The sequence below is a fragment of the Staurois parvus genome, unplaced genomic scaffold (assembly GCF_062004578.1).
Source record: "Staurois parvus isolate SC_StPar_1 unplaced genomic scaffold, SC_StPar_1.0 ptg000689l, whole genome shotgun sequence".
Taxonomy (NCBI): domain Eukaryota; kingdom Metazoa; phylum Chordata; class Amphibia; order Anura; family Ranidae; genus Staurois; species Staurois parvus.
In genome coordinates this window covers 2,624,384-2,768,562 of record NW_028318485.1, presented here as the reverse complement: position 1 = coordinate 2,768,562, position 144,179 = coordinate 2,624,384, and the positions used below count along the sequence as shown (strand labels likewise).

At 44.3% G+C, this 144,179-nt stretch overlaps 3 protein-coding genes across 4 annotated transcripts; 1 reads left to right on the top strand and 2 right to left on the bottom strand.

The window, feature by feature from the left end:
- Positions 1-7,879: 7,879 nt before the first annotated feature.
- On the bottom strand, positions 7,880-25,036 carry ALKBH7 (alkB homolog 7, RNA demethylase). The gene is made up of 4 exons (XM_089652653.1): positions 24,712-25,036; positions 16,695-16,868; positions 16,410-16,534; positions 7,880-13,753 (listed from the first exon to the last, which is right to left on the bottom strand). Exons 1-4 carry the CDS (start codon positions 25,012-25,014, stop codon positions 13,630-13,632), a joined length of 726 nt encoding a protein of 241 aa, XP_089508779.1. The 5' UTR covers positions 25,015-25,036; the 3' UTR covers positions 7,880-13,629.
- Positions 25,037-41,312: 16,276 nt separating this feature from the next.
- LOC149447405 (uncharacterized) lies at positions 41,313-74,351 on the top strand. 2 transcript variants are annotated; one of them, XM_089652616.1, is made up of 10 exons: positions 41,313-41,462; positions 48,959-49,088; positions 54,726-54,736; positions 56,528-56,662; positions 58,533-58,706; positions 62,217-62,328; positions 63,117-63,267; positions 67,361-67,464; positions 70,203-70,371; positions 72,578-74,351. In XM_089652616.1, the coding sequence occupies exons 1-10, from the start codon at positions 41,313-41,315 to the stop codon at positions 73,602-73,604; spliced, it is 2,163 nt and encodes a 720-aa protein (XP_089508742.1). In that variant the 3' UTR covers positions 73,605-74,351. The 2 variants fall into 2 exon arrangements, with proteins under 2 accessions (XP_089508742.1, XP_089508741.1); XM_089652615.1 differs by lacking the exon at positions 54,726-54,736 and having other exon boundaries at positions 56,520-56,662.
- An 11,106-nt stretch (positions 74,352-85,457) lies between these two features.
- Positions 85,458-113,146, bottom strand: CLPP (caseinolytic mitochondrial matrix peptidase proteolytic subunit). Its single transcript, XM_089652652.1, has 7 exons — positions 113,014-113,146; positions 108,501-108,602; positions 102,854-102,925; positions 97,005-97,101; positions 94,159-94,346; positions 88,527-88,632; positions 85,458-86,409 (listed from the first exon to the last, which is right to left on the bottom strand). Exons 1-7 carry the CDS (start codon positions 113,035-113,037, stop codon positions 86,255-86,257), a joined length of 744 nt encoding a protein of 247 aa, XP_089508778.1. The 5' UTR covers positions 113,038-113,146; the 3' UTR covers positions 85,458-86,254.
- Between the last annotated feature and the right edge of the window lie 31,033 nt (positions 113,147-144,179).

Below are 144,179 nucleotides of genomic sequence, written 5' to 3'. Positions count from 1 at the left end.
CTCCTCAGCAGCTGTTCTTCAGAAACCAGACCGCTAGATTCCACCTACCTACCTGGGGACAAAGGACCAGACCCTGTGAAAGAAGATCCTCTTGGCACGGCAACAAGGAGGGTAAGCAGCAAGAGCCACAAGGGTAGAAAACCAGGCCCACCTGGGCCAATTCGGGGCTATCAGGATCAGGGAAGTTCACTCAAACCTGAATTTGCTCACCCCAGGACACTGGGGGGAAGGCGCAACATAGGGAAAAGTCCCACAGTTGCTTTAGTGAATCCACCGCCAATGCCCCGTACCAACGATTTAGGGAGAGAAAAAAAAGAGACCTTGGCATTCTGGCCCAACGCGAAAAGGTCTATGGACAGAGACCCCCACTTCCCTATGATGGTCTGCTAAATTTCCCAACTGAGCACCCACTTTGATTCCCTCAGTTGCCTTCTGCTGAGAAAGTCTGCCACTTGGTTCAAATCCTCCTTCAGGTGGACAGCAGATAGGGAGGCTACATTGGCCTCAACCCAGGTGAGCAGTTCCGTGGCAAGGGACCAGAGTTTTTCTTCGTGTCCCTCCCTGTCTGTTGACATACGCCACGACCAAGGAGTGGTCTGAGAGCACCCACATGTGATGTCCCGCAGCCAGTCCTGGAAGGCCACAAGGGACCACAACACTGCTTTCAGTTCTTTCCAGTTCGAGGATCTGCCACCCTCTTTTGGTAGCCAAGAATCTTGCGCCATGGACCCCTCTAGGTGCACTCCCCAACCTCTGCCACTCGCGTCCGTTGTAACTTCTCTGGAGATGGGAAGGACCCATAACAGGCCCCTGAGCTAAATTGGCTGACCTCCTCCACCACCAGAGAGTTCTCTTCACCTGGGGGGGGGTACCTGTACCAAGGAGTCCAGAGACACGCTGATCCCAGACATTCAAAATGAACAGCTGGAGGGGCCGCAAATGCAGCCCTGCCTACTGCACCACCTGGGATGGAAGATGTTAGTAGGCCTAATACCAACATGGACTCTCTTAGGGACACAGCCTGATTCCCTAGCAGCCACCTTATTCCCCTGTCTAACTTCAGAATTTTCACCTGGGGAAGGAAGGTTTTCTGAAGGGCGGAATCCAGCTTGTAGCCCAGTGAAGTATTCTCCTGGGGCCCTGCACTGCCAACCTGAGGAATCTCTGAAAGGGCAATTGTGATGTATAAGTAGGCGTCCCTTAGGTCTATTGAGGCCAGAAAGCAGTTGGGGGGGAAGAAGAGACCTGACTGAAACTATTGAATCCATACAGAAACTGTTGTATTTTATGGTCTTGTTCAAGGGTCTGAAGTTCAGAATGAGCCTGTACTTCCCTGAGGGCTTTCTGACAACAAAGACATGGGAATAAAATCCCTCGTCTATCTCTGTGGATGGGACCCTGATGATGACCCTCTGCTCCTCCAGTTTCTGCAAAGAGAGCAAGGTTGACGCCTTCTCTGCACATTTTGGGAGTCCCTTCACTGACAGCCTCTGCGCTGGCGGTCTCCGAAATTCTAGGCGGTACCCCCTCCTCACTATACCTAGTATAAAAGGACTGGAGGACACTGCTTCCCACAGTGGGAGAGAGACCCCCAATATTCCTCCCTGTCCGGGTCCTGACACTCCTTCTTTATGGATTCTAATAGAACTTCGTGGACTGGGACGACTCTATGCTTCTGTTCCCCGATACCCTGATACATCTGATCATGCAACGTGAGGGGCTTCCTATCCTCCTTAATCTCCAAGGTAGTATAAATGGCTCCCAGTAAGTCATTGACCTCCTCCAGAGACAACTTCTATCTAGAGGTGCCTCCAGACTTGCTAGAGGGACCCTCACCCCTTCAGAGTCAGCCTGGGAATCTGAGTCCAGGGACAGATCCTCATTTAAACTGAGCCTTCGGACCCCCCTGCCTCCCTACTGATCGCTGGGGAAACCTGAAGGACCGCTGCCTCGGTCTGTTGGGGGGGCGGGGGGAGAGGGAGCTCTGTGTCTGAGGCAGAGATAAATTCTCCACAAAGGACCTAAAGGAATCAAAAGTAGCCATCAGCTCCCCCCTAACTGACTTAGCCAGGCCCCCCTGGGAATGGGGTTCCTCCCTAATAAGGCCCTCTATACAAGACCCACAGAGCACCTTCGTCCAGGAGTCTTTGAGAGTCACTCTGCATAAAGGGCACCTCTATTTAGTCCCATGGTGTTGCCTAGGCTTCTCCTTGACTTTAACCTAAAAACAGAATACACAGAAACAGGCTTCCTAATATACCATAGCCAACTTGCCCCCCCCTCCTTCTCTACACGCTTTCTGTCCAGCGCCTGGCAGGGTGTGGAAATCTCCTAAGCTGAGACCCCACCCACCCCCTGCCCTGTCACTCTGACCACCAGGAGGACTGAGGGCACCCCTTGGAACTAGGGGCCAAACAGGTAGGGGAAGAGGCTCCTCTGAGCCACCTACCTGAGATTGTCTGGTGCCGGCATTACCTGGTGCCGGTGCCTCTGCTCCAGACATGGCCTGTAATGGTGGTCCGCCCCAGGGTCCGTGTACGGGCCAGAGAACAGGATGTAAGGGACACCCCCCTCTGCACCAAGAGGGTTGACAGGGTCCCCCCCTCCTCACCTTAGGGGGGCACAGAACACGGACCGCACCCGGTCATACCCATCTCCCAGGCACAACGCGGTCCCCTGACCACCCTGGAAGGGCTTCCAACAACGTGTCTCCCCACCGGAGGAAACACCATTACTGAGGTCTGTGTGGGGAGGCCACACTTTATTCTGGGTGGCGGTGGTGTTTTCTCTGGTGGGGAGGAGCCGAGGTCTCTCAAGGGTGCTGGCCTGCAAGACGGGGAGAAAAAATTTCAATTTTGGTCTCATCTGACCAGAGCACCTTCTTTCACGTTTGTTGTGTCCCTCACATGGCTTCTTGCAAACTGCAATTGGGACTTCTTATGGCTTTCTTTCAACAATGGCTTTCTTCTTACCACTCTTCCATAAAGGCCAGGTTTGTGGAGTGCACGACTAATAGTTGTCCTGTGGACAGATTCTCCCACCTGAGCTGTGGATCTTTGCAGCTCCTTCAGAGTTACCATAAGCCTCTTGGCTACTTCTCTGATTAATGCTCTCCTTGCCCGGCCTGTCAGGTGGACGGCCATGTCTTGGTAGATTTGCAGTTGTGCCATACTCTTTCCATTTTTGGATTATAGATTAAATAGTGCTCCATGAGATGCTGAAACATGGGAATTTTTTTATAACCTAACCTGGCTTTAAACGTCTCCACAACTTTATCCCTGACCTGTCTGGTGTGTTCCTTGGCCTTCATGATGCTGTTTGTTCACTAATGTTCTCTAACAAACCTCTGAGGGCTTCACAGAGGAGCTGTATTTATACCGAGATTAAATTACACACAGGTGGACTTTATTTACTGATTAGGCGACTTCTGAAGGCAATTGATTGCACTAGATTTTAGTTAGGAGTATTAGAATAAAGGGGGCTGAATAAAAATGCACGCCACACTTTTCAGATATTTATTTGTAAAAAATTTTGAAAAACATTTATCATTTTCCTTCCACTTAACAATTATGTGCCACATTTGCAAAAAATCCCAAGAAAATACATTTACGTTTTTGGTTGTAACATGAAAAAATTAGGAAAATTTAAAGGGGTACGAATACTTTTTCAAGCACTGTAACCTTTATTATAAGCTTACCTGTAGGTAAAAATACCTAGGCTTAAGAAAGCTGCTTAAAGATTTAGTGCTTACAACATAAAGTCTGGGGCAACAAAGCCTAAAACTGAAGATCTTCACAGAGCAGTGACTTGTCACACCCAAATTTCTGAAATTCTCACAGATGTTGACATGCAACCCAAAGGGAAATGCATGGCGAGAGAGAGAACAGACATGATACCATATCAATTTTGTAAATTGAAAATTTTCAGCAGGAATACAGTGTCCATTACTGCATGTTACTGCATTGGTTTTTATTATGTTCAATATAATAAAAATATACTATTAACTCTGTAAACAAGCAGGGTTGAAATCAGATTGCTGAATATGGTTTATTGAAGTTTGCACAAAAACTTGCAGAAGTTGTGGTTTTCCTTTTAGCAGTTCTGTACTACTTGTGTCTCCTCATAGATGCTGGTGTTTTCTCTTCATTGCTTGGCAGTGGTCCACGTCCACGGTTCAGGAGGAGGCTGGCGCAGGCTGGAAGTCGGCTACGTTTAGAGGATCGAGAATGCCGCCAGAAGACGCTACTTCTTCGAGTAGGTGACCTAGGACTTGGGTACGATTCAGAAGAGACCGTACTATTCAAGTACTGCAGTGGAGGGTGTCCTAGATCTCGTACCAACCACGATTTGATCCTGTCCCGCCTGTTACAGAAAAGCGACCTCCCTTCCCTCCTGGAGGAGAAATATTCGGTGGACCTTGCTGTCGACCCACGCATTATGAAGACGTGGCCTTTCTGGACGACAACCACCGGTGGCATACTGTGGAGAAGCTTTCTGCTGCAGCATGTGGCTGTGTTGGCTGACTGTGCCGGACCACAATAGAGATACTATAGAGCACAGCAGTACAGAAACTATATTAATGAATGTAATCTATATAGCTGCCTCTCAGAATATACATGGCAGGACAGGAGTGAAGGAAAAAAAAACTGGTAATCTGGCCCTGTGGGCAAACAAGTGTTTGAATGTTAAACACAGATGGTGGAGTGAGACCAAAGGCATTACCATACCTATGAAGGCAGTGTATGGGTTAGTCAGGGCTGAACATAACTGAATAGCCACTAACTGAAGACGTTGTCTTGTATTTTTTTTGGCTCAAAAAAAACACACTAGGTTTTATTTTTGGAGTAGGTCTTATTTTTTAAATGTCCAGGTGTGGACAGGGGGTGCAGAGGTGAGCTGCAGGAAATTGTGGATGGGGGTTACTATGGAGAGGGCTGGTTGATGAGAGTTGTGAGCTGCAGTCAGGTGTTGCAGAGGTGAATTGACAGGTGAGTTTCAGACAGGGTGCAGATATGAGCCACAGACAGGGTGCAGATATGAGCCACAGACAGGGTGAAGGGGTGAGTTGCAGACGAGGAATGCAGAGTTGAGCTGTGGCCATGGGGTGCAGAGATGAGCTGTGGCCAGGGCGTGCAGACCTAAGCTGTGGCTGGGGGGGGTGCAAAGGTGGGTTGCAACTCAGCTCACCTATGCACCCCGCCAGCCGCAGCTCACCTATGCACCCTGTCTGCAACTCACCTAACTCAATTTACCTCTGCACCACCTGACTGCAGCTCACCTTTGCATAACCCCCCCCCCCCCTTCCCCCTCCACTGTCCTCATATGGTTAGCTACCTTCGCAAAACACAGCTGTCAGCAGTCGGCCCCTCTCTATAGTAACTCCCGTTTCAGGTCCTATCTTCCCACACAGTGCACCAAGCGCACTTACTCACTGCTCCGCCTCTTCCCCACTGGCCGGTGATCACCCCTGGGGCATCGGCTTCCATGCATTAGGCTGCAGGAGGAGATGCCCCACCCCTAAACACACTGCATACTGCACCCGCAGATATCTGCTCCTTCCCTGTCCCACAGTGAGTACAGAGGTAGGGAGGTTCTGTGGAAGCGGATGGTGCGGTCAGTTCAGCCGCGCTTCTGTGTTTATAAGAGACAGTAGATATGGGTGTGCGCAGGGCCAGTGCCGGAGGTGGTGGAATGGCGTTCCACCATGTTCCGGCTGAAAAAAAGCCCAGATCACAACTAGGTCTTATTTTCTGGGTAGGTCTTATACTTTAGCAATTCCCAAAAATAGCACCAGGTCTTATTTTCGAGGGTAGGTCTTATTTTAGGGGAAACAGGGTATATAATGTGTCTTCTATCCTGTTTGGAATTTCCAGCAATCTGAATTTGCTGGGATGGGTAGTAAGCCCTGGCACAGAATTGCACCGTGATTATACACGAAGCACTGTGCATGTATGGCTCAGTGTACACTTACACAAAAAAAAAAAAAAAAGTGCTGGGATGAAGCATCTATGACAGAAGACACTGACACGGCCTCTTTTGTCATAAAAAGCCTACCTGTCAGCACTTGACTTCATTTCCAATTTCAGTCAAACTCTAAGTCTAAACCTCTTCCTACCCCCATTCTAAGACTATTCTATCATCCCTGTAAAAAGAAAAGATGTGTACACTTAGGGCTCATGTACACTGCGGATGATAAACTCACGTTTAGGAGCTGTTCAGCGTTTTTTTCAGCAGCCCCTGAACTCTCCCTAATGTTTTCCTATGTGTCCATGTACACAGTCGTTTACAGGCATTTGAGTTTACAGTCGTTTTTTTGAACGCAGAAAACATGCGTTCAGCAGTCGATTTTATCAGCGTTTCAAATGCAAAAGGCTTGTAAAAGCGGGTAAACGCAGCAAATCGTGTTTATAAGCGTTTGTATCTGAAATTTGTTTTTAACTCTTCCAGTTCCCGATGCTGTCCAGAGCCTTTTTTCAGCATGAAAAATGCATGCAAAGCGTTTTCAAGGTGCTCAGATGGACAAAACACTGAACACAGGATGTTCCTAGCAAGCTTGTCACACATGGTAATGACCAATTCACACCTCAGACCTCTCCCATCCTTGGAAACAAAAGATATGTTAATGGACATTCACACCTCAAATTTCTCATGAAGACCCCCTGCCAGGTGCCCTTAATGACTCCCTCCACCAGACACCTTTCCCATCCTTGGAAACAAAAGAAATGTTAATGAGCAACTCCCACCTAAGCTAATCTCAACACATACTGCTGCCTCTGCTTCTACTCTCTGTATTTCTCTGAAACAGTCTGAAATAGTTAATAATTTACCACTTTTCAGTGCATTCTGGGCATTTTAGGAGGTTCTCTTGTGCTTATCTTTAAAATACGCTTCTAAATGCAAGCGTGCATAAACGCGTTTGGCAAACAGACATTTTTTAACCTACGTTTTTCAGCAGTTTCCATCATTCAGAAGTGTCCCATGTACATGGGGCCATACCTATTCTGAGGGTGATCTGGTCCAGTAACATGATGTGTCCCAGCGCCGGCTTCAATGTAGAGGAGAGAGCCCACAACGGATGCCCCATGGTAGGCCTACGTGTGATGTCACCCCCCTAGGCTCTGCGGCCATTGTCGATGCCTCTCTTCTACACTGAAGCTGGTGCTGGGACCTAATCATATGACCGGACCACCTTCAGAATAGGCAAGTATAAACATCTATTCTTTTACAGGGTAGCTAGAATAGGCTTAGAATGGGGGATAGGAGTAGGTTTAGGTTTAGTCAGAATTTGAATTCTACTTTAAGCATGTGGCTAAGCTCTAGAACAATCCTTTTTGGCCTAGAACGTGTAATGTGCTCGTACACTGATTCTTGTATGACCACATCTATTCTCCCCAGTACAAAATGCAGATACAAAGCTTCGGGTAAGTCTTAATTAATGAGCACACCTGACCACTGTGCAAGAAGGAGGGTACTACCCAATCAAGTCCGTGCTAAGCTGCGGTGGGCTTACCCATCTCCAGGGATGATTTTACTTGTACAGCACTATGTAAATAGCTGGAACTGTATACATACCGGACAATTAAAAAAACAATAAATACTCACGATACGGGTTTACACAACCTGTGCCTCTCAAGCCTCTGTGACCGGCCAGCTGCACCAAGTCCCGTGACATGTACTCCCACGCAGACTTCTGAGAAACAGGCGGTCTAAGTCTGAGCTAATGAGATCCTGCAGGAAATTGCTCATGTAGCATACATATGTCTCACATCTGACGCAGCCCGGTTACGAGTACATAGCAGTAAAAACAAGCAGGAAGAACGGCTTCCATTACCTATTACCTAGCAGCGCTTCTAGCAGTCCGGAATTAAAAAAAGAAAACTTTATTTATAAATAGATAACTTATTTTATTTATTCTATTGCAGACAAAACAATTACAACAATCATCGTATATTTATACCTTTATCATTCTAATTCAGTTGCAAAATCAGACAAATAAAGAGGATTTTGATTAAGAGGACTGTGTGTTTTTTAATCGGTTTAAATCACCATACACCACACTTGTGGCTAACTCTGAATTGCTCCAGGAAAACATATCACAGCACCCTTTTGTTGGCTTGTGGAGTCTTTAAAAAGTCACAAACTCAAATTTCAATCCAGCTTGTAAAATATTTTAAAAGCCATCTTCATATAATGCTGCCACCTCGCCAGCTGAAAGTTGAAGACAGGCTTGTAAAGGGAAGCCCTGATCTGTAAGCTGATGCTTGGAATGGGGAGGTTCTTAACCACTTCCTGTCTGGCCCATGTATATAAACGGATGGACGGGAGCAGTGTAGGGGCGGGTGGCCATTTCTAAACATCCTCCCTGCTTGTGCACGCTCCCGGGGAGTGCGCAGCACCATGATCTGGTGCCCGCTGTGTCAAGAGAACACAGCAGAACACTGATCGTTTGATCGTTATACGGGACCTCTGTGTAAGGTCCCAATCATGTGATCACTGATTGGCCAATCAGTGATCACATGAATAGGAGTAAGCAAGATGTCACTTCCTGACATCATTGCTTACTACTTGTGAAATCTGTGAATGATCACAGAGGTCACATGGTACAAGGCTATTCACAACAGCCCTGTACCATGTGACAAGCTGTGACCAATCACAGCTCGCACAGTATTTCTCAATGGCTGCAAGAATGCAGTCAGAGAGAAGGAGAAATTATTGCTTTTACAGCCTTTATGGGTGTAAAAGCAATCAGTGTAAAAAAAAAAAAAATCTTCATCACCCCCCACAATAAGTACAGTGTCACTATGGTGACACTGTACTGCTAGGGTGACAGTAGGTTAAAAAACAAATAATAATATAAAAAAATTAAATAAAAATGTAAAAAAAAAAAAATTTAAAAATTGTAATTTTTGGTTATAAACTAATTTGGGTTATTTTTTTTACTAAACAGATAACTGAATACATTTTGGCCAAGATTTATGAAGCAAGATTATTTATTTGCAAAATGTTATAAGAAAAACATTTTCATTTCATTTAAAAAAATCCCAGTGGTGAATAAATACCACCAAAATAAAGTTTTTATCTGTCTCAAAAAAATGCTAAAAAACTCATATGGGTACAGTGTTGCATGACTGCGCAATTGTCTTTCAAAGTGTGATAGCACTGAAACAGGTCCAGTGCTATCAAAGTGTGATAGCACAGGACAGGAAGGGGGTAAACGTGTCCGGACTTGAAGTGGTTAAAGCAGAATTAAACCCATCAATTGAACTATCTCCCAAAACAAGGCATACCATGAATGATAACTGTCACATTTGCTTGTGCTGTCAAACGAAGTGTCAAACCATCAAACTGTCTGGTGTCATCACTGATCACATGTGCAGCATGATGGCAACTGAAGGGGCTAAGATAGCAGCTTCCTCGGCTGGAAAGGACAGGAGAATTTAGCAGTTTTTATAAATTCCCCTCAAGATCTTTGGTGTGCAAGCATTGTACTTTGGAATGGCAGGCTGTTGAGTTGGAAGTGCATTGGTTGAACACGAAGCACAGCCAGGTTCAGTGCCTTCCAAGGCAAAAAGGAGAAGCTTTGCAAAAGTCTATAAATGTGTCCAGGTACCTTGAGAGCTGTGAGCTATTTAAGATTTGTGTTAGTTGCACATTTATTTATTTATTTCAGGTACTTATATAGCGCCGTCAATGTACGCAGCGCTTTACATATATATTGTACATTCACATCAATCCCTAACCCTCAAGGGGTGTACAATCTAAGGTCCCTAACTCACATTCATACATACACATACTAGGGCCAATTTAGACAGGAGCCAATTCACCTACCAGCGTGTCTTTGGAGTGTAGGAGGAAACCGGAGTACCCGGAGGAAACCCACGCAGGCACTGGAGAACATGCAAACTCCAGGCAGGTGGTGCTGTGGTTGGGATTCGAACCAACGACCCTAGTACTGCCAGGCGGAAGTGCTAACCATTTAGCCACTGTGCTGCCCACATTCTGTTATAATGAATTACAGGCCCCCTTATGCAAGCTGAACTATTACAGCGTATTTAGCAGACTGGTAATAAAGGCACTTTAGACATGAAACAGGAAGGTAAGGTTTTCTTGCCCATTGTGAAACTACCTCATCTGTACAAAGGAAAGTAAAGGCACGTGTGTATCACCTATTCAGTTCATCTTCTTCTCTACATTTGCAGAACCTGACTGGCTGCTAAGAGCAACATGTAGCCATCTTGTGGTTTGTACAATGGGGTTGATTAACTTTAAGGATAAGAAAAAAAAAATTAACAAATTCACGTACAGTATTCTTTGACGAAGAAAAACAAATATGTATTTTTTTTTTGTTCCACAGGGACCTGCAAAGCACTGCACCCACGATCAGCAGATGAACAGATTCCTCCATCTACACAAATGAGGTGGATGGAGAAATCTTCTCTGCTGGAACATCGTATACTGACAGTGAGACCCAGAGCTGTCAGAATACACTAATCGGTGGCTGCGGCTGCTGATCGACAATAGTTTTGAAATGGTGGTGAAGTTGAGAACTTAAGAACACATTAATGTAGTCACAGAGAGATACGAGAGGCTTGTAATGATTCATCCATCCAGTAAAAAATTAGTTTTGGGTGGATCACACCCCTTAAAGTGGAGTTCCACTCACCCTGTCAAAAAATAAGTCAGCAGCTACAAAAACTGTAGCTGCTGACTTTTAAAAAACAGCCACTTACCTGTCCCTCGGTCCCGTGGTGTGTCCCCCGCAGCCCTTTTTACTGGCCGTCCTGTATTCCAGGAGGCCGGCATCTTCAGAATGAGGGCATCCGGCTGTGACAGCTTGCGGCTTCACAGCCGGGTACCCACTGCACATGCGCGAGAAGCGCTGCGCTTCATGAATGGTCCTGTAGTCTTCTGGGACCTGTCACATGTCCCAAAAGACTACAGGGAGGGAGGACACCTTCCGCTTCCAGTCGCCTAGGCGATTGCACTGGAAGTGGGAGTGGGTACCTGTCAAATTTGGGTACCCGCTCCCCACCCCCCAAAGGTGCCAATCCTTAATGGAGAGCAGTCCTTAAAGCGGAACTTCCCCTTTTGGGTGGAGCTCCGCTTTAAGTTGTATTTTATAATAAAAATGGCCGTCACTTATGTGTGCAAATCACAGACTGTCGTAAAAAGGGGACTTGTCAGGAAAGATACACAAAAGAAGTCACAAAAGAAGGTGCATGTTATGTGGCCATACTTTTCTTCACCTCAATAACCTGCAGTCAATAACCATGTGCATACATGTTGAAGACACTTCATATTTACATGCTTGTGCTAGGTCAGTAACTCACTATGTAAAAAAAAAAAAAACAAAAAAAAAAAAAAAAAAGGAACAGCAACAACTGCTCTCAAAATTGTATCCTTTGTATTTAAATAAAAGTGGTTCTAATCCTTAAAGTGGCAGTAAAGTCAGTTTTTGTACTTGTACCTACAGGTAAGCCTATAGAGCACAGGCACATGTACTTTGAAGGAATGGCATGCCCATGCCTTTCCTTCAGAGCTGTGTGCCGTAAAAAGTGACTCCTGCACACATGCGTGGGAGTGATGTCATCGTGCCATCAAGCTGCTGGAGCCCACGAACCCCGAAGAAGAACTTGGTGAAGATGGAAGTCCTGTCAACGGTGACAGCGAGCTGCTGGTGGGCTTATTTTTAATGTAAGTTTCACATAATGTGCTAGTATTCGATGCATACTAGTGCCATTGTCTTGCAGGTTTGTTTTTTTTTGTTAAAAAAGGTCATGATTTGCTACCACTTTAAGGTTTTTTACCTTAATGCATTAAGGTAAAAAAACCTTCTGTGCTGCAGGATCCCCCCAGCCCCCCCTTATACTTACCCATGCCCGATCCAGCGATGTGCACGAGAGTAGCGGCCCTTGCAACTGTCTCCCTCCTCAATGGACAGATTGGTAACAGCGGAAGCTATTGGCTTCCACTGCTGTCAATCAAATGCTATGACAAGGGAGCAGGGGCGGAGTCACCCAATCTGTGTCAATAGATAGGGAGGCTCAGGAGCGCGCACGCACAAGTGCCCCATTGCAAGTGGCTTCCGCCTTACAGCACTAAAAATGGAGGAGCAGAAACTACATTTCCACTTAGGTGAAAACATTTTTTTAAAGCTGGTCTGCCGGTTACATCCTCCTTCTGCCCTTTGCATAACTGCTGGAAAAAAGTCTGGAAAAAAAATGTAAGGGAAAAGAAAAAATAGATAGTATACTCAACTTTCCAGCGAATAGACATGAGTGATGTTATCCTTCCACCAGTGAGATCTGGGGAATGTAGGGCAGGGCTTGAAATTTCCACTCGCCTGCTCGCCAATGGCGAGTGGAAATTATGCTGGGGGGGGCGAGTGTGTCCCCCTGGGCCGTCTTGCTGAGCAGGCTCGGAACTCAGGCTGGATCTGTCATTGGCACTGGGAGCCGTCAGATGAGCGCAGTGAAAGCAAAGAAAGGAGTGTGTGCTGTGCTCTCTGCCTCCCCCTAGAGTGCAGTACCCGGCTCTGTGAGTGAACAACGAAGTACTGCAACTTTTTATGGGGGTGGTGTGTGTGTGTGTGTGTGTGTCTGTGTATGTATGTACATATGTCTGTGTGTATGTACATGTGTGTATCTGTATATGTGTCAGCGTGTATATACATGCATGTGTACATGTGTCTGTGTGTGTGCATGTACATGTGTGGGTGTGTTTGTGTGTATGTACGTACACGTGTCTGTGTGTATGTACATGTGTCTGTGCGTGTGTATTTCTGTGTATGTACATGTATCTGTGTGTATGCATGTCTGTACGTGCCTGTGTGTGTATACATGTCTGTGTGTACATGTGTCTCTGTGCATGTGTGTACATGTTTCTGTGTGTGTGTGTATGTACATGTCTGTATGTGTGTACAGGTGTCTCTGTTTGCTTGTGTTTGTTGGTAGCGAGTAACTCTTAAGGCCTGGCTAGTAGCTCAGGACTTGAAATTTTAAGCCCTGATGTAGGGTACTCCAAGTCTCGTGAGAAGATGATCCTGAGCAGACCTGTAGCATTATTTGGGGTACTCAGCATTCTGCTGGACCTCGCTGGAGAATGATGATGTAACCCCCTGCACAGGGAAGCTGGAGGAAAAGTGAGGATCAAATTCTTTTTTCTTCCCCTACAGGTCAGGTTTTTAATTTTATTTCAAGTGTTTCCCTAAGGAATAGGGGGAGCATAGGTAAACAGCAGACCATGTTTGTAGTGTAAGGTCCAACAAAAATGCATTTCGAAGCAAAAATCAATTAAAAATCAAAATATATGGCAGTACAGGACTATGGAGAGGAAAAAAGATGTGAGACTTTAACTGGACTGTACAATTCTAGCAATTTAAGATAAGACACACATTAACAATCTATTAAAGAAATCTGAAATACCAACAACAACATTATAAACAAATTGGCGTTCAAAAATGATAGTTTCTGATCATCATAAAGCCGTGAATCCCTCACAATTTTGTCTATCATGGGACATTCCCACACACTGATCGGGGATGGGATCCAGTAGAGAGTAGAATAGGTATCAAGTAAAACAATGCAGCCACAGCCTGGCACAAAGTCCTTCTCTCACCCCACGGAGTCATCAACTGGCGGGCAGATTTCTGCAGATGACAGAGATACGCCGGTCTCTTTCCACATGTTCGCCATTAAAGAAAGATTCCTCATCACGTAGGATTTCGTGAGTAAAGTCATAGCGGGCAGTACCACTGACAGTAAAGAAGACAAAAAAATAATTAAAAACACATTCAGAGTTGGCAAAATTGACCAGTGTTTCCTTTTTTTGCATTGGGACACTTGCTGTAGAGTTTAGCTTGGAGAAGTCTTTGTCTCGGTTACAAAACAGTATAACCATACAGCAGGGGTTGGCAACTGTGGCCCTCCAGCTGTTGCAGAACTACAAGTCCCATGAAGCATCGCAAAACTGACAGTTACAAGCATGACTCCCAAAGGCAGTGGCATGATGGGACTTGTAGTTCACCAACAGCTGGAGGGCCATAGTTGCCCACCCCTGCCATACAGGATACAGTGAGAAGGAATCAAAAAAGCCCTTCAACCAAATCAGTATGTAGCCCAGTAAAGACTTCTTAGAACAAAAGGTATTCACATTGCCGCATTCCATCACATATTTAAAAAATAAGAGGATTATTCCTCATTCTGGGATAGTAGGCGGAGTCAAGCAAATAATTATCTCAGCCATATGCACTTCCAGAACCGCTGGTTTATAGACCGAATATAGCCTAATATCACACGGTCATTTATAATTTATTACAAACTGTATACAGCTGTTTCAGGCCTTTAAGTCCTCATCATGGAGTAGGGACTTGGGACTCAACAGTATAACCATACAGCTGATGCTGCATTGAGACTAAACTGTGAAATGAGAAATAATCCTCTTGTTTTAGGGTTTTAGGATTCCTTTGGGGCTTTTTGATTCCTTTAGTCCCTTCTCACTATAAACTGTATGGTTATACTGTCAATTCTAAACACAAGCCAACATTAATATGCTGTGCCACTAATTGAACACTTGAACTCAAACACATAAAGAAAGCAGTTCGCAGATTACACTTTAAAAGGACAAGTTCACCATTTGCTAATAAATAATAAATGCACATTTTTTTTGCAGGTAAAAAAAAAATGTGCATTTATTATTTTTTGTTGCAGAGGCCTATAAACCATTGCACCAACGATCAGCAGATCACTGGTGCCATACAGGTCTCCTGCAGACCTGTCAGTATATCTGCTTGCCCATACGGGATGTGAATATGGGTATAACATGTTATGAAAGGTGAAGTTATCCTTTAATTGTCATCCACTACTGCTCCCTCATACAGTGGATGTCACTGAGACAGGAATGGAGCCACCATCAATAACTGAAAAGCTTGGCCAAGTAGTTGAAGGACAGGCTACACCTGATTGAAGGGGTTCTATACAAGAGATCCATGGCAGAGTACATTCACCTACAGGTGTCTACAACTGGTGTATGTGGCGCTCCTCTTTCTGCTTCTTGCCACAGATTCACTTTAACTCCCAACTTTGTCGAGAAGCAAAACATTAGGAGTTAACCGTTTCAATACCGGGCACTTTTACCCCTTCCTGCCCAGGCCACTTTTCAGGTTTCAGCGCTCTCACACTTTGAATGACAATTGCGCGGTCATACAACACTGTACCCAAACTAAAATTTTATCATTTTCTTCACACAACTAGAGCTTTCTTTTGGTGGTATTTAATCACCGCTGGGGTTTTTATTTTTTGCTAAATTAATAAAAAAAGACCAAAAATTTTGAAAAAAAAAAAAACCACATTTTTCTTTGTTTCTGTTTATAAAAGTTTACAAATAAATAATTGTTCTTCATAAATTTAGGCCGAGATGTATTCTGCTACATGTCTTTGGTGAAAATAACCCAAATTAGGATGTATTTTTTAGTTTATAGGAAAGTTATAGAGTTCACAAACTATGGGATAGATCTGAAAATTGATCAATCCTGAAGTACTGACAGCCAATCTAATTTCTTGAGGTCCAAGAATGTCAGAATAGTACAGATATCCCCCAAATGTCAGGACAGTACAGATATCCCCCAAATGTCAGGACAGTACAGATATCCCCCAAATGTCAGGACAGTACAGATATCCCCCAAATGTCAGGACAGTACAGATATCCCCCAAATGTCAGAACAGTACAGATATCCCCCAAATGACCCCTTTTTGCAGAGTAGACAGTCCGACGTACTTCATAAGAGAAATGGCAAGTTTTTTGAAGTTGTATTTTTTGTATCATAATTTTTCGGAAAATTAAAAAATTAAAAAAATTATTTTTTTTTACATACTGTCACCAGTGCAGTACAGCGTCATCATATAACTGGCATGGCGCTGTACTGTGATTGGTCACAGCAGGTCACATGGTCCCGGCAACGGGGCCAGTACTCAGATCTGTCATCAGCCATGTCCGAGGTACACGGCTGGTGACAGATCACGCCGCTGCGTGTCTCTGCGGGCATGCAAACTGCGCATGCCCGAAAGGACACCATACGGCATCCACCCAGAGGGAAGAGGGGTTTTGCAGGTCGCCATCTGGCTATAGGCCAGGCGGGAACCTGTTAATAGGGACAACTTATAGGTGCATTGTTTACAACACAAAGGATATTTTACACTAAGGTGATATTATTTCTGCTTATTGTAGGAAAACATTTTTGCTTATTACTTTTTTTTATTGAAGGAAGATCTACTACACAGCATAGAATACATTTTTACAATGTTAGCAATGCAAACACATATAAAATGTAGACACTATGTTTTCTTTTTTGTTTTTAATATATATTGTAATTTTATATATAGCTAGGCAGGCAAGCTTAATTCTCAACTCACCTAATTATATACAAACAGCGTCTTGGAAGCAACAGGTCCACCCATTCCTCTGGACTATTGACACACACCAGTCTCATGATACTGCTGGAGAGTAGGCATATCCCAGCGATGGTGTTGCCACAAAACTAAGGAGAAAGAAAGGTTACCATCACCGCTAGAAGAATTCATGACCTAGAATTCTAATCAGCTCAGAAATAAAGTCCAGTAGCCAGTCTGGACTGAACAAATGTATATTATAAAGGTTTAAGCAAGGACTATAAGCTTCTAGCCATCAGTCATTATTACCTTGACACTGTCCACATGAGGTTTGATGTAGCCCTCTTTCTGGAGGTCCAAGACATGGACGAGGGACAGTTGTGCCTGTCCGGAGGGGAAAGCTTCCTCTCTTACCCTCTGCAGCACTGCCGAGCAGCCCGGGGACCAATTCAGGCGCTCAATTTCACGAAACCCATGGATTGCCTAGAGTGGAAGAAACAAAAGAAAGTCTGTGAAGCATTGATACCTGTTCATACAAGTATATGGAAACTCTGTTCTGTTGTCAAGTGCAAGTCAACCTTTGTTTAACCACTTCATGTCCAGACACTTTTACCCCCTTCCTGTCCAGGCCAATTTTCAGCTTTCAGTGCTATCACACTTTGAATGACAATTGCGCGGTAATGCAACACTGTACCCATATGAATTTTTTAGCATTTTTTTGAGACAGATAAAACTTTTATTTTGGTGGTATTTACTCACCACTGGGATTTTTATTTTTTTTTGCTATATAAATGAAAAAGTCCAAACATTCTGAAAAAAAGATTTTGCAAATAAATAATCTTTCTTCATAAATCTTGGCCAAAATGTATTATCTTTTTAGTAAAAAAAATTACCCAAATTAGTTTATAACCAAAAATTAGAATTTTTCAAAAAAATGTTTTTACTTTTTTTAATATTATTGTTTTGTTTTTTAACATACTGTCACCCTAACAGTACAGTGTCACCATAGTGACACTGTACTACTTGTGGAGGGTGATGAAGATTTTTTTTTGTACACTGATTGCTTTTACACCCATAAAGGCTGTAAAAGCAATCATTTCTCCTTCTCTCTGGCTCAATTCTTGCAGTCATTGAGAAATACTGTGCGAGCTGTGACTGGTCACAGCTTGTCACATGGTACAAGGCTGTTGTGAATAGCCTTGTACCATCTGATCTCTGTGATCATTCACAGATTTCACACGTAGTATGCAATGATGTCAGAAATGACATCTTGCTTACTACTGTTCAATCTGTTGGCCAATCAGTGATCACATGATCGGGACCTCACACAGAGGTCCCATACAGCGATCGGTGTTAGCGGTGCTGCGCGCTCCCAGTGAGCGCGCACAATACAAAATGGCGGGCGCCGTTTATGAATGCCAACCCGCCCCTGCACTGCCACCGTCCGGCCGTTTATATACAGCGGCCGGACGGCAAGTGGTTAAGATGGGCTGCCAAACATGACCTCTTTCTGAAAATGTATGTTGTGTGGCTAAAATGTTTGCTCCTTGGCTCCAATACATTATTACAGACATTAAACCAGAACATCGCAGAATGTAGTCCATAGCGACATAGAGGTCAAGCTAGGCTATGTTGGCAACCACTATAAGTTACTATACAGCACTCTACAATGGGCACCCTAGGACACATTACACATATAAGCAATTCTTATTCACTTTCACTGATGCACATCTGGCTGAGCCCACGGTGGAGGAAAACCTGACATGGTCTGGCTGTCAGCATAACTATAAGCTGAATGGAGTTAAATCCTGGCCAGGCTGGGTGGAGCATACATTCCAATGTACAGGAACCCTAAGGGCTTGTTCACACTAGCTTCAAAATGTGGCATTTGACACGCTTTTTTAAAGCAGTCTGAATTCCAATCTAAGCACCTCTCACTAAAATGGTTACCTACAGTCCTGTTCACACTGCTGCTTACTTTGTTTTTAAAATGATACCCCATGTCACTTTCTTGGTGCTGCAAAGCATCTCCAAAGCCTCCATAGATGTCTATGACAAAGCTCACTAACAGCATCTGCAGCTTTTGAGGGGCTTTTATTTAGACTTAGCTTTATTTTGTTTTGCAGGTCTGAGATATCCCAGGATGCACTGGGAAACCAACAAACGAACCAGAACGATGTCATCAGCAGTCACTTCCAGTTCATGTGTATATATTCTGGAAGTGTCTGTTGCAGTAGGAAGGTGAGCAGTGACCAGACTGGAGTGGAGCAACTAGCAGATGGCACATGTAGTGAGCAACATGGGGAGATTAAATCTGTAGTTGAGCGGGGACTGGACAGATAGGATTGAGCAGAAGAGGATCAGCAGAGCTGGGGGACCAGAGCAAGAGAAACTAGCAGATCTCACATATGGTTTGCAGCATGGGAGCAATATAGTGGGAGGTGGGCAAGGACCAGAGAAAGAGGAGTACCAGCAAACCAGAGGATCAGCTGAACTGGGGGTAACTAATGAGCGGGGGATCAGCAGAGCTGGTGGTTACTACTGAGGAGGGGGGGGGGGGATCAGCTGAGCTGGTGGTTACTACTGGGGGGGGGGGGGGAATCAGCTGAGCTGGAGGTTACTACTGAGAGGGGGATCAGCAGAACTGAAGGTTACTACTGAGTGGGGGAGTGGAGGTTACGACTAAGTAGAGGATCAGCAGAGCTGGGGGTTACTACTGAGCCGGGGATCAGCAGAGCTGGTGGTTACTACTGAGCGTAAGATTAGCTGAGCTGGAGGTTACTACTAAGTAGAGGATCAGCAGAGATGGAGATTACTACTGAGTGGGGGATCAGCAGAGCTGGAAGTTACTACTGAATGGGGGATCAGCAGAGCTGGAGATTACTACTGAGAGGGGGATCAGCAGAGCTGGAGGTTACTACTGAGAGGGGGATCAGCAGAGCTGGAGGTTACTACTGAGAGGGGGATCAGCAGAGCTGGAGGTTACTACTGAGTGGGGGATCAGCAGAGCTGGGGGTTACTATTGAGTGGGGGATCAGCAGAGCTGGAAATTACTACTAAGTAGAGGATCAGCAGAGCTGGAGGTTACTACTGAGTGGCGGATCAGCAGAACTGGGGATTACTACTAAGTGGGGGATCAGCAGAGCTGGGGGTTACTACTGAGTGGGGGATCAGCAGAGCTGGGGGTTACTACTGAGTGGGGGATCAGCAGAGCTGGGGGTTACTACTGAGTGGGGGATCAGCAGAGCTGGGGGTTACTACTGAGTGGGAGATCAGCAGAGCTGGGGGTTACTACTGAGTGGGGGATCAGCAGAGCTGGAGATTACTACTGAGAGGGGGATCAGCAGAGCTGGAGGTTACTACTGAGTGGGGGATCAGCAGAGCTGGAGGTTACTACTGAGTGGGGGATCAGCAGAGCTGGAGGTTACTACTGAGAGGGGGATCAGCAGAGCTGGAGGTTACTACTGAGTGGGGGATCAGCAGAGCTGGGGATTACTACTGAGAGGGGGATCAGCAGAGCTGGAGGTTACTACTGAGAGGGGGATCAGCAGAGCTGGAGGTTACTACTGAGTGGGGGATCAGCAGAGCTGGGGGTTACTACTGAGTGGGGGATCAGCAGAGCTGGGGGTTACTACTGAGTGGGGGATCAGCAGAGCTGGGGGTTACTACTGAGTGGGGGATCAGCAGAGCTGGGGGTTACTACTGAGTGGGAGATCAGCAGAGCTGGGGGTTACTACTGAGTGGGGGATCAGCAGAGCTGGAGATTACTACTGAGAGGGGGATCAGCAGAGCTGGAGGTTACTACTGAGTGGGGGATCAGCAGAGCTGGAGGTTACTACTGAGTGGGGGATCAGCAGAGCTGGAGGTTACTACTGAGAGGGGGATCAGCAGAGCTGGAGGTTACTACTGAGTGGGGGATCAGCAGAGCTGGGGATTACTACTGAGAGGGGGATCAGCAGAGCTGGAGGTTACTACTGAGAGGGGGATCAGCAGAGCTGGAGGTTACTACTGAGTGGGGGATCAGCAGAGCTGGGGGTTACTACTGAGTGGGGGATCAGCAGAGCTGGGGGTTACTACTGAGTGGGGGATCAGCAGAGCTGGGGGTTACTATTATTATTCAGGATTTATATAGCGCCAACAGTTTGTGCAGCACTTTACAAAATGAGGGTAGACATTACAGTTACAATACAATTTGGTACAAGAGGAAACAGAGAGCCCTGCTCGTTAGAGCTTACAATCTAGGAGTAAGTCTGTGAGTTTTAAGAGAGCCATTTCCGTGGAGTGTTGTGGGCGAAATCCAGACTGAAAGGAATCAAGAAGGCCTTAAAGTCAAAGCAAGGGTACATGAGCCCCAAGGGTGGGTTGTATACAGCTTCCCAACCTTCTAATCCCACAGGAACTCAATTCATCAGAGGAAAATGGCAATAATGCCCCTTTACGTTGGTGGTCAGTGGGAAGATTGCCTCCATTATAGTGGCAGTCAAAATGCTACCCATTCAGTTAAAAAAAAATCACTGGGTTAATGCAGCTGGCTACTGTAATTGGTACTGACCCCAAACCTGTCCAGGCACCTACAAATAGGAGGTCCCCTTGCAACCTCTGGAGGAACCCACGATGAGAATGGCTGCTTTGAGGTGTTGGGAAGATCCCTATAAAGGAGGCTGGAGTTATAGATTATATTTAAATCCAATGATTACAGCCCCCCCCCTTTATTTCATTTAATGTAGACTATAAAAATAATGGCTGTCAGGTAATTAGGTGCTTCACAAATGATTAGCCCACCTAAGACCTCCAGCCCAAAAGTCTCTTTTGTTTTGGTAAAATTATGGAAGGGTTAAGGGTCGGTTCACACCATAGAAACAGTCTGAATGCATTACTGATGTGTTTCTGCAGTCACATTTTTTTATGCATTTTTTCCCCTTAACCTCCCTGGCGGTATTCCCGAGTGTAGCTCGGGGTAAAGTTTCTGTACCAAAAGCGGTAACTCCGAGCTACACTCGGGCTTACCATGCGGCGTTGCTCAGGGATTCCCTACAGCGCTTACCTTGTCCTTCGCTCCCGCGATGCGTCCCCTGCAGTGTCCCCGGCCATCTCCTCCGGCATCTGGCTTCCGTGTTCCAGTCCCTGTGACGTCGTGACGTACGGGCGCCGGAACCGGTGGTAAATTTGAAAATTTTTAAAAAATGACATTTTTTTTAAAACGATTATTTCATAGCAAAACATTCCTGTATCAAACCATTTCACATACATTTTGTCCCGAGTGCTTTGTCCTGCGCCCTGCCTGCATTTTTACTGTTCTTTCTGCCTGGAAACTGAGAAACGTCCATGGCGTCCAAAAAGCGTCCCTTTAGGTCAAAATCGGTTTTAGACCGGCTAGAGAACAGCGATAGTAAATCAGAACCACTTGCAGAATTGAGTGATAATGATTCGTGGGTGAAATTCCTCATCAGACACTGAAAACGATTCTGCGACTTTGCTCAGTGATGTGCGAACTTGGCGCTCTATTTCAAATTTCAGTGTTTTTGGTTTGATTATATTATTGAATTAAATGTATTATTATTATATTATTATTTTTTATGAGTATCTATTAAGTAAGTAATTACTAAGAATTGCAGGCCTACAATACATAACACCAAATTTCCATGCAAAAAAATGGTACCACTTTTGGTACAAAATTCCTGACATAATCATACCGCCAGGGAGGTTAAATAAGACCGTGTGTTCCGGTGCGTTTTGACCACATTCCAGTACAGTTTAGTGCAGGAGAAAAAAGCAACATGTTCTGCTTTTTTCCTGGAAGTGGAAAGCACTGGCGTGAGCTATACCATTGGAGATCTTATAACCTACTTTCCATGCGTTTTTCAATGCAGAAAAAAAAATCCCGCACTGGACTGCATGTGCATTTTGGATTTCCCTCTATTTTCTGTTCTGCTGACAACTGCCACCAGCAAAGATTGTGGATCTCTCCAACTGTAGATCCCTCCAGCCAGGGCGCAGGCAGCAATTCAATGGGTTTTTGATTGTTTGTTTTTTGTTCAAACACATCTCCATGATATCCAAAAGAAAAAAGAAGAAAACAGTGGAGTTCTGCTTTAATTTTGTACACCCAACGGGCAGCAAGCAATGTTCACACGCCTGTCACAGTGAGCCAAGCAGAGACCTATGAAATCCATCTTTAGATGTAGTACAGCCAAAGCCCCTCCCTTCTTAGTAGTAGTAGTCAGTGCCCCTCCCTGCTCAATAGTAGTAGTCAGTGTCCCTCCCCTCTCTGTAGTAGTCAGAGCCCTTGCCCTCTCTATAGTAGTAGTAGTCAGAGCCTCTCCCCTCTCAGTAGTAGTAGTCAGAGCTTCTCCCCTCTCTGTAGTAGTAGTCAGAGCCCTTGCCCTCTCTATAGTAGTAGTAGTCAGAGCCCTTGCCCTCTCTATAGTAGTAGTAGTCAGAGCCCTTGCCCTCTCTATAGTAGTAGTAGTCAGAGCCCTTGCCCTCTCTATAGTAGTAGTAGTCAGAGCCCTTGCCCTCTCGGTAGTAGTAGTAGTCAGAGCCCTTGCCCTCTCGGTAGTAGTAGTCAGAGCCCTTGCCCTCTCGGTAGTAGTAGTCAGAGCCCTTGCCCTCTCGGTAGTAGTAGTCAGAGCCCTTGCCCTCTCGGTAGTAGTAGTCAGAGCCCTTGCCCTCTCGGTAGTAGTAGTCAGAGCTTCTCCCCTCTCAGTAGTAGTAGTCAGTGCCCCTCCTCTCTCAGTAGTAGAAGTCAGTGCCCCTTCCTGCTCAATAGTAGTAGTCAGTGTCCCTCCCCTCTCTGTAGTAGTCAGAGCCCTTGCCCTCTCTATAGTAGTAGTAGTAGTCAGAGGCCCTCCCCTCTCAGTAGTAGCAGTCAGAGCCTCTGCCATCTCTGAAGCAGTCAGAGAACCTCTCCTCTCTGTACTAGTAGTAGAAGTAGTCAGTGCCCCTCCTCAGTAGTAGTAGTTAGTGCCCCTCCCTTCTCAGTCGCAGTAGTAGTCAATGACCGGCCCTCTCATTAGTAGTAGGAGTCAATGCCCCTCCCCTCGCAGTAGGAGTCAGTGCCCCTTCCAGCTCAATAGTAGTTGTCAGTGCCCCCCCCTGTAGTAGTCAGAGCCCCCCTCTGTGTAGCAGTCAGAGCCCCTCCCCTTTATGTAGTGGTAGAAGTAATCAATGCCCCTCCCCTCGCAGTAGTAGTAGTCAGAGCCCCTCCCCTTTCTGTACTAGTAGAAGTAGTCAGAGCCTCTCCCTTCTCAGTTGTAGTAGGCAGTGCCCATCCTCTGTCAGTAGTAGTAGTAGTCAATGCCCCTCCCTTCTCAGTAGTAGTAGTTTTAGTCAGTGCCCCTCCCATCTCTGTAGTAGTAATAGTCAGCGCCCTTCCCTTCTCAGTAGTATTTAATGCCCCTCCCCTCTCAGTAGTAGTAGCCAGTGCCACTCTCTTCTCAGTAGTAGTAGTAGTCAGTGCCCCTCCCCTCTCAGTAGTAGTAGCAGTCAGTGCCCATCCTTCTCAGCAGTAGTCAGTGCCCCTCCCTTCTCAGTAGTAGTAGTTGTTGTCAGTGCCCTTTCTCTCTCTATAGTCATAGTAGTCAGTGCCCTTCCCAGTGGCAGTTGTAGTCAGTGCCCCTTTTCTCTCTGTAGTAATAGTAGTCAGTACCTCTCTCTTCTCAGTAGTAGTTGTCAGAGCCCCTCCCCTCTGTGCAATAGTTCCCCTCCCTTCTCAGTAGTAGTATTTGTAGTCAGTGCCTCTCCCCTCTCAGTAGTAGCGGTCAGAGACCCTCCCTTCTCTGTAGTAGCGGTCAGAGCCCTTCCCCTCTCTGTAGTAGCGGTCAGAGCCCCTCCCCTCTCTGTAGTAGCGGTCAGAGCCCCTCCCCTCTCTGTAGTAGCGGTCAGAGCCCCTCCCTTCTCTGTAGTAGCGGTCAGAGCCCCCCCCTCTCTGTATTAGCGGACAGAGCCCCTCCCTTCTCTGTAGTAGCGGTCAGAGCCCCTCCCTTCTCTGTAGTAGCGGTCAGAGCCCCCTCTGTAGTAGCATCAGAGCCCCTCCCTTCTCTGTAGTAGCGGTCAGAGCCCCTCCCTTCTCTGTAGTAGCGGTCAGAGCCCCTCCCCTCTCTGTAGTAGCGGTCAGAGCCCCTCCCTTCTCTGTAGTAGCGGTCAGAACCACCCCCTCTCTGTATTAGCGGTCAGAGCCCCTCCCTTCTCTGTAGTAGCGGTCAGAGCCCCTCCCCTCTCTGTAGTAGCAGTCACAGCCCTTCCCCTCTCTGTAGTAGCAGTCACAGCCCCTCCCTTCTCTGTAGTAGTACTAGTTAGTGACCCAATCCTCCCCTCGGGGTCTCACATCGTCCCAGTGGCCGCTCTCGTATCTCCTCTTCCTCAGGATTGGCTCCAGCTCCCGGCATAGCTCCTGCTCCTCCTCCCCGGTGATGAAGTCAGTCTGCAGGCGGAGGCCGGGGCTCACCCGGGACATGGCGGCCTGGCAGGAGGGCAGCACGTGACTCTCCGGTAACGCCCCCGTATGGCAGAGGCGGCTCAGTCCTATGAGCAGAGCCACGGGAGAGCGGGGGCCCCGCGGCCTAGACACACCGCGGAGCCAAAACCGCATGTTACCAAGGCAACCCAGACCTGCACTGGGCGCCGCCATCTTGTCCCCGCGCCGTGCATTGTGGGAGGAGAATAGCGAGCTGGGATATGTCTGACACCTTCACTGCGCAGGGCGGGAGATTCCCTGTTCTATGAAGGATGTGCCCTCATACTGACACTGCTATTCATCAGGAGGACATTACATGTATAATGACAAGCAGATTCTGACATGGGCCTGTTTACCCCGATCACTGAGATTGGAAGAAAGTCAAAGAACATCCCAAATGTGGGGTTGTCCCAGATCAGGAATTGAGGGAAATCTTCCAATGGGGACACTAGTTCTGGGATTCCCTCAATCTGGAGCAGGGGTAGGCAATCTGTGACTCTCTAGCTGTTGTGGAACTACATTTCCCATGAGGCATTGCAAAGATTATAAAACTGACAGCTATGACTTGCAGAGGCATGATGGAACTTGTAGTCCTGTGGCTCTCAGGTTGCCTACCCCTCCTCTGGAGTGATTACCTCTCACTTCCTGTTTTGGCTATGGGACCGGAAGTGAATGGAAATCTCCCCAATGGGACACAGATGGCAAAAAAATATCTGACGGGTTATAAGCGACACTTACTCTATCCAAAAGTACAAAAAAAAAGTTTTGCCTTCTTTCCCCCAATCATTTCTTTTACAGAACCAACAATCATGCAATCCAATCTCTCTTTACAATTATTGTCAACATCATTATAAACCTTTCAGCGAATACCGTCTTCTATTGTTTGTATACATGAAGGATCCAGGATAATGCTGGCCATACACTAGTCGAAAAATCATTCAAATACGTTTTTCGAAAAACGAACACTGAGCCCTGGTTCAGTGCGGAATTCCTGATGCGGTGCGGAATTCTCAGCGTTTTCAGTGCGAATTCCGCACCGCATCAGAATTGCACTCCATTCATGCGAACCACTGTGGGTGTGCGGGGTGCAATGTGCAGAATCGGATCGCATAGGTGTGAATATCCATGCGATCCGATTCTAGTGCAGACCCAAAAAAGGGTCCTGCACCTTTGTGGTGCGATTAGAACCATACAAAATGTACATCTCCGATCGCACGGCACACAAATTGCGTGTGATTTGCAGAGGAATGCGGTGCGGTTCCTGTGCGAATCACATGCGACATACCACACCGCATATATGTGAACCTGGGCTGAGCAAACCATATTTCCATCATGTAATGACCGAATTTCAAACAATAAATCGTTCAGTGGACATAAATTAATCAGTTTTATGTCTCTGGGTCACATATGCGCAGTACTCGCAGTTTGATATTTAACTGGTGAGAAAGAAACACATTGACCTTTCCATTTATCGTCCGTTCTGCAGAAGTTCTCCAAACTTTTCCTTCGATTTTTTTTTTGGCCCAAAAACTCCACTACTGATTTGTGCCTGTTAACTGGACAAAAAAATGAATGCACGGTCCAAATGACAGATTTTTGAACGATTTTTCTTCTAGTGTATGGCCACCATACCTGTACTAACTAAAAAAAAAAAAGGAAACACATTCAGCGCCATGGCTTAGAAATGTATTTATTTCAGGTACTTATATAGTGCCGTCAATTTACGCCGCACTTTACATATATATTGTACATTCACATCAGTCCCTAACCCTCAAGGGGCGTACAATCTAAGGTCCCTAACTCACATTCATACATACACATACTAGGGACAATTTAGACAGGAGCCAATTCACCTACCAGCATGTCTTTGGAGTGTGGGAGGAAACTGGAGTACCCAGAGGAAACCCATGCAGGCACAGGGAGAACATGCAAACTCCAGGCAGGTGGTGCTGACGACCCAAGTACTGCCAGGCGGAAGTGCTCCCACATATACATCTATTTTATGCAGCCATAAACAATGTAATAGCCAATCACCATGAATACGCAGGGGGCTAATGTCCTCCAGTACAGGATACACCAGCCAGACTCCTCCTCTTTAACCACTTCCAGTCCGGACACTTTCACCCCCTTCCTGTCCCGGCCAATTTTCAGCTTTCAGCGCTATCACACTTTGAATGACAATTGCGCGGTCATGCAACATTGTACCCATATGAATTTATTAGCATTTTTTGAGACCGATAAAACTTTATTTTGGTGGTATTTATTCACCACTGGGATTTTTATTTATTTTTTTGTATAAATGAAAAAGTCCTAAAATTTTGAAAAAAATGTGTTTTTCTTATAATAAATTTTGAAAATAAATAATATTTCTTCATAAATCTTGGCTAAAATTTATTCATCAAAGAAAACTCTCCTCTATCAATAATTAAAAGAAAAGTCACACTTTCACCCTTGAAAGTACACACCATAAACCTTTTCTTAAATACCTATAACCAACACCTATTAGTCCTCACTGCAAATGTCCAAAATAAGTCTTCAATCCACACAATATCCGTTTCAATTCGCCACTCCAGATCCAGAGTACCTCAAAAAAATATAAACTAAATATAGTGTATTACCCTTATATTCTTTAAATATGAATAATAATAATCAGTTATCTTTTTAGTAAAAAAAAAAATAACCCAAATTAGTTTATAACCAAAAACTATAATTTTTCAAAAAAGTTTTTTACATTTTTATTTTATTTTTTTATATTATTTATGGGGTTTTTTTTACATACTGTCACCCTAGCAGTACAGTGTCACCATAGTGACACTGTACTACTCGGGGGGTGATGAAGATTTTTTTTTTTACACTGATTGCTTTTACACCCATAAAGGCTGTAAAAGCAATAATTTCTCCTCTCTGGCTGCATTCTTGCAGCCATTGAGAAATACTGTGAGAGCTGTGATTGGTCACAGCTTGTCACATGGTACAAGGCTGTTGTGAATAGCCTTGTACCATGTGATCTCTGTGATCATTCACAGATTTCACACGTAGTAAGCAATGATGTCAGGAAGTGACATCTTGCTTACTACTCTTCATGTGATCGCTGATTGGCCAATCAGCGATCACATGATCGAGACCTCACACAGAGATCCCGTACAGCAATCGGTGTTCCGCTGGGTCCGGAGGACTCAGAGGGCACTGGGTCGTGGTGCTGCACGCTCCCACCCGCCCCTGCACTGCTCCTGTCCGGCCGTTTATATACATTGGCCGGATGGGAAGTGGTTAAGACTCGCTTCACACCTATGCAGTTTGCGTTTGATCCGTTTCTGCAGTGCGTTTTGCATTTCTGCACATGCTTTTTTGATGCGTTTTTTTTTTCCAACTTGTTGCTGGGCAGATTAAAACACATCAAAAACACACTACATGCTTTTCTGCAGAGTCTCTATTGAAGTCTATAGAACCAAAAACACAACGTTTTGCATTAAAAAAGTCCCCGATCCTTTCAAATAAACGCACCGGTGAAAACGTGGAGATGTGAACCTGTCCCATAGGAAATCATGTCAAATGGACTGCTGTACGTTTCTGCAAAACGCTGCAGAAAACGCTTAGGTGTGAACCTAGGGTTAGGGTCTCTTTCAGACCGGCGGTAAACTTACTACCCTCTGAAAAGTGATCTTCTGCAGTATATCTCCTGTCAGAGGGCGGCTGGCAGGCCTTCAGGAAGTAATACTGTTGCTGCCTGATTTTTTTTCGACTTTTTTTAAAAGAACGGCAAATGTTATGTTGCAGGACCGCGCCACAACTGCGAGGCAAGCATGTCACTCACATTTGCAATGCAGCCCCAGCGATCTCAATGAGCGATTTTGACAGACAGTGCCGCCTACCAGACTCTAGAGCATACCGTGGCTGCGAGGCATCACAGCATGTGTACAGCCATGTCAGGCAGTAATGTTAGAATTCAAGTAAGCAGCCGGGGGGTGGTAATACTTTTACCGCCATCCACTGCAAGTGTGACTTACACATTTCCTAAACGTGACAAAACAGCAACAAAATGTATGGCTCAGATTGCACTGCACAGAAATTGCATGTGATTTGCACAGGAATGCGGTGCGTTTCCTGCATGAATTGCATGCGATGTGCCGCACCGCACCAGTGTAAACCAGCACTGAGGGTCAATTCACACCACAAAAACATTCTCTAGATCCGCTCTGGACGCATTTCTGCATGTGCGTTTTTAACCAGTTGCCTACCGGGCACTTCTACACCCCTTCCTGCCCAGGCCAATTTCCAGCTTTCAGCGCTGTCACACTTTGAATGGCAATTGCGCGGTCATGCAACACTGTACCCATATGACATTTTTATCATTTTTTTTAGACAGAGCTTTATTTTGGTGGTATTTAATCACCTCGAGGTTTTTTATTTTTTGCTAAACAAAAAACAAGTGAAAATTTTGAAAAAACAAAAAGTTTATTCTTGGTTTGTGTTATAAAATTTTGTAAATAAGTGATTTTTCTCCTTCACTGATGTGCGCTAATGAGGCTGCACTGATGGGCACTGATAGACTGCACTGATGGGCACTGATAGACGGTACTGATGAGGAGGTACTGGTAGGTGGCAGTGATGGGCATTGACAGGCATCACTGGTGGGCACTGAAAGGCAGTACTCATATATGACACTGATAGGCGGCACTGAGAGGTGGCACTGATAGGCACTTATACTTCTATATCACAACACTTAAACCTATAATATCCCAGAAAAGTGATCTACCTTCACCCTTGAAGGCCAGCTAAACAATGTATATGTGACTTTTCTATGAGCAAATACATCAAATCAAATAAAATAAAAACAAAAAATTAAAAAATATAAAAATTATAAAAATTATATAAAAATTATGTCCAAAGTCCCACCGTGTCCAAAATAAAAACAAAAATCCAAAAAAATAATCCTCACAAGTGTAACACAAAAACTTAAACTTTTTCTTCTTCTTTCACCACCAAAACCTTCTTAATACCCGCAAATCCTGATATTCGCACACCTCCAAAAGAAAAAAACTCGACATAGTGTCATACCTTAAATAATATAAAACACACGTGCCACTCGCTGTGCAGCATGCAAGATATTAACTAAACGTGTATACTCAAAACAAGTGTCAAAGCACATACAGATGAGTGAAATGACAATATGAGTGAAAACACATTCACATAGGATATGCAATGCAATGTGTGAAAACCACTCCACAGATAACACTGCCAGTGTATAACACCACACCCTATATATATAAAAAGTGATAGCCAAAAACCCAGATCACCACTCTCCAACTCTAATATGGATGGGTAATTACCCTATAGCAGAAACAGCAGGGCAGATTACCACTCTGGGTTACACTCTCCTCTCATCGATTTTCTCCAAAGACTAGGGTCACTTCCTCCAGAAAACCAGTCACAATATAAAAGATATTCTTCTTTATTGGTAATTCACATAAAAAATTCCGTGGTAACAGCTCCTCCTCACAAGCAGTGTACACATGGACAGGTTCAGGGAAACATAAACCGCATGTTCCCACTTCCAAGATGGCCGCGATCGCACTTCCCGTCAACGTCGATGCGTATGACGTCACGTGTCCCTGACGCGTTTCGTCACTTCTTTTGACTTTTTCAGAAGGGCCCTTTGACCCAGAGTGGTAATCTGCCCTGCTGTTTCTGCTATAGGGTAATTACCCATCCATATTAGAGTTGGAGAGTGGTGATCTGGGTTTTTGGCTATCACTTTTTATATATATAGGGTGTGGTGTTATACACTGGCAGTGTTATCTGTGGAGTGGTTTTCACACATTGCATTGCATATCCTATGTGAATGTGTTTTCACTCATATTGTCATTTCACTTATCTGTATGTGCTTTGACACTTGTTTTGAGTATACACGTTTAGTTAATATTTTGCATGCTGCACAGCGAGTGGCACGTGTGTTTTATATTATTTAAGGTATGACACTATGTCGAGTTTTTTTCTTTTTGAGGTGTGCGAATATCAGGATTTGCGGGTATTAAGAAGGTTTTGGTGGTGAAAGAAGAAGAAAAAGTTTAAGTTTTTGTGTTACACTTGTGAGGATTATTTTTTTGGATTTGTGTTGTTATTTTGGACACGGTGGGACTTTGGACATAATTTTTATATAATTTTTATATTTTTTAATTTTTTGGTTAATTTTTTGGTTTTATTTTATTTGATTTGATGTATTTGCTCATAGAAAAGTCACATATACATTGTATGGCACTGATAGGCAGCTCAGATGGGCACTGATATGTGGCATTGATGTGCACTGGTAGGCACTGATATGTGACATTGATGTGGTACTTATGGCCACTGACAGGTGGCACTGCTGGGGCTACACTGATCATCAGGGCCTCCGAGGAATGCTGATTACCGGCTGTCCTCTCCTCTGTCAGCGTGACAGCTTGTGAGGAGAGAAATGGCGATAACTGGCATTTCCTTATTTACATGCGATCAGCTGTGATTGGACACAGCTGATCACGTGACAGAGCCAGGGGCGGACTGACCATTTGGAAACTCGGGCACTGCCCGAGGGCCCGGGGTCAGTAGGGGGCCCCATGAGATGCCCCTGGTACCTTTTTCATAGGCTTTTTTGAGTTTGGGCAAGTACACAGGGGCCCCATGATCCCCTATTGCCCGGGAGCCCCATGAGTTGTCAGTCCGCCCCTGGACAGAGCCGACGTCTTCAGTTCTTTCTGGTGATCCGCTGTGTCCCAAGGAGCGCACACGCGTGCACGCGCGGTTAGAGTGGGAGGACGTCATATGAACGAGAGAACCGCCTTGCGTCTGTCATTTTCTTATATGGTGGGCGGGAGGCAGTTAAACACGTTTATGATGCATTCTGGTAAAAATTTGATGTATTTTTGGATGTCTTCCAGATGCTTTTTTTCTTACACTGTACTGGTGTTTTTGATGCTTTTTTGATGCGTTTTACCATGTTCCAGTGCAGGAAAAATGCAGCATGTTCTACTTTTTTTTCTGGAACTGACTTCACTGGTGTGAACTATGCCATTGCAAACCTCATAACCTACTTTCCATGCATTATTTGATGCAGAACACCCCGCACTGGACTGCATGTGGTGTGACCTGGCCCTGAAACAGAATGCTACATGTGTCATGGCTGTGCATAGCAGGCCTTATAAATGTCATCAATTAACCGCTTCCCTTCCCGTCCGCCCTACAGTAGAAATACGGCTACAGGGCGGCATGGGTGTGCAAAATCACGTATATGTACGTGGTTTTGCAGTTCAGGGTAGGGGGCGTGCGCAAGCCGCGTGTGTACCCTACCCACACCCCATTCGCGGCCTAGGCTGTCAATCACCAAGTCCCGGCCGGCAATTACTCGCCAGCACCCGCCGAGTAATACTTACGGGGGTGTATGTAAACAATACAGTTCTCTCCCCTGTCAGCTCCTGCACACTGCTTTGCATGGCTTTGCATACCACAGCAATACAAAGCAGTGTGCTTACAGTGAAACACACAAACACAGCCACACAATGTAAAATGGCACACAGTTAACCCTTTGATCGCCCCATATGTTAACCTCTTCCTGCCCAGTACCATTTGTACAGTGTCGGTGCTTTTTATCAGCACTGATCACTGTATCGGTGTCGCTGGGGATGTCAGTGACTCCAAGTCAGTCCCCCCCAGTGTCAGAATGCCCGCCACAGTCCCGCTATAAGTCACTGATCGCCACCCTTACTAGTAAGAAAAAAAAAACCTCCAGTGTCTATACCACCATTTGTAGACGCTATAACTTTCACATAAACCAGTTCATTTACACTTATTAGGATTTTTTTTAGCAAAGACGTGGAGCAGAATGCATTTTGGCCTAAATTTATTTTGAAATTTGATTTTTAAAGGACATGTTTTATAGCAAAAAGTCAAAAATATAGTTTTTTTCTCAAAATTGTCTTTTTTTATAGTGCAAAAAAAGTAAAAGTAAAAATGCAGAGGCAATCAAATACCACCAAAAGAAAGCTCAATTCGTGGGGAAAAAAAGGACATAAATTTAATTTGGTTGCAGTGTTGCATGACCGCACAATTGTCAGTTAAAGTAACGCAGCGCTGTTTCGCAAAAAATGGCCTGGAAGGGAGGGGGGGATCCTCTGGAGGGCAAGGGGTTAACAAAGATCACCTGACCTACAATGACAATCAGGTGTGGATGTTATATACCACCTGACCTGGAGTGGGCGTGGTTTAAGATAATTCAGTGTTGTGTTTTTGGGCTGGCAAAACACATGTGTGCGACACCAGAGTGGTTCCTATTCATCAGTGGAACTGTGATCCCAAGAGCTTACACTTAAAAAAAAAAAAAAAAAGTGGTAAGGCCCAGGCTAGAATAATCTGATATATGATATGCAATTATACATGTATTGGGGGTATTTGAAGTAAACCTGGAGTATTTTTAATATAAATGGCTCAATGTTTAAAAGTATAAGTAAAGCTAAAACCTTTTTTAGTTTTGGATAAAATTGAGAGGGATTGGATCCCCTATCAGGTTTTTATTGCTGTCTGTTTCTGTTAGGAAGATTCACCTTCTTTATGTGTCCTGTGTACCATTCTCACAGAGTGAAAGAAAATCACAAGTCTTGGGTTGTCACCAGAACAAGAATGGGGTGGGGGGGAACGATGGGGATACTAGTTCTGGTGACAACTAGGGAATCATCACTGGAGGGATTTCCTCTCACTTCCTGTTTTGGCTATGGGACAGGAAGTGAAGGAAAATCTCCCCAAAGGGACACAAGGGATTGGATCCCCTATCAGGTTTTTATTGCTGTCTGTGTCTGTTAGGAAGATTCACCTTCTTTGTGTCCTGTGTACCATTATCACAGAGTGAAAGAAAATCACAAGTTTTGGGTTGTCACCAGAACAGGAATGGGGTGGGGGGGAACGATGGGGATACTAGTTCTGGTGACAACTAGGGAATCATCACTTTGGAGGGATTTCCTCTCACTTCCTGTTATAGCTATGGGACAGGAAGTGAAGGGAAATCTCCCCAAAGAGACACAAAAAGACGGCTGTTATCTCCCCTTCCCCCCCCCCCCCCTTACTCCCCCTTACTCTATCCAAAATGAGAAAAAAGGTTTTGCATTTAGATTTAGTTCTACTTTACATAAAGTACAGCTCTGGAAATTGGTATTAACTCCCATATTCAGAGAAATATATTTTATATATATATATATACGCACACTGAGCAAACTGTTGGTGCTATTTAAATTCTGAATAACAATATATTAAAAAATCATAATATGGGGGAAAACAATTAAAAAAATAAATATAAATATATATATATATATATATATATATATAATGTGATGGGTGGTTGCAGCCTTACTCAGCCTGAGGAAACCTTGAAAACAGAAAATTTTATCAAATATGTACCGTAATCTTCCTTTCCTGGTGTCAATCCATGGCAGAATACATGATGTGAAGACCAAATGTATGCTGCCATGTTGGTGCCAGGAAGAAAAAAGTTTTTCTGTCCTAGGGAAGCTCTGCACGGTACATTAATAAAAAGGAATGTGGCTTAGTCTAGGTTCACACCTAAGCATTTTCCATTGCGTCCTGCAGAAATGCACTAAAATCTATGTAACATGATTTCCTATGGGACTGGTTCATATCTCCACGTTTTCACCCGGTGCGTTTTTTGGAAAGGGTCAGGGACTTTAAGCGCAAAATGTTGCTTTTTTGGTTCTATAGACTTCAGAAAAGCATGTAGTGCGTTTTTGATGCGTTTTAATCTGCCTAACAAAAAAAAAAAAATGCCGCAAAACTCACTGAAGAAATGGATGAAATGCAAACTGCATAGGTGTGAATCTAGAGTTTTTGACACACGGGTTCATTTCTTAAAGGCAAATAAGGTGTTCGCTTTACAAGGGAATTTTCCTTAGTTTAGTGAATGGGATGAAGCCCTGACAGCATGTGCAAGCAAAAATTGTGTTTTTGTTTTTTTTTTTTTTGTTTTTTTTCTTTTGCACGTTCTTATTCTTCGCAAGGTGATTTTTAATTTTTTTTTCCCCTTTACCCACATTCACTAAACCAAGCAAAAATTCCCCTTCACAGTGATCAGCCTATAGGTGTTACTAACTAAATCTGTACTGTAGCATTACATTCATTGAAGATCATGTGCAACCCTTTGGTGACGTCAGGGGGGCCTTACATGCGGCCCCTATATCAAGAGAGTTGATCATCACTGTGCTACACTGTTAACTGACAACTTTGTGGGAGATGGAAATTGCTCAATTGCACACCTGCAGATGTCTTTTGTAGCAGAGATGATCTGTAGTAGATATGAAGAGATTGGTCTCCCATAATTTGTAGCTAGAGTTGCACCGATCTGGTTTAATTGGCAAAAAAAAGTATTATTATTATACAGGATTTATATGGCGCCAACAGTCTGCTCAGCGCTGTACAATATAACGAGAGACAATACAGCAACGATACAGTTCAATACAAGAGGGATAGGAGGGCCCTGATCCTGGGAGCTTGCAATCTAGGAGGGAGGGGCTAGTGGTATAAAAGGTAGTAACTGTGGGGGATGGACTGGTAGGAGGAGTAGAAGATTACATTGTTAGCTGAGGGCAGGGTAGGCTTCCCTGAAAAGAGGTTTTCAGAGCAGGGGCGGACTGACAACTCATGGGGCCCCCAGGGAATAGGGGATCATGGGGCCCTTGTGTCCTTGCCCAAACTCAGAAAAACCTATGAAAAAGGTACCAGGGGCATCTCATAGGGCCCCCTACTGACCCGGGGCAGTGCCCGAGTTTCCAAATGGTCAGTCCGCCCCTGTTTCAGAGATCGCCTAAAAATGAGCAGAGTAGGCAATAGTCTGATAAATTGGGGTAGAGAGTTCCAGAGGATGAAGACGTTCTGGAGAAGTCCTGGAGATGAGCATGGGAGGAGGAGACAAGGGAGCTAGAGAGCAGGAGGTTGATCGAGGATCGGAGAGTGCGGTTTGGGTGATATTTGGCGACCAGATTGGTGATGTGATTTGGGGCAGAGTTATAAATGGCTTTATATGTTATTAATGTTTTGAATTTTATCCGTTGGGCAATGGGAAGCTAGTGGAGGGATTGGCAGAGAGGGATGGCGGACACTGAGTGGAGGTCAGTGGAGGGATTGGCAGATAGGGGTGGAGGTCAGTGGAGGGATTGGCAGAGAGAGGTGGAGGACACTGTGTGGAGGGATTGGCAGAGAGGGATGGAGGACACTGAGTGGAGGCCAGTGGAGGGATTGGCAGAGAGGGATGGCAGATACAGAATGGTTAGTAAGGTAGATGAGTCTGGGAGCAGCATTCATGATAGACTGAAGAGCTGATAGCCTGTGATGAGGTTGGCCAATGAGGAGGGAGTTACAATAGTCAAGTACTGATACTTGAGCTCAAGTACTCACCGATACCCATTACCAATACCTTTTGCAGTGCGATTTTTGAGCCCATACAAAATGAATGCAAGGAACTACGTGCGATTTAAATGGGAATGTGGTGTGATTCCTGTCTGAATCGCATGTGATTTCTCTGTGGGTGCAGTGCGACTTGCAGTGCGAGTTGAGCCATACAAAATTAATGGGCTTAAATTGCACTGCACTTGCAGGTAAACCGCATGGGATTCGGACAGAAATCGCACTATTTCAGCTGAAGTAGTGGGATTTCAGTTCATATCGCATACAATTTTTTGCAGTGCGATTTGAGCCCATTCATTTTGTATAGGTTCAAATCACACCGCAAAGGTATCCGAGCATTTGCACAAGTACTCGTGCAAATGCTTAGTATCGGCACTGATATCGGTATTGGTACAACCCTGCTTGTATCTATCTATACCCTAGCTTCTGGATTGTGATACAACAGACCTTCAATCCACCATGCTAGGCTATATACTGCATACTCCAGCTGACCACGAGGTGGTGACAGAGTCCTTGTTTTTGTTTGATGTATGAACTGTGTGCTTATGGAAATATAACCATTGACTGCGTTTACTATAGTTTTTAGAGTACACTTGTGATGATTATATATTTGTTTGAATGTTATTTATATACTCAATGTATTTGAATATTTTATTGTACTGTGTAATTTATTTATATAGTCTTCATTAGAACGCAGATCTGCAGCACTTGCAAAGATGCTAGGACACCCAGGAGCTATAATAAGATATTACAGGGTAATAAGACACTTGGGAGCCGGGTTACCGTAATAAGATATTACAGGGGAATAAGACACTCGGGAGCCGGGTTACCGTAATAAGATATTACAGGGGGAATAAGACACTCGGGAGCCGGGTTACCGTAATAAGATATTACAGGGGGAATAAGACACTCGGGAGCCGGGTTACTGTAATAAGATATTACAGGGGAATAAGACACTCGGGAGCCGGGTTACTGTAATAAGATATTACAGGGGAATAAGACACTCGGGAGCCGGGTTACCGTAATAAGATATTACAGGGGGGAATAAGACACTCGGGAGCCGGGTTACCGTAATAAGATATTACAGGGGGGAATAAGACACTCGGGAGCCGGGTTACTGTAATAAGATGTTACAGGGGAATAAGACACTCGGGAGCCGGGTTACCGTAATAAGATATTACGGGGTAATAAGACACTCGGGAGCCGGGTTACCGTAATAAGATATTACAGGGGGAATAAGACACTCGGGAGCCGGGTTACTGTAATAAGATATTACAGGGTAATAAGACACTCGGGAGCCGGGTTACTGTAATAAGATATTACAGGGTAATAAGACACTCGGGAGCCGGGTTACTGTAATAAGATATTACAGGGGAATAAGACACTCAGGAGCCGGGTTACCGTAATAAGATATTACAGGGGAATAAGACACTCAGGAGCCGGGTTACCGTAATAAGATATTACAGGGGGAATAAGACACTCGGGAGCCGGGTTACCGTAATAAGATATTACAGGGGGAATAAGACGCTCAGGAGCCGGGTTACTGTAATAAGATATTACAGGGGAATAAGACGCTCGGGAGCCGGGTTACTGTAATAAGATATTACAGGGGGAATAAGACACTCAGGAGCCGGGTTACTGTAATAAGATATTACAGGGGTAATAAGACACTCGGGAGCCGGGTTACCGTAATAAGATATTACAGGGGTAATAAGACACTCGGGAGCCGGGTTACTGTAATAAGATATTACAGGGGAATAAGACACTCAGGAGCCGGGTTACCGTAATAAGATATTACAGGGTAATAAGACACTCGGGAGCCGGGTTACCGTAATAAGATATTACAGGGGGAATAAGACACTCAGGAGCCGGGTTACTGTAATAAGATATTACAGGGGAATAAGACACTCGGGAGCCGGGTTACCGTAATAAGATATTACAGGGGAATAAGACACTCGGGAGCCGGGTTACCGTAATAAGATATTACAGGGTAATAAGACACTCGGGAGCCGGGTTACCGTAATAAGATATTACAGGGGTAATAAGACACTCGGGAGCCGGGTTACCGTAATAAGATATTACAGGGGGAATAAGACACTCGGGAGCCGGGTTACTGTAATAAGATATTACAGGGGAATAAGACACTCGGGAGCCGGGTTACCGTAATAAGATATTACAGGGGGGAATAAGACACTCGGGAGCCGGGTTACCGTAATAAGATATTACAGGGGGGAATAAGACACTCGGGAGCCGGGTTACTGTAATAAGATGTTACAGGGGAATAAGACACTCGGGAGCCGGGTTACCGTAATAAGATATTACGGGGTAATAAGACACTCGGGAGCCGGGTTACCGTAATAAGATATTACAGGGGGAATAAGACACTCGGGAGCCGGGTTACTGTAATAAGATATTACAGGGTAATAAGACACTCGGGAGCCGGGTTACTGTAATAAGATATTACAGGGTAATAAGACACTCGGGAGCCGGGTTACTGTAATAAGATATTACAGGGGAATAAGACACTCAGGAGCCGGGTTACCGTAATAAGATATTACAGGGGAATAAGACACTCAGGAGCCGGGTTACCGTAATAAGATATTACAGGGGGAATAAGACACTCGGGAGCCGGGTTACTGTAATAAGATATTACAGGGGGAATAAGACGCTCAGGAGCCGGGTTACTGTAATAAGATATTACAGGGGAATAAGACGCTCGGGAGCCGGGTTACTGTAATAAGATATTACAGGGGGAATAAGACACTCAGGAGCCGGGTTACTGTAATAAGATATTACAGGGGTAATAAGACACTCGGGAGCCGGGTTACCGTAATAAGATATTACAGGGGTAATAAGACACTCGGGAGCCGGGTTACTGTAATAAGATATTACAGGGGAATAAGACACTCAGGAGCCGGGTTACCGTAATAAGATATTACAGGGTAATAAGACACTCGGGAGCCGGGTTACCGTAATAAGATATTACAGGGGGAATAAGACACTCAGGAGCCGGGTTACTGTAATAAGATATTACAGGGGAATAAGACACTCGGGAGCCGGGTTACCGTAATAAGATATTACAGGGGAATAAGACACTCGGGAGCCGGGTTACCGTAATAAGATATTACAGGGTAATAAGACACTCGGGAGCCGGGTTACCGTAATAAGATATTACAGGGGTAATAAGACACTCGGGAGCCGGGTTACCGTAATAAGATATTACAGGGGAATAAGACACTCGGGAGCCGGGTTACCGTAATAAGATATTACAGGGGGAATAAGACACTCAGGAGCCGGGTTACCGTAATAAGATATTACAGGGTAATAAGACACTCGGGAGCCGGGTTACCGTAATAAGATATTACAGGGGGAATAAGACACTCAGGAGCCGGGTTACCGTAATAAGATATTACAGGGGAATAAGACACTCGGGAGCCGGGTTACCGTAATAAGATATTACAGGGTAATAAGACACTCGGGAGCCGGGTTACCGTAATAAGATATTACAGGGGTAATAAGACACTCGGGAGCCGGGTTACTGTAATAAGATATTACAGGGGAATAAGACACTCGGGAGCCGGGTTACCGTAATAAGATATTACAGGGGGAATAAGACACTCAGGAGCCGGGTTACCGTAATAAGATATTACAGGGTAATAAGACACTCGGGAGCCGGGTTACCGTAATAAGATATTACAGGGGGAATAAGACACTCGGGAGCCGGGTTACCGTAATAAGATATTACAGGGGGAATAAGACACTCGGGAGCCGGGTTACTGTAATAAGATATTACAGGGGAATAAGACACTCGGGAGCCGGGTTACTGTAATAAGATATTACAGGGGAATAAGACACTCGGGAGCCGGGTTACCGTAATAAGATATTACAGGGGGGAATAAGACACTCGGGAGCCGGGTTACCGTAATAAGATATTACAGGGGGAAATAAGACACTCGGGAGCCGGGTTACTGTAATAAGATGTTACAGGGGAATAAGACACTCGGGAGCCGGGTTACCGTAATAAGATATTACAGGGGGAATAAGACACTCGGGAGCCGGGTTACTGTAATAAGATATTACAGGGTAATAAGACACTCGGGAGCCGGGTTACTGTAATAAGATATTACAGGGTAATAAGACACTCGGGAGCCGGGTTACTGTAATAAGATATTACAGGGGAATAAGACACTCAGGAGCCGGGTTACCGTAATAAGATATTACAGGGGGAATAAGACACTCGGGAGCCGGGTTACTGTAATAAGATATTACAGGGGGAATAAGACGCTCAGGAGCCGGGTTACTGTAATAAGATATTACAGGGGAATAAGACGCTCAGGAGCCGGGTTACCGTAATAAGATATTACAGGGGTAATAAGACACTCGGGAGCCGGGTTACCGTAATAAGATATTACAGGGGTAATAAGACACTCGGGAGCCGGGTTACTGTAATAAGATATTACAGGGGGAATAAGACACTCAGGAGCCGGGTTACTGTAATAAGATATTACAGGGGAATAAGACACTCGGGAGCCGGGTTACCGTAATAAGATATTACAGGGTAATAAGACACTCGGGAGCCGGGTTACCGTAATAAGATATTACAGGGGGAATAAGACACTCAGGAGCCAGGTTACTGTAATAAGATATTACAGGGGAATAAGACACTCGGGAGCCGGGTTACCGTAATAAGATATTACAGGGTAATAAGACACTCGGGAGCCGGGTTACTGTAATAAGATATTACAGGGGAATAAGACACTCGGGAGCCGGGTTACCGTAATAAGATATTACAGGGGAATAAGACACTCGGGAGCCGGGTTACTGTAATAAGATATTACAGGGTAATAAGACACTCGGGAGCCGGGTTACCGTAATAAGATATTACAGGGGGAATAAGACACTCAGGAGCCGGGTTACTGTAATAAAATGGTACAATTGTTTTGACTCCATGTACTGTTGTCATGTGATGAATAAAACAGACATGCACTGATATGGCACTGTGATGTAGTTCTTACCCTTAGGAGTGTGGGATCGATATGTTTCGCTCATCAGGGACATCGGACAGAAATGTCCGTGATGTTATGTCTGAGAATACAGAGTTGAAGAAATTCCATGAACAGATGAAAAAGGAAGTACGAACCATTCTCAGCAGACACGAGGGAACCCTGGGCAGAGGGGTCCTGGAGGTAATAAGTGACACTTACACCCCGGTCACAGCAATCCGACTTTGAAATTGTGCAACTCCCAGTGAAGTCGCACGATTTCAAAGTCGGATGGTATTCAGACTTGAGGTGCCACTTGCAAGACATCTGTGGCTTGTAAGACAGATGTCTATGCAAGTCGCACCTAAAGTCGTGCATACACTACTTGAGAAATCTGTGCGGCTCCAACAAAGTTGGAACCGCACCGATATGACTGCTGTAACTGCAGACTTGCTATGCAATTTGCAAGTCGCATGGAAGGGCAAATTGCATGCCAAGTTGCACCCGGTGTGACCAGGGTCTTAACAATGAAAACTCTATGCCACAGGCAAAACCAAAAATAAGGAAACACAGATGAATGTGATTAGGCTGCCACAGTCTTCAAACTGTGTCTAACTTCCACATTAGTGAGTCCTATAAAACAGACTGCAGTGCCAAAGAATATTAATCAAAATTACTAAACAATTTGCTACATGTTAAAATACAAAAAATTAATGACCAAAATCTGAAAATACAAATCATGTCCGATGTATCATTATGTCCCATTCAAATGATAATTGCTTGAAAACCAAAAGATAGGTGGACAGGTGCTGGTGCCATTACATAGTTAGTCTGGCTGAAAAAAGACAAAAGTCCATGCAGTTCGACCATTAAAAAAAAAAAAAGTTATAATCCTACTCCCACAATTGATCCAGAGGAAGGCAAAAAAACCCAGCAAATCATGATCCAATTTGCTCCTGTAGGGGAATAAATTCCTTCCTGATCCCCCAGGAGGCAATCGGATATTCCCTGGATCAACTTTACCTATAAATGTTATATCCAGTTATATTCTGTGTATCTAAGAAATAATCCAGGACTTTTTTAAAGCAATCCACTGAGCTGGCCAGAACCAACTCTTGAGGGAGTCTATTCCACATATTCACAGCTCTCATTGTAATTCTCATTAGTAACAGAAAAAACGGGTGACCACTTCCAGGTGCTCCAGGCGACCCCACATGGATGGCACTCACCGCAATGGATGGACCTGCTATTACTAGACTGGTCTCGCTGTGCTTTTTTTGGTTGGACCCACTGTGTGTCTTGTCACCAACTTGACCATTTACATGTACCAGGAATGCGATTCCTTCCCATGCGATGCACCGCCACTCAAACAGTATCAGGGAAAAGGTTAATTGTGCAAAGCAGCCGACTTTATTCAATCATATAAAACGTAACAATTACACGGCACTCATACAACGCTTGTGGTCAAGATGGCTGCCGCTGCCCCAAGACTGGAAGCTGACTTGGGCTCCAGGGATGGGATGGGATGCATCGGTTGGGGAACACTGCTTCAACTAGTTTTGTCTGTAATTGGATGTCTTCAAGGTACATCACATCCCATCCCTGGAGCACAAGCCAGCTTACGGTCTTGAAGCGGCGGCAGCCATCCTAACCCCTTGACGCCAACCCTACGCAAATATGCGTCCTCCTGGCGGCTAGGCCTTAACGCCGAGTGGCCGCATATTTGCGTACCATTTGAAAACACGTATATGTTGAGAGTGCGCACTCCCCGCACATATATTGGTGTCTCACGGAAAAGTCCCGATCTCCCCTTGCGATCGGGACCTTTTGCAATCATGTGACAGCGAATCACGGTGGTCACATGACCCTAAAACCCCTCCTCCCGGTGTCTGAAACCCCTTAAAGGGCCGGCGCAAAGAAGTTAACCACAAGCGCTGTATGGGGCTGGTGCCGGTCCTTGGGCACCTATACATGTGATTGCGGTGTAATTTTTAGGTTTTATATGATTTGAATAAAGTCAGCTGCTTTGCACAATGAGCCTTTTCCCTGATACTGTTTTTTTTGAGTGGCGGTGCATAGCATGGGAAGGAATCGCATTCCTGGTAAATGTGAATGGTCAAGTTGAGTCCAAACAAAAAAATCTCGGTGAGACCTATCTAGTAATAAAAGGACCACCCATTGTGGTGAGTGCAAATCCATGTGGGGTCACCTGGAGCGCCTGGAAGTGGTCACCTGTTTTTTTTTTTTCTGTTACGAATGGCACCAGCATCTGTTCACCTATCTTTTGGTTTTCAAGCAATTGTCATTTGAATGGGACAAAAGCCGGCCATACACGGGTCGAATTCCAAAAAGAATTTTCTTTCAAAAATCTTTTTTTTAAGAATTTTCGTCGAATTTTGCACCATTAGCGGACTACAGCAACAGATGATTTTCGAGCGACCATCGAATTTGAGTGATCAGGCATGTTGGAAATGTTTTTGAAAAACTAACGAATTTCTAATCAATGATGGGAGAATCATGCGAGAAATGTAATTGAAAAGGAAATGAGCATGAGCGGTGACCTGGAAAGAAAATAAATTTCTTGGCCACAAAAAATATTTTCTGTAGCAACATGAGGTGAAATGGAAGGCACAAAATTTCTGATTTTCTAAAGAAAATTCATTCAGTATTTAACCCATGTATGGCCAGCTTTTCTGACACCAGTGGCGAGGCAGCTGCGGGGGGTGTGCGCCGCACCGGGTGACACCGGACCCACTCCACAAAAAGGTAAGTAGTTAAGTAAGCCGACGATCCCCGCAGGATGGATCGGATCCATCCTGCGGGGATCGTTCGCTTTCTTTACAACTTACCTTTTCGTGGCGTGCGTCCGGTGTCACCCCATATAGGTTGCATGCTGACGATCCCCGCAGGATGGATCGGATCTGGGGATTGGGGAGCATAATGGATCGGACTCTGATCCATTATGTTCAGTCTGAAGATCTGATCCATCCTGCGGGGATCGTCGGCATGCAACCTATATGGGGTGACACCGGACCCACTCCACGAAAAGGTAAGTTGTAAAGGATGCGAACGATCACCACAGGATGGTTCGGATCTGCAGATTGAGCATAATGGATTGGAGTCCGATCCATTATGCTCCCCAATCCGCAGATCCGATCCATCCTGCAGGGATCGTCGGCATGCAACTTATATGGGGTGACACCGGACACGCTCCACGAAAAGGTAAGTTGTAAAGAAAGCCGACGGTCGCAGCAGGATGGATCGGATCTGCGGATTGGGGAGCATAATGGAAAAGAGTCCGATCCATCATGCTCAATCTGCAGATCCAATCCATTCTGCGGGGATCGTCGGAGGGGGTGTCACTAAGTGTTAGCGCACAGGGTGACTCCAACCCTAGGGATGCCCCTGCCTGACACATCAAACATTATTTGTGTTTTTTTGTTTATTTTTTGCATTTTCACATGTGGCAAATTTAGTGACTTTGATTCACCTTTTTTGTAGTGCAGTCTATATAGACTTTTGTAAAATATTTGACACTTGTCCTTCCTACCCGCATACCGTGTCTACATAGACCTGCTGTTACAAACACCTCCATCCATCTGGGAGGGATATGTGTGCCTTGCAGACACATTCTGGATTTGAGTCATGTATGACCTTCCCCAGCCTCCAGCAGTAGTACATGTTGCCTGCATTGTTCAGTATCTGCATCATCTGTGATGCATTCTGCTATGGCAACACTGTAGTATCTTGTGCTACTACTTTAAAAGGTACATGTGGGGGAGAAAAAAATTGTCCATTGAAACTGCATGTAAATGGGCACATTTAACTGTTCTCTGGTTATATTCTCTGCAGATTCAGAATGTGTGCACTTAGAAAATACCGCTATATGGCCACTAGATGGAGCAAAGATGCATGCTTTTTTTTTTTTTTAAATCCACTGAAGGCATTTAATTTACAGAATGGCCGCATTTATGGCACAGAATTTTTACTGCATGTTACTGTAACCCAGAAAGTGAACTGCAGTGTGTTGTGGTGGTGGTGGTTTTATATGCTGCCCCAGAGCACCTTGCCAGCGCATGGTTGGTGGTTGCTATAGGTTGTGAAACAGGAAAATTATCCCTTAGGGCCTGTTCACACTACATGCATTTTCAGTTGCTTTTTTTTTTGCATGCAAAATGCACAGAAAGGTGATATGGTTGTCAATGTCATAGTTCACATCGGTGCTTGCAGTTCCAGTACGTTCTGGTTGCAGAAAAAAAACAGGCTGCATCTTTCTTGCACAGAACTGTACTGGAACGTGGTGGAACGCACATGTCCCTATTTACATTGAAGAAAGAGAGGGGGGGGGGGGGGAATTAAACGGAATGCAAAAAAAATGCACTGGAATGTGTCAAAAACGCGGATGCGGGAACGCATCTGGACTGCATTTCTATAATGTGAACCGGCCCTTAAAGAATCCAATCACAACTTTTTTTTGTGTGGTTTTTTATTTATTTATTTTTTGCAGTAAGGCTTAAAGGATAAGTTCATCTTTAAAAAGAAAAGAAAAAAATAATAAATGCACTTTTTGCAGGTAAAAAAAATGTAATTTATATAATTATTTTTTATTACTTGGAGCTTGTAAAGCATTGCACCAGCAATCAGCAGATCGCGGGTGCCATGCAGGACTCCTACAGACCTGTCGGTGAATTTATTTATTTCAGGTACTTACAGTGGGGATCAGAAGTTTGGGCACCCCAGCTAAACATTTGTATTAATGTGCATAAAGAAGCCAAGGAAAGATGGAAAAATCTCCAAAAGGCATCAAATTACAGATTAGACATTCTTATAATATGTCAACAAAAGTTAGATTTTATTTCCATCATTTACACTTTCAAAATAACAGAAAACAAAAAAATGGCGTCTGCAAAAGTTTGGGCACCCTGCAGAATTTATAGCATGCACTGCCCCCTTTGCCAAGCTGAGACCTGCCAGTGTCATGGATTGTTGTCAATCATCGTCTGGGAAGACCAGGTGATGTCAATCTCAAAGGTTTTAAATGCCCAGACTCATCTGACCTTGCCCCAACAATCAGCACCATGGGTTTTTTCTAAGCCGTTGTCTAGAAAACTGAAACTGAAAATTGTTGACGCTCACAAAGCTGGAGAAGGCTATAAGAAGATAGCAAAGCGTTTTCAGATGTCAATATCCTCTGTTCGGAATGTAATTAAGAAATGGCAGTCACCAGGAACAGTGGAAGTTAAAGCAAGATCTGGAAGACCAAGAAAAATATCAGACAGAACAGCTTGCAGGGTTGTGAGAAAAACAATTCAAAACCCACGTTTGACTGCAGGATCCCTCCAGAAAGATCTGGCAGACACTGGAGTTGTGGTACACTATTCCACTATAAAGAGATACTTGTACAAATATGGTCTTCATGGAAGAGTCATCAGAAGAAAACCTCTTCTACGTCCTCACCACAAAAATCATCGTTTGAACTTTGCAAATGAACATATAGACAAGCCTGATGCATTTTGGAAACAAGTTCTGTGGACCGATGAGGTTAAAATTGAACTTTTTGGCCGGAATGAGCAAAGGTACGTTTGGGGAAGAAGGGGCACAGAATTTAATGAAAAGAACCTCTGTCCAACTGTTAAGCATGGGGTTGGATCAATCATGCTTTGGGGTTGTGTTGCAGCCAGTGGCACAGGGAACATCTCACGAGTAGAAGGAAAAATGGATTCAATAAAATTTCAGCAAATTTTGGATGGTAACTTGATGCCATCTGTGAAAAAGCTGAAGTTAAAGAGAGGATGGCTTCTACAAATGGATAATGATCCTAAACACACCTCGGAATCCACAGGGGATTACATCAAGAGGCGTAAACTGAAGGTTTTGCCATGGCCTTCACAATCTCCTGACCTCAACATAATTTTTCAATTATGGATAGACCTTAAAAGAGCCGTGCGTGACAGACAGCCCAGAAATCTCAAAGAACTGGAAGACTTTTGTAAGGAAGAATGGGCAAAGATACCTCAAACAAGAATTGAAAGACTCTTGGCTGGCTACAAAAAGCGTTTACAAGCTGTGATACTTGCCAAAGGGGGCAGTACAAGATATTAACTCTACAGGGTGCCCAAACTTTTGCAGACGCCATTTTTTTGTTTTCTGTTATTTTGAAAGTGTAAATGATGGACATAAAATCTAACTTTTGTTGACATATTATAAGAATGTCTAATCTGTAATTTGATGCATTTTGGAGATTTTTCCATCTTTCCTTGGCTTCTTTATGCACATTAATACAAATTTTTAGCTGGGGTGCCCAAACTTTCGATCCCCACTGCATATAGTGCCGTCAATTTACGCAGCACTATTACACATATATATTGTACATTCACATCAGTAACCCTCAAGGGGTGTACAATCTAAGGTCCCTCACATTCATACATACACATACTAGGGCCAATTTAGACGGGATCCAATTAACCTACCAGCAAGTCTTTGGAGTGTGGGAGGAAACCGGAGTACCCAGAGGAAACCCACACAGGCACAGGGAGAACATGCAAACGCCAGGCAGGTTGTGCCGTGGTTGGGATTCGAACCAACTACCCGAGTACTGCCAGGTGGAAGTGCTAACCACTAAGCCACTGTGCCGCCCAATCTGTGTGCTTGTACATTGTACGGGCAGACAGACACACACCAACAGGAAGAAATATTGAACTACCACAGAGCTGAACAGTACTACAAGCTGACCGTTTAAAAGGCTTTCGGTACTTGTAGTTTTCCATCTACAGAATTGTAACTGTTATTGGGGGTGGGGAGAGAAGATCCCCTGCTAGCTGTCACAGTGGAGGATCAGGGGTGTTGCAGGGGCCGGTGCAAATGTAACCTGTTACAAAAGGTGAACGTATCCTTAAGCCCTGGTTCACATTGATGCGGTGCGGAATTCTCAGTGTTTTCTGTGCGAATTCTGCACCGCATCAGAATCGCACCCCATTCATGTGAACCGCTGCAGATGTGTATGTTGAGATACCAACCCCACCCCCCAAAAGTGGTCTGCAGAATGCGGTGTGATGTGCAGAATTGAGTCGTATAGTTGTGTATACCCATGCGATCCGATTCTAGTGTGGACCAAAAAAAGGATCCTGCACGTTTTGGGTGCAGTGTGAATAGTCATACAAAATGTATGGCTCCAATCGCTCCGCACACAAATCGCATGTGATATACCACACCACATATATGTGAACCCAGGCTTAAGGCCTCGTTCACACATGGCATACAATGTACACCCATGTGAAGGCTGTGTTTACCTGCACAGGTGTTCCATGCAGGCAGTCCCATTGATGTCAATAGGGATGCAGCAGCTGCACAGACGGTCACTGCTTTCTATTCTGATATCCATATGGGTGTGGGTTCCTGAATCTACATTGTTTGATTCCAATTTAATATCCATGTGGGTGCAGTGGCTGGACACAGGCGCTGCCTCCCAGTTGATGTCCATAAGACCGCCCGCACAGGAATGCATGGAACACCTCTGCATGCTTGTGTGGGTAAATACAGCCCTTGCACAGGCCCAAGCTGTAGTACGCCCCGTGTGAATAGGTCCTCCTTGGAAGGTGAATGTGCAAGTTGGATCCAGTGTATACAACGCCTTATTACTACACCAAAATTGACTTATTACTTTGCTGTCTGTATTCTTTTGAAACTTGGCTTCTACCCAGGACTCAGGGGTGAACAAGCGTGGTGGTGGACGTGCAAGACCTACCCGAGCGGCAGATGCTGGGTTTACAGGCATCCTGAAGAAACAATGGAACAGCCTCAAACAACTTGTAGAGGTCCTAGAAGCCCGCGGTGAGCCATGGCGTAATTTTTTGTCCATTTTATAAAACAAAAATTATTCTTGTGATTAGGCTGGGAAGGAAATTCTCATAACTAATAAACACAGTGACCAGTGCAGTGCTACAATATATAGCGAAATCACCAAATTATATAAAAAATGTCCATTTGTCTTCATTAGAATGGTTCCATCCTTCTGTGACCACCAAGTGCTCCAAAGCGTGGAAGTGCAATTATCCCACCACCAGATGTCTGCTCACCTCCAGCAGTGTGACCTCGCATAGTACTAGGTTTGGGCTAACTGCACTTTTGATCCTGGGATGGATACTGAAGATCAACCTGATGGATTCATAACTTGTCCAGACTATAACTCCCACCATCACATCACCAAGATTAGAGGAACTGAATTTATTCTCTCTTGAGAAGAGGAGATTAAGGGGGGATATGATCTCCATGTATAATACATAAGGGGGGATATGATCACCATGTATAATACATAAGGGGGGATATGATCACCATGTATAATACATAAGGGGGGATATGATCTCCATGTATAATACATAAGGGGGGGATATGATCACCATGTATAATACATAAGGGGGGATATGATCTCCATGTATAATACATAAGGGGGGGATATGATCTCCATGTATAATACATAAGGGGGGATATGATCTCCATGTATAATACATAAGGGGGGATATGATCTCCATGTATAATACATAAGGGGGGATATGATCACCGTGTATAATACATAAGGGGGGATATGATCACCGTGTATAATACATAAGGGGGGGATATGATCACCATGTATAATACATAAGGGGGGGATATGATCACCATGTATAATACATAAGGGGGGGATATGATCACCATGTATAATACATAAGGGGGGGATATGATCACCATGTATAATACATAAGGGGGGGATATGATCACCGTGTATAATACATAAGGGGGGGATATGATCACCATGTATAATACATAAGGGGGGGATATGATCTCCATGTATAATACATAAGGGGGGATATGATCTCCATGTATAAATACAAAAGTGGTTCATATAGTGAACTCGGTGTAGAGTTATTCACCCTGAGGTCATCACAGAGGACAAGGGGGCACTCTTTACATCTGGAGGAAAATAAATGTAATCTCCAAACACAGAAAGGTTTCTTCACAGTGAGAGCTGTGAAAATGTGGAATAGACTCCCTCAAGAGTTGGTTCTGGCCAGCTCAGTGGATTGCTGTAGGAAAGTCCTGGATTCTTTCCTGGATACACAGAATATAACTGGATATAACATTTATAAGTAAAGTTGATCCAGGGAATATCCAATTGCCTCTCGGGGGATCAGGAAGGAATTTTTTCCCCAGCTGGAGCAAATTGGTTTATGCTTTGCTTTTTTTTTTTGCCTTCCTCTGGATCAACTGTGGTTATAGGATTATAACTATTTTTTTTTTTTTTTTTTAATGGTTGAACTGGATGGACGCTTGTCTTTTTTCAGCCAGACTAACTGTTACCTCATAAACATAAGACTCCACATAGTGCGTGAACTTTAGAACCTTTTATTATCTCAAAAATAAATGGTGTATGCAAATGTAAAGGGTGCCGAACTGCACCAAGTACAGTCCACCTCTGATTATATGAATTAACTCCACGGTCTGTGGAACTGTGCTGTGGGGAGTCAGCTATGATGGGGCTCATTCAGTGAATAAACCAAAGTTACCATGTATCAATCGGTGAACACCGCCAATGACGCTTTCGTCGCTGGCTCCATAGGGTGTCATGACGTCATCTAAAGCCCCACCCAATGCGTTTTGTCACTCGTCACGTGACTTTCTCAAGGGGAAGCATGAGCCTCATCATAGCTGACTCCCTGTGGCACAGTTCCACAGACCGCGGAGTAATTTATATAATCAGAGGCTGATTGTACTTGGTGCGGTTTGGCACCCTTTACATGTGAGAGTGCAATTAGTTTTATTTTTGAGATATTAAAAGGTTTTAAAGTTTACGCACTATGTGGAGTCTTTTGTTTATGAGCTGATGTGATGGTGGGAGTTATATTCTGGACAAGTTGTGAAACATAGCTGGAATCCAAAAAGTTGATCTTCAGTGTCCGTCTTGGGACCAAAAGCGCAGTTAGACCAAACCTAGTACTATGCGAGGTCACACTGCTGGAGGTGAGCAGACATCTGGTGGTGGGATAATTGCACTGATATGCTTTGGAGCACTTCGTGGTCTGAGGTCATAGAGGGATGGAAGCTGAACTGGTACACTGTGTCATTGCCCCAAATGTAATTGGAATTCGAGAACGGCTGCTTCAATCAGAGCCCAGGGACACAGGTGTATTGTCACTCATGCTTTGCAGCCATGTACATAGCTTAACATAACTGGGCGGATCACAAAAGTATGTACATTCCTTTTGTATATAGAAACTTTTACAGCTGCCAAAATAGCGTATGTTCAATATGCTGAATTTTTTTTTTTTTGTAAAACTGAAGAGATTGAACCTTTATCAGAATCTAATTGCTGTACCTGTGTTGGGCAGATTTTACCTTAACCACAAGCCTACAGGGCACTTATACCCCCTTCCTGCCCAGGCCACTTTCCAGCTTTCAGCGCTGTCACACTTTGAATGACAATTGCACGGTCATGCAACACTGTACCCAGTGTACCCAAAAATATGACATTTTTATCTTTTTTTTTTTTTTTTTTGTGACAGAGCTTTATTTTGGTGGTATTTAATCACCTCTGGGTTTTTTATTATCTCTTAAACCAAAAAGCACTGAAAATGTTGAGAAAAAAAGTTTTTTCTTAGTTTTTGTTATAAAATTTTGTAAATAAGTGATTTTTCTCCTTCATTGATGTGCGCTAATGAGGCTTTAGTGATGGACACTGATAGGTGGCACTGATGAGGAGCCACTGGTAGGTGGCACTGATGGGCATTGACAGGCATCACTGATGGACACTGAAAGGCAGCACTCATATATAGCACTGATGGGCGACACTGATGGGCAGCAATGACGGGCAGCACTGATTGGCACGGATATGTGGCATTGATATGCACTGGTAGGCACTGAAATGTGGCACTGATGGGTACTGGCGGGTGGCATGGATGAGCACTGACAGCTGGCACTGCTGGGGCTACACAGATCATCAGTGCTCTAATAATCTGTGTACATGTCCCCTCCGAGGACACAGCTGATCATATGTAAACAGGGAAATGCCGATTTACCGGCTCTCCTCTCCTCTGTCAGTGTGACAGCTCGTGAGGAAAGAAATGCCGATAACGGCATTGCCCTGTTTACATGTGATCAGCTGTGATTGGAAACAGCTGATCACATGACCGAGCCGACATCTTCGGCTCTTTCCGTTGATCGGTGATCCACTGTGTCCGAGGGACACAGAGCACAGACGATCGCCGTACTGCGCGCTCCCGGGGCCGCGCATGCGCAGTTGGCATGGGAGGATGTCATATGACGTCCTCCCAGAACGAGAGAACTGCCTTGCGCCTGTCATTGCACTATATGGCAGGCTGGAGGCGGTTAAATTCCTTTTTAAGGTAGGCAATACAATTATGCAATTTTCTTTCGTTCAATCATGGGTTAAAGGAAAGAAAATTATGGTCTGTGTTGATGGGGGGGCTCCCTCCCGCTACGCTGTTGTTGTATTCTGACAACGGGAGGTTTCTTGGCCATCGGGATACAAGAATTATTTCTAGCAGCTATATCCGCCAGCAGTAACCACATGTAAAAAATCCGACAGGCTGGTTGTACTGAAGTTGATCGATGGATAGATCTTAAGCCACACAAGCAAGGTGGATGGAGGACTATCCCTCCTGCTGGGACATTTTATTCTAACAGCGGGATTTTCTGCTACCAAAATACACTGATCAGTGGCTGCAGTCGCTGATCATTGAAAGTTTTCCAGTGCATCTGGTGGACAGAAGTCAATCTAACCATAGACTTCTGCCCAATATGGAGGGCCACACACAGATCAAAATTCATCTGGTCCCTGCTGAACCATCCAAATTTCAATCTGTCTGTACCCAGCTTTAAGAAACAGTGGTCACAGTGACCGGGAATGAGAGAAGGTCCTATGCAGGCCATAGACGGGACGTTTATCGGCGGAATTTTCATCCGCACGAAAAATCGGCCGATATTCACGCCGTTAGTGGGGCCAGCCCATTGGCTGTTTTTCGCGGATTTTCTCGTTTAGTATTATCGGTCATGCTGGAAAATCCACGAAAAAAACGGCCGTTTTTCGTGGACATTGGTGGCAGCATCGCTGCCAGCAATGACCTATTTTTTGTTGACCCGTCTATGGCCAGCCTTACCAATAGTAGCACAGACATCTTTGAAAACATAAGGGTTTCCACCCTGCATCCTAGCCAAAGCTAAAAATAAAACAAATCGTTATAGTTGGGCTTTAAAGCTGAATTCCACTTCAGTTTTTTTTTTTTCCTCTTTTTTAATTCTATATTTTATAGAATTCTTCTCGCAAAGCACAATCAATGACAAAACCAGGTCCATGGTAACAAACAGGAGGCCCACTGCCAATGATACTCTTGACAAGTCTCGGCTCTATAAACATAGTAAATAAAATGCGTTGACCTATTATGCAGTCCTAAGTGAGAAGATAATTTAATACCAATAAACTCTGCCAGTATGAATGTCTATAGTACTGACAGAACAAGAATACAGTTTCGAAACCGCATTCTGGCCTTCACTCCACTCAAACACAAGGCGGGTGTAGTGACTGGCCAAGTCTAGGGTTAAAGAGGGAAAAAAAATGACCAGCATTTGCAGAAATTACATTCCTGTAAAAGGGTGCAAAAGATGGGGGGGCAGAAAGCTTGAAAGGAGGTAATTTCCCTGAGGAGCCACTCAGTAGAACCCAGAATGCAGATATGCAGTCAAGAAGTTAGAAGGGTGCATCTGAATGGGTACCAAACATTTCCTGTAGGTGACTGTGTGTACAGGTGAAATTATCTCCAGGGCCTTCATATTTCTCAGAATTTTTCCTGTGTTGTAGAGGGTGACTCAGATCCTCAGTGTGGAGGACATCATCGATTGTAGAGTATCAGTGACCTTGTCAGCAGCTGCGTTTGCTTCCATAATGAAGAGATGCAAGCCCTTGCTGCATTCACTAAGTGGATAGTGAGAGAGGCTTTATATATTCTGGTGGGCCTTTCTGTTAGATGGATGGAATCCCCCCCTATGGGATTCCCACTGAGGTCTACTGAAGTCAAGTGCTTTAAAGCTGCCACCACATCCACCCAGAAGGACCGAATTTTAGGGCAATGCCAGAAGATATGTAAAATTGTGCCCACCATGGAAAAGCAGCACCAACATGTATCCAGGACTATGCTGTCCATTATATGCAATACATAAGGGGCCCAGTAGCATTTGGAAAGGATATTTATATGCTATTTCCTGGTATTCATTTGCAATGAAAGATTTCTGTGAGAAATGAAGGATCTTATCTACTACTCTGGGTGTGAAAGTGATACCCAAATCTGATTCCCATTGGTGAACAAATGATGAGTAGGAAGTGACTTTGTGTCTCTAAAAAGTTCCCCTTTCAGGCACTTAGATTTAACCTGCATCTGTGAACGTGGAGTAAAGTTAGGTTTCTTAAATGTCTGGAGGAAGCGTCTCAGCCGGTCAATGCTACAGGATTCTAGAGGTGGGTTGGCACTAAGAGGGAGTTCCACATGGGAGGGTAGCCTTAGATTCTCATTGGTGAGGTCTGGAATGAATTCTGGGTTTCCAATGACCGGAGTCAGGGGTGAGATCAAGGAAGATATGTCGTTGGTCTGAAAAACTGTTCTGGCAGTATGTCTGGAGCAGCCAATCAACGGGTGGGCCAAAATCTCCAGAGGAACAGGAGTCGATAATCATACTATGCTTCTTATAGGGATGGGAGAGACTTTGATCTTCATGAACACCCATTGCTTGGTGCTCTCATTACAGTGTCAGTCAATTATTTCTTGAAAGGTGGACTGTCCTGTAATACTGTAGGACAGCCGGGAGGCCCAACCCACTTCAGTCCTTTTGAAGAAGGTGCTTAAGGTTGATCCTAGGAGACTTATGGAACCAACTGAATTTCCCTTTCAGTCCTGCACAGTTGTACTGGCTCCTCTCCTGGATTGAAATTGTGTACTCTGATTTCACTGTACACTGTGAGCTGCATTAGGAACTGCAGCAGTTCAGACACCCACCTCATTTCCTGACTGTAGGATGTCCAGCATCATCTAGTTCTTTCCTCCCCAGCCAGACTGTCCCTGTCCTGCCTCCATCATTCATTGGATTTTTTCAGTTCTTTCATTTATGGAGACTCCACACCACATGTGGGCAATATCTAGGATGGTAAGCTTGCAAATGTAATCTGCTTGGGAAAATACATAATATAAAAATGCCTTGATGGGTGGATATCAGTCTGTAAGAGTGGAACTCCTCCCAAGAGCCAGCCCATGGCTTGAATAATGGCTGAGAGGTCTTTGGAGGAATGCTGCAGAAGAGTACTGTGATGTTTTCAGGAAGCTATGTACAGCACCTTGCCTGCTCCTCCCACCAGCCACAATATGCCTGCATTGCAGAGAGAAGCACCGAGGATAAATAATATAAAAGAACAGTTTTATCAAAAGTGGAACTAAAGTCATGCTATCAAAAATTGCAGGCAGGGTCTTTTATTGCAGAGACATCTGTAGTCATATATGCCTACCCGTCTGTTCGGGTCTTCTCTGACATGTAAACTGAACTCCACTTGCATCACTAGCACGGTCCCTCTGTGTTGGGATGAGTGACCCCTGCACATGTGTGAGTGACGTCATCATGCACCAGCTAATGAAGACTAGCATCCAGCAGAAGCAGAAGATGCTGCTTGTCTGTATAGAATATGCAAAGTTACACCACGTGTTCACACTGTAAATCTCATAACTCGCAATGCGTAGTGTGAACAGAGCCTTACAATGGGCAGCTGTCAAACCTGTTTGGCACCCTGAAGCTGAACACCGTGCAGGAGATGGCCAGGGCAATGTAAATGCTGGGGGCTGCTCCCTTCATGGGTGCACCTCCAGCACAGCACCTAAGGTGTGTGTAGGGGCAGACTGACAACTCATGGGGCCCCTGGGCAATAGGGGATTATGGGGCCCCATGTCCTTGCCCAAACTCAAAAAAGCCTATTAAAAAGGTACCAGGGGCGTCTCAATGGGCCCCCTACTGACCCCGGGCCCTCAGGCATTGCCCGAGTTTCCAAATGGTCAGTCCGCCCCTGGGAGCGTGCCTCTGTTTGTCCCTGACCTGCATACACACATGGGTTGAATGAAAAGCTTCATCCAAAATGAAAAACTCTTTAATGTGTTGAGCGGTTTTGGAAATGTGGCACTTTGTTTGACTATGAAATTACTTTACGGTATTCATATTGGCGCTGTTTTAATTCTGCAGCAACTCAGTCTGAGGTGAGTCACGTGATCAGCGTGACCGACCATGAGAAGGAACTGGCGCGGCTCAAGGAGGAGGTGCAGGAGCTCAGGGAGGAACTGGCACAGAGCAAGGAACTGATCAGCCAGCAGCAACAGCTACTACAGGTACAGGCAGAAGTTAGAGGGGATTGTATGAGTTTTTGTGACTCCTGTACAAAATGAGGTATTCTTACTTGTGGAGGCATGGAATTCTTATTTAAGCTCATTTAGCTGGCCGTTTCCACAATTAACCACTTGAAGACCAGGCCTGTTCTGACACTTCTTGTTTACAAGTAAAAATCAGCTTCTTGAACCCCCAAACTAGATATACACTATATTGCCAAAAGTATTGGGCCAGCCCTCCAAATCATGTGATTCAGGTGTTCCAATCACTTCCATGGACACAGGTGTATAACATCAAGCACCTAGGCATGCAGACTGCTTCTACAAACATTTGTGAAAGAATGGGTCGCTCTCAGGAGCTCAGTGAATTCAAGCGTGGTCCCGTGATAGGTTGCCACCTGTGCAGTAAGTCCATCCGTGACATTTCCTGGCTACTAAATAGTCCACAGCCAACTGTTAGTGGGATTATAACAAAGTAGAAGCAACTGGGACCAACAGCAACTCAGCCACCAAGTGGTAGGCCACGTAAAGTGACAGAGCGGGTCAGCACGTATTGAAGCACACAGTGCGCAGAAGTCGCCAACTGTCTGCAGAGTCAATAGCTAAAGACCTCCAAACTTCATGTGGCCTTCAGATTAGCACAACAACAGTGTGTAGAGAGCTTCATGGAATGGTTTCCATGGCCGAGCAGCTGCATCCAAGCCTTGCATCCAAGATGCAGTGGTGTAAAGCACACCGCCACTGGACTCTAGAGCAGTGGAGACGTATTCTCTGGAGTGACAAATCACGCTTCTCTGTCTGGCAATCCAATAAATGTGTCTGGGTTTGGTGGTTGCCAGGAGAATGCTACTTGCCTGACTGCATTGTGCCAAGTTTGGTGGAGGGGGAATATGGTGTGAGGTTGTTTTTCAGAGGTTGGGCTTTGCCCCCTAGTTCTAGTGAAGGGAGCTCTTAAGGTGTCAGCATACCAAGACATTTTGGACAATTTCATGCTCCCAACTTTGTGGGAATAATTTGGGGATGGCCCCTTCCTATCCCAAAATGACTGCTCAGCAGTGCACAAAGCAAGACATGGAGGAGCCAGTTTGGGGTGGAGGAACTTGACTGTCCTGCACAGAGTCCTGACCTCAACCCCATAGAACACCTTTGGGATGAATTAGGGCGGAGACTGTGAGCCAGGCCTTCTCATCCGACATCAGTGCCTGACCTCACAAATGCACTTCTGGAAGAATGGTCCAACCTTCCCATAGACACCCTCCTAAACCTTGTGGACGGCCTTCCCAGAAGAGTTGAAGCTGTTATAGCTGCAAAGGGCCAGCCAACTCAATATTGAACCCTATGGACTTATACTGGGATGCCATTAATGTTCATGTGCGTGTAAAGGCAGGAGTCCCAATACTTACGGCAATATAGTGTGTGTGATAATATATATATTTATAATATTTAGAGCGGGTAAAATAAGTATTGAACATGACACAATTTTTGTCTAAATATATTTCTAAAGGTGCTATTGACATGAAATTTTCACCACATGTTGGTAACAACCCATGCCATCCATACAAAGAAACCAAAACAAATAAATTCAGAAAGTAAGTTATGAGTAATTAAATGGCAGAGGAAATCCCCCAGTGGGGGCACCTGTTTCAAAAGTGGAGTTTCCCTTGACTTTGAGGAGATGCTCTCTTACCCTCTGCCATGTCTGCAGCGAAAATTCTATCAATCAACAACTAACAAAGGTTCTAACCCTTCCTTGCACTAAACTAAAAATGTTTTGGATAGAGTTCCATCTTAGGTTGAAGTTGCAATAAACTGAATTTTATTTGCTAATAGAAAATAGTTCCCATTTAAGGATAAATGGTTCTCTTTGTGGTAGGATCAGATGTTGCCGCCTCCGGGGGAAGGACAGCAGTCTCCGTTGTGGGATGCTTACTTCTTAGAGGAGCAGCTGAGGTTGCAGGAAGAGCGGGCCGTCTTCGAGGAGCAGAAACTGGCTTTCCAGGATGAGAGGGAGAAGTTCACAGAGGCGGCCATTCGTCTGGGCCGAGAGGTGACTTTCATTTCTATCATTCAGCATGCCTTACCTTGATGAGGATCGGCTAGAAGTCAGGAATCTAGACCATGACTTAATTCAAGATGGATGCTATGGCATATCCTTAGCCACTGTAATCACAATCTGTTTCCCAGCTGTTAAAGCTGGCTATCTCACCTAAAAACATACTTGTCATGATACATTTCTCTGCTGTGGTGCCCCCTTCCAAGGGTTTACCCTCTGTAGTGAGCAGATATATTGAACGATACGTGTGGCCCTTTTGAGGTCTGGGGCTGTATTTGAGGCCCCCTTTAGCTCATAAGTTGACAACCACTGAACCAAGCAATGCTTATTTACACCACATTATAGGGCAAAACGAAGCATGTTGAAGGGTATTGTGGTTGGTGTGTGTTTGGTTTTTTTTTGTCTTTGTTTTTTTTTACTTTAACCACTTCCAGACCGGACATTTTTAACCCCTTCCTGACCAGGGCAATTTTCAGCTTTCAGCGCTATCACAATTTGAATGACAATTGCGCGGTCATGCAACACTGTACCCAAATGAATTTTTTACCATTTTTTTGAGACAGATAAAGCTTTATTTTGGTGGTATTTATTCACCACTGGGATATTTATTTTTTTTGCTATGTAAATGAAAAAGTCCCAAAATTTTGAAAAAAAGTGTTTTTTTTTATAAAATTTTGCAAATAATATTTCTTCATAAATCTTTGCCAAAAAAAAAAATCCAAATTAGTTTATAACCAAAAATTATAATTTTTAAACATTTTTTTTTACATTTTTATTTTATTTTTTTATATATTTTTTTTTTAATATTTTTTTTTTTACATACTGTCACCCTAGCAGTACAGTGTCACCATGTTGACACTGTACTACTTGTGGGGGGTGATGAAGATTTTTTTTTTTTACACTGATTGCTTTTACATCCTATATGGGTGTAAAAGCAATCATTTCTCTTTCTCTCTGTGTGCATTCTTGCACTCATTGAGAAGTGCTGAGTGAGCTGTGATTGGTCACAGCTTGTCACATGGTACAAGGCTGTTGTGAATAGGCTTGTACCATGTGACCTCTGTGATCATTCACAGATTTCACACATAGTAAGCAATGATATCACAAGTGACATCTTGCTTACTACTTTGCATGTGATCACTGATTGGCCAATTAGTGATCACATGATCGGGACCTCGTACAGAGGTCCCGTCCGACGATCGGCGTTTCACTGTGTCCTGAGGACACAGCAGGCACCGGATCGCGGTGCTGCGCGCTCCCAGGGAGCGCGCACAAGCAGGGTGCGGGGAGGCCGTTTATAAACGGCCACCTGACCCTGCACTGCCACCATCCAGCCGTTTATATGCAATGGCCAGTCGGGAAGTGGTTAATAGCAAACCTAATGGCTTGATGTGAATAGTTCCAGTTGAAAACCATGGATTTTTTGTCTCTGCATCGTACAGCACAACGGAATGCATGACAGTGAATCCAAAGTACATACATTATGTAGATTTCTCTCATTCAGCTCCCACCATTTCCCAGGCTGAATTAAATAAATTGATTGACTTTCTCCATCCATACGAAACTACATGGATAGAGAAATTCCCACTGCCAGTTAAATCGTCGATAGATTGAATCTCAGCCGGTTCAGCGGGAACTGGCTGAGATTTGATCCATCTATGGGACGGCTAGTTGTACTGAGGTCGATACATCGATCAACTTAAGTACAACAATCTTTTTGGATTTATTTTTCATGCAGTCCCTGCCGGCTGCTATAGCCACCAGCAGTGCATTGTGTTCTGCCGGCAGGAAAGGCTCCCTGCTGGCAGAACACAATAGCACTGCAGGAGGGATTCCTTCAACATTGATTTGTGTTGATGTGGGAATCCAACAATTTTTCATAATTGCATAATTTTAGGTCCGCTTTTTTTTTTTTTTTTTTTTTATATTCAGCAGCCCCGCTGCTCCAGAGGCTGCTGAATACCTGGATAGTGCCTACATCTGATTGGATGCAGGTACTGTTAAGTCAAAGATATCCCTCACCAGCTCCCATCTACAAAAGTCAATAAGGGTGCCTTTTATTCTTTTTATTGAGTAGGGGGATACTGACAGGGCCACTCACAGCTCGAATTTCATCCAATTCAGCAAGAATTGGCCAAAATTTGAACAGTGTATGGCGCCTTCAATCAAACCTTTCCATGTAAATTTTGATGGGTTATGTGACGGGAATGATTTTGGGTGGGGGGCCCATGGAACACAGCCCCCTTTGGAGAGGTGGAGAGACCCCTGTCTCAGCTCCCCATATCCCTCTTATGTGTAAGTCATACTGTGCCTGTTATGGGTACAGGGTGGAATGTCCTGATATTGTGTAAACATGTATAGGTGGGGTGTGGGGGTTGTTCATTGTTTACTGCCACCTGGTCCCATTGTTCTATTGTGTCTTGCTTGTGAGCAAACTATTATTGGATGTATGTGTTTGTGTATTGGCTTGGTGGGAGTGTCTGCTGATGTCTCTTGTTACTAAATGTATTGCCCCGCCCTGTGTATATATATCTTGTATCTGTGTTAAAATAAAGCAGTCCACTTCCTGTTTTAATAAGTGTCTGGTGCTGTTTTGTCTTGTATGGCCAGCGGTGGTGTCCGTGGATCTGTGTCCAGACGGGGAAGCGGAAGTCTAACGGAAATACCCTAGTGCAGTCGGGGTCCAGTTCTGTTACAGGTTCTATGTGCATTATCAACATGCATTTGGGATGCACGTTCCCTTACATTGCTGCTGTCCACACCAGGCATGTTATTGCACCCTGACGCATCAAAAAAGGGCCAATGCACTTCACACACAGATGTGAATTGGTCCCTTCTTAAGATATTGGTTAACTGGTGTAAATTTATAAATGTTACTGGGAATAGATGTGAAAGGGCTGTGACCATAGGTGGCTGCATAGATGAGCTCTGATAAACACCGAAAAGTGTCAGATGCTGGGCATCACAAACATTGGTCTGATGGTAAACAGAAGCGTGTCCAAGATCAAAATGTCTGTCCCATCTTCCAGATCTAGAACAGATCAGAAAGTATCTCGCATAACTGAAATGTGTTTATTTGGTTTTTTTTTTAAGACTCAATTGCACCCAGTATGTGTTTTTGGTTATGCAGGCATGTAGATGCAAATGTTCCCTTTTTAAGCATCAAACTGCAGTGCATATGATTTCTACATGCATATGTATTGTCCAGGGGCGGACTGACAACTCATGGGGCCCCCGGGGATCATGGGGCCTATGAAAAAGGTACCAGGGGCATCTCATGGGGCCCCCTACTGACCCTGGGCCCTCGGGCAGTGCCCGAGTTTCTGAATGGTCAGTCCGCCCCTGGTATTGTCCCCTAAACTTCTGTTCTTGTAAATGATATGGTTCCCTTATTGCTGAAAGAATTTTATTGCAGGTTTGGGCAAAACAGACCAATTTTTATTTCCCAAACTGATCGTAGCTGTATAAACTCTTATAACTTATATCTCATAATCTGTTATACAGAGGCTCCACTTTAAGGCGGATCAAGCACTTTTCATGAAGCAGCAGTTTTTAAATATGACTCCAGGTGTTGCGACACCACCCTGGAAGAAGACTCCTCCATGGTCTGCTCTTAGTGAGTACTTGAATTTCCTGGGCATTGGTAATACTGTTGTAACTACATTTTGCTTCAAAGTGCCCTGCCTTTCCTGGTAGTAGGCATATTATAACCTAGAATAGATGTACAGGAAGTCTACAAAGGTTCTCATTGATCCTGGTCAAGGTAGACCAAGTAGTACTTGGTCACATTCAACTGGACTTGTTCTGAAATGTTGAAAACTTTTCCCCAAGCTGCTTTTTTAGAGTGACAAATGCATCCCCAGCATTTATCTCCACACGGGTAGAAGACACCTTGATCAAATCACAATGGAAAGGCAGAGGTTTCTTCAAGAATAGGATGGGATGTGTATTCCACATATATTACTGTTTCAAGATTGTGCCTATTTTACTCTATGAAATCAATACTGAGCTCCAGATTTTTGATATGTGCAGATTCTTCTGTATACATTGCAGCACAAGGTAAAGTGAGTACTTTATTACTTGCCATCCCTAGATCTCTCCTCCTAGGCAACATTCTCACCTTGTTTCTTGATGGCAACATTCTCACCTTGCTTCATGATGACAAAAAGCCCATGTTCAGAGTCAGAGGTCTCTGGAGGATGGCAAAATTCTCCAGTCAATAAAAGATCTATTTGCACTCATTGATAGCCTAGATTACAGCAGATTTATGAAGGCTTCTACTAAGGGAGATACACAAAATAAATGTTGTAAAATGTGTTGGGTTATAAGCTGTTATTATTTTATTAGTCAGAAATGTGCTATTATGTGTACTGGTCCACTATATTAACTACTTTGTATTCTTAGGTGCAGGAACCCCAACAAGGACTGCCAATACCTCCAAGAAGCAGTTCACCCCCAGCATGTCTTGTGATAAATTGGGATTGACATCTGCTGACCCCACGACCCCAAGCACTGCTGAGCTGTACAGGGTTCTGAGACTGGCTCCCCCTAACAGGTAATACGTAGGATATTAATATATTGTATGCATTCTAACACATATTGGAACCAATTATCCACAGGCATGTCACAACACCTCAGAAATGAGATATGCCCAGAAAAATAGTAGTGAGAATAGGAGAGAGATATCATTTCCCCGGTACAAATCATTAGTAAGACCTCACCTGGAATATGCAGTTCAGTTTTGGGCACCAATTCACAAAAAGAACATTGGGGAAGTGGAGAAAGTACAGAGAAGGGCAACCAAACTGATAAGAGGCATGGAGGAGATCAGCTATGAGGAAAGATTAGAGGAACTGAATTTATTCTCTCTTGAGAAGAGGAGATTAAGGGGGGATATGATCTCCATGTATAATACATAAGGGGGGGGGATATGATCTCCATGTATAATACATAAGGGGGGATATGATCACCGTGTATAATACATAAGGGGGATATGATCTCCATGTATAATACATAAGGGGGGGATATGATCTCCATGTATAATACATAAGGGGGGATATGATCTCCATGTATAATACATAAGGGGGATATGATCTCCATGTATAATACATAAGGGGGGATATGATCTCCATGTATAATACATAAGGGGGGATATGATCACCGTGTATAATACATAAGGGGGATATGATCACCATGTATAATACATAAGGGGGGATATGATCTCCATGTATAATACATAAGGGGGGGATATGATCTCCATGTATAATACATAAGGGGGGGATATGATCTCCATGTATAATACATAAGGGGGGGGATATGATCTCCATGTATAATACATAAGGGGGGATATGATCTCCATGTATAATACATCAGCGGTTCATATAGTGAACTCGGTGTAGAGTTATTCACCCTGAGGTCATCACAGAGGACAAGGGGGCGCTCTTTACATCTGGAGGAAAAGAAATGTAATCTCCAAACACGGAAAGGTTTCTTTACAGTGAGAGCTGTGAAAATGTGAAATAGAATCCCTCAAGAGTTGGTTCTGGCCAGCTCAGTGGATTGCTTTATAAAAGTCCTGGATTCTTTCTTAGATATACAGAATATAACTGGATATAACATTTATAGGTAAAGTTGATCCAGGGAATATCCGATTTGCCTCTCGGGGGATCAGGAAGGAATTTTTTCCCCTGCAGGAGTATATTGGATCGTGCTTTGCTGGGTTTTTTGCCTTCCTCTGGATCAACTGTGGGTATAGGATTATAACTTTTTTTTTTTTTTTTTTTTTAATGGTTGAACTGGATGGACCCTTTGTCTTTTTTTCAGCCAGACTAACTATGTAGTGCTTTCATCCCAAGGATGACATCTGTCCTTATTTTCCAGGAACTGTCGCCAATTTAAGGGGTCTGTCTCTTTGATTCTCAACATCGTCCCCAGCATCCCACAATAGACAATGCACAGTCCAAGAGTTGCCCTCTTGGCATTCCAGATTCTAAATTAGCCATGCACACACAAGCATCTCCATTTTGCAATCTGGATGGATTATTGCACAGGGTAATTTCTGAGTGGGCATGTGCTCTTGTATGGTTTACCTTGGGCTGTCTGGATGCCGGGGACTGTTGAGCTAGTGCCTGGGCAGTGCAATGTTTACACTGCGCAATGGGGTCAGGGAGAAAGTCTTGGGATGCCTAAATGAATTATACTTACAAATTATACATAAAGAAAAGAAATGGATGCCAGATATTCACGTTTGCCAAAAGGCCAAAGGACCAGGTAGATTGTTTAAACTTCTATGCTGCAGCTGCACTTATTAGTTAACTATGTATTGGGTAGTAACTTTTTAATTGCACTTGCAGTTCGACTCACAATGTAAAAATATAAGTCAGCAACTACAAAAACTGTAGCTGCTGACTTTTAAAAAACAGCCACTTACCTGTCCCTCGGTTCCGCGGTGTCTTCACCACGGCTGGTTTCACTGGTCGTCCTCTCTCCCTGGAACTGGCATATTCAGTGTGGGCTCCTGGATGTGACAGCTTGCGGTTTCACAGGGTGCCCACTGCGCATGCGTGATGAGAAGTGCTGACCTCCCTGAATGGTTCTGTAGTCTTCTGGAACTTGTCACGTGTCCCAGAAGAGGGGAGGAAGGCAACTTCCGCTTCTGATTGCCTAGGCGATTTCCCCCCCCCCCCCCGCTCCCCAAAGGGGTGCCAATCCTTAATGGGGAGTGGGGGACCAGTCTTTAAAAAGGAACTTCCCTTTTGGGTGAGTTCCGCTTTAACTTGATATTTTACAGCAACACGAATATTTACAACACTGTATGATAGTGGGAATAAGCTGCACTTATTACCCTGCACTCTGTGCCCTACTTGCACTCGTCCACTGCACTCTGTTGCACACTCCTGACCGCTTCACTTTTGACTTGGGTACAACCAGCCAGGGGTGAATTTACCACAAGGCATTTGCCTAGGGTGGCATTTTTCAGGGGTGCAACACCATTTTTCAGGGAGGTAGCACCATCCCCCGAAAGAAGGAGAGGAAGAAGGGACACATGCAGCACAGGGACCAGGTGGGATCTTTGAGAGGCTGTGTAAGAGATTTCTGGCAAGTAGAATCGCGATCGGGAATGCGCATGCGCATAGGAATTCCTAAAGAAGAATTGCCGATTGTGCGCATGTGCACAGGAACGCGTGATCGTGCACATGCATGGCGAAGATTGGCGCCAGATGGCCCATTTTAAGGAGAGCCTCTGCTCAGGTTCAGTGCTGACTGGTCTTCAGCTCCCCCGTGTCCTGCTTGATCCTGTACGATTCCTCCATTACCAACCCGGCTTGTTCCTGACCCGTCTTCGATTACTCTGCTACCGTTTCCTGACTTTGGCTCTGCTCCTGACTTTGGCTTTTCCTTCTGATTCTGTACCGTGCTGCCCAACTGTTGATGACCCTGGCTATCCTATGACCCTGCTCCAGTCTCTTGTCCTTGCTACCTACCTTGCTCTACTGCACTTCTGGCAATCCACAGAACCTGCTCTGTCTGTTATTACGGTGCCTAAATCAGAGGATCATCTGCCTTCCAAGGTCATCATCTGCAAGAGCTGCAAACAACAACCACTGGCGCTCTTGTCCCCCTGGTCCCTAGACTCCCTCTGTTCCAACCTCAGCGGGGTCAGGGCTAGTGACACAAGTGAGGCCGACCTCGTCAATTCAGTCTCCCATCAGGTACGTGACAGGCTGCAGGCTGCTTGATGGTGTATGTAGAGCCCGACTCTTGTTCCTGGGGATGTCTGGAGCTGTGAAGGTGTCTTATCTCTTGCTGGGGTGGAGGTGGGGGGTTGCCAGTGTATGGGGGGTGGTGGTAGTGGAAGGCTCTCTTGGGTGGAGAGAGGGCTGAGGTGGTGTTGGTCAATTTCAGGCTCTCTTCGTGGGGGAGGAGAGTGTTGGTCGGTGCCAGGGTCTCTCCATGGTGGGGAGCCAATTTTTGTGTTGCCTAGGGCAGCACAAAACCTAAGTACTCCAGTGCAACCAGCCTGCCCCTAGATGGGTCGATGGATCCCTGCTGAACTGACCAAGTTATGATCCATCTATGGCCAGCTTAACTCTAATCTAATATTTAACATGAAAGCAAACGTGTAGCCCAAACAAGGCAAAATAACAAGTTCACTTTAATGTCCCCCCTCCCTAGTAACACCTACTCACCTTTCCTGCCCTCCCTCCACTCTGTTTAGCCATTGGGGGTGATTGGTTACCCCACTTCCTGTCATGTGACAGTGCTGGTAATTGGCCTAGAGCTGTCACATGTGGCAGGGAAAGTCCGAGCCCTGTGCATACTCAGAGCTTGCACACTCCATTTTCTTTGCTGTTGTGGCCAAAGGAAAGGGGTAAATGTGCTGCTGGGGAGGGGCAATAAACTAAATTTGTTGTTTTTCCTGCATATTCAAAGCACATGTTCACTCCAGTAAATGGTTAATCCAGACTTGACTCCTTTTCACCAGAAGTATTTGACATTTCTTTGCTGGGATCAGCAGCACAAGCACTACCTATCGGCACCCAAACAAAGAGATGGCAACGGGGGCAATAACTGCTTTATAGTTTTCATATTACAATATTCGTGTGAAGGGTTATGACCAGAATGATTGATTCTTTTCTGCTGTCCAGGTCGCTGATGTCCCAGGACTGTCATAGCGGTAGCCAGCAGAGCTTGGAGTCGGAAGAGGGCAGCAGTGATCAATGGAGTGACAGCCTGTCTCCAAGGAGTGCCTGTAAGGGAATACCATATAAACCCAACCTTGCCTGTGATTGCTGATAACGCAGATATTGTTCTTTCAAATACACTAGTGAGGTTTTCTTCCCCCACACACGGACCTTAAAGTGGTTGTAAAGGACAATGTTTTTAAATAATAAAAATCTTTGGTATATACTTACCTGCTCTGCACAATTTTTTTTGCACAGAGTGACCCAAACCTCTTTATCTGGGGTCCCCCACTGGCGCTCTCATTTCTGTGCACCACCATAGGAAGCTGCCTCCTCTGGGGACGCACATGCGGGCTCGTGCCTGAGGCAAGCTGTGTGCATCCACACACTGTGGCTTAAACAGGGGGATACCTCTGGTCCTCCTGTACGGGATAAAGGGGTACCACTGGTCCTCCTGTACGGGGCCCAGACCAGCTGGGGGGCCCAGGCAGTTGGGTGAATCACATGTGGGCAGGGAGGGAGATCAGCACAGTGGGGGGCAATTACTGGAACTGATCCCCTGTATGGTTAAACTGGATGGACTTTTGTCTTTTTTCAGCCAGACTAACTATGTAACTATGTATGGCTCTCTCTGCAGCACCTCCCAATGCACCATACATTTCCCCATGCTGCCCGTGCCCCTTTCTCTTCTTTCCTTCCCAGCTGCAAACACACTATAGGATCCTTAGGATGAAGAGTGGGGGAAGAGTCCGTAAATATGTCACATTTACTAGCCCCTTCCTTTCCTGAATGAACACAATGAGTGATTTGTACCAATCAACCACTGTTCATTCATAACTGAAACATAGTAAACTTTGTTGATTTGGGGGCCCTGTCACATTGGCTGTACAGGGCCACTTAGTTTCTGACAGCAGCCCTGGGCTCAAACCACCCACCCCCTTCCCGCTACCTCCTCACAGTATATTTTTTTTTATTTCCTGCAGCAGGAGCTGATGGTTCCTGCTGCCTGCCTCTGTTCTGTGAATACAAGGAGAGATCCACTATAGATGGGCACAGTGCTGGATCGAGTGAGGACTTGGGTAAGTACCAGGGGGAAGGGGTGGAGACGATACAAATACCTAAATTTGTGGACAAAATTATAAAAATTTCATTTGGTTACAATGTTGCATGACTGAGTGTTGCATTGTTGCATTCAAAGTGTGGCAGCACTGACAATTTGGCCTGGAAGGGGGTGAAAGTATCCAGTACTGAAGTGGTTATAGACTAACACAAATGCATACAAGCACCCCAAAGTTTCTGCACTTTAGCATTGTTACTTTGGAAATGTTTTGTACCAGTTCAGATTCACTTAAATACATTCGCCTTTGGTAACCATGTAACACCCGTCCCCTTTTTAGGGTGTAACCAGGGGCGGACTGACCATTTGGAAACTCTGGCACTGCCCGAGGGCCCGGGGTCAGTAGGGGGCCCCATGAGATGCCCCTGGTACCTTTTTCATAGGATTTTTGGAGCTTGGGCAAGGACACGGGCCCCATAATCCCCTATTGCCCGGGGGCCCCATGAGTTATCAGTCCGCCCCTGGGTGTAACATGTTATTATGCAGTACCCCCCCCCCCGCGCGTGACGGCGGGCAGGGGATCCTAGCTCCACACCCGCTGACACATATTAGACCTGGTGCAGTTGTGCAGTGCTCTCCCCGCACAGCCACGTCATTTTATTCACAGGCATCTGTGAATGGAAAAACCAAAGATGGCCTGTAGTTGAGCTGCGATGGTGTCATAGTGACCTCATACTTTGTTCACATTTCCTACAGAGTTCTAACAGAAACCTGACTTGAGAGTCTTTGTTGTGATCTTTAATTAATAACTTTATATTAACTCCTTGCCCTCCAGATGATTTACTCCCCCCCCCCCCCCCCCCCCCTCCTGACCAGGCCATTTTTTGTGATATGGCGCTGTGTTACTTTAACTGACAGTTGTGCGGTCATGCAACGCTGCACCAAAATGAAATTTATGTCCTTTTTTTTTCCCACACAAATAGAGCTTTCTTTCGGTGGGATTTGATTGCCTTCTGCTACATGTATTTGCTAAAAAGAAAATCCCAATACGTGTAAATTGGTTTACGTAAAAGTTATAGCGTTTACAAATGGCGGTATACATACTGGGATTTTTAGTAATGGTGGCGATCAGCGACTTATAGTGGGACTGCAGCGGGCATTCTGACACTAGGGGGGAGCTGACTTGGTGTCACTGGCATCCCCAGTGACACCAATACAGTGATCAGTGCTAATAAAAAGCACTGACACTGTACTAATGACACTGGGCAGGAAGGGGTTAACATGTGGGGGCGATCAAAGGGTTAACTATGTGCTGTTTTACTGTGTGCTGTGTTAGTGCTTTACACTGTAAGCACACTGCTTTGTATGGCTCTGCTATACACAACTATGAGCCAATAGGCACGGAAGTGCCGAGATACAATCACATACTAGAAAGTATGCTGATATTTATTTTTTTTGTAGGCATAATTCCAGACTTTTTTTTGCAAGGTACTCCATAGACGTGATTCACATTTCTAGATGTTCCCCGTAACATAGCACAGCTTCACTTTTTTGCTTTCGGGTACAATTTTAAGATTTTTAAAATAAGTTGTCTGCATTAGTTAGCTGAAGATGTTCAAAACTGCACAGCAAAAATGACTGTTGGAGAAGTTTGACTTTGCTTACTATAAAACAATCCAGTCAGTGTTTATAGAGCAATAAAGCCACCGCTCTAATACGCTCTAATTATTCTTTTCCTCTTCTTTACAGCTCCAGAGTTGCATCCCCTTCCTCATTCTGTTGCATCCTGCAAACTAAGCATGACGCCATATCTCCGTCCCAGACCCATGCCAGTTGTTGTGCCCCGAAGCCACATTGACCCGCGGACCCCCAGCTCTGCAGAGCTGTTCAGGATACTTCGCCTAACTCCTACTGAAAGGTATACAAGTCGGAACCCCCTAATCTGGCAACCAGAGGAAACACGTTATGGCTTAGGCTCCATGCACACGGGGCGTTTTAATAACACTGGTAACATTAGCTGTGTAAAGTAATTTTTGTATTGGCGTTTTGCCGCATTTTTTTTAGAGGTGTTTTTGTTTTTTTAGTCAAAAAAAAGTCCAAAAACACTGGTTTGCCTTGATTTGCCACATTTTTTAGCATTAGAGCATTTTTCCAGCTTAAAAAAACTCCTCTAGAAAGCCTAGGTTTTTTTTCCAGCCAAAAAACGTTGATTCCAGTCTGTGTGTATGGACACATAGGATAACATGCCGGGGATGGACACCTAGGATAACATGTCGGAGATGGACACGTAGGATGACACGCCGGGGATGGACACGTAGGATGACACGCCGGGGATGGACACGTAGGATGACACGCCGGGGATGGACACGTAGGATGACACGCCGGGGATGGACACGTAGGATGACACGCTGGGGAGTTTACTGGCTGTAGAAAAAAATCGTCAAAAGCCAAAAACAGCCGCTGTAAAAACGTCCCGTGTGCATGAGGACTTATTGAACTGCACTAACCTATGTATTTTCTGACAGGTGGAACACACTATGTAGACAGAACATTTCCCAGCACACCTACCAGCTAGCCTGCAATAATACCAAATTAGCCCGGTTTAACAGCTGATATTAAAACCGAGATTATAGTTGTACACATTTGCAAATATACACACTAGCATTTCTAGAGACAGGGAATATGAATCTGTCCCTCCTACACTTTGGAGATTATTTACTAAAACTGGTTCACGCAGAATCTTGCTTTAGATTTACCAAAAACCATATATTACGAGGTCAAACCTAAACAACACTTTCAATTGTATCCAATTAGGCAGGCCCTTGCACTACATAGTTGAAGGTAAATATAATGAAACTTGGACAGAAAATTGTATAGTGTAAGGCCAGCCTAGCCAAGCTGAAGTTAGATGCTGATTGGCTACCGTGCATAGTTGTACCAGATTCTGTGTGCACCAGTTTTAGTAAAGTTTATCTTGTGGTCGAGCTGCTTTATGCAGCTGGTGCGACATGCATGAATGGGAAGGGTGGTGCAGTCCCCTGGCTGTCAGTTATGGTCAGGGGCGAACTGACCATTTGGAAACTCGGGCACTGCCCGGGGTCAGTAGGGGGCCCCATGAGATGCCCCTGGTACCTTTTTCATAGGCTTTTTTTAGTTTGGGCAAGGACACAGGGGCCCCATGATCCCCTGTTGCCCGGGGGCCCCATGAGTTGTCAGTCCACCCGATTATGGTACCAGATGTCTAAATTAATTTTTTTTTTTTTTATCATGGGATATCTGAAGGCAAGGATCAGTTGATCTGTCCATTCAGCCGAGATGCACATGATCAAACGCCTAGGCATTTGGACACTTGACTTTGGGACCCCGAAGCACTGTTTCTGCAACACTGGTCATTATTTTGGGGCTTCCTTAGGTTTAGCACTTTCAGGGGTAGGCAGGGATTATATTTGATGACAGATCTGCCTTTTAAGGGCATAATGGGGTTTTTTATTTTTTTAGATCTGCTTAATGCTAAGGAGTGGCAGATCTAGGAGTTTAAAATTCAGATTGTGTAACTGGCAACTGAGGGCACATACAGGGTTTGTCAACTGATGAAATAATATTTGCTTAGATCAGGGATCTCCAAACTTTTCAGCATGAGGGCCGCGTCATATTTTTACCAATATTTGCGGACTGGAAGAAAAATCTGTTTTTATAAATTGCATTCCCCTCCCCCTTTCCTCAGTGGCAGGGAAGAAGTGGACACCATAGGCAGCCTGTACTGACCTGAATCTTTAATCTGCACATAATTGGCATATGCCGCTGACCCTATCTGTGGGCCGGATGTGCCCCGCAGGCTGTAGTTTGGAGACGACCTGGCTTAGATTTTGTGGATGCATTTAGAACTTCTATTGAGTTTGTTCAGTGCCATTCTATAAAAAAAAAATGGCGCAAAAGCTAGTTGCCTATAGCAACCAAATCAGTTTTCCCGTTTCATCCACTGAGAAAATGGAACATGTAAGCGAGTTGCTAAGGGCAACTACTCCACCTTTTTCAACTCCTCTCCTGCACTTTTGTATGTCAATTGCTTTTTTACTTTTGTTGCTTCTATAACCAAGTAGTTAGTGTAATAATTTTTTTTTCAGTGCACATTCAGGGAGGAAGAAGCGTGGAGACACACTGTGGAGGTCCGTAGTACACCATTCTCACCGCAGAGCCAGCCTCTCCAAGACCAATGAAGCTCCATGTTGTCACGAGAATGTGAAGTATAATGAGCATGTGCCAAGGTGTCCTCATGAGGTGACTGGAGATGGTTACGAGTCAGACTCTCTGCATTCTGAAGACATGGAACATACCATGGATCAGAAAGACACTCCAACCAGCGAAACGTTTTCCATGCCCAGAGAAGAATCTGAGTGTTTCGATAGTGATTCTTTATACAGAGTGACACCACTTCAGGAGACCTCCCACCTACACCAAGAAGGGCACATACCCCACCTTGGGGACCCTGACTATTACAGCCGACTGGCCTATTTCCACAGCAAAGGTATGTGGCCGTGCGAAGAGTTTGGTAAACAGAGATCCAGCAATGGGATCCATTCTACTAGTATCCAAAAGGGTAAGCCCATGAAGACCCTTCAACCCAAAGATCGGTGTAGAAGTCAGTCACGGGAGACTCTGCACCCTAGAGACACCTGTAGAAGTAGATCTGCAGAAAGTAGTCATTCCAGTACAGAATGCAGAAGTAGATCGAGGGAGAGAACTCGCTCTAGAGAACGGTGTCGCACACGGTCAAAGGAAGATATTCAGCGTCGACACAGCCTCTGCCACCTTCCAAGGCCAGTCATTCATTTTGAAGATGAATGTCCAAACAGGGTCTCTCATCATAGCAATACAAAGAGGAGGAAGTCACTGGAATCTCTCCAACACAAACATGGCCAGTTTAGAGAGGCCCCATACATTACAGGAACCTGTAGCAGCCGATCAGTGCAGCGGAGGTTATCTCAGTACCATAGGGACTCTTTGTACACCTCTGGCCCTGGACGTTCCCCTTTGCACTTGCGCCAATCTTGCCCCTCTGTCCGCAACACTGACTCTTGGGTTTCTGAACAAGTTGCTGCCTCCAACTTATGTGCTGACCTGCTGACGCAATTCATAGACTGCTCCTTTTAAGTGACCTCTTCCAGCCTGAAGAAGTATTAAAGTGAATGCATAGCCAAGCTTTTTTAATATTTTCGTTTTGGATAGCATGTGCAAGGGTTAGAGAGGCCCTGTCATGTCTTTATTACAGTGTACCCACTGAGCATATTCATCCTATCTTGATCTGGTGACATCCATTTCCGAAGACAGGATTTTACAGTTTTACAAATATCAGAACAAGAGGTATGGGGTAAATCAATGTGGGCACCTTTCCAAGTGACAACAAAGTTATTACCATCCCCTTTGGAGTGAGTCTCTTCCTTCCTGTTGTGTCTCCAGGACAGGAAGTGAAGGGTTAGCGCCTTAAAGGAACATAGACGGGAAGAAATACGTTGATAAGGGTTTTAACCCTTTTTTTTTTTTCTATGTTACTAAAAAGTTTTGGCTATACATACACTTTAATGACCTAAATTTTTAATTTATTTTAAACCAGTTAGAATAAAAAGTTATTTGTTAATTTTCCAAAGGTCTTTTTTGTGTTTGCGTAAAAGTCACTTAATTCACTGTCCCCCCTACCCTGAATACAATGCACTGACTTGCTGTGATGTGAGGAATTTTCTCACAAGTTTCTGCAATTGCTGGTGGAGTATGTAAAACTGAACTGTCTGGGAAAAGGATGATAGGTTGTGTTTATTAACAGAGCACTTTTGACTTTACTGTGAATGATGTCAAAGCACAAATGTATGTAAATTCTTATGAATAAAGTCACTTGCTTGCTAATTGTTTGGCTGACTGACTGGCTGACAAGGTTGCTGTAATCCATTGGAATTCAGGATGTACTCACACCAAAGGCATCAACAATACTGTACACACGCATGATTCATTTTGTTACTAATCCAAATTTTGACAACCTTTTCGTTAATTGGGATGTACCCAAATTTCCAAATCGCAACAGAAACTAAATTCAACTAATCCAAAATAAATTATGAAACAAATTATCTGAATTTGAAATGCAATCTTATTGTAATAAATACAGCAAGGTATAAAAGTGAAATATAATGATTCCTACTTGGGCTGCTCTATAAAATAGAACAAAACAATAGAATTTAAAAAGGATAGAATAGAAAATGGAATAAAAATTTAAAATAAAGGAATCGAATAGCATAAAACATAGGATAGAATGAAATCGAATAATAGAATATAAAAACAGACTAGCATAGAACAGAATAGAAAATAGAGGAATAGAATGCAACAATAGAAAATAATGGAAAAATAAAGGAATAGAATAAAATGGCATAGAATATAAAATAATAAATAAAGAAATCTAATTAGAATATAAAATAATAAAGAAATCTAAACAGAATAGAAAATAAAAGAATAGACTAGAATAAATCAAAAGAATATAGAATATAAAATAAATGAATAGAATAAGACTAGAGCAAAAAACAAAGGCACAGAATAATAAAACTGAAAATGAAGAATAGAATAAAATAGAACACATATAGCTGTCTTCTGAAATTTCAAGTTTCAAAATTTGAATTTCAAATCTATTTGAAGATAATGAATATACAAAACAAAGTCCGAAAACAAATCATTCTAGCGAATGACGAAAAAAAATGATTAACGTAACGAACATATCAGAAACAAAATATTATTTTTCCATTTTGCACATCTCTGAAACGCTGCAGCAAAAGGATTGCAAGAAAGCATGACATTGTCATGTAAACAAACATTTTTGGTGTGGTGCGTGTGGTTGTTGTGGGGTGTTTTTTTTTTTTTTTTGTTTTGTTTTTTAGTGTTTTTTAGTGTTTTTTTGTGTTTGTTTTTTTTTTTTTTTTTTTTATATACACACTGACTAAACCTGTCAATAGAAAAATGCTATATGCTTTGCTGTGTGCTGCTTTAGTTGGTGAGAAGTCAGAATTTTTGTTCTAGGTCTGAGCAAGTATTTGAGCCAAAACATAAAAAGACAGGCAGGAAAATCGCTTTGTTTGGGCATTGGTATGGTTCATGCTTCTACTGGGTAAGTGACTCATTAAAGTAGAACTAAAGGCAATTTTTTTTTATTTTTCTGTTTGTTTTTATTGATGTCTATACTCCCGTTAGGGAGACTCACCCTCTCTTTGTCCTGATTACAATAGCGTTGAAAGTAACAGAAAATCCCAAATTGTGGGTTGATTCCAAAAAGTAATAAAGGGGAAATCTTTCAACACTAGTTCTGGTAAACTGGGCGTCCCGTTGGAATTCCTTTTTTAATTTGCAGGGATTTTCTCTCACTTCCAGTTTGGATATGAGACCAGAAGTGAAGGGGAATCTCCGCAATAGGACACAGATGGCATCGTTATAACCCTCCTTTTCTCTATGTTAAATGGGGGGGGAGTTTTGCCTATAGTTCTGCTTTAAAGGACAAGTTCACCCCCCCTTTTTTTTCTCCCCATATCCCCTATGTACCAATATAGAATTAATATACTTTAGAATAAATTGAAAGCTTTTGAATTTCTGCTTCCCACTTTTATCTTGCTGTCTAGATGGGTGTACAGTAATACCTCGGTTCACAAACTTAATTCGTTCCACGACCCGTGAACCCAGGCAAATTTTAGCACAGGGTTCAATGTAATTCAGGTTAATCCGTTCTGACCCCTACGAACGTGGTCGCCAACCAAATCAAATTTTCTCATAAGAGTTCAAGGTAAGTAAGGTTAAAGCGGAGCTCCACCCAAAAGGGGAAGTTCCGCTTTAAGCCTTTGTCCCCCGCTCCCAATTAAGGATTGGCACCTTTGGGGAGCAGGTACCCGAATTTGACAGGTAACTGCTCCCACAAGTTGTCCTCTTCCTCCCTGTAGTCTTCTGGGACATGTGACGGGTCCTAGAAGACTATGGGGCCATTCACAAAGCTCAGTGCTTCTCGCACATGTGCAGTGGGGGCCTGGCTGTGAAGCTGCAAACTGTCACAGCCGGGTGCCCACACTGAAGATGCCGGCGCCAGGGAGAGAAGACGGCCGGTGAAACCAGCCGTGGTGAGGACACTGCTGGACCGAGGGACAGGTAAGTGGTTGTATTTTAAAAGTCAGCAACAGAGGCGAACTGACCATTTAGCCACTCGGGCACTGCCCGGGGTCAGTAGGGGGCCCCATGAGATGCTCCTGCTACCTTTCATAGGCTTTTTTGGGTGTGGGTGAGGACGACACAGGGGCCCCATGATTTCCTACTGCCTGGGAGGCCCCATGAGTTTTCAGTCCGCCCCTGGTCAGCAGCTACAGTTTTTGTAGCTGCTGACTTGATTTTTTTTTCCAGGTGGAACTCCGCTTTTAATCCGTTCTGAACTGTTCTTTTGTTTTTGAACCACAAAAATATGAAACTAATTACAGTGCAGTATGAAGAGAGAACACTAACCTTGCTTGAGATGACTTCTGGCAAGGAGGAGAGGAAGGCGGGTGGGAGGCGGTTATTGTTCGGTGGGAGATTCCCCCTACATAAGGACATTGGGGAGATCTCCTTCAGGGGTTTCCTCTCTTCTTTGTCTCTTAGCTGCAGGCTCAGGTTTGGTGAAAAATCTGTCCAACGTCACTTGTCTTTTCCTGCGCTGCATAACCCTCCGGGAGAGACCATGTTACCGTTCATCAGATTCAGCACTGTGTTCCTTAGTTATGTTGGGGTTAACCCTGATGAAGTCACGACGCACGTGACGCAACGTGTCGGTACGCCATATCCGTTTTTTAGCTACGTCACTTCCGGTCACGTGGGGACGCATGTCCGGACGCAGCGGCCATATTGGTTTCCCTTGCTTCATGTTATACGCCCATGGGATGAGGTGAAATGCTGTTTGTGACAAGGAGACAAATGTGAGTGTAATCACTTTGTGTCCTATTTAACTATTGAGTGGAGGTGGAGTGGAAGTCCTGCGATCCCTGGATGAGCAACCTGCAAAAAGGATCGGCCATAGAGGAGATTAATAGCCTTTTGGCCCTGTGTGGGTCAATGTGGGGAGGTAAGCAGGCACTGCTGCCATTCGAGGATTTTGTGCACTAGAAGTGAAGATCACTTTTTTTTTTCTTTCTTTTTTCACAAGTTACACATGCATGGACTTGGTTTCTTTATATGCACACCGATGATTTATTTGTGTGAATCACAGTTACTAGTTTATACATTGAATTATGAATTATTTGGATACACAAGATATATTTATCACTTATTGATTTATTTATCACTTATTCTAATTTTCATGAGAATGTATTAGTTTATTATCACATAGCGCTATGAGTTATTAATGGCACTATGATATATATATTATTTATAGCGTTTCACTAATTTACAAATACACTATGTTGGGGTGGTACTTCTGGTCGCCTTCATTACCGCTCCGCACTTTTTTTCTTACCACCATGCTTACTCTTAATTTTCTTTGGAGCCATATGGGATGTCCGGTACAGTATGTGTTACACACAAAAAAAGCTTTACAGCAAGTGTGCACAGGGATGTACAGTACAATATGTGATAAATATTCAGTACTGTAAGTGTCTTCACAATACATTTTCAGTGTCTGTCTGTGACCACGATCTCACCTACAGGAAGTCATGACCACGTGTCAGAGCAGGGAAGATGGCCGTGGCTCGTGTTTGCGAACTCTTCTGTTCGCAAACAGAGTCGTTCGTGAATAGAAGCGTTCCTGAACCGTAAGCTTCTCCATTACTTCTGCCTGACTTCCTGCAGAGACTTGAGTCATGACGCAGGGAGGAGTTGACCAGCTGACCTCATTAGCGCACCCCCTGCATCAGCTACCCTCCTACCTTCCACCCACTTCCAGGCGCACGACTATTCAATGAAATGCAATTGGATAGATAGGGGTTTATTTACTAAAGTTGGAGAGTCCAAAATCAGACTCCCTTCTGCATAGAAACCAATCAGCTTCTAACCTCAGCTTGTTCAATGAAGCTTTGGCAATGAAACCTGGAAGCTGATTGGTTTCTATGCAGAAGGGAGTCTGATTTTGGACTCTCCAGCTTTAGTAAATAAACCCCATAGTGTCTCCTCCTATTATATAGTTTTGGTAAATCCTAAAGGAGATAGTAATGAGATTGTAAAATTTATGGTCGCCTTTTATACACTACCTAAAATTAACTCGTTGCGCTTTCAGTGCCATTAATTGTTAATGGCGCACCAAAAACCTGGAAACAGAGATTTTTTTTTCTCCATGTGAGAAAATGAGTGGCAATTGCTGTAAAGTTAAAAAAAAAAAAAAAAAAAAAAAAAAGCTCAATCCACAATTAATACACGAAAATATCCCATGAGCCACATGTAGGGCAGCCCATTGAAATGAACAGGCTGCTCTATGCTAAGCCCTTTCTCCCTATGACTATGTGCTTTGCACGAAATGCGTCAGCGGGGCTACAGCAACTGGACATCTGACCACCACTGGTGGCCATCCTGAACACATGGTCAGTACCTTTTATTGCTATATTTGATTGTACCCACTATCTGGAATAAAGGTACCTTATACAGTATCACACTATGTGGTCTCTCATTGGGCTCTCCGTGTGAGTGCCATCATTCGCAGTGCCCATACAGCAAAGTGATGACCCCAGATAGTGATACATGCTAACGGACCAGGGAACCCTACACGCTGATGAGCCTGGATGGTGATTTATGGTGTGATCTGACCTGGAAACAGATGACCTACTTACTGCTTGATGACGCAGGATTTCATATTGCGTATTTTAAACGCACTTCTGGTGAGTGCGTATTTCATTCATTTGAATCACATCATCTATCACTCCTGGATCAGGACACCTGCACATCTGGAATTGTGATCCCTCAGGATCCACACGATTTTATCACCTTGAACTATCTAGTCACTAATAATCACCACTAGGTGATATTATCTATCCTGCACTTGCTGATATTGTATCATACAATATATACCGTATATATATTAATATTTTTAGCGCTGCACCTATTTACTGTGATATATTGTACTGGAGGTTTTCTTATGGTTACCTTTTTTGGTGTTTCAGCAGCTTAATCTTTACTCTCTAAAGCTAAAGGTAGCGCTCGCTTAGCATCCTTTTATTTTGCTCTATGTGTGTCACAGGGAAAAATGAGCCATAAAGCATGCGATCCCACTAATCTAGATGTTAATGGGGCCTGAAAGTGAAATTGGTTTGTTTACACAAACAATGAGGCTCCATTCACATTTGTGTTTCAGAATGCATGGCAAGCTGCACAGAAAATGCACTTTGTCTTGCTTTTCAGAAATGCGCTGCACCAAAAATCACAGTAAAAAAAGCCCCATGCGCCCCTCAAAAAAAACAAAAAATTCTGGAGCTTTTTTGGGGTGATTATTGCGTGTAGAGCGGTCCAGTCAAGAGCTGCCCTATGCGTGACAAGTGAAATTGGTCCAAAACGTATGTGAGTTCCTGTTACGCAGAGATGTGAACAGGGCTTGAGAGCTGAGTGTCTGTCCACTACCACCTATGTATCTGTATGACGATGGCCATACATCAGGGGTAGGCAACCTTTCAGAGGTTGAGGTCTACCTGGACAACATGGAGTAAAGCAAAGATCCCCTGGGGTAGGGGGGGGGGGTTACTGGGTGGTAAAAAAAAAAAAAAAAAAAAATTACCCCCCCACAGTAGTGTCCTCTGTCCCTCTTTACATCACCCCCCCCCCACTGTAGTGTCATCTGGCCCTCTCCCACAGTAGTCCTGTACCCCCCAATACTGTGTCCTTTTACTCCCCCCCAAAGCAATGTTCTCTGCACCCCCTCACAACCCCCCCCCCCCCCCCCCCCATGGTCATGTCCTCTACCCTGCTCATAGCAGTGTTCTCTGCACCCCACAAAGTGTCCTCTGTCTCCACATCCCCCAAAGTAGTGTCCCCTGTCCTTTTCTCATCAAAGTCCTGCCCCCCCATTGTAGTTTACGCTGTCCTCCCTCCTATTGTCTCCTATATACCCCCTTCCCCACAGTGTCTCCTGTGTCCCCTTCATATCACACACTCACAGGTAGCACTTTCTACAAGTCAGTGTGTGTCTGTAGAGTGGAGATCACTGAGCAGCTTCTGCCCCCGACACCCCCTCCATCCAGCACTATGCTGCCTCCTGCTCTTAACTCTGTGCTGGAGGCTGGGGGGAGGCAGAACTGTGATCACGATCGACCTGTCTGCTCCCCGTGGTCGACAGGTTGCTGACCCCCACCATACACTATGCAATCTCTGCACCATCTCCTTCAGATTTTACAAAACTATGGAATAGGAGGAACCACCTATCTAATCACTCTGTATCCAGTCAGGTAGGTCCTTGCACTGCATACACTATATTGCCAAAAGTATTGGTCGGCCGGCCTTTACACGCACATGAACTTTAATGTCCTCCCAGTCTCAATCCGTAGGGTTCAATATTGAGTTGGCCCCGCCCTTTGCAGCTATAACAGCTTCAACTCTTCTGGGAAGGCCATCCACAAGGTTTAGGAGGGTGTCTATGGGAAGGTTGGACCATTCTTCCAGAAGCCCATTTGTGAGGTCAGGCACTGATGTTGGGGGAGGAGGCCTGGCTCACAGTCTCCGCTCTAACTCATCCCAAAGGTGTTCTATCAGGTTGAGGTCAGGACTCAGGCCAGTCAAGTTCCTCCGCCCCAAACTCGCTCCTCCATGTCTTCATGAACCTTGCTTTGTGCACTGGTGTGCAGTCATGTTGGAACAGGAAGGGGCCATCCCCAAACTCTTCCCACAAAGTTGAGAGCATGAAATTGTCCAAAATGTCTTTGGTATGCTGAGATCTTAAGAGTTCCCGTCACTGGAACTAGGGGGCCAAGCCCAACCCCTGAAAAACAACCCCACACCATAATCCCCCCTTCACCAAACGTTACACTTGGCACAATGCAGTCAGGCAAGTACTGTTCTCCTGACAACCACCAAACCCAGACACGTCCATTGGATTGCCAGAAAAGTGTGATTGGTCACTCCAGAGAGCACGTCTCCACTGCCCTAGAGTCCAGTGGCGGCGTGCTTTACACCACGGCATCCGATGCTTTGCCTTGCCTTGCCCTTGATGATGTAAGGCTTGGATGCAGCTGCTCGGCCATGGAAACCCATTCCATGAAGCTCTCTATGCACTGTTGTTGTGCTGATATGAAGGCCACATGGAGTTTGGAGGTCTTTAGCTATTGACTCTGCAGAGAGTTGGGGACTTCTGCACACTTCAGCATGCTCTGACCCCGCTCTGTCATGTGACGTGGCCTACCACTTGGTGGCTGAGTTGCTGTTGTTCCCAGTTGCTTCCACTTTGTTATAATCCCACTAACAGTTGAGCGTGGAATATTTAGTAGCCAGGAAATGTCACGGATGGACTTATTGCACAGGTGGCAGCCTATCACGGGACCAAGCTTGGAGTCACTGAGCTCCTGAGAGCGACCCATTCTTTCACAATTGTTTGTAGAAGCCGTCTGCATGCCTAGGGGCTGGATTGTATACACCTGTGGCCATGGAGGTGATTTGAACATCTGAATCCAATGATTTGGAGGGGTGTCCCAATACTTTTGGAAATATAGTGTAGTTGATGGTCGATCTAAAGGAGATTGTATAATCCGATTGTATAGTGAATGTTACAGAACCCAGAACACAATTCTCCTGTTTTCAATACTACAGCTCTATTATCTGTTCGTTCAGCACATACTGCCAAATGATTCAAGCTCCAAAAACTGTACCTGGTGACTTTTAAAAAAACAGCCACTTACCTGTCCCTCAGTCCCGTGGTGTGTCCCCCGCAGCCCATTTCACCGGCCGTCCTGTATTCAAGGAGGCCGGCATCTTCAGTGTGGACACCCGGCTCTGATAGCTCGCGGCTTTACAGCCGCGTACCCACTGTGCACACGTGAGTAGTGCTGCGCTTCATGAATGGTCCTGTAGTCTTCTGGGACCTGTTGCGTGTCCCAAAAGACTACAGGGAGGGAGAGAGGGAGGACACCTTCCGCTCGCCTAGGAGATCGGACCGGAAGTAGATACCCGCTCCCCCCCCCACCCCCCAAAGGTGGCAATCCTTAATGGGGAGTGGGGGACCAGTCCTTAAAGCAGAACTTCCCCATTTTGGGTGGAGCTCCGCTTTAAGGAATGACAGCCCTGGAGCTTGCATCTTCAAAGCCACCAATTATAGCTCTAATATTTTATATGCAGATTGTTCTTTTACTTATCAAAAAAAGTATAGAGTCCTCTTTACTATAGTCTTAAAGCGCAGTTCCACCTGAAACAAAAATAGCAGCTACAAAAACTGTAGTTGCTGACTTTTAAAATACAGAAACTTACCTGTACTAAATAAACCAATAGAAAAAGCGCCACACTATATAAACAAATTAAACCGTGTATTACAAGCAACACCCACCCAAAAAAAATATAAAAAATTATTTTGGCAAAGTGAACATTATCTAATAAGGGCATGCGCTAAATAAAATGATATATCACCATATATAACAAACTCAGAATATCCTCTGTGAATATATATCACCATATAATTAAGTGTCCATGATAAATCTGTGCAAGCCCAAAATAAACCAGCATATCACTACCAGAAGCAATACTCTGCAGCCAAAGATCTCATGATGAATCTCTCCATTTACCTCCGTATCTCCATATATGCATGAGTCACACTCAGGGACAAAGGAAAAAACATAATGGTGCAGTACGTTTAAAACACATCTATATTTATTAAAATACCAAACAACTCACAAGAGAGGTGTCCAGACAGACACCAGCTTAATCTGCAATACACAGTGCTAAAGTAATGGACGATCGTAATGGAGAGATTCATCATGAGATCTTTGGCTGCAGAGTATTGCTTCTGGTAGTGATATGCTGATTACCATTATTGATCACCTGGATGTGACTATTATTGAACATTACTACATCTAATACCTGGATATCGTTTACCCATCGCTCCCAGAGCACAAGCGCTATTGCTGGTCTATAATTAGATCAGCATATAGCTCTGGTGAGTCCATCTAATTCAGCAATGGGCAAACTACGGCCAGGCGGACCTTTTCAACCGGCCCGCGGAGCGTGATAAAAAAAAAAAAAAAACAGCCAGGGCAGGCAAACATTGGCTGTCAGGATGTGTGTAGGCGGGGCAGCGTGACGAACGTGAGGGGAGCTAGGCTCCTCTCACAGTCCGCCCTGAAGACCGGAACGGCGCGGGAACACGGCGAGAGGAACGCGCGGAGCAAAGGTAAGTGAATTGACACAGGGGGGACTTGGCTTACTACTTGGGGGGGAATAGTACTATGGGGGATGAAATACTATATGAGGGATGAATTAATATGGGGAATGAATTACTATGGGGGATGAATTACTATATGGGGGATGAATTACTATATGGGGGATGAATTACTATATGGGGGATGAATTACTATAGGGGATGAATTACTATATGGGGGATGAATTACTATGGGGGGATGAATTACTATAGGGGGGGATGAATTACTATAGGGGGGAATGAATTACTATGGGGGATGAATTACTATGGGGGATGAATTACTATGTGGGGAATTAATTACTATGTGGGGAATGAATTACTATATGGGAGATAAATTACTATATGGGGGGTGAATTACTATATGGGGGATGAATTACTATGGGGGATGAATTACTATGGGGGATGAATTACTATATGGGGGATGAATTACTATGGGGGATGAATTACTATGGGGAATGAATTACTATAGGGGGGATGAATTAATATGGGGAATGAATTACTATATGGGGGATGAATTACTATGGGGGATGAATTAATATAGGGAATGAATTACTATATGGGGGATTAATTACTATGCTTACTATGGGGGAATATTACTATACTTACTATGGATGGCATGGTAGTGGCTGGGCCGGCCAGCAGCTAGTGGGGGGCATAAAAGTTTTGTAAAATAACTCTTTTTATGCTTTTCTACCTTAAATTAATCTAAACATTTAATGTTACAAATTTTAATTTAATTTATATTAATTCACACATACACATCATTCATCTACTCTTGGTCCGGCCCCCGGGTCCAATATATGAACCCATTGCAGCCCTCAAGTCAAAATGTTTGCCCACCCCTGATCTAATTCATTTGGTGGTGGATTATTCACAATGTTATGAATTCACAGAGGATATTTTGAGTTTATTTAGGACTTGCACAGATTTATCATGGACACTTAATTATATGGTGATATATATTCACAGAGGATATTCTGAGTTTGTTTTGGACTTGCACAGATTTATTAGGGACACTTAATTATATGGTGATATATAATTTTATTTAGCACATGCCCTTATTAGATATTGTTGAGAAACTTACCTGTCCCTCGGTCCAGCGGTGTCCTCACCACACCTGGTGCTGTCATCTTCAGTGTGGGCACCCGGCTGTGACAGCTTGCGGCTTCACAGCCAGGTGCCCACTGCGCATGTGCGAGAAGCGCTGCACTTTGTGAATAATGACCCCGTAGTCTTCTGGGACCTATCACGTGTCCCAGAGGACTAAGGGTGGGTGGGGGGGAACAACTTCTGCTTCCGATCGCCTAGGCCAGGGGTGTCAAATTAGTGGCCCTCCAGCTGTTGTGAAACTACAAGTCCCATTATGCTTCTGCCTTTGGGAGTCATGCTTGTAACTGTCAGTCTTGCAATGCTTCATGGGACTTGTAGTTTGGTAACAGCTGGAGGGCCGCCAGTTTGACACCCGTGGTCTAGGCGATCGTGGAAGCGGGTACCTGTCAAATTCAGGTACCCGCGCCCCAAAGGGGCCAATCCTTAATGGGGGTGGGGGACAAAGGCTTAAAGCGGAACTTCCCCTTTTGGGTGGAGCTCCGCTTTAAGTCACAAAAATTATTTACTGCTCAATACCAAAAAAATTACTGGCTCAAATCTATGTGAAAATAATTTATTTCCAGTCATTTTCTATCCCAGCCATGATAATGAGGTGACAAGGCATACATAAAAACTGAAAGAAGATGAGCAGGATGAAAAATATCAGCAGCCAGAATGCTGTAGAAAATGTGACCATATGCAAGGTACGTGTCAAAAAGGAGGTTTTGGGGCATTTTCACTGACGTGCTTCGCATGACAAATCCCTGTCCACTAGAGATAATGCATAGAAATTACATTTTTGTCTTTGGGCTCAGAAACATGTTAAATTAATTGTAGTAATTAAATAGAAGTTATAATGTGATCAATGATCTGGCATCTACTCCCGACTTCCATTTTAATTTCCAAAAGAAATATACCTGTGTATATGACAGAAAGATGACGTATACCTGTGTAACAGTCATTACAGGTGGGTGGAGATGGGAACTCAGTTGCAGATCTATGGCTGCAGAGTGTTGTAAGGACATAAGAATCCTGTTTATTCATCCAGCATGGATGTATAGGTTTTGGACGAATTGACCCTTTAAATTCTCCTCTGCTATTATTACCTGGCAGTTTGAAAACTACAACCTAAGAATAGCTGATGAAGACAGGAACTAATAAACATTGGCCTAAAGACATATGTATTCTCCCTGCCAGGAGGGGGCGGTACAATATAAAACAGAAAAATAACAAAGAAAATATAGTTTGCGAATCAGGGAACAAATCTAATACATAAAAGGTAAATCAGAATGAAGGATCTGGCTGGGCTTTTTGGCCTATCAGGTCATTATGGTCTTATTTTCACAGCTTCCTCCTCCTAAGGCTCAGACGGTGGTGGGGTTTCTTCACTTTTCCGCACCAATTCTGGTTCATCTTCTCCATCTTGTGGGGGGTGTACCAGGACTTTGTCAAGGATGCCAAACTCCTGAGCTTCTGTAGGGCTCATATATCGATCTCTCTCCATCACAGACTCTGCAGGAGAAAATATATTCTGTAAGAGACTGCACAACAGTGACCTTGTTATATTGTGCCATGGAAGGTTGTATCTGGTCACTGTCAGCAATGGGAACCATTGTTTGCAAGGTGCATGTGTTTTTTTTTTTTTTAAAGGGCTCATTCTCACTTGCTTTGGTCTCTGAAGAGCAATCTGGATTCGGAGAGTATTTGACAGGCAGTGAGGAGGCATTGTATTGCCTTCTAACTGCCTCACTTTAAGTTCTCAAAGTCCACCGCAACCAAGGACACATAGGAGTCCCTTTATCATGCAGAGGTAAATGACCGCTGCTCAGTTCTCCGGCATTTTCAGAGGAGACAGTTCTCCTCTGAATGCCTTTTTATGAAGCGGTATAGATGAAGAGAGATGCGATCTACAAACGCTTTGAACGCTGGAAACCGGCTGCTGTTACTATAATCTCGCGAGATTACAGTAAGAGATCAGTCAAACACACAGTTTACTAAGCAGAGGTAAATTATCGCTGCTTCCTTTGCGGTTCCCCCGATTCTTCACCTCTGGGCTGGAGACAGGGGCGGACTGACCATTTGGAAACCCGGGCACTGCCCGAGGGCCTGGGGTCAGTAGGGGGCCCCATGAGATGCCCCTGATACCTTTTTCATAGGCTTTTTTGAGTTTGGGCATGGCCACAGGGGCCCTATGATCCCCTATTGCCCGGGGGCCCCATGAATTGTCAGTCTGCCCCTGGCTGGAGAATTTGGAGGGAGAACACAGATCTTCAGTGAAGAGCTGACATTGATCCTTCATACACTGGCCTCCTGAGATGATCAGTGCAGAACATGTTCTCCGCTGATCATCTCTGTTTCCTAAACCACTAATGATCGGAGATCAACAACGATCCTTACGATTGCTGCTGATCTCAGTTTCATAAAAGGACACCATAGTTGCTGGGCACTTGCAGAGAAGCCACATTCACTTGAATGGGTTGTACTCAGCGGGCTCTACGCCTGCTGAAAGAGAAAGATAGTATCAATTCTGCTGCAGCTGTGAAGCAAAGCATTGTGGGCACAGCATGTATACACCCCCAGAGCAGTAAAAGCGCAGCTCACCTGCTGGGTTTTAAGCCCCCCAACTGCTAGTGAGAACAAGCCCTTAAAGGCTTAATTCACCTTTCAGACCATGTTACCCAATTCCCCACTCCCAAAAAAAGCCCCCCCCCCCCTCCAACACACACCTGATTTGTGGAATCTTTTTGCAGTATTCTTTATTATTTTGAATTTGGCATAGTTGTGCGTGGCTCTACCATTGCAGCTCTGGCATCCATTTACAGGTATCTGTGAATGGAGGACTACAAGTCCCATGTTCCGCTGCAGCAGAGATACTCACAGACCTCAATGAATCATAGGTGCGGTGACATCACAGCACTTGTATTCCATTGTTTACTTCCTTCAATCCCATAACAGAACGTCTCCATACCTCCTGTACAAACCTAGGGCTGGGGGAAAAGTCTGCGACTGTGTCCGCAATGCTCTGCAGGATCCAATACATGAATTAACAAATGCAGATTTTTTTTCTATTTTTACCAATGGGTGGACTATGCCTTTAACACAACATGGGGCTAACATGGAGTATCTGACCTAGAGTGACATGTCAGGCAGTATAATTACAAGTTGAGGTTTCACCAAGAAATTTATGTCAGCACACCTTATAATTAACAAACACAATACAGGAGAGCTTAATGTCACCTCTGTCTTTGTTGTGTTTATGGAAATTCCAGAGGAAGGAAAAAACACAATTGTAAAAAAGAAAAGCAGAGGGGGACTCTCACTGTTCTACAAAGAATAAAATGAAAGTATCTGACCAGGGGCGGACTGACCATTTGGAAACTTGGGCACTGCCCGAGGGGCCCCGGGTCAGTAGGGGGCCCCATGAGATGCCCCTGGTACCTTTTTCATAGGCTTGAGTTTGGGCAAGGACACAGGGGCCCCATGATCCCTTATTGCCCGGGGGCCCCATGAGTTGTCAGTCCGCCCCTGTATCTAACTGATCCCCGCCATTCACACCACTACTGTCTGTCTGCTATGGTATTTGGACCTAAACCCCCTACATGGTGTATGGACACTGGGTATCAACTCACCAATCACAGACAGCGGTTGCTTTGTATGTTTGGCGTAAATTTCATTGATCTGTTTTTTCAGTTTAAGTATCTCTTCAGCCTGTATGGCGATATCTGTGGCCTGACCCTAAGAAGGATACAAAGCAATCAGTATCATAAAAATGAACAGGATAAAATGCAAACCTTCTACAAGGAAACTAAAGCCAGTCCAGTGATTTATATCTGTAGTTTTTCATTTTATGTATTACAGGTACTTATATAGTTGTAACGGAACCGACCCAGACTACGCTTGGGTACTTCAGTTAGAATACCGCTTCCCCGTCCGAACACTGACAACAGACACCACAGCTGACCATACAAGATTAGACGACACCAGTCTTGAAGTAAACCAGGAGGTAGACTAGTTTATTTTAACACAGATACAAGATATATACACTTAGGGGACAATCCCCCCTCCCTGCAAAATGACACAGGGGGCAGGGAAATCTACATTTAGTAACAAGAGACACACAGGTATTCAAACTTCACACCAGCAGACAGTCCTATCAGGAGGGAGGGCTGCTGGAGACCCCCCACTAAGCTAATACACATAACATTAAACAATCCACAACCCCCACCTATCTTGTAAACATGTCTACACAGTCTGAGACAAAGCCCACACAATATTAGGACAGATCACCCTGTACCCCTAACAGGCACAGGGTGATTTACACATAAGAGGTATATGGGGAGCTGAGACAGGAGTCTCCCCACCTCTCCAACGTGAGCTGGGTTCCATGGGCCCCCCACCGTAAGTGACTCCCGTCACAATAGTGTCTTTACAGCGCTTTACACATTTTGTACATTCACATCAGTCCCTAACCCTCAAGGGGAATACAATCTAAGGTCTCTAACTGACATTCATACAACACATACTAGGGCCAATTTAGACAGGAGCCAATTAACCTACCAGCATGTCTTTGGAGTGTGGGAGGAAACTGGAGTACCCGAAGGAAACCCACATAGGCACAGAGAGAACATGCAAACTCCAGGCAGGTGGTGCCATGGTTGGGATTCGAACTGCCTACCCCAGTGCTGCTACACAGAAGTGCTAACCACTTAGTCACTGTGCTGCCCAGTGCATCTGTATATAAAAACTGTATCTATAGAATAAAGATGAATTGAGTTTCTGTGGGAAATGTAAAGTGACTCTATTGCTAGTTAAACAACAATTTACAAAGAGCCACCCTGAAAAGAAAAGGACCTATAATTACCCCTCCCATGATGCTGATCTCTGCTGTCTTGGCAAGATGCACTGGCTCAAAAATCTTCAGTATCGGGCACATCTGGATGTGTCAAATGGCTAGCTCCCCTCTGCTCACTATGGTTTCTTCCACTGGCTCCTACGACCCTACAAGAAACGACTGAAGTAGCAGCCAGTGGAAGGTACCATAGTGCACGGCTGCGGACCAGGCAACTCTCACACCTTGAAGTGTGTTCGAAGCACACGGGTTTCCAGCCACAATAGCACCTGAAGTCAGTGGGAATTAGTGGTGCAAGACAGGTGTAGAATAGGGGCCAGCTCCCACAATTTCTGCATTGCATATGCGTTTCTGCATGTACGTTTTTGACGCAGTCCAGTTCGTTTCCCCCCCCCCCTTTTTTTTTTACCTCAATTGAGGACATGTGCGTTCCAATGCATTTTTTTATGCACTTTGCCGTGCTCCAGATGGATTCCATACAGAAAAAATGCAACATCTTCTACTTTTATTAACCACTTCAAGACCAGACACTTTTACCCCCTTCCTGCCCAGGCCAATTTTCAGCTTTCAGCGCTGTCACACTTTGAATGACAATTGCGCGGTCATGCAACACTGTACCCATATGAATTTTTTAGCATTTATTTGAGACAGATAAAACTTTATTTTGGTGGTATTTATTCACCGCTGGGATTTTTATTTTTTTTTGCTATGTAAATGAAAATGTCCAAAAATTTTGAAAAAAAGTGTTTTTGCAAATAAATAATATTTCATCATAAATCTTGGCCAAAATGTATTCCGTTATATTTTTAGTAAAAAAAAAAAAAATAACCAAAATTAGTTTATAACCAAAAATTATAATTTTTAAACATTTTGTTTTACATTTTAGATTATTATTTATGTTTTTTTTGTACATACTGTTACCCTAGCAGTACAGTGTCACCATAGTGACACTGTACTACTTGTGGGGGGTGATGAAGATTTTTTTTTTTTTACACTGATTGCTTTTACACCCATAAAGGCTGTAAAAGCAATCATTTCTCCTTCTCTCTGGCTGCATTCTTTCAGCCATTGAAAACTACTGTGTGAGCTGTGATTGGTCACAGCGTGTCACATGGTACAAGGCTGTTGTGAATAGCCTTGTACCATGTGACCTCTGTGATCATTCACAGATTTCACACGTAGTAAGCAATGATGTCAGAAGTGACATCTTGCGTGCTACTCTGCATGTGATCACTGATCATATGATCGGGACCTCGTACAGAGGTCCTGTACATCGATCGGTGTTTCACTGTGTCCGGAGGACACAGCAGGCACTGGATCGCGGTGCTTCGTGCTCCCAGGGAGCCCGCACAAGCAGGGGGCAGGGAGGCCATTTATAAACGGCCACCCAACCCTGCACTGTCACCGTCCGACCATTTATATACAACGGCCGGACGGGAAGTGGTTAACTGCACTGGAACACACTGCACTGGTGTGAACTAGGGCCATTGGAATCCATGGTAAACCTTGTCCATGCATCTGATGCAGAATAAAAACACACTGCAATGCATTTGGTGTGAACCACCCCTAAAGCCGGCCATACACGGATCGAATTTCGAAAGAATTTTCTTTTGAAAATCTTTTCTAAGAATTTTCGTTTTAATTTCGCACCATTAGTGGGTCACAGAAACAGCCGATTTTTATGTGACCATCGAATTTGAGTGATCGGGCATGTTGGAAATTTCAAATTTCGAATCAATGATGGGAGAATCGTGCGAGAAATATAAAGCTGTGACCTGGCAAGAAAAGAAAATTCTTGGCCACAAAAATTCTTTTCTGTAGCAACATAAGGAGAAATTGAAGGCTTGGTTGGTTGAATTTCGAAATCAATGGTGGCACCATCGCATTACAAAACGCACAAAATTTCTGATTTTCTAAAGAAAATTTGTTCGGAATTCGACCCATGCATTAGTCCTAGCTTTGTAGGGAGGACTTTTGTAAAACTTTGTTCAGTTAGTAACGGAGTCGCTTTAACTGCCTCTAAGCCCCATACATCAACCTTTCGTTCAGACAAGTGTTTGCCCTAAAATGGGTGAAACTTTTCCTGTGGGTTTGGCATGTACAAAGCTGAAGTGAATATACAGCCAAGACTGTTTTCCTTTGATTTTGGATATTGGTGAAGGGTCAGCTCTGTCGTCAGAGTTTTATGGCTAGCCGGAGCTCCAATCATTTCCCCACACTTTCTGTTCTGGTGACTACGGTTTCCCAACAACAACAACACGGGCAAAAAAAAAAAAGCGGTAAGAACCTCTGAGTTTTTTTTATTGTCTCTGTGCCTGCTGCAGATTTGACCCGATTCCTACCTGATTAAACTGTAATGGAGCCCTGGATAGCAGTAAAAACCTAACAGGGGCCCCAAACCTTCCTAACTCCATTCATCACTAAAGAAAAATATTTTCCTGGATACTTTTCCCAAGTGTATATCAATATCTGCCGGTATCCTCAATGGCAGTCAGTCTATATCAGCCTTCCTAATGCCACGTCCCTTTAATACAGTTCCTCATGTTGTGGTGACCCCCAACCATAAAATTATTTTCGTTGCTACTTCATAACTGTAATTTTGCAATGGGAGAAGTAGTGCCACATCATTGGTGTCAGTGGGAGGAATAGTGCCCCGTCGTTGGTGTCAGTGGGAGGAATAGTGCCCCGTCGTTGGTGTCAGTGGGAGGAATAGTGCCCCGTCGTTGGTGTCAGTGGGAGGAATAGTGCCCCGTCGTTGGTGTCAGTGGGAGGAATAGTGCCCCGTCGTTGGTGTCAGTGGGAGGAATAGTGCCCCGTCGTTGGTGTCAGTGGGAGGAATAGTGCCCCGTCGTTGGTGTCAGTGGGAGGAATAGTGCCCCGTCGTTGGTGTCAGTGGGAGGAATAGTGCCCCGTCGTTGGTGTCAGTGGGAGGAATAGTGCCCCGTCGTTGGTGTCAGTGGGAGGAATAGTGCCCCGTCGTTGGTGTCAGTGGGAGGAATAGTGCCCCGTCGTTGGTGTCAGTGGGAGGAATAGTGCCCCGTCGTTGGTGTCAGTGGGAGGAATAGTGCCCCATCGTTGGTGTCAGTGGGAGGAATAGTGCCCCATCGTTGGTGTCAGTGGGAGGAATAGTGCCCCATCGTTGGTATCAGTGGGAGGAATAGTGCCCCATCGTTGGTGTCAATGGGGGGAATAGTGCTCCATCGTTGGTGTCAGTGGGAGGAATAGTGCCCCATCGTTGGTGTCAGTGGGAGGAATAGTGCCCCATCGTTGGTGTCAGTGGGAGGAATAGTGCCCCATCGTTGGTGTCAATGGGGGGAATAGTGCCCCATCATTGGTGTCAGTGGGGGGAATAGTGCCCCATCATTGGTGTCAGTGGGGGGAATAGTGCCCCATCATTGGTGTCAGTGGGGGGAATAGTGCCCCATCATTGGTGTCAGTGGGGGGAATAGTGCCCCATCATTGGTGTCAGTGGGGGGAATAGTGCCCCATCATTGGTGTCAGTGGGGGGAATAGTGCCCCATCATTGGTGTCAGTGGGAGGAATAGTGCCACATCCTTGGTGTCACTGGGAGGAATAGTGCCACATCCTTGGTGTCACTGGGAGGAATAGTGCCCCATCATTGGTATCAGTGGGCGGAAAAGTGCCACATCCTTGGTGTCATTGGGAGGAATAGTGCCCCATCATTGGTATCAGTGGGAGGAATAGTGCCCCATCATTGGTATCAGTGGGAGGAATAGTGTCCCATCATTGGTATCAGTGGGAGGAATAGTGTCCCATCATTGGTATCAGTGGGAGGAATAGTGTCCCATCATTGGTATCAGTGGGAGGAATAATGTCCCATCATTGGTATCAGTGGGAAATAGTGTTAGTCTTCATTTAATATAGGGAATTCTGCCCATCAGTATGCCAGAGACAAGTGCAATTGTCAGTACTGCTGGGTGTGGGGAAGCAAACGACTCTTCACCTTTTCTATTCAGGCCAACCTTGGGGGTGGGAGGGAGCCTGTCATGGCCTTTATAAATGTAATTAGCCTGAAAACTAGGCCAATATATGGTCTCAGATCTTCTCAGTGAACGTGAATATCCACATGCAGACTGCCCTGTAGCACTTTTACCGCTACAGGGTGGCCACTCTGTGCAAAGTCATGTATATATACACATGATTTTGAATTTATGATATATATGAAACATGAAATAAAATATACAATCATATAAATTTCATTTGTACAGTGTTGCATGACCGTGCAACTGTCAGTTAAAGTAGTACAGAGCCGTATAGCAAAAAATGGCCTGGTCAGAAAGGGGGGGGGGGGGTAAATCTTCCAGAGGGCAAGTGGATTTTCTTATGATTATTATGTTATATTATCCCATTGATCTGAATTTAAGAGGCCTGCACACAAGCCTGAGTCTCACCCTGGCTCCTCCGGACGGCTGGTGGATCATGATTCTGGAGTTTGGCAGCGAGTGTCTCATTCCGCTGGAGCCGGCAGCTAGGAGGAGAGAGCCCATGCTGGCAGCCTGGCCCACACACCATGTACAGATGGGGTTCAGGATATACTGCATAGTGTCATATATTGCCAGACCAGCTGTCACTGAACCACCTGTGGACAAAGGCATACAGAAATTACTGACACTGCAATACAAAAATATTGGGAGATCAACACATTTATCATTTTGTTTTTCCTTCTTGTCCACCACACTGGAGTACCAACCTAACCAAGTAGAATGATTTAGACAAATGAAAATATAGAGAGGAAGGGGAGGCAGAAGAGGGGTACAAAGAGGGGAAAAGTGAGCAATTAGAAAGGTAAGAGATTCTATAGAGTGCGCGCAGCCGGAAAAAACAAATTAGATTGGTACAGAATGACCTACAAGCCCAATGTGATAGTAGAGAGATGGGGCAGGAGAGAGAGAGAAGGAGAGGGATAGGAAAGAGCATGGGGGGGGGGAGGGGTAGAAGAAAGAGAGGAGGAGAGAATGAGAGGTTGGAAAGAGAGAGGGGAAGATGGGAGGGGGGAGAGAGGGAGGAGGAGATGAAAGAGAAAGAGAGAGGGAAAGAAAAGAGAGATGAAGGAAAGAGAGAGAGGGAAGGAAGGAAAGAGAGAGAGGGAAGGAAGGAAAGAGAGAGAGGGAAGGAAGGAAAGAGAGAGAGGGAAGGAAGGAAAGAGAGAGAGGGAAGGAAGGAAAGAGAGAGAGAGAGAAGAGAGGGGGAGAGGAGGGAAGGAGAGATATAGAGAGAGAGAAGAGATGGGGAGAGGAGGGAAGGAAAGAGAGAGAGAGAGAAGAGAGAGGGGGAGAGGAGGGAAGGGAAGGGAAGAGAGAGAGAGAGAGAGAAGAGAGGGGGAGAGGAGGGAAGGGAAGAGAGAGAGAGAGAGAGAGAGAAGAGAGGGGGAGAGGAGGGAAGGGAAGAGAGAGGGGGGAAGAGGAGGGAAGGAAAGAGAGAGAGAGAAGAGGGGGAGGAAAGAGAGAGGGGGGCGGGGGAGAGAGGAGGGAAGGAGAGAGGGGGGGGAGGAGAGAGAGAGAGAGGAGGGAAGGAGAGAGAGAGAGAGAGAGAGAGAGGAGGGACGGAGAGAGAGAGAGAGAGAGAGAGAGAGGAGGGAAGGAGAGAGAGAGAAGAGGGAAGGAGAGAGAGAGAAGAGGGAAGGAGAGAGAGAGAGGGGAAGGAAAGAGAGAGAGAGGAGGGAAGGAAAGAGAGAGATAGGGGGGAGGGAAGGAAAGAGAGAGATAGGGGGGAGGGAAGGAAAGAGAGAGATAGAGAGGAGGGAAGGAAAGGGAGAGAGAGAGGCGGGAAGGAAACAGAGAGGCGGGAAGGAAACAGAGAGGCGGGAAGGAAACAGAGAGGCGGGAAGGAAACAGAGAGAGGAGGGAAGGAAAGAGAGAGAGAGGGAGGAGAGGAAAAGAGAGAGGGGGAGGAGAGGAAAAGAGAGAGAGGGAGGAGAGGAAAAGAGGGAGGGGAGGGAAAGAGAGAGAGGGAGGGGAGGGAAAGAGAGGAGGGAAAGAGAGGGAGGGGAGGGAAAGAAAGAGAGGGAGGGGAGGGAAAGAAAGAGAGGGAGGGGAGGGAAAGAAAGAAAGGCAGGGGAGGGAAAGAAAGAGAATGGAGGGACAGAAAGAGAGGAAAAGAAAAGAAAAGAAAAGAGGGATATTAGAGAGGAAGATGGGGGAGAAAGAAAACAAGAAGGAAAGGGAGGGGGATATGAGAGAGGAAGATGGAGGCAAAAGAAAGAAAGAAGAAAAGAAAAGACAGACAGAGATATGAGAGAGGAATATGAGGGGAGAGAAAGAAAAAAAAAAGGATGGGAGAGAGAAAGATAAAGCCGATGAGAGATGGCTGTGACGTGGGAGGGGACAGGAGGGGTAAGAATGAAAACACAGGTGTGTATTTATATGAGGGTGTAGGCGTGGTGAATATTACATAGAAATGTATAGGGATTTGCATCGAGAGTCCCAGTTTACAATGTATAACATAAACAGACATAATTGAAGAGTACACCCACAAACCTAGCTCCTGTAATCACATTTATTACATAAAAAAACTCAAAAACTGTGGCGTGACTTATTAAAACATCTACTGTAGGTTCCTTGTCTCCTGAGACTTTCCATAAGCTGGAAGCAGTGCCTCAGCCGGCTAGAAGTCTGTGTAAAGTAACAGCCCTTCCTACTAAGATCTGCATTCTACCATCCCAAACTGGATTCTGCGGGTACTATAAAGGAATTAAGAAAGTGATCCGATTGTGTGTAACCTTCTCTCTCTAGGTAGGTTAGTCTGCCTGCACATTCTGATTTCTGATTTGTGTTCATTATTCTTATAGCACTGACCCTTTTCTGCATTTGTCCATTATCGGCCATATTGGGAGATGTTTTTGGACAACGTGAGAAAATGATAAGTATACCTTATGGCACTGCTCCAAGCTATGGATGGAAGGAAAAGGATCACTCCACCGGCACGTGAGAAGAGGGACCATGAGTCTAAGTGATTCCAGTGTCAGCCAATACAAGCGAAGGGATGGACGATGCTCAACCAACCGCAGGACTCCAATGCTGAGGAATGGCCTCAGCCGCTGTTCTGGGCACGTGTGGCCACGTGAGGCCATTCCTCAACACTGGACTCCTGGGGTCGGTTAAATAGCGTCCATCCCTTCATGTGAGAAAATGATACTTTACAGTGCAGTCATTACAGTCTCCCTTACATTTTTACTTGCTGTACGATCTTTCAGCTCACATGACTACTCCCAGAACCGAAGGTAGGTTGGTGTATGTACCTGGACTGTTGATGTACATGTGAATTGGCTTCTTGTTACTCTCGGATTGCAGGAAGAGGAGCTGGGCGATCACCAGGCTGGAGAGCGAGTCGTCAATCTGTAGAGAAGCACACATGTAGGGAACGATGGGAAACAATGAGTCCAACGGTGGAGACAGTCTGTGACTTAATAGGTTCTCCTGCACTATGACTGTCAGCACACAACATTACCCGGATGTTAGCCTTCTGGGAATACAGTCAGTCCTAACAAATGGGCCTATATCTTCAGTCTTGAACAGAGTCACTAAAATTCCATCAAAGCTTTAAAATATTCAATGATGTTCTCAATCTTTTCAAATCTACAGCTTTCAATAACCTCCCTAGCGGTCTGATTATGTCCATATTTCTGTGCTCAAAGCGGTACTTTTTTTGCATGGAAATATGTATTTTGTTTATTGTAGGCCTGTAATTTTTAGGAATAACTCACTGAAATCTGTCCGAACAAGAGTGTAGTAAACATCCCGGGTATGTTACAATTTGAAACACGAAATCATAAATTATAATTTAATAAATAATCATAAAAATAAATATAATAATAATACAATTCAATAATATAATCAAACCAAAAACACTGAAATGTGAAATATAGCGCCAAGTTCGCACATCACTGAGCAAAGTCGCAAAATCGTTTTCAGTGTCTGATGACGAATTTCCCCCACGAATCATTTTCACTCAATTCTGCAAGTGGTTCTGATTTACTATCGCTGTTCTCTAGCCGGTCTAAAACCGCTTTTGACTTAAAGGGACACTTTTTGGACGCCATGGACGTATCTCAGTTTCCAGGCAGAAAGAACAGTAAAAATGCAGGCAGGGCGCCGGACAAAGCACTCGGGACAAAATGTATGTGAAATGGTTTGATACAGGAATGTTATACTATGTGATTTTAGTGAATGTCACTTTTTGTCATTTTCAAATTTCCCGCCGTTCCGTCCCCCGTATGTCCCGACGTCGCAGGGAACGGAACCCGGAAGACAGATGCCGGAATCCGCTGGAGGACATTACAGGGGACACTTCAGGAGGGACATCACGGGAGCGCAGGACAAGGTAAGTGAAGAACAAATCCTGGAGCTGCGCTGCATGATAAGCCTGAGTGTAGCTCGGGGTTACCGCTTTTGGTACTAAAACTTTACCCCGAGCTACACTCGGGAATACCGCCAGGGAGGTTAAAATAATCCCTGGTGATGCTGCCATGTAGATCCTTGTTCAGGAACTTCCTCTTCTGCATTGTCACCCAGTCACATGCTTCCTGGTGGAGACTACAATCTCCCATGCTGACAAACATTGCATAGGTATAGCAACCCATTGATCGCAATGTACCTGTCAGTTTCAGCCATGTGACAGCCAGATGTTCCCTTCTCACCCTGCTGCTCCCAGTTCAGCCGAGATCACTCTGCCACAAGAGCCGGCTGTCTGTCCCGAGCCTTCTCACCGCCCTACACCTGGTGACCTCCCGATACACACAAACCCAGGATGGAGGAGCAGCTGGCCCCCCTCAGACTGGCCGTCCTGGAGCAGACTTGAGCTAAGGATTCCTAGGACCCCAGTGGAAGTGTGGCTGCAGAGGAGGCTTGTGTCCAGAGGAGGGATCCTGGTTCCATGCTGTCTGGCAGATCCATTTAAAGGGGTTCCCTACAGATTCATATTCAGCTTATTGCGCATATATTATGCGCATCTGGTGAGTGCGCATTTCTTACAGTCTTTCGCACGGATTAAGTCACACGCTGACCTGATCGCGTCAATCCTGCACTAATCTATGAACACTTCTGTTGTTAAAAGACTGTTCACATGATCACATTTATGTCTGCCACCTAAACTAGCTCTTTATTCACTTATATATTAGTTATCACGTTATAATCTGGATGATCTGAATATTATTGATTACATATTTTATTTTTTATACATTGTATTTTAGCGCTGCACCGTTTGTTTATTCAGATGTCCCTGCTGTGCCTATCCTCCTCAGAAGTGCCTCCTCTCCTCACTTCTAATCATAGTGGCACTGCCCCTCTGAGCACACAGAGGTTACTGACAGTCACCACTCTCTGCTCAGAGCGGCTGTGAGAACCCAGTGATCAGCGGTCATGTGGGCGCTGAGTTGTCACCCTTAGAGCGGGCGGGGGACCAATGCTGCATCCACCTAGGTAAGTATGATTTTAAAAAATAAATAAATAAATAAATAAAAATCCCATACTTCTCTTATAAATCTTTGATCTTTTCCATGTTGTCCAGTTAGATCTCCTTCTCTCCAAGGTTGCCTTTCCCTGCTTTACATTATCCAATGACTGCTTACCATGAGAATGCAGATGAAATGACAATGGGAAGGCTTTCCATGTCCCAGATTCCTGTTAATATGTTTTATTTTTAGGCCCTGTTACGAGAACAGTTTTGTTCTCGTAACAGGACCCGCCTTAGTCTTTTATTGCCAGAAAACATTAAATAGGAGCCAATAAAAAGATGTGTAGCAGCGATTACATAATTTTGTAGCTCCATTGCTGAGCTTTAAATGACCAGGATGCACCAATGGTGTGTAGCTGCTTAAAGTAATGTGTATGACTGGGACATTAATATTCCTGGCTATGTTCTCTTTCGGAGAGACAGGGTAAATAGGAAAGTTGGTGATGTCTGTCTCTATGTGAGAAGTGATCTCAGAGTGAGTGTGAAAGAGGACCTAGTTGATGGAGAGTGTGATGAGGCTGAAGCATTATGGGTGGAACTGCACATGGGGGTGCGTACTACAAAGGTAATTGTTGGGGTTTGTTATAGGCCTCCCAGTGTTAATGGGGAGGTGATGACTCAGCTCTGTGCACAGTTTGAAAGGGCTGCAAGGGCTGGGACAGTGATAATAATGGGGGATTTTAACTACCCAGAAATTGACTGGAGTAATGGTACTGCAGGAACAGTTAAAGAGCAAAAATTTATAAACCTACTACAGGACAATTTTATGGTACAGATCATAGAGGCCCCAACTAGGAATGATGCTCTGCTGGACCTGGTAATCTCAAACCATGCAGAGCTTATTATGAATGTCCATATAAAAGAACATCTGGGTAGCAGCAACCATAACATGATTTCATTTATTGTTAGCTTTAAACAGCAAGCACATATGGGGAAAAAAAATGCTCAATTTTAAGAGAGCTAATTTTAAAAACACAATATAGGGTCTGGGATTATAAATACCATTTCCGTCTTTGCAGATGACACCAAGCTGTGTAGTGGAATAACATCCTTACAGGATGTCTACAACTTACAAGCTGACCTCAATGCACTGTTTAATTGGGCAACTATGTGGCCAATGAGATTTAATGCAGATAAATGTAAGGTTCAGCACTTGGGGGCTAAGAATATGCATGCATCATACATACTGGGGGGGGGGGGGTACAACTGGGGGAATCAATGGTGGAGAAGGATCTGGGAGTTCTGGTAGATCACAAGCTCAATAATAGCATACAATGCCAAGCTGCAGGTTCTAAAGCGAGCAAAATCTTCTCTTGTATTAGGAGAGGTATAGACTCCAGAGAGAGAGATATCATATTATCCCGGTACAAATCACTAGTAACACCTCATCTGGAATATGCAGTTCAGTTTTGGGCACCAATTCACAAAAAGAACATTGGGGAACTGGAGAAAGTACAGAGAAGGGCAACCAAACTGATAAGACACATGGAGGAGATCAGCTATGAGGAAAGATTAGAGGAACTGAATTTATTCTCTCTTGAGAAAAGGAGATTAAGAGGGGATATGATCTCCATGTACAATACATAAGGGGGGATATGATCTCCATGTACAATACATAAGGGGGGATATGATCTCCATGTACAATACATAAGGGGGGATATGATCACCATGTATAATACATAAGGGGGGATATGATCTCCATGTATAATACATAAGGGGGGATATGATCTCCATGTATAATACATAAGGGGGATATGATCTCCATGTATAATACATAAGGGGGGATATGATCTCCATGTATAATACATAAGGGGGGATATGATCTCCATGTATAATACATAAGGGGGGATATGATCTTCAGGTATAATACATAAGGAGGGATATGATCTCCATGTATAATACATAAGGGGGGGATATGATCTCCATGTATAATACATAAGGGGGGATATGATCTCCATGTATAATACATAAGGGGGGATATGATCTCCATGTATAATACATAAGGGGGGATATGATCTCCATGTATAATACATAAGGGGGGATATGATCTCCATGTATAATACATAAGGGGGGGATATGATCTCCATGTATAATACATAAGGGGGATATGATCTTCAGGTATAATACATAAGGGGGGATATGATCTCCATGTATAATACATAAGGGGGGATATGATCTCTATGTATAATACATAAGGGGGGCATGATCTCCATGTATAATACATAAGGGGGGGGAAATGATCTCCATGTATAATACATAAGGGGGATATGATCACCATGTATAATACATAAGGGGGGATATGATCACCATGTATAATACATAAGGGGGGATATGATCTCCATGTATAATACATAAGGGGGGGATATGATCTCCATGTATAATACATCAGTGGTTCATATAGTGAACTCGGTGTAGAGTTATTCATCCTGAGGTCATCACAGAGGACAAGGGGGCGCTCTTTACGTCTGGAAGAAAAGAGATTTAATCTCCAAACACGGAAAAGGTTTCTTCACAATAAGAGCTGTGAGAATGTGGAATAGACTCCCTCAAGAGTTGGTTCTGGCCAGCTCAGTGGATTTAAAAAAGTCCTGGATTCTTTCTTGGATACACAGAATATAACTGGATACTAACATTTATAGGTAAAGTTGATCCAGGGAATATCCGATTGCCTCTTGGGGGATCAGGAAGGATTTTTTTCACCTGCAAGAGCAAATTGAATCATGATTTGGTGGGATTTTTGCCTTCCTCTGGATCAACTGTGGGTATAGGAGTATAACTTTTTTCTTCTATGGTTGAACTGGATGGACTTTTGTTTTTTTTCAACCAGACTAACTATGTAACTATATGTAACAATGTATCCAGCCACAGAATCAACCTTCTATGCAGCTATGAATGGCCAGAGAAAATAGCCAAGTAGCTGACACAAATCTCGGCTACAAAGTGTGCTGGTGTGTGCCCGAATACTAAATCCTACCATAAATGGATTACATTTCAATGAATTCCTGCTTAATCAGATGAAATTTGAGCTGTGGGAGGCCCTGTCCGCACCACCTGGCTTGATATACAGTAAGTTTATTTTTTATGTGAATCCGGGTGTAAAATTGTCTGCCGAACAGTGACACTTTCCGCCCCCTCCCACTGGCCAGTCAGGTTTCATGCTCGAACGAACAATGGTCTGGTATGGATTTTTGAGGGGAACCACAAGCTTTTTTTTTTTTTTTCCCTTGATTTTTGCATTGGGTTCCCCCTTAAAATCCATACCAGACCCAAAACGTTTGGTATAAAATTGTTTCTTTTTTGTGTGGGGTCCCCCTTAAAATTCATACAAACCAGAAGGGTTTAGTATGAAGTGGGGGGAGCCCCATTCAATTTTTTTTATAATTACGTCCAGCTCCTTTGCTTACACAGGCAGGGATGAAAGTGAATGGGGTCAGTGACATCACTGGTTTTTTAACGATTCAGCAATGTCTGCACCCCGTGGCGTCATTAACCAGCAGGAAGCTCTCCTGTATGATAGTGGTAGTAATATCGCTATTAGACATGACATCCAGCTCCCACCAAACAGGCAAATATGTGCTTTAATGTCTATTTGCATGGTCCTTAAAAAGGGAATTATCAAATGACAGGTAGACTCACAGGACCCATGAGGCAGATTATACGCTCCCGCAGTAATCTTGAGTAGATGTCATAGGCTCTCTCTCCTCGGCCCTGGAAAGGAAAAGAGCTTAATGAATTTTTTGAAGCATATATGTTTCCATATTGCAGAAAGATACATTTATTCTATCTTAGGGTAAAGGGTTACCATATATATATATATATATATATATATATATATATATATATATATATATACACACACACACACACACACACACACATACACATACATATATATATACACACATCTACAGGTGAAACTAAAAAAATTAGAATATTGTGCAAAAGTTCATTTATTTCAGTAATGAAACTTAAAAGGTGAAACTAATATATGAGATAGACTCATTACATGCAAAGCAAGATAGTTCAAGCCGTGATTTGTCATCATTGTGATGATTATGACTTACAGCTCATGAAAACCCCAAATCCACCATCTCAGAAAATGAGAATATTGTGAAAAGGTGCAATATTCTCGGCTCAAAGTGTCCCACTCTAATCAGCTAATTAAGCCATAACACCTGCAAAGGGTTCCTGAGCCTTTAAATGGTCTCTCAGTCTGGTTCAGTAGGAATCACAATCATGGGAAAGACTGCTGACCTGACAGTTGTGCAGAAAACCATCATTGACACCCTCCATAAGGAGGGAAAGCCTCAAAAGGTAATTGCAAAAGAAGTTGGATGTTCCCAAAGTGCTGTATCAAAGCACATTAATAGAAAGTTATGTGGAAGGGAAAAGTGTGGAAGAAAAAGGTGCACAAGCAGCAGGGATGACCGCAGCCTGGAGAGGATTGTCAGGAAAAGGCCATTCAAAAGTGTTGGGGACTTTCACAAGGAGTGGACTGAGGCTGGAGTCAGTGCATCAAGAGCCACCACACACAGACGGATCCTGGACATGGGCTTCAAATGTCGTATTCCTCTTGTCAAGCCGCTCCTGAACAACAAGCAACGTCAGAAGCGTCTTACCTGGGCTAAAAAAAAACAGACCTGGTCTGTTGCTCAGTGGTCCAAAGTCCTCTTTTCTGATGAGAGCAACTTTTGCATCTCATTTGGAAACCAAGGACCCCGAGTATGGAGGAAGAATGGAGAGGCACACACTGCAAGATGCTTGAAGTCCAGTGTGAAGTTTCCACAGTCTGTGTTGATTTGGGGAGCCATGTCATCTGCTGGTGTTGGTCCACTGTGCTTCATTAAGTCCAAGGTCAACGCAGTCGTCTACCAGGAGATTTTGGAGCACTTCATGCTTCCTTCCGCAGACGAGCTTTATGGGGATGCTGACTTCATTTTCCAGCAGGACTTGGCACCTGCCCACACTGCCAAAAGCACCAACACCTGATTCAATGACCGTGGGATTACTGTGCTTTATTGGCCAGCAAACTCGCCTGACCTGAACCCCATAGAGAATCTATGGGGCATTGCCAAAAGAAAGATGAGACATGAAACCAAACAATGCAGAAGAGCTGATGGCCGCTATTGAAGCATCCTGGTCTTCCATAACACCTCATCAGTGCCACAGGCTGATAGCTTCCATGCCATGCCGCATTGAGGCAGTAATTGCTGCAAAAGGGGCCCAAACCAAGTACTGAGTACATATGCATGCTTATACTTTTCAGAGGTCCGATATTGTTCTATGTACAATCCTTGTTTTATTGATTGCATGTAATATTCTAATTTTCTGAGATTGTGGATTTGGGGTTTTCATGAGCTGTAAACCATAATCATCACAATGATGACAAATCACGGCTTGAACTATCTTGCTTTGCATGTAATGAGTCTCTCTCATATATTAGTTTCACCTTTTAAGTTGCATTACTGAAATAAATGAACTTTTGCACAATATTCTAATTTTTCAAGTTTCACCTGTATATATATATATATATATATATATATATACATATATATATACACTGTAATATATACAATACTACAAGGGTTACTGTACCATACTGCATCTCCTTTGTAATAAAATCTTTTACTCCCTGATATATGTAATAATTGAAGAAATGCATTGTCTTTTCGATGATGTTTTAGATATAGTGTACATGTTAAAGAAATTGTATGTTATTCTTGTTTCTATGTAAAGTTTGTAATGATATACATGGGTGGAGTAGGCATATAGTACATACGCTGATCAGCCATAACATTATGACCACTGACAAGTAAATGAATAACATTGATTATCTCTAAACAATGGCACCTGAAAGTGGGTGGGATTTATTAGGCAGCCAGTGAACATGTTGTTCCTGAAGTTTATGTGCTGAAAGCAGAAAAAAATGGGCAAGCGCGAGAATTTTGACAATTGTAATGGGAGTAGACGTGCTAGACGACTGGGCCAGGGAAACTCCAAAATTGCAGGTTTTTTTTTGGGGGGGGGGGGGGTTTCCAGTCTGCAGTGGTCAGGGCCTAACAAAAGTGGTCCAAGGAAGGAAAATCGGGGAACTGGCGACAGGATCATGGGTGGCCAAGGCTCAGTGATGAAGTGAAGGCTGGTTCGTGTAGTCCAGGGGTGGGCAATGTGCGGCTCCCCAGCTGTTGCAGAACTACAAGTTCCATCATACCTCTGTCAGTTTTGCAATGTCCGTTCTGTGCAATGCCTCATGGGAAATGTAGTTCCACAACAGCTGGAGAGCCGCACATTGCCCTCCCCTGGTGTAGTCCAATCCAACAGAAGAACTACTGGAGCTCAAATGACTGAAAAAGTTGCTGGCTCTGATAGAAAGGTGTTCGAACACAACAGAGCATTGCAGTTTGCTGTGTATGGGACCACAAACCAGTCGGGGTACCCGTGCTGACTGGTGTCCACATCCAAAAGTGCTTACAACAGGGACACATGAGCATCAGAACTGGGCCATGGAGACCAAGGTGGCCATGGAGAACAAGGTGGACCAAGGTGACCACGGAGACCAAGGTGGCCATCAAGAACAAGGTGGACCAAGGTGACCACGGAGACCAAGGTGGCCATGGAGAACAAGGTGGACCAAGGTGGCCATGAAGACCAAGGTGGTCTGATGAATCACATTTTCTTTTACATCATGTTGATGGCCGGGTGTGTGTTCATCGTTTACTTGGGGAAGAGATGACACAAGCATGCACTATAGGAAGGCAAGCCGGCAGAGGCAGCACGATGCTTTGTCTAGTGAAGTTCATGCCTCGTTGTGTCAGGGCTGTTTTGGCGGCAAAAGGGGAACCTACTCAATATTAGGTGGGTGGTCATAATGTTATGGCTGATCGGTGTATACAGGCTTTGCTTTCTGCTTTGCAGTGCTGCACAGTGGTTGTGCTTTTACTACTTCTTCTTACAAGTTTAGGGGTCAGCTGAAAACAACGCACCCCTCATGTGGCTGCTATGTTGTGTAAACGGCTGTTAAGCAATTGGGCAGAATCATTGAAGTAGATACACTATCCTGCTTCTAGCAGTAAATCTATTATATCTCTAAAACTGTAGAGAAGGGCAACCAAACTGATAAGAGGCATGGAGGAGATCAGCTATGAGGAAAGATTAGAGGAACTGAATTTATGCTCTCTTGAGAAGAGGAGATTAAGGGGATATGATCACCATGTATAATACATAAGGGGGATATGATCTCCATGTATAATACATAAGGGGGATATGATCTCCATGTATAATACATAAGGGGGATATGATCTCCATGTATAATACATAAGGGGGGATATGATCTCCATGTATAATACATAAGGGGGGATATGATCACCATGTATAATACATAAGGGGGGATATGATCTCCATGTATAATACGTAAGGGGGGATATGATCTCCATGTATAATACATAAGGGGCGATATGATCTCCATGTATAATACCTAAAAGGGATATGATCTCCATGTATAATACATAAGGTGGGATATGATCTCCATGTATAATACATAAGGGGGATATGATCTCCATGTATAATACATAAGGGGGGGTATGATCTCCATGTATAATACATAAGGGGGGATATGATCTCCATGTATAATACATAAGGGGGGGATATGATCTCCATGTATAATACATAAGGGGGATATGATCTCCATGTATAATACATAAGGGGGGATATGATCTCCATGTATAATACATAAGGGGGATATGATCTCCATGTATAATACATAAGGGGGGGATATGATCTCCATGTATAAATACATCAGTGGTTCATATAGTGAACTCGGTGTAGAGCTATTCACCCTGAGGTCATCACAGAGGACAAGGGGGCACTCTTTACATCTGGAGGAAAAGAAATTTAATCTCCAAACACGGAAAGGTTTCTTCACAGTGAGAGCTGTGAAAATGTGGAATAGACTCCCTCAAGAGTTGGTTCTGGCCAGCTCAGTGGATTGCTGTAGGAAAGTCCTGGATTCTTTCTTGGATACACAGAATATAACTGGATATAACATTTATAGGTAAAGTTGATCCAGGGAATATCCGATTGCCTCTTGGGGGATCAGGAAGGAATTTTTTCCCCTGCAGGAGCAAATTGAATCATGTTTTTCCGCTTTTTTTGTCTTCCTCTGGATCAACTGTGGGTGTAGGATTATAACTTTTTTTTTTTTTATGGTTGAACTGGATGGACTTTTGTCTTTTTTCAGCCAGACTAACTATGTAACTGTAATAAACACACTACAAAGATGTTTATTAAAAGAGCAGATTGGTCAATTACATGGAACAGGAGACATTAGAAGCATGACGTACACAGAAGAGTGTATTTTTTCCTCCCACCTACATTAAGCTCAATGAGCTGAATGGGATGGATACATTGCATGGCATTTCATGCAATGTCTCTTCTGCAATAAAAAAAAACATCCCTGGCTGTTTGTAGTTATCTGTAGCATGTACACCGAGTTGCGCATGCACAGCTCAGTTTACATTCCGGCACAGTGCCTGTATGCTGGGATGGCTGTACTCCTGTGCATGTGCAGGACTGACATCATCCCGCACCAACCAATAATGTCAGCTGAAGATAGACACCCTGAAGAAGAGAAAAAGATGCCAGCACCATTGAAGGACCTTGGACCTTTGAAACAGAGGTATGTACAGTATTGCAGACCATTGTTCTGCTTGGGAGCCTGTCCTACCAGCTCTCAGGTGTTGGTAGCTGTGAGCTTTTGGTGAGTGCGCCCCAGGACAGCACAGCAACCGATATATATGTCAACTGGGAATTAGGGGCCCCTCACCCCTTATGCTGCTGCATACTGTATGTGTTATGTAGTTGTAAAGGAGTTAAGATCCTCTGAACTAATAACTGATACATGTCCATTACGCTCCCAAAAGCGATTTATTGATATTATCAATAAGCACAAAGAGCCTCTAAAGCCTGCATGAACACGCTGCATACACACACAGTTGAGAGGCTCCATTCCCTTCAATGGGTCAGGTGGTACTGCCTGATGAATGCAACAGCTATGTGTTTTTACCACCCCTCCAACCACAAGTGTAAACAAGTCCTTTATAAATTCTAGGGGGTGTTTAAAAAACTGATGAATAAAAAAAAAAAAAAAAGCGTTCCCCAGCAAGCAATAAGATCTCCAATTTTGCGCCCCCAACTAACACTTCCCAGTGAGAATTTCCATTCTATCAGAGGCTATGAGACATCAGACAGACTGAGGACAGCTAAGAAGTAGAAGAACTCCACTTACCGTCTGTTCCACCACAATGGGGATAAGAGGGGAGAGTCTGGGGGGGACCCGATGTAAACTCCGAACTTGAGATAGCGAGCATATTCCTCTCAGCAGCGGCCTCTGCAGAACATACACGCAGTACATTACAGAAGTGGAAAAGGATTCTATTCACAGATCAACATTTATCAGAGATGAGCCTCCTATATGGCAGCCAGTTAGGTACTTAGTGTGGCCGATGGAGTACGTTTGAAGGGCCGGCGTTGAAGGGCCGGTGTTGATGACATCAGTTTGAGGCACTTCTGAGATCATTCGGAATTCACTGACCTCCTGTCCGTGGTTGGGGACCCACTGTCCGTGTCCGTGGTTGGGGACCCACTGTCCGTGTCCGTGGTTGGGGACCCACTGTCCGTGTCCGTGGCTGGGGACCCACACCAGCAGGGATGTCAGATTGGGAGCAGCGGTTGTGTCCATGCAGCCGCTACCTCCCAGTTGACTTGAATGGGAGTGCCTGCATGGGGTGCACGGAACACCTGTACATCTCAGTGCGGGCAAACACGGCCCTCCATGGGTATACCATAGTGAGGCCCTTTTTTATCAACTCAATAGCCCTTTTTTTATCAAGCCACAAGAATATCTTCTAGTGCACAGGTGTCAAACACAAGGCCCGCGGGCCGAATCTGGCCCTCCAGGCCATTTTATGTGGCCCTTGCACCTCTCTTGCAGGTACCTCCTTGTCTCTGCCCCCACCTTGTCTCAGCAGTCAGCACCAGAGAGGAGAATAGAGCTCCTCTGCCAAACCCTGCACCTCTCAGTGCAGCTGCAGCACCCCCTCATTTCTGCCTCCCCTGGTCTCAGCATTCAGCAGACTCTGGTAACTGACTCCACTCCTCCTCTGGTCCTCCTCCAGACCCTGCACTTTCTGCTTTCCAGCTCTGCCCCCAAAGGAGGTTCACTGTGATGTCAGGGAGGGTGTGGGATTCTGGACATCTTATGTAATGGGGGGATGAGGGTGCTCGGGACATCTAGTCTTACAAATACAACCGGCCCTTTGAGGGCAACCATAATGCTGATACGGCCTGTGAAGAAATGGAGTTTGACACCCCTGCTGTAGTGTGTTTAAGACATGCTAAAGTGGCCTTTCAGTCAATACTAGCAAATGTCATTACAGCATGCCAAGGTGAATGAACACCGTACACCAGGGGTGTCCAGCTTGTGGCCCCAGAAAGGTTAGCATGTGGAGGGATGCCGTGCATGTGCAGCAGCCACGGCGGCCAACACAGAAAAGCCCAGCCCAGGGGTAGGCAACCTGTGGCTCTCTAGCTGTTGTGGAACTACATTTCCCATGAGGCATTGCAAAGATTACAAAACTGACAGTTACAGCTATGACTTGCAGAGGCATGATGGAACTTGTAGTCCTGCGGCTCTCAGGTTGCCTACCCCTGGCCTCAGCCCATGCACATCTTTGAGGACGCCAGGAATGCCATGCAAACATAGCATAGATACACAGAATATAACTGGATATAACATTTATAGGTAAAGTTGATCCAGGGAATATCCGATTGCCTCTCGGGGGATCAGGAAGGGATTTTTCCCCTACAGGAGCAAATTGGATCATGCTTTGCTGGGATGTTTTTGCCTTCCTCTGGATCAACTGTGGGTGTAGGATTACAACTTTTTTTTTTTTTATGGTTGAACTGGATGGACTTTTGTCTTTTTTTTCAGCCAGACTAACTATGTAGCCTACATTGATAATGCTTGTCTGGAGGGATGCCTGGGCTGCCATATTTGCAATAGCACTGGCAGCAAGGAATGCAGGGGAGCCAGGTAAGTAAATGCTGCATGGCCGTATCTAGGGGGTGCGCCCCCCAGATTTCAATTGCACCCCCCACACACAGCACCTACATAGGTTACATTCACACCAGCAACTAAGGCCGATGCGAATTGTAGCAGTAATTCCTCTTTGTCTGCGTCCAGCAGCAATCACCGCAGGCTGTGCAGAGAGTCACAAATAGGTGCCGGTCACTGGGAAACCTGTCATTATAGTGAACGGGCCTGGGGGTCGCACCTGCCTGCTGAGAGCCGCAGGAGGAACTGCTCACCAGCCGCAGGAGGAACTGCTCACCAGCCGCTGGAGGAACTGCTCACCAGCCGCTGGAGGAACTGCTCACCAGCCGCTGGAGGAACTGCTCACCAGCCGCTGGAGGAACTGCTCACCAGCCGCAGGAGGAACTGCTCACCAGCCGCAGGAGGAACTGCTCACCAGCCGCAGGAGGAACTGCTCACCAGCCGCAGGAGGAACTGCTCACCAGCCGCAGGAGGAACTGCTCACCAGCCGCTGGAGGAACTGCTCACCAGCCGCTGGAGGAACTGCTCACCAGCCGCTGGAGGAACTGCTCACCAGCCGCTGGAGGAACTGCTCACCAGCCGCTAGAGGAACTGCTCACCAGCCGCTAGAGGAACTGCTCACCAGCCGCTGGAGGAACTGCTCATCAGCCGCTAGAGGAACTGCTCATCAGCCGCTGGAGGAACTGCTCATCAGCTATTCCTATTGTTAGTTTATTTTATGTGTGGCTGAAGACAGTTCCTCTTCTTCCAAAGTGTCCCAGGAAGACCCCAGCTGTACACCCTCCTGCCAGTCCCTGCTGTACTTACCTCCAGAGATGCTGTGCTCACACAGCCGGCCCAGCATTCTGGAGATTTGAAATCAGGGTGGATAAAAATCAATGATTTTATTTTTAAAAATTAAAAAAAAATAGATTTTTTTTTATTCACCCCCTTCCAGTCCGGACACTTTCACCCCCTTCCTGTCCAGGCCAATTTTCAGCTTTCAGCGCTATCACACTTTGAATGACAATTGCGCGGTCATGCAACACTGTACCCATATGACATTTTTAGCATTTTTTTTGAGACAGATAAAACTTTATTTTGGTGGTATTTATTCACCACTGGGATTTTTATTTTTTTGATATATAAATGAAAAAGTACAAAAATGTTGAAAAATAAGTTTTTCTTAAAAACTTTTGCAAATAAATAATCTTTCTTCATAAATCTTGGCCAAAATGTATTCACCTATCTTTTTAGTTAAAACAAAAAAACCCCAAATTAGTTTATAACCAAAAATTATAATTTTTCAAAACTTTTTTTACATTTTTATTTTATTATATTATTATAGGGTGACATACTGTCACCCTAGCAGTACAGTGTCACCATAGTGACACTGTACTACTTGTGGGGGGTGATGAAGATTTTTTGTTTTCTTTTTTTACACTGATTGCTTTTGAACCCATAAAGACTGTAAAAGCAATCATTTCTCCTTCTCTTTGGCTGCATTCTTGCAGCCAATGAAAAATACTGTGAAGGCTGTGATTGGTCAGTTTGTCACATGGTACAAGGCTGTTGTGAATAGCCTTGTACCATGTGATCTCTGTGATCATTCACAGATTTCACTAGTAGTAAGCAATGATGTCAAAAGTGACATCTTGCTTACTACTAGTCATGTGATCACTGATTGGCCAATCAGTGATCACATGATCGGGACCTCACACAGAGGTCCTGTACATCGATCGGTGTTCCACTGTGTCCGGAGAACACAACAGGCACTGGTTGCGGTGCTGTGCGCTCCCAGGGAGCGCGCACAAGCAATGGATGCGGTAGGACGTTTAGAGACGTCCACCCGCATTGGCAGAACTCCGGTCTGGCTGTATATCGACATGGGCCAGACGGGAAGAGGTTAAAACGTATGTTCAGCTGAAACTGTTTGTTCACCGCTTTTGGGTGGACTCGGGAAGGATTAGAACCCCTGTCGGCATTTGACTGCCCTCCAAGCCTCCATTTCAGTGACAATGGTCTCACCGGATAGGAAATGAAGGAAATCTACAACAAAGCCACAGACAGTAATAAAAGCCAGCGGGGGTTCTAGTCTTCCCTACTGTAGTGACACAAAAACCTTTTCTATTTGTGTCTGTGAAACATTCCGCCACTTTCCTGTATTATGGTGAAAACCGTAGTCACCGGGACAGGAAATGAAGGAAAATCCCCTTACAGGAGCCCCAGACAGCAGGAAATCTGGGGAGTTCCTCACTCACACAGCCAAAAAACAAACAAAAAAACTTTTTTTTTTTTTAGGAAGTTGGTGATATTATAAATCATCGTCATAATTGTTTCTTGCTGTCTGTGATATTTCCCCTCTTCCTGTGCGATCCCCAGGACAGGAAGTGAGCAGAAATCTCCCCTAAGGGGTCACAGAGAGCAGGGGTGTTGTTGTACACACTACAAAGTCCCATGATCCAGCATGGAGTGTGGGAGGAGGGCACCCACACAAGCACAAGAAGAACATGCAAACTCCATGCAAATAGTGTCCTCATTTGAACCAAGGACCCTCGAAGCTGCAAGTCAGGAATACTAAGCTGCTGTGCGTGCATGCTGGGAGTTTTAGTTCCACATCAGATGGACAGTCCTCATTATAGGACTGCTGTCCTGTCCAGAAGCTGTATATACATCCCCTCTGTCCATATCATGTAATGTTACTCACTGTCCCCCTGATCAGCAGATCCATGCTGTCCCCGGTGCCAATGTCTCATCTACTTCCACAAATGTCAACTATATTCACTACAACACGAAACTGTCTGCAAGGGTAAGACGAGGTATACATTGGCGGCCATTGTTTCGGAGACCAAACTACCTGATGTACAAGGAAGTGATCTCAGCAAATATGGCTCTTGCTGTGGAGACACGTATAGAGAATAAATGGCTGAGCTCAGGGCGGAAATGACCTCAGAAATCTTAACTGGGCGCCGCCATTATTCCTGTTTTCCAGTACTTGCTGTTATATGGGATACAGCGGAATATAGTTTTATTATTATTATTATTATTATTATATTACAGGATTTTTTTTATATAGCGCCAACAGTTTACACAGCGCGATAGAACATAAGGGAAGACAGTACAATTACAATACAGGTGTACCTCGGTTTACGAATTTAATGCGTTCTCTTATTGCAAAAAATTCATAAACCGAAACGCGGTTTCCCATAGGAATGCATTGAAAACCAGTTAGTCCATTTTGAAGGTCAGAAAAAAGTAAAAATAAAGTATTTTATCTGTTCAAAACTCTTTATAAAGTGCACTTTAAAGGCACGGCACCTCCTGCCTGGAGTTTGCATGTTCTCCCTGTGCCTGTGTGGGTTTCCTCTGGGTACTCTGGTTTCCTCCCACCTCCAAAGACATGCTGGTAGGTTAATTGGCTCCTGTCTATATTGTCCCTAGTATGTGTATGTATGAATGTAAGTTAGGGACCTCAGATTGTATGCTCCTTGAGGGTTAGGGACTGATGTGAATGTACAAAATATATATATGTAAAGCGCTGCGTAAATTGACAGCGCTATATAAGTTCCTGAAATAAAATAAATACATAAATACTATACAGAGACATGATTAAAAATTAATACGCAAATGCACTGAAAACCAATTGATCCATTCCAGAGGTCAAAAAAAGCAAAAAAAAGTCTTTATCTGTTCAAAACTCTCTATAAAGTGCAATTTAAAGGCATAAATACTGTACAGGGACATGGTTAAAAAAAAAATATCATAAATTAATTGAAAACCAATTAATCTGTTCCAGAGCTCAGAAAAAAGTAAAAGAAAAAAGTATTTTATCTGTTTAAAACTCTCTATAAAGTGCAATTTAAAGGCATAAATACTGTACAGGGACATGAGTAAAAAAAAATCGTAAATGAATTGAAAACCAATTAATCTTTTCTGGAGGTCAGAAAAAAGTAAAAAAAAAAGTCTTATCTGTTCAAAACTCTTTATCAAGTGCAGTTTAAAGGCACGGGGCCGGCACTATAAACCTCCCAGGTGCAATGAATCCTGGGGAAACTTGCTTAGTATTGTGAAAAAAATGTGTAAACCGAGGCATTATTTTCAATAGATTTTCATTCGTAAACTGAAAATGACTTTAACCGAAGCGTTCATAAACCGAGGTACACCTGTACAAATGAATACAGGGGGGATCAGCGGGCCCTGCTTGTTAGAGCTTACAATCAAAGATGGGGTATAGAGGAATATGGTTCAATTACTATTACTAACTAAAGAGAAAAAAGAAAAATGGAAATGGCAAAAGATTATTATTTTTGTTATTATTATTAATATTATCATCACATTTATTACTAAAGAGAAAACAAAATTCGGGAAAAGTGCAAAAGGGAAAATATTATTATTGTTATTAACAACAAAAGCAATACATTTATTACTACAGAAAAAGTACTGAAGAAAAATGGTTTAATAGTTGAAAAGATTATTAATATTTTTAATATTATTATCACATTTATTTCTATAGAGAAAAATAATAACAAAATGCAAAAAAGGATTATTATTAGTGTTAACAACAACATTATTATTATTATCACCAAACAACAACACATTTATTATTGCAATGAAAAAAATACTGTGGGAAAAAAGGGTATAAGGGTCCTTTCACACGGGTGTTCCTTTTTTTCATCAGTTCAGTCATGTTTTTCCAAAAAAAAAAACGGATCAGTTCCCATCAGTTTTTCATCAGTTCACGTCAGTTTTTCATCAGTTCACATCAGGTTTGCATCAGTTTACGTCAGTTTTTCATCAGTTCATGTCAGTTTTTCATTGGTTTTCATCAGTTTACATCCATTTTTCATCAGTTTACATCCGTGTTTTTACAGCCTTTACTAATGCAAAAATGGATCGTATGTCCGTTTACATCCGTTTACATCTGTTTTTCTGTTTTTTTTCTTAATGGAAGAGAATAGGGGTTTCCTTTGTTAAAAAAAAAAAACAGATGCCAACAGTTGAAATCCATTAGTCCATAAAAATACATGGGTGTCCATTTTTTCACCCGTAAATGAACAGATGAAAAAAGACATACAGAATGCCCATGTGAAAGAGCCCTAAAAGTTGAAAAAGATTATTATTACTATTATTATTATTATTATCATCATCATTTTATTACTAAAAAGAGAAATAGTAAGAAAAAGTATAAAAGAGAAAATATTATTACTATTATTATTATCAATAACAACACATTTATTATTAATAATATTATTAATACAAAAAACAAAAAAAAACCAAAACAACACATTTAATGCTACATAGAAAACAATATTGAGGGGAAAAAAAAGGTATAAAGGTTGAAAAGATTATTACTAATACTATTATATTTATTGCTAGAATAGAAAAATATTAAGAGAAAGAATAAAGGGAAAAGATTGTTGTTATTATTATTAACAACAACCAAAAACAACACATTTATTATTACAGAAAAAAAATATAAAAAGTGTATAAGTTGAAAAGATTATTATTATTATTATTATTATTATCATCAACACATTAATACCAAAGAGAAAAAAAATATGTTGTAGACTATTTGGTAGACTGAAAGACTCGGAGGCACTGATGAAGGTTGGGGGCATTATAGGGGAGGGGGGCTCAAGGCTCTTCAGCAAACCTGGGGGCACTGCAGGGTGCTGAGGGGCTCTGAGGAAGGTTGGGGGGCACTGTGGGGGCTGAGAACTCTCAGAGGGCACTGTAGGAGGTTGACAGACACTGGACCACTATGGAAGGTTGGCTGGCACTATGGTAGCTGGGAGGCACTGATGAAGGTTGGGGGCACTATAGGGGAGGGGGGCTCAAGGCTCTGCAGCAAACTTGGGGGCATTGCAGGGTGCTGAGAGGCTTTGAGGAAGGTTGGGGGGCACTGTGGGGGCTGAGAACTCTCAAAGGGCACTGTGGGAGGTTGACAGACACTGGACCACTATGGTAGCTGGGGGGTACTGATGAAGTTGGGGGCCCTATAGGGGAGGGGGGCTCAAGGATCTTCAGCAAACTTGGGAGCACTGCAGAGGTGCTGAGAAGCTTTGAGAAACGTTTGGGGGCAGTGTGGGGGCTGCGAAATCTCAGAGGGCACTGTGGGAGGTTAACAGACACTGGACCACTATGGGAGGTTGGCTGGCACTATGGTAGCTGGGGGGCACTGATGAAGGTTAGGGGCACTATAAGGGAGGGGAGCTCAAGGCTCTGCAGCAAACTTGGGGACACTGCAGGGTGCTGAGGGGCTCTGAGGAAGGTTGGAGGGCACTGTGGGGGCTGAGAACTCTCAGAGGGCACTGTAGGAGGTTGACAGACACTGGACCACTATGGGAGGTTGGCTGGCACTATGGTAGCTGGGGGGCACTGATGAAGGTTGGGGGCACTATAGGAGAGGGGGGATCAAGGCTCTGCAGCAAACGTGGGGACATTGCAGGGTGCCGAAGGGCTCTGAGGAAGGTTGGGGGGCACTGTGGGGGATGAAACTCTCAGACGGTTGGCACTATGGTAGCTGGGAGGCACTGAGTTGGTGGATCTGCAGGTAGCTGCTGGCCGGTGAGTAAGGAGGCAGAGCAAGGATTGAGAAGCACTGGGCTAGATAAAGCCCTAGGTCTGTACCAGTGATCTGGTGCACCTGCCCCTCCTGGTCCCATCTTGGCACAGCCAAGTTGTTAGCTGGAGAACTGACCAAGATAGATTGATGATCTGTGTCTGAATAGGATTCCTATACAGAACAGATATGGACTCTGCCCTTTAGACAAGCCTGGAAGACACTATAATCATGTATTTTTCATTAGGGATTTCCCCTGTATTAGCGGTCTGAGATATCACTGTTCCATGGAGGAGGCATCCAGTGACTGCCTGAACCTAGACTGTTAAATAAGCAGCCATTGACTATTCTGCAAGCTTTCAGTTCATACTTTCAGTGCACACAAGGCATGCTCCCATGCAGCGATCTCCTCAGTTGTATTGTTATAAGTCTGTGGGAATACACTTCTGGCATGTCACCATACAGTATAACAGAATTTTTTTCCAGAAAAGTTCAACCTTTGTTCTTTAAAAAGTAGTGACTTTGCTTAGGTTGAGAAGATGTCTGCTAAAGGCAGGGGAAAGATTTCCCTAGTCTCCTCTCCCCAGAGATCAGACTGCAACATTGTAATTTTGTAGAAAGACACAAGGTGAGAGGCTGCAGCGGGGGCTGATCTGTGTCAGACATTTGTAAACACAGCCAAGAACTGCACAGGCACCAGGAGCTACATGGTCTACATAAATCTGTCATCCCTGAAACAGATGCTGACAGTGATTGGTGCCTGAGAAAAGATGGTGCCACTCTTTTGGAGAGAAAAGCAGATGAGGGCATTGCCAGGAGCAGTCTGAAAAGTTAATAAATACCTAGAAGTACTAGACTTCAAGAATATGTCAACCCAACATTTCATATTCTTGATACGTGCCTGCTGTACTATGTACTTGTGTGAAAAAGTATCCTATTCTCTTTGTATTGCTCCCTTTGTGTGAAATCCCTGGTGTTCCTGCTAGTTAAAAACTGACTACACTAAGCAGGAGAGCACAGTGTGGTCATTCCTGTGTGGAACTTCCTCTCCTCCAATGATAAGACTTATTCGGACATCCCCCCACCCCTACCCCTTGCACAGCCATTCACTGGGAAGTTTAGTGTACTGATGTTTCTTCTCCCCCAGCTCCTATGCAGCTGAGAACAGAGGGAATGTGATTACTTCTCAAAAAGTGGAAAAACAGATATTTATAATGTCGCTCGTTTGGCACAGACACTGTTCAGAGAACATTTTTTCCATTGAATACAAATCATTCACTGAATGGACGCTGTGGAGCGCACGGGGTGACATCCAGGGGCGGACTTTCAACTCATGCGGCCCCCGGGCAATAGGGGATCATGGGGCCCCTGTGTCCTTGCCCAAACTCAAAAAAGCCTATGAAAAAGGTACCAGGGGCATCTCATGGGGCCCCCTACTGACCCCAGGCCCTCGGGCAGTGCCGAGTTTCCAAATGGTCAGTCCACCCCTGGTGACATCACAATCCTCACCTTCTCCAATCAGAGAATGCTTAGCATTCATTCAGAATATGCAAAACGTTCTCCGAATGGTGCCCATGCCGAGCAAACACGCTCCTGTGTTCACTAAGTATCAGGGAAGCCCCTCTGAATGGGACCTGGAAGATAACTGCAATCACTGTAGTAACAGCAGCCGGAGTAATTCCAAGGAAGTATTTGGTTGGGGAAATTGACTATTTTTTAGGGCGTTGGTCCTTTACTTCAGCCTTGGGTAGGTCATTTGAATGGGAGGACAGGAGGAGGAAAGCAGCATAGCCTATTACAGGGGGCATAGTGTTGTGTGTAATGGATGATGTAGTTGTAGTCCCTCTCTCCACAAACCACACATGCCAGCTGTATTTATTTGGGCATGATGGTGACCCTCTTGGCGTGTCTCGCACCCTCTAGTGTGCTACTAGAATAGTGTATTTATTGTGCTATGATAACTGTGTGAGTCTGTGATTAAGGTTGGGTTCCTGCAGACCAAGTCGGATGGCTTAACAGGTTGGGACTCTATTGCCTTCACCCAGTTCTGGAGGACCATTGGAACCTTCCACCCAGTTCTGGAGGACCATGGGAACCTACCAGAAGTCAGGAGGCAAAAGAGATGGAGACCTAATCAGCATGTTTATGGGAGTCTAACCAATCCCAGGTTTGGAGGCCCTGGTAGAGTGGTAGACCAGCCAATAAATATATAGTCAGGCCGGCTAGGGAAATCAGGTGGAAGATGGAGTGCCGAGGAACCTGTTGGTGGCCTGGGAGGGCTCCCCTAGGTTTTAGGAGGGCTGGCCTCCAGGCTGGGCTCAGGAGGGTTCTTTCAGCAGTACGGCATGAACAGAATCCAGGACTGGGAGCAAGGAGGACAGCGTAAGTACACCAGCACACCCGGGGATCCACACAGGGAGAGACTGCCACGTGTAGCAAGCTTTCAAAGGACTGTGTTGTGCTTATTCCCTTATTCTTGTCCTGGGAGATCTTCAGAGCAGCCAGGAGGGCTGGTAGTGTCTTCAGGCTGAGGAGCTAAGAGCACTTCTACAGGGGAGAGGAGAAGTCTCTGTATGTAGTTTATAAGTTAAGCTGATTTTTAGGAGGGGCTGCGAGTCCCTGGCCCGTAAGCGTCTGTTGCTACCGATCCACAAAGGCTGACGGCTTTCAAGAAAAAGAAAAGTCCAGGATCTGTTTCTGTAAATAGGAAAGAAGTTGTCCCCGTGCATTGATTCAATCAAGTTGGGCATCCCATCATTCCAAAAACCAAGCTCATGAACTGTCCACTGACTGCGGGTGAAATTGTGGAAAATGCATGTTGCCTGGCTGTGCTGAGCGTAGGGTACCTAGACACACAGCTGCCCTCACAAGGGTAGCGCTACACGTGTATGACATGGCTATTGCTGTTGTTATTGGTTATAATGTGGGTTTATTGCACTATAATCCTTGATTGACCTGCTTCCTCCTGAGACCTGCTTCCTCCTGAGAATTCCTGCTTCCTCCTCTTTTTAGGAGGTTGCCACCCCCAACATATCATACATATATGGGGGCTCATTAGTTCCCCAGAAAGGGGATTCTGTTCAAGATGTAACTTATTTTGTCACTCTGTGCCCCCTTGTGGAAACCCAGTCGGGGTTCCAAGGACCTATATGGACTTATGCTGCCTGTGATGGGAGTGACTTTTGGGGGTGGGGGGACCCCTGTCTCAGCTCCCCATGTTCCCATTATGTGTAAGTCACCCTGTGCCTGTTAGGGGTACAGGGTGAAATGTTCTAATATTGGTGTGGGGATTGTTCATTGTTCTCTGCCATGCGGTTACATCCCATTGTTCTAGAAAACTATTATGGGATGTAATGTTTGTGTATTGGTGTGGGGGTTGTCCATTGTTCACTGCCAGGTGCTGCATCCCATTGTTCTATTGTGTCTTGCTTACCAGCAAACTATTATGGGATGTATGTGTTCCTGTATTGTCCACTGCCATGTGGTGTATCCCATTGTTCAATTGTGTGTCTTGGTTTTGTGGGGGGTGTTTCCAGCAGCCCTTCCCCCTGATGGGACGGCCTGCTGATGTGTTTCCTGTTACTGGTTGTAATTCCCCGCCCTGTGTATATATCTTGTGTTTGTATTGAAATAAAGCAGTTCACTTCTTGTCTTAAGAAGCCTGGTGCTGTTTCATCTTGTTCGGACAGGGAAGCGGGAGTCTAACGGAAATACCCTAGCGCAGTCGAGGTCCGGTTCCGTTTCACTGCCAGTTTTGGATTTACTACCAGTTATGGATTATTGCTACCAAACTATGGATGGCTAATAATGGACTCTTGGCTTGCAAAGGACTTCTTATGGATGTAATGCCCTAGTGAAAGATAGTTTTTATGTATGCACATTTAGAGGCTTGCTAGGAGCCTCGGCGTGAGTCAGCGAGGTTACTTAAGTTTAAGGCTGGAGACAGGGCTGCTGATAGAAACCACGGGGCCCCATACAGCCAACCTGACAGGGCCCTCACCCTTAAAAAAAAAACCAGTTTACTAGGCTATTCAGTTATGAATGAACACAGTGTGTGTGATCAGTACCAATCACTGATTGTGTTCATTCAGAAAATAAAGGGGCTGGCAACATATTTAACGGGCCCTTCCCCCCACTTTTTGTCCTTAAGGATCCTATTGTGTGCTTGCAGCTGGAAAGGAAAGGAGGGAACCCGGCAGCTCTGAAGGGGTGGGGGCACACAGGGGGGCCTGGGCAGAATGGGTAAACGTATAGTGCAAAGGGAGGGTGATGGGGGCAGTTACTGGAACCAATCCCCTGTATGGCTCTGTCTGCAGCAGCTGCCAGTAGGAGGGAGAGGAGAATAATCCAGCTTTCGGTTTCTGCAGAGAAAGCCATACAGGGGATCAGTTCAAGTAATTGCTCCCCACCATATCAATCACCCTCCCTGCCCACATCCGATTCACCCAGCTGTCTGGGCCCCCCTGCTGGCCTGGGCCCCGTACAGGAGGACTGGTGGTACCCCCTTATCCACGGACCTGGCTGGAGGGCTCTACAGGTCAGTTCTCTGATATCTCCCCCTGCTCTAGAAGCTTAGAGAAGTTTCTAAAAGCCAGTAGGTGGGGTGAAGAGGGGCTGATCTTTGGACATCCCATATACCCCTAGACCCCATCCAAGTTGTTAACCCCTTAATAAAACAACAAAAACCAAGCTCATGGACTGTTTACTGACTGTGGATGTAAGTGTGGATAGTACATGTTGCCCGGCTGTCCAGAGCTTAGGGGGACCAAAAAACTCAGCGGCCCTCAAGAGGGTAGCGCTGCATGCACTTCCTAACTTCAGTGCCCCATGAGGTATGATTACCTCATGGGGCACTACAACAGGGGCACTTCGAGAACGTTGTCAGGAGTATGTTTTGGAAATATCCTGGAGAACTGTTTCTTTGTTACCTTTAGCTACTTTAGTAAAAGATCTTCGTTGTTTATTACAACTTCGTTGTAACATTTCTTACTTTGTGCTATAAAATATATCCAATAAAAAAAATTAAACAAAAACAAATTCATAAATTTTGGTCAAAACGTTCTCTGCTGCATGTCTTTGATTAAAGAAATATCCCTATAAGTGTATATTCATTGGTTTGTGTGAATGTTATAGCGCCTACAAACTATATTATACATGCCAGAATTTGTATTAGTTTGTTTATACTTCTTATGGCAGTGATCAGCTACTTATAATGGACCGCAATAGTGTGGCGGACAATCTGACACTAACTGATGCTGGGGGGGAACTGACTAACTGCCACTGACTTCACCAGTGACATTAATACAGTGATCAGTAATAATATTATACACTGTCATGACACTGGCTGCGAAGGGGTTTAAGATCTAGGAAGATCAAGGGGTTAATGTGTGCCTAACTATGTGTAATCTGTGTAAAATGTGCTGCTTTTACTAATAGATCTCTAAGAAACACAGAAATTGTTCCCTCTGTACAGAGCACTATGTTGATTGTCAACACAGGGCTCTAGGCTGTATTTGTACACAGCTGATCAGCAGGTCCAGGCCGTGAATCATTGGATGGGACTTGCTGACAGGCTCCTGCTGTGTACAATCACAGCAAGTGCCAGCCAGAGCACCCGAACCCCAGAAGTAGGAAGCGACGTATGGGTATGTTCAGGGGCGGACTGACAACTCATGGGGCCCCGGGCAATAGGGGATCATGGGGCCCCTGTGTCCTTGCCCAAACTCAAAAAAGCCTATGAAAAAGGTACCAGGGGCATCTCATGGGGCCCCCTACTGACCCCGGGCCCTCAGGCAGTGCCCGAGTTTCCAAATGGTCAGTCCGCCCCTGGGTACGTTGCTTTGCCTACAGCAGCCACCCGTCCACAGTACGTGGGTAAGTGGTTAAAGTGGTTGTAAACCTCAGACATGAAAAATAAACAAAGCATATCCCTGTATAGTGTGTACTTGTCACAATTCAGAGCACTAATCGTAATTTTGTCTGCTGCTTTGTTCCTTTGCTATCAGCATGAGTCACTCCTGACAAGTTTTCCTGACACCAAGAGATAAATGGTGACAGGGAAGGGACCTCCAGCAGATTGACAGCCTCAGCTCTGTTCCTGTGAGCTGTTTGAAGGAGGTGTGTCTCTTCCCTCCAATCAGCTCTCAAAACTCTCCTCACTGAGCTCTGCAGAGTATTATTTCAGCTCTCTCCCCCGTTTTCTGAAACCTCAGACAAGCTTTATAAATTCAGCACTTTGAATCGAAGTAGAGTAGAGAAGAGAAGATAAATAGGTACAACTTATGTAGGATTTGTTTCATCTCTGTGTGTCACCGAAAGCCAGTCACTTTACTGGGTAAAGTGCTTTAACTGGTATAGTAACCTGGTCAATCTGTGGCCCGGTAAGGCGGTTGGTTGGAGGTTGCTCCTACTGGCAGCCTCAGGCTTTGTCTCCCCATCCTCAGTATAGCCCACATTCTGACAATGAAAGCTATTTCCATATGCGGTAATAATGACCACTGTCTGGTTCACATACAATGTAAGGCGGGTATTTGTTTTGCATATGACTAATTTTATCTTATCTTCTGTGCCGGCTCCACCTTGTCTCCACCCTTGTGCATTGTGCAGTGTCAGTCGCACACTTTTTGCCCCTCGCTTTTGTTGTGCTGGTTTTTGTTGCTGCTTATTTTAGTCTTTTGTCTCCTGGGATGAGTCACAGGCAACACAAACCTTCCTCTGAACTGACATTTTACACACACACCTGGAAACACATTCCCTCACTCCCTTATCCCTGTGTACCGAGACATGACATGGATCAAGTCACCACACAGAGAGAATGACTGATATCTCCCGGCTCTCAGCCGGGACAACCAAACATTTCAGCCGAAACCAACATTTCAGGTCTTTGTATTTTTGGTGTCTGTGTTTAAAGCAGACCTTCACTAAAAAAAAAATCAAATTCTTTGCGCCTGGCTCCCCCTCTCCCACAATTGGATTTTTTTAAAGTACGTTTGAGTTTTTGTTTAGCTTTTTCCTGTTTAGATGAGAATGATGTGTTCTTGAGTTCACACATGTGCAGATGTGCTGAAGGACTCTGGTCAGCCTTCAGGACCTGGCAGAGACTTTCATCACATCTGCACACACATCAGATTAAGGGGACGGAAGTTCCTTTTTAATCAATTCACACCCAGCCCTGACATCCCTTTACCAGAGTCTTTCCCATCCAGTCTTGACATCCCTTTACCAGGGTCTTTCCCATCCAGTCTTGGCATCCCTTTACCAGGGTCTTTCTCATCCAGCCTTGACATTCCTATACCACAGTCTTTCCCATCTAGCCTTGGTGTCTCTTTACCAGGATCTTTCCCACCTAGTCTTGGCATCCCTATACCAGGGTCTTTCCCATACAGCCTTGACATCCTTATACCAGGGTCTTTCCCATCCAGCCTTGACATCCTTATACCAGGGTCTTTCCCATCCAGCCTTGACATCCTTATACCAGGGTCTTTCCCATCCAGCCTTGACATCTTTATACCAGGGTCGTTCCCATTCAGCCTTGGCATCCCTTTACCAGAGTTTTTCCCATCCAGCCTTGACATCCCTATTCCAGAGTCTTTCCCATTCAGCCGTGGCATCCCTTTACCAGAGTCTTTCCCATCTAGCCTTGGTGTCTCTTTACCAGGGTCTTTCCCACCCAACCTTGGCATCCCTGTACCAGGGTCTTTCCCACCCAGCCTTGTCATCCCTGTACCAGGATCTTTCCCACCCAGCCCTGCTGTATCTTTACCTTTCCCACCCAGCCTTATCATCTATTTACTAAGAGCTTTCCCACCCAGCCTTGGCATCCCTTTACCAGGGTCTTTTCCACTCAGTCTTGGCATCTCTTTACCAGGGTCTTTCCCATCCAGCCTTGGCATCCCTGTACTAGGGTCTTTCTCACTCAGCCTTGGCTTCCCTGTACCAGATTCTTTCCCACCCAGCCTTGGCATCCCTTTACCAGGGTCTTTCCCACCCAGCCTTGGCATCCCTCTACCAGGGTCTTTCCCACCCAGCTTTGGCATCCCTTTACCAGGGTCCTTATGCCAAGGGGGCAGGACCAGCTGATCACTTGACTACTTTAGAGACCAAGAGCTGTCTTTGGGGTCTTTTACATGGAAACTTGAGTAGGCTGTATAAACAGGCGTCAGAGTCGCTTTTACATTGTCTCCCGATACCCACCTGAATCCTATCAGTACAGCTTGCCAGTGCTCTACACATGCCATAGCTACGATTCTGTGCCTCACAAGCACTACATTTTTAACTTGGACTGCAGAGTTTGACAGGTGACAGTGCCTGTCAAACTCACTCATTGTGATCAATGGGGTCACACCACAAGTCCTAGTCAAATGCTGGCCTTGCAGTTGTGGCACAGTCCTGCAATGTAAAATTGCCATTTAGCTAAGAAAAAAAAGAAAAAAAAAGGGAGTCAGGAGGCAACAGAACTATCATCCGCTGCTATACCACATTTTGAAAAGTGATCCACTGCGGAATGCTTTTCACAGGGAGGTAAACTTACCACCTGCTTGAAAGAAGCTTTTGACAGCTGTGTCATTGTGCTGGGAGCATGCATGTTGGTTACCTGTGCAAACCTTCTTTGTGTAGATATCCAAAAGCCCAGAAGCTCCTGCCGGTGCTACCATCTTGGATATGATGTCAGCAACTGCAGAGCTGTCACTCAAATAACAGTAGGTGGCAGCTTTCCTCAACTTTTTTACCCCTGAGGAACCCTTGAAATATATTTTAAGATCTCAGTGGGAAAATGCCCCTTACATTGGAGGCCAGTGGGAAAAAGACCCCCCCCCCCTCAGAGTGTTGATACCCCTTACAGTGAGTGAAAGCTGAAGTTTGAACATTTTTTTGTTGGATTCTATAGAAATACTTTCTGCAGGGCTGTTCTCTCCTTAACAACTGTAGGTCTCTGGGCTCAGCTGCACTAAAGATGAATCAACGAGGGCATGCCCCCCCCCCCCCATTAGGAAAAGTTATTTCACTTATTGCACTGCCTGTAACATGATCTATGAATGAGGGAGAAAACCCTATCTCCCCCATTCTGGTGCTCTTCTCTTGGGACTGTGAGTGACCCTTGGCATCAGCGACTTATAGCGGGACTGCGGCGGGCATTCTGACACTGGAGGGAACTGACTTGGTGTCACTGACATCCCCAGTGACACCATTACAGTGATCAGTGCTAATAAAAAGCACTGACACTGTACTAATGACACTGGGCAGGAAAGGGTTAACATGAGGAGTGATCTGTTGGCTGTGTCCGTGTGCTTCACTGTAAGCACACTGCTTTGCATGGCTGTGCTCTGCACAGCCATGCAAAGCAGTCTGCACAAGGTAACAGGGAGGAGAACTGTTTTGTTTTCAAACAGTTCTCCTCCTCATCAGAGATGCTCGGCAATCACCGGGTGCTGGCGAGTAATCACCATCTGGGACCCTCGCGCGCACCCCCTACCCAGAACTGCAAAATCTCATATGTATGTACATGATTTTGCGCACCCGTGCCGTCCTGTAGCAGTATTTCTGCTATAGGGCGGTTGGGAAGCAGTTAAGCATGGGCGTCAAGCTGGCGTCCTTCCAGCTGTTGCCAAACTACAAGTCCCATGAGGCATTGCAAGATTGGCAGTTACAAGCATGACTCCCAAAGCCAGAGGCATAATGGGACTTGTAGTTCTGCAAGAGTTGTAGGGCCGCCAGTTTGACACCCCTGGGTTATGGTGTCACTGAGAAGCTCTGGGTTACGATGTCATTTCCCAAACCTTCGTAAACACACCAGATCTTGGTGTCCTCTAATAATTAACTGGACTTTCCGCATGGGACTAACACATAGGCATCTTTGCTTCTTGGGAGAGATGACACCACCTTCTCTGGAAGTTACTTCTCTAGAGAGAGTAATCTCCCTACACTTCTGCTTTCAGTTTCTGGCTAATATCAAACCTCTACCTCTTTTGGCAGCCAGACTCATTCCTAGTAATGTTAATGTTTTTCTTGGTAAATGTCAGTTTTGCTGTAGTTGTACACATTGTACAGAAGTGCCAGTTCACAGGCAGGCCCAAAGAACGTTATTTAAATTAATTCACTATTTAATGTTGCCTTTTATGCATTATTAAAATCGTCATATAGAATTTTCTGATTTTTTTTTTTCAGGGAAACATCCAGTCCCCCATACCATTTTTTTGGCAATCCTATTCTCCTAGAAAATAAAATGGGATTTACTGTTGCTTTGACTTCAGTGGGGTTCAGATTTAGCCCCCAAATTTCAGCAATGTTCGCTGAACCCACCTCGAACTAAAGAACTCTTCCCTACTGGGGATCCAAAATGACATTTTAGCCAACAGCCGCAGAGTGGCAGAGAGCTACGCTTCCTGCATAGACCTCATCACATGGTGGCTGCAAGTGGTACATACTGTATGAGAAATAAAACATTTAAGGCCTCGTTCTCACCATACGTGCAGAAAAACTGATGGAAACTGACATGCAGATTTCACTCGCAGAGACATCAGTTTTCATACACACTTCAATGAGTTTTATACATGTTGCAGATTCCTGTGCAGAAAAAAAACACACATGATACTAGTGTTGTGGTGTGAACAGGGCACATAGAGAACAATTGATTTTGTCGTGCCCTTTCAGAAAAAAACTGACGTCTCTGCACCATGATAAAAAAGCATGAGCAAATGAATGTTGAAACTCCTGCGCTGGACGATGAGCTCCACAATGTCAGTAACCCCACAAGGAGTACTTTTTGGGAATGCAAGCCTTGCTGCCCTCAACGGACCAGGGAAATCCAAAGGAGCTGTGTGCAAAGAAACAAACAGAGGACGCATGGGCCTAGTGCATTACCTTCTAAAAATTAGATTAATTGAATAAAAGCCTCAGGACTCTGAGGAAGAGGTTCTGCCTCGAAACACGTCAGCCATTTGGAGGCCTACAGTCCCCCAGCAGCCACAATCATTGGACCATGCTGTCTTTTTTGTGATGTGCCTTTGATTTTATTCTTTTGTGAGTATACTACTTTTATTCAATAAATCTCATTTTTAGAAGGTAATGCACTAGGCCCTTGCGCCCTCTGTTTGTCTCTGCACCATGGTATGAACGAGCCCTAAAAGCTATACAGTGAAGGAAATAAGTATTTGATCCCCTGCTGATTTTGAATGTTTGCCCACTCACATAGAAATGATCGGTCTAAAAATCGAATGTTCGGTATATTGTAACACTGAGAAACAGAATAGCAACAAAACATTCAGCAGAAATGCATGTCTAACAAATGATGACTGATTTGCATGTTCATGAGGGAAATGAATATGTGATCCCCTATCATCCAGCAGGATTTCTGGCTTCCAGGTGTCTTTCATACAGGTAACAAGCTGAAATTAGAAGAAGTCTCTTAAAGGGAGTGCTACTAATCTCATTTTGTTAGCTGTATAAAAGACACCTGTCCACAGGAGAAATCAAACAATCAGATTTCAAACTCTCCACCATGGCAAAGACCAAAGAGCTGTCCAAGGATGTCAGGAACAAGATTGTAGACCTACACAAGGTTGGACTGGGCTATCAAACTATGGCCATGCAGCTTGGTGAGAAGGTGACAACAGTTGGTGCAATCATTCGCAAATGGAAGAAACACAAAACAACTGTCAGTCTCCCTAGGTCTGGTGCACCATGCAAGATCTCACCTCGTGGAGTGTCAATGATCATGAGAACAGTGAAGAATCATCCCAGAACTACACGTGAGGATCTTATCAATGATCTCCAGGCAGCTGGGACCACAGTCACCAAGAAAACAATTGGTAACACACTACGCCAACAAGGATTGAAATCCTGCAGTGCCCGCAAGGTCCCTCTGCTCAAGAAAGTACATGTCCAGGCCCGTCTGAAGTTTGTCACCGAACATCTGAATGATGCAGAGGAGGACTGGTTGAAAGTGTTGTGGTCAGATGAGACCAAAATCGAGCTCTTTAGCATCAACTCAACTGGCCATGTTTTGAGGAGGAGGAATGCTGCCTATGACCCCAAGAACACTATCCCAACTGTCAAACATGGTGGTGGAAACATTCTGCTTTGGGAGTGTTTTTCTGCTAAGGGGACAGGACAACTGTACCACATCAAAGGAACGATGGACAGGGCACTGTACCATCAAATCTTGGGTGAGAACCTTCTTCCCTCAGCCAGGGCATTGAAAATGGGTAATGGATGGGTGTTCCATCATGACAATGACCCAAAATACACGGCCAAGGCAACAAAGGAGTGGCTCAAGAAGAAGCACATTAAGGTCCTGGAGTGTCCTAGCCAGCCTCCAGACCTTAATCCGATTGAAAATCTGTGGAGAGAGCTGAAAGTTCGAGTTCTCAAACGTCAGCCACCAAACCTTAAGGACTCGGAGAGGATCTGCCACGAGGAGTGGGCCAAAATCCCTCCTGAGATGTGCAAACCTGGTGGCCAACTACAGGAAACGTCTGACCTCTGTGATTGCCAACAAGGGATTTGCCACCAAGTACTAAGTCATGTTTTTTTAATTGGATCACATGAACATGCAAATCAGTGAATCCTTAGACATGCATTTCTTTAGAATTTTTTGTTGCTCTTTTGTCTCTCAGTGTTATAATACACTCACCATTCGATTTTTAAACTGATCATTTCTTTGTGAGTGGGCAAACATTCAAAATCAGCAGGGGATCAAATATTTATTTCCTTCACTGTACATCCCCTTCCATAATGTGACAGTGTGACCAATAGTTTTCCCAGGGGAAAAAGAAACATTGAAGTTAATGATCATGTTCACAGGGTACCATTATTATTCTGATGATAATTGTTGTTGTACATACAATATAATGAGAGGGTGTAACTCACCAGGCTTTGTCCTGAGGCAGCAGTTGGAATAATGTGCTAACCATTTACATTACAAATCTAAACACAGGAATCATGGAAAACACTAAAATACAGGAGGATTAGCACATTATTCATGTGGACCTGTCACAGTAGTGATGACAAATCTTATTGAGACCTAAGATTCCAATGGTTTCCAGTTACTCAGGATTTCCAGGGACACTCCCCAGTTTGCTTCCAAAAGTTTTTGTTTTTGAAACAAAGAAATTATTTATTAACAAGAGAGCATGGAGTAAAAAACAGTACATGAGGATAATCACATGTCCAATATAAAGCGATGACAGCTTCCTCAATAAAATGTAGGAGCCATAATAGTTGGTAATAAAGTACATCTCATGTATAGGCAGCAGAACAAACAGAATAGAAGAGAAAAAAAAAACACAAGTCATATGTACCTGGAGTCCACACCTTACACTATGTCACTAGCAGCCTAGTAGGTAAGCATAGAACATAATGTATACAAAATAGTGCAGCGCTTATAGGTAAACTAAAATAGAAAATATTAAATCAATAAAATAAATAAACAGTCCTGTAATTCAATATAGGAGTATAAGTGCTCCGGTGCCTTTAAAGATCCTGGTATCCGTGTGAATAAATGGTAAAGCAATGCGCACTCACCGGACGCGCATAATATATGCGCTTTTGTGTAAAAATAATCCAGATGTCATCTGGTGATGGGTGGTCCTCCCTCTGCTGTGTATGAGGCTGGTGGTCCTCTTCCACTGGGGGTCCTCCTGCTAGCTCTTGGTGAGTGGTATCCCTCTGGTTGGGCTGGGGTACCTTAGGTACATCCAGGAGTGTGTCTGCGGATTAAAATGCTCCCCCACGGGGTAACAAAGATACTCCCATAGTGTAGTAGTTGGTAAAGAAATTTATTAAAGATGCATCGTGTACAAAAACGTTGCAGACAGTTATCAGTATACAACTAACTGGAGTGTTAAGATGGCCGCCAGAGCTCCACGCTGCTCTGGCAGCGTGACGTCACGGCGTGGTGTGGCTCCTCCATTAAGTCTAAGACATAAGTATAAGACCAACAGGGGAAACAAAGAACAGGAAGCAGTACATACATAGACCCACAGAATCATCACTAGTAGAGGTAGAATCCAACCACTTGTCCCAGATTTTATTGTATTTAGCAAGGCACCCTCTATGAACATATATTCCTTTCTTATAGGCCAACGTGACGTTGATAGCTGCTACCCCTTCTTGGAGAGTTGGTGGTGGCGCCACCTGATGCCAACTGAGCCAAATCCTAGCAATGAGTATTCTATTCTGGCTACGAAAAGGGATTCTTGCAGAAAAATGTGGTGGTATTTGTCACTATCAGGATTAGGAAAAAAGCCCATAAGACATTGTTTGGGGCAAAGGGAGAGGGGGGAGCCCATTCGATCATGCAAGAACTGACCCAACTGAGACCAGTAACCTTGTATAATAGGGCAAGACCATATTAAGCGAACAAATTTACCACTGGCCTCCCCACATCCAGAACAGAGGGGACTGTAGGGTGGTCGGTATGTGGACAAATGGATGGGAGTCAGATAGGTTCTGTGTAGAATACATAGATGAGTGAGGTGGTCAGAGAGCTTCGGGGAAACCATCTCGCATAAATCCAACACCTTGGCCCAGTCCACAACCTCCAGCTTTCCCACATCTGCCACCCAATCAGTTTTTAGTTGATAAGCCAAGGTTGTAGCGGCTGGTAAAAAAAGACAATTGTAGAGCGTGGAAGTGAGCTTCTTAGACTCTGTACCCAAGATTACATCCAACAGATACAATAATTCCAATTTTGGGGTGGTACTGTCTCCAAAGGCTTTTTGCTAATTTTTAAAACTTCAATAAGACTTATAAATACAAATGTTACATAGATGGTTATGAAGGCAGCAGTACACTGCAAAATGCAGTACCTACACCAGCTTTGCTTCTGGCAGACCCACAGTTTTCTTTGTTTCAGCCATCATGTGGCAGCAAGTATCCCATAAATGAGCGAGATATTGTTGTAGAACAGTGGTTCTCAACCTGTGGGTTGCGACCCCTTTGGGGGTCGAACGACCCTTTCACAGGGGTCCCCTAAGACCATCAGAAAACACATATTTCCGATGTGTAAAGAGCAGCTACTGTGTAGAAAGCAGCTGCTGTGTTGAAAGCAGCTACTCTGTTAAAAGCAGCTACTGTGCTGAAAGCAGCAGTATTGGAGGTAAAACGACACTCATGAATTATAATTACTGGGTAAATAATTTTATGGTTGGGGGTCACCACAACATGAGGAACTGTATGAAAGGGTCACGGCATTAGGAAGGTTGAGAACCACTGTTGTAGAAGAACACAGACCTTTATATTGCAAGGTGAAACTACAAGGTGAGGTGAAAATATAAGTATCTCAGATATTTGAGAGATATTGTTGTGAAAGAACCCAAATCATAGTCTTTTGTAATTAATTTTAGGGTATGGAAACACTTATTAAACAAATAATCTGTGAAAAAAAGGAGCAGCTAAAACCTCACCCTCAAACAAGGTAAAAAGTGACAAAATAGCAAAAGGTAGCGCTCTAACCAAATATTCAGTAAGGACAAAAAACACTCATCAAAACGGGAATAAAATATATAAATAGTTAAAAAAAGAAAAAAGTGAAAAAATATATCAAAATACAAAGGATATATAATCTTATGTGCAAACAAAAAATAAAAAATAAAACTTCTTTTAACAAACTAATAAAATGTTCAATAAATGTATATAATAAAAAATCAATACCAAGCAAAAAATAAAAAAGTGTCCAAAAATAGTGTCCTTCAGTGCAGAAAGAATCCGTGAATGAAAAACCTATAACATCAACCAAATAAAAATGTGCAACTTGATAAAAAAAATGTGTGTTTCTTAAACTTCAGTGCTCCAAACTGTAAACTCTTGAAATAACCTCAAAACACCAAGAGAAAAATCCACCACCAGATGAATTGGATAAACTCACCAGAGTAACATGCTGGTCAAATTATAAACCAGCATACATGCTTTCGCTCTGGGAGGAACAATCTGCAGATTGATGTCCAGCAATTGGGAGGCGATCTAATAAACATTAATTTCTCCTTGACATCAAACAAACTCATAAAGGAAGACAGAGGGAACTAATAGTGTAAAAACATATGGCAATTTTATTCACAAAAACATTCCATCAGATACACTCGCATTCCATAGTGTCAAAGCAGACATTAGCTTGAACAGCGTCTACAGCACAATTTCAAAAAAGCCCGCTTCGGTGTCAGCCAACGCCGACAGCTCGTTGGGCGTGGTGACATCACTCCAAGGCTCTACCCCATAAATGAGCGAGATATTGTTGTAGAAGATCACAGACCTTTATATTGCAAGGTGAAACTGCAAGTATCTCAGATATGTGAGATATGTTGTTGAAGAATCCAGATCACTGTCTTGTGAGGTGAGAATTCAAGTATTTCAGATATCTGAGGAATGTTGTTGTAGAAGAACCTAAAACACTGTCTTGTGAGATGAAAATATAAGTATCTCAGATATGTGAGAGATATTGTTGTGGAAGAACCCAAATCATACTCTTTTGTGAAGTGAAAATGTAAGTATCTCAGACATCTCAGGGGTATTGTTGTAGAAGAACCTAGACCACTGTCTTATGAGGTGAAAATAGAAGTTTGTCAGATATCGGAGAGGTATTGTTGTAGATGAACCTAGACAACTATATTGTAAGGTGAAGGTACACTCTGGGGGCAGCACAATAGGTACCAAAGAACCACATGCAACCCCAGAGCCTCACGTTGGGCACCAAAACCTAATGTAGTCAGAAACACATCCAATAAGGTGTTATTTATAAGTACAATTATTTGTTTAGCTAGTTACCACTTTTAGACTGTACATTCAATTTAGAGCTCATACAATATAATGTACAACATTGTGTATACAGTGTAGGGTCAGGAGCATAACTTACAAAGTACAGCATATATGTAGGCAGGTTCGGTTTATGTTCTCACTGTAGGTGGCGCTCATACCGAGTGAAACCTCAGCCTGGAGAGGAAAGTCCAAAAGAAATAATGTTTCTCTCTGGTTTCCCGGGACAATAAAGCAGCGATCCGGTTGACTACACTGCACCCATGTGAACCTCGGTGGCCATTTTGCATCAGCATGGTCTTTATAAATCCCTGCCCCCATATTTTGGCAAAGAAATTTCCCTCTTGGTAAGGAAAGTAATTAGCGGTAGTGAATGGTTCCTGATGAAGAGGGAAAGATTAGGTACTCGCTATCCTGGAAAGGAGCTTCCTCTGGGGACCGGACTGACCAGGCCATGCTTCTCCCTCTGAAGCAGACATGGTCGGCACCTATCCTCCTACACGTCTGACTGCATTGAACTGTGAGTTAGTTCCCAAGATCTGTTCTCCTGCCAGGGTGACTGTAACGTTGGCATTCTGTTTAATACAAGTTTCAAGTTTTGCTGCAACTAGACTCTGTGTATTTACTACCCACATGGTCACACCACAATGCAGCTCTCCATATACAGTGCAAGGGACAGGTGTATATTGTACCTCATAGAGGAAACAGTGTACAACATAGCGAATGAAATGCAGAGGTAAAAGGTGGAATGTATGACAAAGTGCATAAAGTGCAATGGTCAGGAGTATATCGTGAATGCAGTGCACGGATCAGGACTATATAGTATATATAGATCAGGTCAATATATTTTTCCCCTTACTGCTGGTTAGTGGGATAAAACATGCCCCAAACTTGGTGTAAGAAAGTAAAGTAATGGATCCCCACCTCCATCTTTAAATGGCTAACCCCTCTTGCCTTCTCTCACAGAGAACCCCTAGTGGTGCTCAGGTATTTGTGTGGGTGCACAGTGTGGATAGTGTGGATCAGGGGGAGTTAGGAGTGGGGAACACACAGTGCAGGGGTCAGGGGGGGGTTACGTACAGTTGTGTTAAAAATAATAGCAATGTGTTGAAAAAAGTGAATAAAGCTCAAAATCCTTCTAATAGCTTTTATTTCCATCCACACAAATGCATTGGGAACACGACACATTCTATTCCAAATCAAAACATGAAGAAAAATAGATCAAATTTGTGTTGTTCCTCTAAAAAAATTGAAGAAAAGTGAATATTAGACGGTTCAAAAAAATAGCAGTGTTTGTATTCTTCTTTACAAACTCAAACATTCACTATATAAACGGAAACCTGTTTGAAGATTTTGCTTTACTTTGAATCACTTAATGAATATTTGGTTGTAGTCGCACTGTTTCTGAGAACTGCTGTACATCTGTGTTGCATGGAGTCACCCAACTTCTGGTCCCTGTGATCAGGTATTCCAGCCCAGGATGATTGGACCACATTCCACAGTTCTTCTCTATTTCTTGGTTTTGCCTCAGAAACTGCATTTTTGATGTCACCCCACAAGTTTTCTATTGGATTAAGATCCGGGGATTGGGCTGACCACTCCATAACGTCAATCTTGTTGGTCTGGAACCAAGATGTTGCACATTTACTGGTGTGTTTTGGGTCGTTGTCTTATTGGGACACCGATTTCAAGGGCATTTCCTCTTCAGCATAAGGCAGCATGACCTCTTCAAGTATTCTGATGTATTCAAACTGATCCATGATCCCTGGTATGCGATAAATAGACCCAACGCCATAGTATGAGAAACATCCCCATATCATGATGCTTGCACCACCATGCTTCACTGTCTTCACAGTGTACTGTGGCTTGAATTCAGTGTTTGGGGGTCGTCTGACAAACTGTCTCCGGCCACTAGACCCAAAAAGAACAATCTTACTTCCATCAGTCCACAAAATGTTGCGCCATGTCTCTTTAGGCCAGTCAATGTGCTCTTTGGCAAATTTTTAACCTCTTCAGCACGTCTTTTTTTCAACAGTGGGTCTTTGCGGGGGCTTCTTGCAGATAGCTTGGCTGCACATAGGCGTTTTCTAATTGTAACAGTACTCACAGGGAACTTTACACCTTTCTTTGATCTTCCTGGAGCTGATTGTTGGCTGAGTCCGTGCCATTTTGGCTATTCTTCTATCCATTCGAATGGTAGTTTTTCACTTTCTTTCACGTCTTTCAGGTTTTGGTTGCCATTTTAAAGCATTTGCGATCATTTTAGCTGAGCAGCCTATCATTTTCTGCACTTATTTATATGTTTTCCCCTCTCCAATCAACTTTTTAATCAAGGTACGCTGTTCTTCTGAACAATGTCTGGAACGACCCATTTTCTTCAGAATTTCAGAGAGAAATGCACTGTAACCAGCATGTACAACATTTGCTGCCTTCCTTCCTTAAATAAGGGCAATAACTGCCACCTGTTTTTCAAAGAATGAATGACCTCACTAATAGAACTCCACGCTGCTATTATTTTGAACATGCCCCTTTCAATTAGTGATTCAATTACACAGAATCAGCAGCATGCATGTCATGACTGTTGGATCTGTTGGATTTCTATTACTCTACTACACCTGCTAGTAAATTATTTGCCATGTAGAAATATCATTTCTACCAAAAACAGTGATTGATCAGGTTAGTGATGTCTGAATGCTATTATTTTGAACATAACTGTACATAGTGTAGAAGGGCAGCAATACATAATGGTATCGTGAGTATGTAATGCAAAGAGCTCAGGGGTAAAGCAGAAGTAATGCATGGTGCAAGGTGTGCAGGTTTGAGAAAGATTCCCACTCCAAGAACAAAATGTCCCTCTCTTCCCAATACAATCCCTCTCAGGACAAAAATTCCAACGTTTTTGCCAACATCTAGACCAGGTATTTAAATGCAAATCTGCTGCCCCAGAAAATGATTAGTCGCTTTGCATATATTACCATTTATGGATGTACTTGGGACCTTTAATCTCTGTTGCTAAAGTTATGCACAAAAGCTACAATGGGTTATCTGTGTAATGAAGTCATAATTAATTTGGAATTTGTATACTGCCATCACTTTTAGTTTTGGTACAGTTTTCCTAAAACAAGTTCCCTATTGAAATATCTCTTGCTGTAAAGCATTTTGAAAATTTGAGAGTTTGCTTTTTTTACATGAACCCTGGTTTGTTGTATTATACACAGTATGGATGACAAAAAAGAGTTTATGATGTATGTGTATTGGTGTTTGTTGTCACACACATTACACACTATCTGGCCAAACGTATGTGGACACCTATCACACCTATTAAAGCTTTTTGGGTCATTCCATTCCAAAGCATTGGGCATGTGGAGTTGCTCCCTCCATTGTAGCCATAATAGTATTAATTACTTATACGGCCATATAATTTTGGAGTGTGTCTGTGGGAATGTATGCCATTTAGTCATTTATGCCATGCCATTTTGACCTCACAAATGCCAAAGAGCATTTGTGAGGTCAGATACTGATGTTAGACGAGAAAACGTAGGTCACAACCAACATTCTAATTCACCCCAAAGGTGTTCAACGGGGCTGAAGTCAGGGCTCTGAGCAGGACACTCATGTTCCTCCACACTAAACCCATCACCCATATCTTTATTGAGCTGACTTTGTGCACAGGGGCTCAGTCATGCTGGAACAAGAAAGATCCTTCCCAAAACTACAAGGCTGGAAGTGGACAAATGTCTAAAATGTCTTTCTATGCTGTAGCATTTGCAGCAACCTTCACCAGAAACACATAAACTTGATAATTTGGAGGATTGTCCACATACTTTTCATCTTTCTAGTATATATTTAATTGTGGGTATTGTCAAATGAAGTTTCTGGTATGATATAATATTTGAGAGCTGGGTCTACCTCACGGTGATCAGTTTAAAACACTGCTTGGTCAACTGCTTAGGTGTTGGTGCCCAACGTGAGGCTCTGTGGTTGTATGTGGCTCTTTGGTACTTATTGTGCTGCCCCCAGAGTGTCTGCAGACACTATGGGGTTTATTTACTAAAGCTGGAGAGTCCAAAATCAGACTCCCTTCTGCATAGAAACCAATCAGCTTCTAACCTCAGCTTGTTCAATGAAGCTTTGGCAATGAAACCTGGAAGCTGATTGGTTTCTATGCAGAAGGGAGTCTGATTTTGGACTCTCCACCTTTAGTAAATAAACCCCTATGTATCATAGCATTTTAAAATTGGAGCACAAATTGATATGTAACAAGGATGTAAGTGCAGTGATCTCTAGCAGACTCATATCTCTAGCTTATGTGGAAACATTAACAATAACATATAAAGCCATTTATAACTCTGCCCCAAATTAAATCACTGATCTTGTCTCCAAATATCACCCAAACCGTACTCTCCGCTCCTCGCACGACCTCCTGCTCTCTAACTCCCTTGTCTCCTATTCCCATGCTCATCTCCAGGACTTCTCCAGAGCTTCCCCCATCCTCTGGAACTCTCTACCCCAATTTATCAGACTATCGCCTACTCTGCTCACTTTTAGGCGATCTCTGAAAACCTATCTCTTCAGGGAAGCCTATCCTGCCGTCAGCTAACAATGGAATCTTCTACTCCTCCTAACAGTCCACCCCCCACAGTTACTACCTTTTGTACCACTAGCCCCTCCCTCCTAGATTGTAAGCTCCAAGGAGCAGGGCCCTCCTTACCCTCTTGTATTGAACTGTATTGTCTCCCGTTACAATTTAAAGCGCTGAGCAAACTGTTGGCGCTATATAAATCCTGTATAATAATAATAATGTGTCAGGGCGTGGACTTGAACCTGGGACCTCTAACTCTTCTCACTGAGCTACCTGGGATGCTGGACAACACTCTGCCTGATCTATTGGACAATCCTACCTTGTGCCTTGTTTTTTGATGAACCTTGAACTCCTTGCTCCTCCCATGAACGTCCTGATTTAAGCCTTGTCTCTGAGCTTCCTGTTTGCCAGATTATTGTGCCTTCTCCAGCCAGTATCTGGCTTTGTCTCTCCTGCTGCCGTCCATACCTTCGCTACCGACTTTTGGCTTGTTTATTGATTACGATTCTGCTTCATCCCAACCTGCTACCGCTTGTTACCGACCCTTGGCTTGTTTACTGACTTTGCTTCTGCTATATCCCTACCTGCCATACCAGTTACTGGATCCTGGCTTGCTCACTTCCTGGTGGGGCGATCCTGAGAACTGCAACCTGGTACTAACACGCAGCAAAATCCATCTCCACCATCAGGAGCTCTGGTGAATACCGGTTAGTGCTTAGACCCCGCACCTCAGGTGAGCCTGCGTCATCTCCCAGGGTGACCTGCTTGTATACCTATCCTGTTGGTTGGTCTACTGCTATAGCTACTGGTCTCTGAACCTGACCTCACACCGTGACACTATGAATGCCTCCAGAAGCACATCTCCAGTCTCCAACAACCTCAACAGAATGTCCACCGTCTCTGATAGCTTTTAGTAAAATCAACTTTTTAAATATTATGTGCAGCCCTTTGGTGATGTCAGCAGCCACACTTGATCCCCCTATATAAAAAAAAGTTGACCAACACTGACCCTTTGTTCTCACAATTCCTACCCAAAATTTTGACTGGTAGATTTTACTCTTCATCTAATGGTGGGACCTGAAATTCCCGATCATAGCTCTATGGCACTCATCCCCCACCTCTCCTCCAAACCCATTCTTACCCTCCTCTAGTTTAAAAACTGGTTGTTTCAAACTGTCTTGGTCTGATTTACAGTCTGTTAAATATCTTCCTTCAGACACTGGGTTTGCTGGTTGTTAACAAGGCTATTCATTGTTGTGTAAGACCCAATGTAACTCAATGTTAATCTCCCTAGCGGTCTGATTATGTCCATATTTCTGTGCTCAAAATACATTTTTTTTGCTTGGAAATATGTATTTTTTTTTATTGTAGGCCTGTAAGTTTTAGGAATAACTCACTGAAATCTGTACGAACAAGAGTCTAGTAAATATCCCGGGTAGGATAAAACTTGAAACACGAAATCATAAATTATAATATAATAAATAATCATAAAAAATAATAATATAATAATACATTTAATTCAATAATATAATAAAACCAAAAACACTGAAATTTGAAAAATAGCACCAAGTTCGCACATCACTGAGCAAAGTCGCAGAATCATTTTCAGTGTCTGATGATGAATTTCCCCCACGAATCATTATCACTCAATTCTGCAAGTGGTTCTAATTTACTATCGCTGTTCTCTAGTTGGTCTGAAACTGCTTTTGACCTAAAGGGACGCTTTTTGGACGCCATGGACGTTTCTCAGTTTCCAGGCAGAAAGAACAGTAAAAATGCAGGCAGGGCGCCGGACAAAGCACTCGGGACAAAATGTATGTGAAATGGTTTGATACAGTAATGGAATACTATGTGATTTTAGGGAATGTCACTGTTTGTCATTTTCAAATTTCTCGCCAGTTCTGTCCCCCGTACATCCCGACGTCGCAGGGAACGGAACCCGGAAGACGGATGCCGGCATCCGCCGGAGGACATTACAGGGGACACTGCAGGAGGGACTTTGCGGGACAAGGTAAGTGATCGAGGGATCGCGGAGCAGCTCCGCAAGGTATTCCCGAGTGTAGCTCGGGGTTAGCGCTTGTGGTGCTGAAACTTTACCCCGAGCTACACTCGGGAATACCTCCAGGGAGGTTAAACCAGTATTACATGTGCTACTGTAGTATCGTTGTGTAAGATGAACAAATGTAAATGTTGAAACAAAAATACGTTAACGAACACTGACTTAGGTATGAGTGCAATCATCAGCGGTTGCTCTAGCTATACACTGTATATTGTGGGATTTTGTGTTTTGCAATGGTCTGATGGACATGGTGTTACATACTGTATGTTTAAACTTGTATAGTTCTCTACACAGATCATAAAGCAGTGCAGCTCTGTTATTAAAATATTTTTGTGCTACGAAGTGCTGTGCAAAATAGTGTATGCTGGGAAACCAATAAAAAGTGTTATTTATAAAAAAAAAAAAAGCTATACAAATTATTCTGACAAGTCCCCTTTTGATAAATAAAATAAAATATGTAAACCCTGAGTGAGGGAAAGGCACACTGGGATTTGTGGCTTGCCTACAGCCAGCACACCATTGGCTACAAGCAGACTGAACCTATCCTTGAGAAAACAGTGAAATGTAATGGCCTGAGCATTTAAGTATCAAAGGTCATATTTACACCTCTATTTCCATTTGTGCCTCGCACCCTGCACATGTCACAGCTTACATACTTCACACACTAATCATGCATTCTCTAATGTGAAACTCAATCCTTAAAGGGTCAATCCACCCAAAACTGAAAAGTGGATAATCTGGTTAATCTAGTAGTTTATTTTAGCTCTTAGCTTCAACAATGTGATCTCTACTACAGTGAAGGAAATAAGTATTTGATCCCCTGCTGATTTTGAATGTTTGCCCACTCACATAGAAATGATCAGTCTAACAATCGAATGTTCGGTGTATTGTAACACAGAGACAGAATAGCAACAAAAAATTCTAAAGAAATGCATGTCTAACAAATGATGACTGATTTGCATGTTCATGAGGGAAATAAGTATTTAATCCCCTTCACAAAACATGACTTAGTATTTGGTGGCAAATCCCTTGTTGGCAATCACAGAGGTCAGATGTTTCCTGGAGTTGGCCCCCAGGTCAACATCATCAGGAGGGATTTTGGCCCACTCCTCTTGGCAGATCCTCTCCAAGTCATTAAAGTTTGGTGGTTGATGTTTGGCAACTCGAACTTTCAGCTCCATCCACAGATTTTCAATCGGATTAAGGTCTGGACTCCCGATTCCGGGTCACATGATCGCTGTGATAGCCTCTGATTGGCTATCACAGTGAGCAGTCACTGTACATCCCGGCCCCCTTGTTTTTTTCTCTCTCTATGAATGGAGAAGAGAGATACATTGTATACTGCTGGCATAGAGAGGAAAAAAAATGTTTGTAAACAAAAAAAAAAAGATAAATAAATAAATATTAAAAAAGAAAATAAAAAAAAGAAAAAAATACCTACGTCAAGGTTTGATCTAGTTCAGTGCCAGAGTTAGTGTTTGGGTCAAGGTCAGGGTCAAAGGTCAAGTTCAAAAGGTCAGGGTCTAAGGTCAGGATTTTAAAAAAATTGGTATCAGTGTCAGTTAGTGTCAATGTCAGTGTCAGTGGGTTTTAGGTAAAAAAAAAAAAAGACAAACACAAAATACGCACTATTGCCATACTACGGGTACAAACAACAATTAACATACACATATATGGTATCGCTGCGATCGTCAAGAGCTGGAGAATTTATTTTGGGTTGTTCTTTGGTGGTAGGTTATGGTAGTAACAAGAAACACACAGCTAAATTAAAAAAAAATATTTTTTTTTACTATTTTGGGCCAGTTTTCCTTTGATAATAAAACAAAAATCAGGAGATGTCCATTACCATTTACCACCAAATGAAAGCCCAATTTGTCCTGAAAAAAACGTGGTGTAATCCACCAGAATGTACAATGCAGTTGTGATGATATATATGGTTTAACTAACACATGTCAACAATGCAAAATTGTGCTTAGGCATTTAGATTTGTGTTACCCTCAGGTGTGAAGGGGTTAATGGGGTCTAAATAAGTGCTTACATTTGAGACACAACTGAGAAAAGAGTCACTTTTTGGTTGCATGCTAACCCAAAATGAAAACTATTGATTTGATCGTAAAGCAGACTTCAAAGATTAATACTCAAATATTTGCATTTAAAATGAACATTTGAATGGTTACTCTGAGACACAATTAATACATATTATATTTCCCTGTGCTTCTATCTCAGTGTGCTTTATGTGCACCTAGAATGAAATAATTTTCATAGAAGGTAAGTCCAAGTTGAAGGGTCCATGTATATCCTAGCAGTGTGAAAGTGCTCATTATGCCATGTGTTAATGTGTGTTAAGTCAGCTCATGCACCACAAAAGGGGCATGCATTATTGTTTAGCAACGCAGCGCATCACAACTGTGCATAGTGCTGTACTACAATGCAGGGGCATTAGGAACGGTCAACAAAAACTGCAGACCCAAATACTCCTGCGCTTGGGGATGGACTCAATAAAGGTTATGACCACAACATGGATGTCCTGGGATGTGCACTCCTTGCTGCCCAGGGTGGCGGAAACGGAGCGGTTGGTAAGGTGGATGTGTTTGGCCGCCATATTCAGGATCGACTGAAGCGGGGATAACCTGTGGTGAGGCAGGCCAGTTAGGTGGGAGTTGCAGTATTCGATTCGTGATATGATGAGGGAGTGGATGAGTTGCTTAGTAGTTTCTGGAGTTAGGAATGGGCGTATTTTGGAGATGTTGCGGAGGTGGAGTCTGCATGAGTTTATTAGCCATTGGACTTGGGGCTGGAAGGATAGATTGGAGTCAAGAATGACACCAAGTACTCTGGCTTGGGTGGTGGGCCTGATGTTGGCATTGTTGGACGTGATGGAGAAGTTAATGGGGGGTGCGCGGGCTGGGGGGAAGACTAGGAGCTCGGTTTTGGAGAGGTTCAGTTTTAGGAAGTGGATCGACATCCAATCTGATATGTCGTTCAGTAGGCTAGTGATTGGGGCGGAGACTGAAGGGGTGAGGCGAGGGGTCGAGAGATAGATTTGCGTGTCGTCGGCATAGAGGTGGTAGTTGAAGGAGCGTTGTGATAGGTAGGATGAGAGCCAGGAGAGCGTGGAGTCTCTGAGGCCAAGGGAGTGTAGTTTTTTGAGGAGGAGGGGGTGGTCGACTGTGTCGAAAGCTGCGGAGAGGTGGAGGAGTAGGAGCACTGAATAGTGCCCATTAGCTTTGGTGGTTAGCAGGTCGTTGGTGAGTTTGAGTAAGGCAGTTTCGGTGGAGTGTAGGGGACGGAAGCCGGACTGTAGGGGGTCGAGGAGGTTGTTGTCGTTGAGGTGGGAGCTTAGGCGATTATAGACTAAGCGCTCAAGGAGTTTGGATGTAAATGGCAGCAGGGAGATGGGTCAAAGTTTGTTCGGGTCAGTGGGGTCCAGGGAGGGCTTTTTAAGTATGGGGGTGATGTGCGCGTGCTTCAGAGGGGAGGAGAATGCGCCAGAAGAGAGGGAGAGATTAAAGATGTGGGTGAGGGAGCGTAGGATGGAGGAGGAGGGAGGTCGTAGGAGTTGTGAGGGGGCAGGGTCGAGGGGGCAGGTCATGAGCCAGGCTTCAGAGAAGACCTTAGTGACCTCCTCAGTGGTAGTAAGGTCAAAGGAGTGGAGTGTTGAGGGGGCTTCAGTGTGAGGGATGTTAGGTGAGGTGGAAGTCTGGACAGTGGTGAGACCAAGGGAGAGGGGTGTTGAGGGTGTTACCGTATGAGAGGTGATAGGTGGGGTGGAAGTCTGAGCAGCGGCGATGTCCCTGCGAATTGTGTCAATCTTGTTTTTTAAGTGATTGGCAATCTCATGGGCGGTGAGTGAGGTACTGGGTGGAGGTGGAGGCGGAGAAAGTAGAGAGTTGAAAGTAGAGAAGAGTCGGCGAGGATTGGAGG

Excerpts from the sequence above, each read along its gene's own strand:
- CLPP (XM_089652652.1), bottom strand. The coding sequence starts at position 113,037 with ATGGATCTGCTGATCAGGGGGACA. Across the intron at positions 108,603-113,013 it reads ATCTGCTGATCAGGGGGACA|AGGCCGCTGCTGAGAGGAAT; the intron begins GTGAGTAACATT and ends TATGTTCTGCAG. Across the intron at positions 94,347-97,004 it reads CATGTACATCAACAGTCCAG|GTGGTTCAGTGACAGCTGGT; the intron begins GTACATACACCA and ends CTTTGTCCACAG.
- LOC149447405 (XM_089652616.1), top strand. The coding sequence starts at position 41,313 with ATGTTTCGCTCATCAGGGACATCGGACAGAAATGTCCGTGATGTTATG. Across the intron at positions 58,707-62,216 it reads CCATTCGTCTGGGCCGAGAG|AGGCTCCACTTTAAGGCGGA; the intron begins GTGACTTTCATT and ends TCTGTTATACAG. Across the intron at positions 63,268-67,360 it reads AGACTGGCTCCCCCTAACAG|GTCGCTGATGTCCCAGGACT; the intron begins GTAATACGTAGG and ends TCTGCTGTCCAG.
- ALKBH7 (XM_089652653.1), bottom strand. The coding sequence starts at position 25,014 with ATGGCGGCGCCCAGTGCAGGTCTGGGTTGCCTTGGTAACATGCGGTTT. Across the intron at positions 16,869-24,711 it reads AGAGCGGCCACTGGGACGAT|GCAATCCATGGGTTTCGTGA; the intron begins GTGAGACCCCGA and ends CTTCCACTCTAG. Across the intron at positions 13,754-16,409 it reads CGCTGTTTGTATATAATTAG|TGGTACTGCCCGCTATGACT; the intron begins GTGAGTTGAGAA and ends CTTTACTGTCAG.